The sequence below is a fragment of the Vitis riparia genome, chromosome 19 (assembly GCF_004353265.1).
Source record: "Vitis riparia cultivar Riparia Gloire de Montpellier isolate 1030 chromosome 19, EGFV_Vit.rip_1.0, whole genome shotgun sequence".
In the NCBI taxonomy this organism is placed as follows: Eukaryota; Viridiplantae; Streptophyta; class Magnoliopsida; order Vitales; family Vitaceae; genus Vitis; species Vitis riparia.
In genome coordinates, this window is record NC_048449.1 from 25,087,811 (window position 1) to 25,210,930 (window position 123,120).

The 123,120-nt window shown below is 35.6% G+C and overlaps 3 protein-coding genes across 6 annotated transcripts; 1 reads left to right on the forward strand and 2 right to left on the reverse strand.

Annotated features, from left to right (window-relative positions):
• The first annotated feature begins 953 nt into the window (after positions 1–953).
• Positions 954–73,887, forward strand: LOC117908622 (nuclear-pore anchor). 2 transcript variants are annotated; one of them, XM_034822281.1, is made up of 48 exons: positions 954–1,367; positions 1,451–1,597; positions 3,051–3,149; positions 11,609–11,737; positions 11,873–11,965; positions 12,063–12,128; positions 23,769–23,858; positions 23,967–24,044; positions 24,727–24,839; positions 26,180–26,300; positions 26,415–26,507; positions 28,229–28,277; positions 29,316–29,419; positions 29,497–29,565; positions 37,330–37,473; positions 37,581–37,685; positions 37,819–37,932; positions 38,042–38,120; positions 45,264–45,307; positions 46,450–46,523; positions 48,459–48,561; positions 48,892–49,026; positions 49,127–49,225; positions 49,295–49,336; positions 49,439–49,492; positions 50,437–50,616; positions 50,766–50,813; positions 51,251–51,301; positions 57,952–58,035; positions 58,107–58,181; positions 58,272–58,456; positions 58,562–58,664; positions 60,464–60,580; positions 63,519–63,611; positions 64,758–64,913; positions 65,035–65,088; positions 65,701–65,814; positions 67,372–67,449; positions 67,549–67,698; positions 67,780–67,851; positions 69,848–70,003; positions 70,110–70,163; positions 70,342–70,429; positions 70,515–70,603; positions 70,684–70,812; positions 71,259–71,363; positions 72,007–72,187; positions 72,316–73,887. In XM_034822281.1, the coding sequence occupies exons 1-48, from the start codon at positions 1,062–1,064 to the stop codon at positions 73,674–73,676; spliced, it is 6,273 nt and encodes a 2,090-aa protein (XP_034678172.1). In that variant the 5' UTR covers positions 954–1,061; the 3' UTR covers positions 73,677–73,887. The 2 variants fall into 2 exon arrangements, with proteins under 2 accessions (XP_034678172.1, XP_034678173.1); XM_034822282.1 differs by having other exon boundaries at positions 70,542–70,603.
• A 3,930-nt stretch (positions 73,888–77,817) lies between these two features.
• On the reverse strand, positions 77,818–82,713 carry LOC117908927 (YTH domain-containing protein ECT1). 3 transcript variants are annotated; one of them, XM_034822782.1, is made up of 10 exons: positions 82,549–82,713; positions 82,293–82,444; positions 81,986–82,035; positions 81,707–81,866; positions 81,555–81,616; positions 80,233–80,682; positions 79,593–80,147; positions 79,287–79,499; positions 79,034–79,189; positions 77,818–78,625 (listed from the first exon to the last, which is right to left on the reverse strand). In XM_034822782.1, exons 2-10 carry the CDS (start codon positions 82,321–82,323, stop codon positions 78,527–78,529), a joined length of 1,776 nt encoding a protein of 591 aa, XP_034678673.1. In that variant the 5' UTR covers positions 82,324–82,444; positions 82,549–82,713; the 3' UTR covers positions 77,818–78,526. The 3 variants fall into 3 exon arrangements, with proteins under 3 accessions (XP_034678673.1, XP_034678674.1, XP_034678675.1); XM_034822783.1 differs by having other exon boundaries at positions 82,293–82,473; XM_034822784.1 differs by having other exon boundaries at positions 77,818–78,622; positions 82,293–82,713.
• An 18,852-nt stretch (positions 82,714–101,565) lies between these two features.
• On the reverse strand, positions 101,566–104,757 carry LOC117909675 (aspartic proteinase NANA, chloroplast). Its single transcript, XM_034823774.1, has 2 exons — positions 103,899–104,757; positions 101,566–102,585 (listed from the first exon to the last, which is right to left on the reverse strand). Exons 1-2 carry the CDS (start codon positions 104,546–104,548, stop codon positions 101,766–101,768), a joined length of 1,470 nt encoding a protein of 489 aa, XP_034679665.1. The 5' UTR covers positions 104,549–104,757; the 3' UTR covers positions 101,566–101,765.
• Positions 104,758–123,120: the final 18,363 nt, after the last annotated feature.

Genomic DNA, 123,120 nt, shown 5'->3' on the forward strand with positions numbered 1-123,120 from the left:
TATATTTTTTCCATTTTTTCATTAGGTAAATATTCTCTAAATTAAGTAATATATAATTAATAATTTAAAAGCATTATGGAATATTATATTCATAATTGAGCATAAAATGTGTGTATAATGAAAAACTTGGCTTATTGATATGTTAAAAAGGTCCAACTTTATCTGTTAGTCATTTCATATAAATATTATAAATAATAATAATTTTAAATTATTATTATATTTTTTAACAAAAAGAAATCAATAATGCTCTTATCAACATGCTAATATCCTTATTTTTTTTAATGAAAAATATAGTTTATGCCTTTATTATAATATTATTATTCTTATTTTACTAAAACAATTTATTTGTAATTATAAAATTCTTTCATTTTTAATAAGACTTTAATTAAATTTAAATAATATTATATAAATTGAATTTATACTATTTTTACAAAATCAAAATTAGAAAAATTATTTTTAAAAACAACTTACTCAAGTTTTTATTTATTTATTTTTATTTTTGAAAGTGTTTTAAAAACCAACTTGTCAAACATCTTTATTTTTATAAATATTAAAATATCTGTTTTTATTTTTTAATTTGAAAATAATTTTTAAAAACAAGCATAAGAAAAATATGCCAAGGGCCTAACTTTTGGACATATTTTGAAATTATTGTTCAAACTAAACCTTTAAAAAAAAATTAGAAGACGAAACATGAGAGAGAAATAGGTCATTTGGACAAATATTCTAAAATAGTTCCTAAAGGCATATTTCTATGATTAAAATGGTTATTTTTAACCAAACTCAATATGATTGGATGGTAAAAAAAAAAGGGCTTAAAACCATGCTCAAAATAAAGGCAGCCCAACTGGGGCCTTGGGTCGAGGCCCAAACAAGAAGCAGCCCAAGCTAAAGCTGGAGTATACATAGGGCAGCGATGCTCGGCTGGTCCCTCCAAATTCCCTCTTCTTTTTTCGATTCTTCTTTCCCTTTCTCTAGAATCATTTCCTCTCTCTTTCAATCTCATGGTCGATCGATTCCTCTGGAAGTTTCTCCATTGAAATCGCCGAGATTCAGAGGAGATGCCGCTGTTCATTTCCGACGAAGAGTACTCTCGGTGCTCAAACGACGTCGCTTTGGTCGCCGAGAAGGCGGATTCCTTCATCAGAGACCTCTACAATGAGCTCCAGACCGTCAAAGCTCAGGCCGATGCCGCCTCCATCACCGCCGAGCAGACTTGCTCTCTTCTTGAGCAGAAGTACATCTCTCTCTCCCAAGAATTCTCCAAACTCGAATCTCAAAACGCCCAACTCAACTCCTCTCTTCAAGAACGACTCTCAGAGCTCGCCCAAATCCAAGCTGAAAAGCACCAGCTCCACCTCAAATCCGTAATCTTTTCTTTTCTGTATCTATATATTCATTTTTGCGTTTTTGTATTGTATAGCTGATTTGTATGTTTCGAGGTTTGTAGATTGAGAAAGATGGAGAGATTGAGCGGTTGTCTACTGAGGAGTCGGAGCTTCATAAATCGAAAAGGCAGTTGCTTGAGTTGTTGGAGCACAAGGATTTGGAGATTAGTGAGAAAAATGCTACAATCAAAAGTTACTTGGATAAGATTGTGAGTTGCAATTTTGCTATTTGCTTTGGTTTTTTGTTTTATCTGGTGATCGGATGTTATGTGTTGCATTTGTTCTTTAGTAGCACACTAGGTGATTGCCTGAGCAATGAGAAAATGCATATTCCAAAAAGAAGCAGAAGAGAGAAAAAGAAAAAAAAAAAAAAGGAGCCTAGTTTGAGATAGGTGGCACGATGCCATGAATTGCTTTGTTGACTAAGTCAACATGGAACATATAAATGAAAGTTTGCATCTTGGGGGCACCTTTTCTGAAATGTCATAATTGGTGAAAGGGCGGCACTGTCCCATAATGCTCGACTATCCTTACCTGCAAATCTTAGGAAATTTGGTGATAACCTTTATTGCAGTCTTGGTTTCAGTTAATGTTCTGGCTATGTTTTTGCCTCTTGGAATTTTTTTTTTTCATGGGTAGTTGGTGTTATTATGTTGAGCATGATAAGCTATCTCTCACTGTATTTACATATTGGGAAGTATTGATTCAAAAACTATGGGTGCATTTGGGACACATGTTATGAGAATGAAGTGTAGAGCTATATATACCTAATTCAATTTAATATAGTAAGAAGGGGTTGGTAACTATAGGCATTCATCGATCAGACATATTGAAGCATTGTACTATAAAGTTGTGGTGATATCAATTTATCGAAGTCTCACATTTTAATTCATTGATTCATAATGAAGTATGTTACAAAATAAACTTTCTAAATGGTTAACTATAATTTTAAGTTTAAGGTCCATCTAGTCCACTATTAAATGCTGTTACAACCATGTTCCAAGTTTGGACAAGTCCCAAGCCATGATGTCGAGAAACCGTGACTATAAACAATTAGACTATTTGCTTGGATCGTTTATGAGCATATATGTGCGTACATGCCATGTTCAAAGGTGGTAACTTCTCATGTTTATAGCCATCTTGCTTCCCTTATAAGGAAAAAGAAAAAAAGTTGAAAAAACTTAAAAACATCAAACACTAACTTCTTAAGCCAAGTTTTATTATGCATACATCATCCATATACCACAAGATAATAATTCAAGGGAAAAGGATACTAGTACCTCAACAACTACTTCAAATAGAAAAAAAAAAAAAAAGAAAAGAAATAGGAAATGAAAGTATTCTAATCTGTTTAACTTTAGAATACGTTTTAAATAATAGTATACAAAATTTTTTAAGAAAAGAAGATCAAATCAATTTTTCCAAAAAAAGCTATTAACAATAGTCAGTATGCATGATTCAATGTAGAATGTATCATACCTGTTACATTCATCAGATATGAGTTTTACATGAAGAATATGTCTTATTGGGTATCATATAGTTTTTCTTTTGACAACTTATCGCTGTCATTATGTTGGTTTGTATCTTCTCTTTTTTCAGAAGCTAACTGATGTATGTTGTCAATTTGATGTCATCCATCTTTATTTTTCATCCTTTTTGAAGGTTAACTTGACAGACACTGCTGCTCTAAGGGAGGCTCGACTGAGTGATGCCGAGGCAGAGTTGTCACGTTCTAAGGCTGCATGTGCACGTCTTTTACAGGTCACTTTAATGCTTTACTTCTTGTCACAACTTGCTGCCATTGCGTTTAAATATCTTTTTGTAACATCTTCCTGAAAGCTCTTTTGCAAAAGAATCTTATGTGTATCTTTACTAAGCAGACTTTTTAGGTCTCAAACCTCTTTTGCTTCAACGTATTTCAGAGTGTAATGAAACCCAATTAGATGGAGGATAATAATAAGGGAAAAGATAGAAAAAGAAATGTGTTTGAGCATTAGTACAGGTTGGATTGATACATATTGTTTCTTTTACCTAACAAGTAATGATTTTGGGTCAAATTAGTAATTTAAAAACATGGTGTTAGAGTCTAAGCTTTGGGAAGGTCATGAGTTCAAATGTCATTACTTCTCCATTTCTATCCTTTGAGTCCATGTGCAAACCTATAGAAGTTTTTTGGTGAGGCAAGGTGTTAGGATTTTAGACCAAATTGACTTGAGATGCATTGCTGACCTAATATCTAACCAAAGTTAAAAGTTTTGGGAAATATCAGTGATATTTCCCCAAAATATCGGACTTTCACAACTACTGAAAGGATATTTCAGTGGAAATGTCTTTTGCTTGATATTTCCCGATTTTTTGCTGATATTTCGGGATTTTTCCTGATATTTCCTGATAAATGCCTATTTTCTCGATTTTTTGATGGTCAATATTTTGGTCAAAGCTCAAAAATTTTTGCTTACAATGCTGAGACTCGAACCCTGCACTTTTGTAGGGAAAAATGGATCTTGGATCACCTGGACTGATGCACTATCTATTAGATGAAATGCTAACAATAATTAAGTTTCTATCTCATTTTAATTAGAAAAAAAGAATTTTGAAGATGAATATATTTTTAATGCATTCTTATCAAATACAAAATGTTAAAATAAAATTTTAATAAATAATTAAATTCAATTTAACTAAGTATTAAAAATATGAAACCATTATCATAATTTTTTAATGAGTCATTGTTAACATTTTAGATATTAATTAAATATATAGAATTATAAATTTAAAAATAAAATTATAAACATTTAAAAAATCTTACATATGGAATTATTTCTTTTGTATCATTAATCATCTAAATTATATATATATATATATATATATTTTGTATGAAATGTATTTTTAAGTACTATGTATTATTAATTTATTATCGAATATTACAAATTATATTATACATATATTATTTAAGAGTAACGACTTGAATAGGTGTATTATTTCTTGTTTTATTATTATTTTTTCAAAATTTTTTCCACCGATATTTTGTATCAAAATATCTATTGATATTTCTCAATATATCCACAAAATTGAGTTATCAATATATTTGTTGAAAGTGATATTTTTGTCCTTGTACCTAACAACTTAAGCTTTTGGATCAAATTGGTAGCTTAACAAAATGAATTTACTTATAACATGGAGGTGGCTCCAAGCCTCCAACTAAAATCGAGATAGGGAAAAGTGTCAAAGATGCTCAAGCCATTTGTATGGTGAATATATGAAGGCACTAGTAGGGAGGGGTAAGGTGTGAAAATCACAGGAGCAAGGTAAAAGACCTGGTTAGACTTCCCTATGAATGCATTATTGTGGAGGTTAAGCCTAAACAACAAGAGGAAGATAAAAAATGGATGTAAGTTGGATCCTCAAAAAAACTTATGGATGCACCATTGCTTATATGAGAATGTTGTCCCTTGATTCAAATTACCGTTCTCACCCATAGTTGTTACAAACTCAATTCTATTACATGCATTCCTTGATCTTGTTTCTTAAGTGGTTAGCATTCTCTTCCCATTTTCTTATATAAATAGGTTTGGGTTTGGGAGGAAGGAAGTGGTCACCAAGGTCTCTTTATAGGTCATATCATTTTCTTTTGTTTAGGCCACTACAATGGAATCATTCCCCACAATATAATTGGAAAGATCCAAAGCTCTGGCTTGTGATAAGCCCTCCAAAAGTGCTAAGATCTTTGCCTCAAAAGCTCAATCCTATCTACTAATTTAGAGCAGGTTCTTAGTACCATACCATCTCCCTAATCACATTTCCAATTCCCGATTGGCTTAGGTTACCTAGAGTATACCCATCAAAGTCAAACCCAAATAAGGTGGAGTCCATACTAAGAGCATCTTACAACCTACCCTTTTTAACCTGTAAATCGTATTTTGATCAAGCTATAGATTATTTAATGGAATACCTTCAAAAGCTAAAGACGAATAAACGCGGAAGGATGAGTAGAAATGCATTAGATCCCCAATAGATTCTAAAGTCATCCATTTATCCTAAAAAATTCTTTCATCCTTTTCCCTCCAAGCTATACATGATAACTCAAGGAATTCAGAGTATCTTTGGGACTCTATTGTTTTCCTTGCTTCTCTTTGGGCTTATTGTTCCAAGGTTTTTAAGGGGACCCCCCTTAATGTGATACAACTTGATTGGATAGCAGTGTGTACTCCTTAGGGAGTGGAATTTCTAGTGTGTTTGCTTGTGTTTCAGTGTATTTTTCTTTAGTTTAGCTTTCTTTGGCAGGAGGATTCCTCATCCTTCTTTTGTACTTATTTTTATCTATCAATATATATTTGTGTCGTTTCCAATCAAAAAAATAACTCAAGGCAAGCCTCATGTCAAAGTACCCTTCCTATGGGGGTATCCTCAAACCCTCTAAAAGAGAGAAACAACATATTTATCACATTAGGGAGAAGTCTAATCAACCCTAGTAATATTTTTGATAGGAAACGATATCAGTGGAGATGGGGAAGGCCATAGCACAAGGCTTTCAGGATTTTTCCAAGTATACTCGGTTTATCGTAGGAGATGGGGAAAGAATTCGCTTTTGGGAAGATTTGTGGCGGGGGAACCAAACTTTAAAAGACCAATATCCAAGACTATATCGAGTAGTAATGGATAAAAATATTCCAATATCTTCAATCTTTGGATCGTCTCGCCCTCTCTCATGGAACTTTAATTTCCGTCGTAATCTAACCGATTTTGAGATAGAAGATCTAGAACGCCTCATGCAATCCCTAGATTGTATGAACTTATCCACTTCCGTTTCAGACACGAGATCATGGTCCTTATGTTCTTCAGGTTTGTTCACAGTCAAATCTTTCTTTACAGCCATGTCCCAAATGCCGGATTCATCTCCATTGTTCCCCACTAAGTTTGTTTGGAAATCTCAAGTCCCTTTCAAAGTTAAGGCCTTTGTCTGGCTTGTGGCACATAAGAAGGTGAATACCAATGACTTGCTACAATTGAGGAGACCCCACAAAGCTATTAGCCTTGACATATGTAAGTTGTGTATGGAACAAGGAGAATCAGCAGATCATCTCTTTCTCCATTGTTCAGTGACGTTGGGGTTGTGGCACAGACTTTTTCAGCTAGCCAAGATGGATTGGGTTCCTCCGAAAAGCATTTCAGACATGATGTTCATCAATTACAAAGGATTCGGCAAGTCCAAGAGAGGGGTAATGCTATGGCAAAACGCGAGTATAGCGTTAATCTGGGTTGTGTGGCGGGAAAGAAATGCTAGGATATTTGAGGACAAGGCTAGGAATTCAGGGAATCTTTGGGATTCCATTCATTTCCTTGCGTCCTTTTGGGCTTTTTGTTCAGCGGGTTTTAAGGGCACCCCCCTTAACGTATTACTACTTGATTGGCTATCAGTGTGTAGTTCCAATAGTTCCAATGGGACGGCCTAGTGTATTGTTATTTTTTCATGTTGTTTAGTTTTTTTGAGGGAGGATTCCTCATCCTCCTTGTGTACTTCTTTTTTTATTAATATATTCTTGTGTGGTTTCCTATCAAAAAAAAAATAAATAGATATATTGATAGAAAAAAGAAGTATAAAAGAAGGTTGAGGAATCCTCCCACCAAAGAAAAAACTAAACAACAAGACGCTACAAAGTGAAAACTACGAACAAGCTCTCTTGGCTAGACCATCCCGTTGGAGCTACACACTGCTAGCCAATCTAGTTGTAACACGTTAAGGGGAATGCCCTTAAAAACCATAGAACAAAAAGCCCAAAGAGAAGCAAGGAAGTGAATGGAATCCCATAGATTATTTGAATTCTTAGCTTTATCCTCAAATATCCTAACATTTCTTTCCCGCCACACAACCCAAATTAAAGCAATGCACACATTTTGCCACAAAACTATCCCTCTCTTGGAAATGCCAAAACCTTTATAATTGATGAACATTATGTTGGAAATGCTTCTCGGGGGAAACCAATCCATCTTGGCTAGCTGAAACAATCTGTGCCACAACCCCATCGTCAAAGAACAATGTAGGAAAGGATGATCTGCTGATTTTCCCTGCTTCATACACACAACTTACAAATGTTAGAACTAAGAGCTTTGTAGGGTTTTCTAAATTGTAGTAAGTCATTAGTATTTACCTTCTTGTGTGCCACTGACTAGACAAAGGACTTGACTTTAAAAGGGACTTGAGAATTCCATACAAACTTAGAAGGGAAAAGTGGAGATAAATTGGGTAGTTGGAACAAGGTTATAAAGAAAGACTTGACTGTAAACAATCCTGAAGAAGATAAAGATCAGGATCTCGAATTTGAAGCCGAAGAGGATAAATGCATACAATCAAGAGAACACATGAGGCATTCTAGATCTTCTATCTCAGAATCGGAAAGATTATGACGAAAATTAAAGTTTCAAGAGAAAGGACGAGCAGAACCGAGAATTGAAGATATAAGAATATTTTTATCTGTGACTACTCTAAATAGTCTTGGATATTGTGATCTCAAAGGCTGGTCCCCCCACCACAAATCTTTCCAAAAGCGAATTCTTTCCTCATCTCCTACCACAAATCGAGTATACTTGGAAAAATCCTGAAAGACTTGTGCGATAGCCTTCCAAGGACATCGATGTGACCATCTGACTAAAGTGTTGGCATCCCAACCATTGTAATGTGTCCCATAAATGCTAAAGAATGACCTGATGCCACAGAGTTGTGCTCTCCCTAGGAAACCTCCACAACCACTTCCCTAAAAGAGTGAGATTCCTTAAAAAAATCTTCCCAAAACCCAATCCCCCTTTTACCCTTGGTTTACACACTACATCCCGACTAACAAGATGATCTCTTTTACCTTCCCCAACCCCTGACCAAAGGAAATCCCTTTGCAATCTCTCAATTTTTGTAGCCACTGAAGCGGGAATCTTAAACAGGGATAGAAAGTAGCTAGGAATGTGGGAAAAGCATGAATGGATAAGAGTTATCCTACCATTGAAAGATAAGTAAGCCTTTTGCCAATCGTCTAATCTCCGTGAGATTCTCTCAATCACTGGATCCTAAAATCCACAAGCAATTGGATTCCATCCCAAAGGAAGACCCAAGTAGAGTATATGCCAATTAGAAGCCTTGCAATCAAGCATCAAGGCCAACCTAGAGAGATGATTCTGATCAAGGTTGATGCCAAAAAGGCTACTCTTGTCAAGATTGACCTTAAGCCCAGAAATTTGCTCAAACACTAACAATAAGCTCTTGAGAGTTTGCAGTTCTTCCGCACAAGGGTTAGAAAAGAAGATGGTATCATCTGCGAATTGCAAATGGGATGCCCTTGCTCTATTCCTACCTACCCTAAAACCCTCCAACATACTTCTTTCCTCAGCTCTCAATAACATCCTGCTCAACACATCTGCGATAATGGTAAACAGAAAAAGGGATAGAGGGTTACCTTGCCTTAATCCTCTAGATGCCTTGACCCACCCTTTAGCATTTCCATTCACTAGAATTGCATAAGAGACCGAAGACAGACATCCTCTCATCCAGGTCCTCCATCTAGGCTTAAACCCTTTCATCTCCAGCACATGGTCCAAAAAATCCTAATTCACATGGTCATAAGCCTTTTCAAAGTCAATTTTGAAGACAAGTCCTTCCTCCCTTGATCGTCTTTTCTCATCCACTATCTCATTGGCTATAAGAACTGCGTCCAAATTTTGTCTCCCTTGAACAAAAGCGCCTTGAGTAGAACGGATAGTTTCATGTGGTACTCTTCTTAATCGCCCTAATAGAACTTTGGCTATTATCTTATAGAGACTAGTGATCAAGCTAATAGGTCTAAAATTTGAGATTTTCTTTGTCTGGATCAACTCTAGTAATATGAAATACCTATTCCATAGGCTCAAAGTTATTAGGCAATGTAAAAATAGGTGATTAGTTGATTACCCACTCTTTAGAGGCATAAAACAACGATTGATCTGAGATCTTTGAAGGACCTGTTCACTTATAACAAATCATTGCTATTAACTTTCTTATTGTCCATCAACCATGCAAAGGCCTTAACTATAGATGGGCCTTTAGACTTCCAAATGAAGTTGGTAGGGAAAGGAGGACTCATAATCAAGGGTTCAAGAAGAATTGAGAAAGAAAGACTTAACAAAAAATAAGCCTGAGAAATTCAATGACAGAACTCTCTCATCTAAGAAGGAAGGCGTAATGGCCAATGATCAATCTATTCTCCACTTCCCATATACAAAGTGCAGCAATCGATTTGAAAGGTTTTGAAAGGTCTTTTCACCTAAAGCAAGTCATTGGTGTTAACCTTCTTATTGACCCCTAACCAAATAAATACTTTGACCTTTGATGGGGCTTTTGTTTTCCATATGAATTTTATTGGAGAGAAAAGAACTAAAATTGATTGATTGGATAAGGCTAAGAAGAACGATTTGATGGTAGATAAGCTAGAAGATAATAATGAACAAACTCTCTTATTTGGGGAAAACGATGATAGGTTCACATGATTAATAATGGATATGAGACTCTTAAGATCCTCTATATTCAAGTAAGTGGGTTTTTGTCGAAAGTTAATGTTCTAAGCAAAAAGAAAGAGAAGCCAATGATAGTGAACCTTTGTGTCATGATAACTTGACTAGAAAAATCAAAGAAAACTTGTGAAATGGTTTTCCAAGGTGATGGTGCGACCCCTTGACTACAGTGTTAGCATCTTGACCATTGGCGTGTGACCATTGGATGCTCAAGATAATTTTATGCCATAAAAGCATGACCTTCCTTTGGGAATATCCAGAACCGCTAGTGCTATATTTCTCAAAGAAATCTTTCTTGAACTCATCCCCTTTCCTCTTTTGGCTTATTCACTTGGTCCTTAGTGATGAAGTAGTCCCTCTTGCCTTCTTTAACTCCTAACCAAAGAAAATCCTTCTATAATTTCTCAATTGTGAGTACTACTTTAGAAGGGATCTTAAATGTTGATAGCAAATAAATGGGTAAGAGAGATAAGCAAGACTGTATCAGGGTTATTCTACTACCTAGGGACAAAAAGGCTTTCTTCCAACTATCTAATTTATGGGAAATCCTATCGAGTACTAGGTTCCAAAATGAAGAGCTCTAAGGTCTCCTCTCAAGGGTAGACCCAAATACAGAGGGGCCAATTTAAGGCTACACACCCTAAGGTCTTCTGAGGCCACCCCTTGCATCAGTGGGACACCCTTAAAAAGTTAATTGGTGAGGCCCCTCCATCAAGAGGTTCAGAGACTAGGTCTTTCTTTTCTATTTCTTCTTGCAATGCAAGCAGTAGTCATGGAATAGGATCAGCTCCCCCTATTTGTCTTAATACCAGATTGATGGAAAAAGACATTAGTTACCATTAACATGATTTGGATATATATGTGTGTGTGTATGTATTATGATTTAGGTTCTGTAGGCTACATAGAGGATAGCATGATGGTTTCTTTGTTTGGAGAGAGACTAAATGTAGGAAGTTTTCAGTTAAGTCTCTTTACAAATCATTAGTATCAGGCCATCCAGTCTCCTTCCCTTCGTCGGCTATTTGGAAAGTCTCGGTGCAGCCTAGAGTGAGTTTTTTTGGGTGGGAAGCAACTTGGGGGAAGGCCCTTACCTTGGATCAGCTCCAAAAGAGAGGATGGGCTCTAGCGAACAGATGTTACCTTTGTGAAAGGCACGAAGAATCAATAGATCACATTCTCCTCCACTGTGAAAAGGCAAGTACTCTTTGGGCGTTGCTTTTCTCTATGTTCGGGGTGCAGTGGGTGCTGCCAGCCACTGTTAAGGAGATGCTTTTGGGGTGGAATGGGACTTTTGTGGGAAAGAAGAGGAAGGGTGTTTGGAGAGCAAGTCCTTTGTGCCTCTTTTGGACGGTTTGGAAGGCAAGGAACAAAGTTGCTTTTGAGGAAGAAGAGCTGTCAATTCAAAGGCTTAAGTTTTCTTTTGTTTATTTTCTTTGTTCGGAGACGAAATTGTCTATAAAAGATGATCCTTCGACCTTAGTTGATTTTGTTGGTTGGGTGGCAACCGGTTAAGGGTGTGGGTAGGGAAGCTCCTCTGGCCTTGGCGTTCAGCTAGGGTGTGAGGGGTGTTTTTCTTTCTTGTAAATTTAAGCCACTGCTTTGGTGGTTTTTTAATACAATCTCTTTACTTATCAAAAAAATAAAAAAATGATGGTTTCTTTGTCTAATCTGATGAATTTGCATGCAATCAGGAGAAAGAACTTATTGAAAGGCATAATGTTTGGCTTAATGATGAGTTAACATCTAAAGTTAAGAGTCTCACTGAGCTACGAAGAACACATGTTGAACTTGAGGCAGACATGTCTACTAAGCATTCAGATGTAAGTTTTTATGATGAATATTTCATTCTACTCATTCTATTTTTTGTAAGTAAGAAGAAGCATATTCATTCTATTACTTATGCTTCTTTCTCTCTCTGTTCTTCCAATTGTTACAATACTTATGAATTTGTTCAGGTTGAGAGACGATTGAATGAATGCTCTAGCTCTTTGAAATGGAATAAAGAAAGAGTGAAAGAGCTAGAAATGAAGTTGACATCAATGCAACAGGTGGGGTTTGTTCTGGTTGTCCTTTTTGAACTATTGTTTCATGCCATTTCCTTTGTATCAACTACCTCATGGATATTTCTTTATGTCACTTATGAAGGAGTTGTGCTTATCAAAAGATGCTGCTGCAGCCAATGAACAGAGGCTTTCTGCTGAAATCATGACTGTGAGTTTTCTGAAAAAGATATTTGCATCTTAAATTTTTGTTTCTTTGCTGCTGTGTGTGTATATACATGTATACATGTGTGTGTGTGTGTGTGAGAGAGAGAGAGAGAGAGAGGGAGAGATGGAGGATAGATCTGAATATTTTTAACTCCGGTAGTTTAAAATGGCAAATTTTCCAAGCACTCTAGGTGGTTGTTTTGGTGGTCTTACTGGTAGCAATTGTGCTGGTATATTTCAAGTGTGGTACTGATTTAAGGTGAAGAAATGAGTACAACGGGACGGTTAATGCAAATGGTATGTTGCGGCTGTCTAGCAACAATGAATTTATAGTTAGATTTTATCTTTTGAAAGAATCAAAATTGAATTCTATATTGATCAACCAGGTTACAAAAGCTTAATATACACACCTACCCTCCTAGATTAAATGGGAATAAACTATACAAGGGAAGTATTACAAAGACAATCCCGATAATTACTGTTAGCTGTTAACCTATTCTAAGATATATACAATCACTAATTAGTTCTAATTTAAATCGATAAAGACTTGCAATAGAAACAAGAATCAGGAAATTAGCCACATTTTCTGACACTACCCCTCAGGTTAGCGCATAGGTGTTATACATTCCCAGCTTGCACACAATAAAATCAAACATGGTGTTAGTAAGTCCTTTTGTAAAGATGTTTGTTAACTAATGTTTGGTAGTCACAAAAGGAGTGGTGATCTGTTCAACTTCAATTTTTTATTTTTTTTATTTTGTTTTTATAAAGTGTCTATTCACTTCAATTTGTTTGGTTCAATCATGCTGAATTGAATTGTGAGCAATGCTGATGGCGGCTTTGTTGTCATAGTAGATCTTCATTTGTTCTTTAGGTTCAAAGCTTAGCTTTTTAAGTAAGGTCTTTATCCACAAAATTTCACAAATCCCTTGAGCCATGGCTCTATATTCGGCCTTTGCACTTGATATGGCTACAACACCTTGTTTCTCACTCCTCCATGGTACAAGGTTCTCACCTACAAGGATGTAGTAACTTGCAGTAGACCTTCTATTATGTCCAATTTGCATTTGTGTATGCCTCTACAAGCAGATGATATTTCTTCTTGAACATCAATCCCTTTCCAAGGGAAGATGACCTTGAGAAACCATGCTCTCTTAGGGAAGCGACTTTGGAGGTTCCCCAGGGAAAGTTCTGGTTTGTGGCATTAGGTGATTTCGAGCATTTATGGGACACTCACTAATGGATGGGACACCAACATTATAGTTAGATGGTCACACAAACGTCCTTTCAAGTCTTTCAGGACTTTTCCTCTTACATCTGTCTTGTGGTAGGGAATGGGGAGCGAACTCAATTCTGGGAAGATTTATGGTGAGGAGATCAACCTTTGAGCTTACAATTTGCAGGCCTTTACAAAGCTATTTCAGTGAGAAATATTACCATTTTTCAATATAATCTTTTTTTATGGTCTTGTCCAAGCCCTCTAATCCAATTCCGTTCCTTTCGACTAATTTTGTTTGGAAATCAAAAGCCCCATCAAAGGTTAAAGCCTTTGCGTGGTTAGTGGTGCATAAAAAGGTTAATACTAATGATATGCTACAAGTGAGAAGACCCTACAAATCTTTTAGTTCACATTGGTGCCTTTTATGCAGAGAGAGTGGAGAATAAATTGGTCGTTTTTTTCTACATTGCCTAATAACATTGAGGCTTTGGCATAAGCTCTTCAATGTAGTTAATTTGGATTGGGTTCCACCAAGGAGTATTGGAGATATGATGATTATTTCATCTAGAGGCTTAGGGAATTCAATTAAAGGCAAGACGCTTTGGCATATTGCATGTATCGCTGTATTGTGGGTTGTGTAGTAAGAGAGAAATGCTAGGATTTTTGAGGAAAAGTGTAGAACGAAAGGGATGTTATGAGATCTTTTTCATTTTTACTCTTCTTTTGGGCCTCTTGCATTATCGCTTTTAGAGGAATTTTCCTTAATGTTATTCTACTTAGTTGGCTTTTAGTTTGTAATTAGAAAGGGGTGGATAACTTTTGAGAGTTTGGTTTTGATTTTTGAGAGATTTTGTACATGCTGTTATCGGTGTTTCTCTTTATATAGTGGAGGGTATACTCTTACTTTGAGCAGGTTTTGTACCTTGTGGGAAGGACCTCTCATCCCTCTCTTCAACTTTATTATTATCAATATATATTTTATTTTTGATAAAAAAAGAAGTGTAGCTTTCTAATATCTTAGAATCCTTAGTACAACTTCCATGCCGCACTTTAATGGTGAGTACATTAATTGGCTTACAGTGCGCATAACATATGCTATATTTGGTCTAGTGTGTGGGCAAAAAACGCAAGAAAGTTTGGAGAGTGAGCCTATTATGCATCTTTTGAACGGTTTGGAAGGCAAGAAATAGAATTGCTTTTGAAGATGATATGCTCGCCATCCCAAGGCTAAAAGCCTTTTTTGTTTGCTTTCTTGATTGGAGACTATGATGTGTATAAATCCTATTATGACTTGCTTAAAATACTTTCTACTGAAGATTTAGGGTGAGATGAGAGCACGGGGAGAAGTTGGTGCTGCCAGGGGTGGAAGAAGTTGTTTTGTGGTGGAGTCCAAATCCTTTGAGATTTTGGTTGAGGATTTGGGAGGAAAGCTGAAAGGCTGCATTTGGGAGAGAAGCAGAGGTGTCTCCTCTTGGATTAGATTCAGGGAGGCTAGTTTACGTTACTTACTGGATGGAGTAGAAGCTTGTTGTAGAGAGGCTAATAACCAAGTTTGGGTTATTGGCTGGGAGGAGGGGAATAGGAAGTACAGGTTGGAGTGACGTTTAAATGAGGCAGGAAGTTTCATTCTTTGCTCAGTCCGTGATTTTAAATAAAAAAGATACAACATTATTTTTCCAGAAGGGAAGGGACAGTCTTTTGGTTGGAATTCCTTGGCCGTGAGGTTGAGAGGCCTTGGTGTGGCCCTGACAGGTGGCTTACAGGTAACCAGAGGTCCAGAGGATTTGTTGAGGGCGAAAGGGGGCTCGAAGGTCTTGTGGAGGGAGAAAGGGTGGAGTTGAAGTCTTACGTAGATGCTGTTAAGTCGAGCCTGGGAAGGGTAGGCGAGTCAGTTTGGTTAGAGGTGGGGGAAATAGAAGTGCGAGGAAGGTTAGATCAGTTGAGACAGTGTCTGGTAGGCTGGTGGGGTATCAATTCAGCTTCTTTTCTTGAGTTGGATTACGTAAGGAGTTGGGCTCTGCAACATTGGGCTTTAAAGGGGAATCTGAGGGTTGCTGTGTTAGGCAAAGGTCTCTTGCTATTTGACTTCGAGTTGCCTAGTGAGGCTGAGCGTGTTCTAGCCAGAGGCTTAAGAAATATAAAGGAAAATTTTATTATTTTGGATAAATGGAACCCTGAGGTGGGGTGCCTTTGCAAGGACTCCGTTGCTAACGAGGTTTGGGTAAGGGTGGTTGGGCTTTCGCTTCATTTGTGGAGTACAGAGGTGTTTAAAAGAATTGGTGATGGGTGTGGAGGATTTGTAGCAGTGGGTGAAGACATTGTTTCTTCGTCTGAGTTGCAGTGGGCTCGGATCCTTATGAAGCGCGCGGACAAGGAGTTTCCCAACTTTGCTCATATTATTGTGGGGTCGGGATGTTATTCTTTTCAGTTTTGGTGGGAGTCTTTACCTTGGTTCATGCAGGTGGTGTCGGCGGGGAGGGCAACTCAAGGGAAGAAGAAGAAGATGGTGGAACATCATGCGCTGTTTGTTATGGGAGTCAAAGGGAGAAGGTGGAGCAGTTGAGGTTGCAGTAGGGAGTGCAGAATGTGTCAACTACTGGAGGTGTTCTTTCCACCCCTCCTGCTGTGGTCTTTGGTGCAGGGACTGTTGTGGAGGGTAGGGTAGGTACTTCTGATGGACCTGTAAAAGGGGTAGGGAGACTTCTTTTAAAAGGTCGGACATCTCTCTTCTAGGGCCGAAAAGCCTTCGTATTGGGCCTAATGTTTTAGAACATGGGGAGGTCCAGGCCCTTTAAAAGAAATACAGGTGGGCTTGGGCCAAGACTGCAGGCCCAATGACTTATTTGTTTTGAAAGGGTGCAGTGAGGGGGTGACGGGAGTGGGCCTTGGGCTTGAAGGCTCTGACGCAATGGGTGGAGAGGTTTTATTTGGGGAAGAGTCTTCTATCACTCGTCCTAGGGCATAAAGCATGAGTTCGATAAGCAAGGAGAGAGGTGCAAGTGGAGACACTGACCCCCTTGTCGGCATGACGAGGGTTGCGATGCTGATGGAAGTCTTTGCGGTGGTGAAAAGGGGGTCGATGACTGACAAAGTGTTGTGCGATGAAGCTTCCAGGTACGTCGAAACTTCTTTGCTTTTTGTGGAGGATTGGGAGCTCTCTTCTTCTACTTTTTCTTCTGGGTTTGACTGGGCTGTGTTGAAGGAGGGGTCCTTTGTTGGTTTTGCCTCTGTGATTGTTGGAGAGGAACAGCTTCCTTTGAGTATTATTCTGGATGATGGCAACAATGGGGAGATGGTCTTCGAGGGGGAGAAGTCTTTGGTTGGTGAAGGAGTGGGGGGTGAGTTTGAGGATTTGTTACAGGATCTAGAGGGGAAAGGCTGTCGATGGGACGATAGCTGCTTGGCGAGGTTCAACAAGTTTTTGGGTTTTTCGACGGAAGGTTTTGAAAGTGAAATTTTGAAGATGCTCCTAAGGACCAAGAGAAGAAGAGAGCAAAATAATAAGAAGGGAATCTCAGGGTCCATTAAGTTTGATCGTGAATTGAAAAAATTGGAGTGGTCCATTAATTATAATGGTGCGAGAAAGGAGAAATCTCAGGTTAGAGAAGGTGGGACTATAATCTCGAACCTTAGATGAAGATAAAGATTTTATCTTGGAATGTTAGAAGGGCCAATGATAGAAATAAAAGGAAGGTTGTTAAGACTTTGATCCGGTTGCAAAGAGTGGATTTGGTGTGTCTGCAGGAGACCAAAATTCAAGATATGTCCCAGGGGATTGTTCAGAGTCTTGGAGTGGGAAGTTTCTTAGGTTGGGGTGCTATGAGTGCAAGGGGGGCTGCTGGTGGGGTGGTAGTTTTCTAGGATAATAGAGTTTTGGAGTTAGTAGGCATGGAGGTGGGTCTCTTCTCAATTTCGTGTCATTTTAAAAATTGCGAGGATGGCTTCTTGTGGATCTTTACGAGGGTGTATGGACCTAACATGAAACGATACAGAGAACTGTTTTGGGAAGAGTTAGGTGCCATTCAAGGGTTGAGGTATGATCCTTGGTCTATTGGAGGGGACTTTAACGTGATTAGATTTCCCAGCAAGCGTAGTAGAGAAGGAAGAATGTTTGGAACCATGAGAAGGTTTTCGGAGGTGATTGATGAGTTGGCTTTAAGAGATTTGCCTATTCAGGGTGGGCCGTTTACGTGGAGTGGAGGGCTGAATGGTCATTTTCTGATGTCGGAGGATTGGGAGAATCATTTCAGTGGGGCGATCCAGTGTACTCTCCCAAGACCGGTGTCGGATCACTTCCCAATTTTGTTAGATGGGGTTGGGGTGAGGAGAGGTCCAATTCCGTTTCGGTTTGAGAATATGTGGTTGAAGGAGGGGTTTAAGGAGCTGCTAAAGGGCTGGTGGCAAGGTTTCAACTTCAGCGGGTCTTATAGTTTTATCTTGACAGAAAAATTAAAGGCTTTAAAAATTAAGTTGAAGGTTTGGAACAAGGAAGTGTTTGGAAAAGTGGGGGTGAAAAAGAGGCTGGCTTTGGACAAAGTGTCTTTTTGGGATGTTCAGGAGTGGCTAACAGTGTTAAACGAGCAGGAGTTAGAGGCTAGAAAGGAGGCTAGGGAGGATTTCAAGAAATGGGCGCTTATGGAGGAGATTTCGTGGAGACAAAAATAAAGAGAAACGTGGTTGAAGGAAGGCGATAAAAACATGGGATTTTTTTCATAAGATGACAAATTCTAATAAAAAGAGGAATTGCTTGAAAAAGATTAAAGTCAATGGCATCTGGCTGTTTAAAGATCAAGATATTTAGAGGGGTGTGGTGATGGCCTATTAGAATCTATTATCGGATTCGGGTGGTTGGCGCTCTTGTTTGAACAGTCTTGAATTTGATAGTATTGGGGTTGAGGAGGCAGCCAGGTTGGAGGAGATCTTTTTTGTGGAAGAGGTGTTTTCGGCTCTTTCAGAGTTGAATGGGGATAAGGCCCCTAGTCCGGATGGATTCCCCCTTGCTTTCTGGTAGTTCTGTTGGAATTTTGTCAAAGATGAGATTATGGGTTTTTTCAAAGATTTTTTTGAGAGGGGAAAATTCGTCAAAAGCCTGAACACCACTTTCCTAGTTTTAATCCCAAAAAAAGGTGGGGCTGAAGATTTGAGCGATTTTAAACCCATCAGTTTGGTGGGAGGTCTATACAAGCTGCTTGCAAAGGTCCCAGCTAATAGATTAAAAAAGGTAGTGGGAAAGGTGATGTCTTCAACCCAAAAGGCCTTTGTAGAAGGAAGGCAAATTCTCGATGCTGCGTTAATTGCTAATGAGGCCGTAGACTCCTTGCTGAAAAGGAAGGAGAGTGGGGTGTTGTGTAAATTGGATTTAGAGAAGGCTTACGATCATATTAATTGGGATTTTTTGCTGACAGTGTTGCAAAAATGGGTTTTGGGGAGAAATGGGCTGACTGGATTAGATGGTGTATATCCATTGCCTCGTTTTCTGTTCTGATTAACGGTTCTCCAACGGGTTTTTTCAGGAGCACTAGGGGGTTAAGCAAGGAGACCCCCTTTCCCCTTACCTTTTTGTTTTAGGAATGGAGGCATTATGTGGCCTCATTAACAAAGCAGTAAGGGAGGGTTTTCTAACAAGCTGCAGGATAAGGGGAAGGGGTGGCAATGGGATCCAAGTTTCGCACCTGCTGTTTGCTGATGATACGCTGGTCTTTTGTGAGGATTCCCAAGAGCAAATGACTTTTTTAAGTTGGTTGTTATTGTGGTTTGAAGCCATTTCTGGTTTGTGTATCAATTTGAACAAGAGTGAAATTTTGCCTATGGGTAGAGTAGAGAATGTTGAGATATTGGCTACTGAGCTTGTTTGCAAAGTGGGATCTCTCCCTTCCACTTATTTGGGGTTCCCTTTGGGTGCTCCGCATAAGTTAGTGGTGGTGTGGGACGGAGTGGAAGAGAGGATGCAGAAGAGACTTGCCTTGTGGAAGAGGCAGTTCATTTCTAAGGGAGGAAGAATCACTCTCATTCGAAGTACCATGGTGAGTATGCCAATCTACCTCATGTCCGTAATGCGTATGCCAAGAGTTGTTAAATTAAGACTTAAGAAAATTCAAAAGGATTTTCTTTGGGGTGGGGGAGCGTTGGAGAAGAGGCCCCATCTTGTAAAGTGGGCTGTTGTTTGTTCTCATAAAAAGAAGGGTGGATTGGGGATTAGAAATCTTTCTACTCTCAATAGGGCCCTTTTGTGCAAATGGAGTTAGCGTTTTGCAGTTGAAAAGGATTCCTTTTGGAAGCTTATAATTAGTAGGAAGTTTGGGAAAGAAGGAGGAGGGTAGAGTTCTCGTGAGGTAAGGGAGGGCTATGTGGTGGGGCTTTGGAAGGAAATCAGTAAGGAAGGTTTGTTGTTGCTAAAAAATGTTTCCTTTTCTGTGGGGGATGGCAAAAGGGTGAGGTTTTGGAAGGATTTTTGGTGCGGGAATAATTCCCTTTGTGAGGCCTTTCCCTCTTTGTTTGCCTTAGCGTTATCTAAAGATGCATGGGTAGCGGATTGTTGGGAATCAATGGGGGAAGAGGGGCCGTGGACTCCCTGGTTCTCTAGACCTTTCAATAATTAGGAGGTGGAGGTGGTGGAGAGATTCCTTTCGACCATTCAAGGAAAGAGGCTGAATGCTGATGTGGAGAGAGACAAAGAATGAGATTTTCACTATAAAGTCCCTTTATAATTCTCTTGATCATAGCTGTGCAGTCCCGTTTCCGTGGAGCATTATTTGGAGCCCTTATGTTCCTACAAAGGTGGGTTTTTTTTGCTTGGGAAGCTTCATGGGGGAAGGTTCTTACTCAAGATCAACTCAAGAGGAGGGGCTGGAACTTAGCTAACACGTGCTCCTTGTGTTGTGCTGAAGAGGAAACGATAGATCACATCCTTGTTCATTGTTCCAAGGCAAGGGTTTTGTGGGATCTTGTGTTTTCTTTGTTTGGTGTTAATTGGGTCCTTCCGTTTACGGATAGAGACACTCTTTTAGGTTGGTTTGCTTCCTTTAAGGACAAAAAGCATAGAAAAGTTTGGTGGGCAACTCCTCTTTGTTTATTTTGGACGGTTTGGAAGGAAAGAAATAAGATAGTTTTTGATAATGAGGTTTTGTCGATACAAAGATTGAAAAATTCCTTTGTTTATAATCTCTTCTCCTGGGCTAAGTCTTGTATAGCTGTAGGTTCCTTATCTTTAATTAACTTTGTGGACTGGCTGGGTTCTTGTTGAGGGTTGGTGAGTGCTTGTCTCTTTTGTTTCTTGTTTTTAGGTGACTCTTGTATACTCCTTGTATGCTTCGGGTTGCCTTTCAAGCACCCTTTATCTAATATATTTTATGTGGGTTTATCTATAAAAAAAAAAAAAATGTTTGTCTTTTGATACTAGTTAGTTTCATTAATTGGTTGGGCTTTCGTTGAGGGTAGGGTTGTGGTAGTACCTCCTTTATTGCAACTTCTTTTTTGTTTGAGTTGTTTGGGGGTAGGTGTATCGTTCTTGTATATCTTGGGTCGCTTTTTTGGTGTCTCTTTCTAATATGTGCTCTTCTTCACTTAAAGAAAAAACAAAAAAAAAATCCGGTTTGGTGTGAGACAAGTAGACTAAATGCTGTTTGAGAAGTGTTTAAAAAAACGGTTTTGAAAAATAGTTTTTGAGAACAGTTTTTGAAAACTGTTTTTTTCTTTGATGTTTTGTAAAAAAAAAGTTTGTTTAGGAACTTGAAATATTTTAAACTTGTTTTCCATGTTTTTAAATTTGTTTTAAAAATAATTTTTATATGTAATATTTTATTTTTAATCATTCTCCATATTTGTATGATTGTCTCTTAAAATAACCCTTAGAAAACAAGTGAAAATAACTAAAATATGTTATCTGAAAATACCATATTTTCTATTTTTAAGAACAGAAATTTGTTTTTTTTTTCACATAAAAAAAATTGTTTTTTGTTTTCTGATTACCCAACGATTTTTACTGTTTTTTGTTCGAGCGAATAGAAAATTGTTTTTGAAAACAGTTACCAAACAAAGCCTTAGTTTTCCTACAATTGTTGATGTCATCCTTTATCAACCGGAAATCCTTCAAGCTTAGCTCCTAATTTATGGTTAGGATCAATTGGAGTGTCTATTAGTTTACAACCAGTCATCCCAGTCTCTTGTGAAGATCCCAAACATACTTTTGTTTGGAAACAAATATCCTTTGTGGTTTTGTTTTTGTGAGAAGGATCTTTATCCTTCTTTTGTACTTTTATTATTATTTTTTGATAGGTTCTTTTGTACTTTTATTATTATCAATATATATATTTCGCTTTTGATTAGGAAAAAAAAAACAGATATACCTTGTCTTGATCTAGCCACTTCCATGCCAGAAAGTATCTTAAGAAAGGCTTCAAATTTTTTATTTCCTCTAAATCATCCGCTTTTACAATTATGTCATCTACATTGACAATAAGCACAGTAAGTTTCATTAGTGAGGATCGTTTAAAAAACAATGTGTGATCTCCTTGGCTTTGAGTAAAACCATATCTCTTCAAGGACTTAAAAAATCTCAAACCAAGCTCTATGAGATTGTTTGAGAGCATATAGGGGCTTTTTAGTTTACAAACTCTCTTTTTATCGAACAAGTTTTCAAAACTAAGTGGAGCATCCATATAGACTTCTTCACATCAAACTGATGTAGATCTAGGTTGATCACCATGGACGATAACATTTTAATTGAGTTCATTTTGGCAACTAGGGCAAATGTTTCTTGGTAATCAATACCAAAGGTTTGAGTGTATCATTTTGCCACTAACCTGTCCTTATACCTTCCTATGGAGTCATTTGCTTTAGAGAAAACCCATTTACACCTTACTGTTCTATTCCATAAGGCAACTCTACCACTTCCCCAAATCTTATTCTTATGCAAGACTCTAAATCCCTCAAATACAACTTCCTTCTAGTTGGGAATTGCATGAGCTTCTTGTATGTTGTTGGGAATGGGCTCTAGGGATAGGTTTGTCGTAAAGGCTTTGTAGGTGGGGTAGAGACGGTGATATGACACATGGTTGGACAACAGGTGTTTGGTACAAGTACTAACACATTTGCTAATAGCAATAGGAATATCTAAATCAATTTTAGATGAAAGATTTGAAGGAAAGATTTTAATACCTATCTCCGGAGTTGGAGGTTGGCCAATTAAAGGAGAGATAGGGATTGTAGTATTTGGTACAAGTTCTAACACCTTCCCTAATAACAATAGGAATATCTAAATCAATTTCAAATGAAAGATTTGAAGGAGTGTTTTTAATAGCTGTATTCGGAGATGGAGGTTGGTCGATTAAAGGAGAGATAGGGATTGCAATATTGTCCCATTTCCTTCTTGAGCAAACCAAAGGAGTTTTTTCATCCTCCTTTGTGATTGCTTTCTCATTTTCATTTCCCTGTACAGTTGGGTCCACACCATGTTTAGTTCCTAGCTCAAGTACTTCTTGGTTAATAATCAAAGATTGGCCAAGTTGATAAGGTTCTGTTTGGATAAAATCATCCAACATTGGATAGACATGTGCCTATCATTACTGATTAAGGAAGGACAAATCTTCCATTCAGTATTTCTTCCCTTGAATGTCTGTCTCTGCATAATAGGATAGATTTTCAAAGAACTTGACATCCATAAAAACAAAAATTTTATTGGTCGGAGAGTGAAAACAGTTAAAGCCTTTTTGAGTAGGTGAATAACTCAAGAGAATGCATTCAAGGGCTCTAGGATCTAGTTTCTCCACTGAGTACATGTACAAATGTCACACACCTAAAGATTCTGAGGGGTAGAGACTCAATCAGATAAACAGGTGGGAAAAAGGTTTTCAATAAGTTAATTGGAACCTTTTTTTTTTTTTGATAGGAAACGACAAAGGTTAATGGGAACCTTTGAAGCAAGAATTTTTGAGGGATGGTGATTTTGGACATTAGTAAATTCTGAGTGGATGGAGATTTTGTTTTGATCTAATGAGTTTCTGAAGAGGGAGCATGAAGATGTGACACATGGATATGAAAGATCTTAGATCTATTGAAAAAAATGGTTTATTGCTTTTCTTGGGATGCTAGGGTCCACCCACAAGGTAGCGGATCAGTTGGTTAAGAGAGGAGTCGTTGCTAGAGATGTTTGCTGGGGAATTAGCCCTGTTTTATCTGGTTGATTTGTGCCCTGCTGGTATTTAGGATGCTTTAGTTTCTCATATTGGGGTGGGTGGTGCTGCAACCTTCAGCACAAATCTTTGCCTCATTTTTTGGCCTGGAGGATTGCTCCTCCTTTTTGCCCACAACTTTATCTTCCTAACATGGTGATTGTGACATTAAATAGGATTTTTTAACATTTTTTATTTTCATCAACTTTTATTGCCAATTGTTTATATTCCTTCTGTGATTTTCTCAACTGTGTAGGTAAACAAACTTGTTGAACTGTACAAAGAGAGTTCAGAGGAATGGTCCAGAAAGGCAGGAGAGCTTGAGGGTGTGATCAAAGCTTTGGAAGTGAGATTTTATCTGTTAATTGGGTGTATTTGGATTTGAGTTGCTAAATATTCTAATGAGTGTTCTTTCATTCCATTTTATTTTTCTTAATTTTCTGTTTTGAATCAGACACATTTGATTCAAGTTGAAAATGACTATAAAGAGAGACTTGAAAAGGAAGTATTTGCCAGAAAGGAACTCGAAAAGGTATGCTTAGTATTCTATTTTTTATTCTTAGGTAAATATATAAAAACAGTAATAGTTGAATTCGTTTGGCAATAATTGATTTTATGATTTTTTAATTCTTATGATATTTAAACATGTTCTGAAGTTTTAATTTTTTTAACTCCAGAATTGAATTTGTGATCTAAGAAAATAGTAATTTATTAAGTTGAAAAAGTTAAATATTTGTTCATTTTGAATATCTTGTTCAAAACCTAGAAATGCTTCTGCTAACATTGGTTTGTGAGCATTAATGAATATTTTCTTTTATTTCAACAACTTGTTTTATGAGTCTGAATTTGGAAAAAGATAATCATTAGTTAATTAACAAACTCTAAATAAAAAATTCAGCCTTAAATTCTGAAATATTTTCAAAATAGCTTACAATCTTTTGTTGCTGTTATATTTCGATAGGTTATTTTTTTCCTGTTGTATGTTATTTTTTATTGTTAATGCTGCTTTGAATTTCATGATACTGATTTGTGAAGAGCAAATGATTGGCTCAGTTCAATTTATGTGTGACTTGCTTTGATATGTCTTTCTTTCTCTTGGATATCAACTCACTTATCTTTTGCAGGCAATATTTAATTTTGGGGAATGTTCTTTTCCTTGGTTCAAGTGATGACTTTACCCTTCGTAATCACATTATCATTTTTGGTGGTTGTAGGAGGCAGCAGATTTGAAAGGGAAACTCGAAAAGTGTGAGGCTGAGATGGAAACTAGTAGAAAAGCAAATGAGCTAAATCTTCTTCCACTCAGCAGTTTAATTACTGGAACCACGTAAGCCTTAGTTAAATATGTAAAAAAAAAAGCAGGTTTAGTGTCCATTTGGGTACACTTCTTGTTTTCTGTTTTTAAAATAAGAAAATAGTAGTAATTTTTATATAAGATACAAGAACTCTTAGAGGTTTACATGAAAAGGTAATGCTTTTAAAAATTGAGGTATCAAAAATTTTTTTACTACCTCAAAATTTAACATTTCTAAAAGTGATTTTTAAAGACAAGGTATCTAAAAAACTATACTTTTTATACAAGATGTTCTACTTTTATATAGAAGTTTCTAATTTTAAAAACACTAAACAGGAAGTGCATCCAAACGGACACTTAATTATCTATTTTCATTTATTTTTGCAAGATAGCCAGTTTTAGGTCTCAATGCTGTTCAGTCCATGGATGTGGCATACAACATGCTCAACCTTGTTGCATATGCTCTATAACTTGAATATCAATTCTTAGCGCTAATATTTCTGATGATTTCTTCTCTGCTTTGCTCATTTGCTTATATTCAATTGCTTGGAATAAAAAGCTTGATGCATTGTGTTTCTTTAAAAGTTTACCTACTTTTGGTTTTGTTTGTAGCAGTCAGTGGTAGTTTCTGAAAATTTATTTGTTCTAATTTTATTGTTGATTAACTTTCTATTGTTTGGGGTTTAATTTGGATTATAACTTTATTTGTTAGGCTATCAACTGTTTCATAAGATCTGTTAGATTATGCTAGTAGTTTGGAAGTTGTGTTGGGATGTACTGGGTCACAAATTAATATACGATAATACAGGGCATCAGAAGATACCCCCAAGGATTTTTAGGGGCTAGGATTGGATGCAGATGTCATGGAAAACAGGATCATGATTTGTTGGCTTTTGTTGTTTCTGTATAACGTAATCTTGAGAATTAACTTAAGCTTTGATTGGCATCAAAGACCTTCAGGGCGTGCTTAATTGTAGTTCTGCATCAGTTCTTATAATGAGCCAGGGACCCAAGATGAAGAAAATATGTAACAGACCTTGTTCAATTTGTATGAATCGAAAACATCTTAAATACAGTGACAACACATCTAGAGAAGTACCTGTGCTTCATATTTTTACTGAGCTTTAACCCTGAAGCTTCATATTTCAGTTGGCTGTACCTTAATCCTGAATCCTTTATTTTAGTTTCATAATATTTTGTGTTTTGACATCTACAAACCTCTGTGTGTAATCAAGTGCTAGCCCATTCTAATATGATGTTATTCTGTGATTTAAACATAAAATTGGAAATTTCTTTTTGTATTATAAAACTATGTTCCACTAATGCATGAAAATTTTGAGATGCTTCTGATGTTAGTTAATTATATGTTACAGATGGTTGGATTCTTTTCAAACCAATGACATGGTTGAAGATAACTGCATGATTGTCCCCAAGATTCCAGCGGGTGTTTCAGGGACTGCATTAGCAGCTTCGCTTCTGCGCGATGGCTGGAGTGTGAGTCATTTATATTTTACTTATATTTCTGGTTTCATCATTTAATCATTACGATTTTTTTTAAAATTTTTTTCTCCTCTCTCTCTCTTCTCTCTCTTTCTTTGGTGGTTAAAGCTGGCTAAGATGTATAGCAAATATCAAGAGGCTGTTGATGCCTTGCGACATGAGCAATTAGGAAGGAAGCACTCTGAAGCAATGTTGGAACAGGTAGCATCGCCATTTTGCTTTTATTTCTCTTTGCACAATATGTTTGAAGTTTCTATGCTCCCAATAAGGGCCAACATATCTGATAATTTCATAAGACTAGATGGTGCTTTAGGGTTGGTGCTGATGAGGATGAATCTCCTATATATACATCAGGAAATGGAATTAGTATTAGTTGCAATTAAAGTACGATAATAATTACTTGGAATTAAGTTAGGATTAGTATTTGTTGGAGTTAAATCAGGAGTAGCTAATGAGTTATAGGATTGTAGGAGAATTAAAATTAGAGTCATAATAGGTTATCAGAATCCTAGTAGACTTTAGATTTCTTAGAGAAGCCTATAAATAAGGCTCATTGATGTAAATTAAAGTAATGGATTGATAATTAATAATATCATATTTTCTTGCGTGCTTTTCAATTTTCAACGGTGAGACTCCATTGATTTTCTTCTAGGTGAGACTTTTGGTAGGCCTTAGTGAGACTCTAACGTTTCTATCTCTTCTTCTTCGTATCTTTCTCTATATATTTTTTATTTTATTTTTCTCTACTATAAACTTTAACCCTTGTTCCTTTCCTAAAACCACCCTCTCCCCCCCAAAAAAAAACCCTAGCCCACCTATCTGATTGTAGGCAACCAAGTGCACTCTAAATATGCTTGATTAATACAACTAGGCAGTCAATGTCTACCAATATTTAGATGAATATGATATTTGCCTATCAAAAATAGAAAAAAAAAAATTCAATGTAACATGTGCCATTTTTTTGGTTCCTAGTGAATTGAATGAGGTGACATTTTAGTTATCTTTTAAGAATTAAAGAATACATCTTCTAGTGCTTATTCTCTTGTGTCTTGACAACAGCATAACTCATCTTTCTTGTATTAAGTTCCACGGGAGAGATGGGATATATATATCCCATGGATCATAAGTAGCTCTTATCATTTGATAAAGAATAAATTTCTTATATCCATCTTCTTCTTGTTTTTTTTTTTGGATTTTTTTGCATGTTAATCACTTTGTATCAGAATAAGTTATACTTATAATACAGCTCAAAATAATAATATTCATCATTTAGTATAATAATTAAATTAAAAAAAATGCTTTTATATATTTAGTATATAATATAATTTAACATATATTTTTGAACAAATAATTGTTGATATTATTGGTAAAAAAAATTGTGGATTAAAAAATAAATTGTGAAGAGATCTCCAAATCATTTGAAAATATGAGAAAGATTTCTTATTTTTTTCAAATATTAAAATTTTGGATGCAATATATTTTTTATTTTAAAATACGAGATATTGACATAAGATATGTTTTCCATTGCAATTTTTATTCCTTAAAAAAATCGAACATTAGCATACTGTAACTTTTTTTGTTTGTTTATATTAAGTTCTATTTGCCTTCTCTTTCTTCGCATTCTTGCTATATGAAATCAGACGTTATATTCATAATTTCTTCTTATGTTTGGAAAAGTATACATTAGAGAAATTTCAGAGTACACGTGATGGTAAACTTTGACCATCCCTTTTGTTGTGAATGCCATGTGACACACGTTTGTTGCTTTGTTATTTAAGTCCACCGCAATTACTGTTATGCTTCCTATTGCTTGGGTTTGTGAATCTTTGAGTTTTTTTTTTTGTGATTATAGGCTTATATTTTAAAATTTTTCTACATCTTATTTACTTATCAAAAAATATTTTTAAATTTTGCTCTTGCAGGTCCTGCATGAAATAGAGGAGAAAGCTGTAGTCATTTTGGATGAGAGAGGTATACACTGATATTAAATTGATTATTTATAAATGCCTACCAAGAACTTTAGGTGGAAGGATTTTGTTCTGTCAGGAATTTGGTTGGTTTCTCTTAAATGAATTTCTAGAGGTCCAGAAGTTATATTGCTCTTTTTGGATTGCTTTTGCTTCAAGTTTCTGATGGTAATATCTGGATTAATTTATCCATCTAATGAAAAATATGGATGCTTAGTGTGAAAAGCTCCATAATTTAAAACAGGAGACATGTATTTATAAAGATTAAGACCCTCATGAGATCCAAAGGTGAAAACTCCCAGTGATATTCAGAATAGGGGAAACACACAATTTTACTGGATAAGAAGCTAACACCAACTGGTATATGTGTGTATGTGTGTGTGTGTGTGTGTGTGTGTGTATGCTTTCTCCTATTGGTTGGAGGATAGTGGCCCTGGAAAGCTGCAAATTTTACCTCACTTCCATTGGACTCAACTCTCTTCCTTTGTTTTTAGTTTTGGTGACACATGGTTAATTTCTTTGGTTTAACATTGGGAAAAGGAGGTAGCTTCCTCTACTGTTGGTCTTTGATGCCAAATGGTTTCATGCATCAATGATGGACGATATTAAAATGGGAGATGTGAAAGCCTACCATCTAACAATCATTATGTTATAGATGCTTTGCAGCAATATCTCCTCTTTGCAGGGACAAAACAACCTAGGATGGACACTTTCAATTTAATGTTTTTCTTTGGTTGTGCAAAGGTGCATTTGATAATCAGTAGAAGCTTATATTATAAAAGAGACTTAAGAAATGCTGAGAAATGTTCTCCAAATAATTGTTATATTGTGATTCAAGTTTGCTAGTTATAAAAGTTTTATTGTCTCTATAAGCTTCATAAATGAAAGATCACTGATATCTACAATCATCTATTATTATTACTCTATATCTATAACCATTACCCAGTAATAGTGATGCTAGATGGGTTTGGTCAATTCAAATTTTTTTTCTTATCCATGATCATACTTTGATTTACTGAATGCAACATTGTTGCTTATGCAGCGGAACATGAGAGAATGGTTGAAGGATACTCTGCAATCAACCAAAAACTGCAGCAATCTCTTTCTGAGCAGTCGAATTTGGACAAAACAATCCAGGAACTTAAGGTTTATAGGTTCTCATCACTGTTTTGTGTACTTAACTTTGGTTTTATAGAGTTTGTGTTCATGCATTTGTTTCTCAGGCTGACTTGAGGAGGCAAGGACGTGACTATGCTGTGGCTCAGAAAGAGATTGTTGACCTGGAGAAACAGGTAAAAATAGACAGAATGTCTGATAGCTGATTATTGAATATCTTCACGGTTTGATTTATTTGCCTAATATGAATCTTTGAATATGATTTTGTGCTTGAGCATTTCTTTTTGCCTATGTTTCTTGGGCATTGACATGCACATGGACGTGAGACATAGCAAGCTTTTAAAAAAATTGACACTAACATGATGAGTGCATACTGATAAATAAATAACGCAGACACGGTGGAGATACCAATGAATTAGAACATTGATTTTTTCAATATAATATGCAATTATATAGTTTAAATTTTAGATTAAGACCACTCCTCCTTCCTTCCTCTCCACTTTAGGCTATCCATCCCTCTCCCAACTGATTCTGAGAATGAGTGCACTTCAAGAATTGGCCCACTAAGAGTACCCTTTTTAGGATTCTCTAGAAGTTGTTGTTTGATCTTTTTGACATAAAGTCGTGAGGGGAAGTAAGAGGAGGAGATGCCTGCTAAAAGAGGAGGCAGATGCTGGTTTGCAGTGGACTCAAAATCCTTTGAAATTTCTGTAGAGGTGTATGGGGAGAGATGTAAGTGAATGATTGTGGAAAGGAGCAGAGGCTTTACTTCATGGGTCAGGTTTGGAAGTCTCAGTTTGTGCTGTTTGTTGGAAGGGGTGGAGGCTTGCTGTAGGGGTGATATTGTGCAGGGTCTTGTTAAAAGGTGGGAGGATGGAGGAAGGAGGTTTAAGCTGGAAAGTCGAGCAAATGAGGCAGGTAAGTTCTATTGTGTTCTGTGGTTGACTTGGAATCAAAGAGATATTGTTTAGTGTTTCCAGAAGGAAAAGGTATTTTGGGAGGATGGGTTCTATTGGTTGAAAATCTTCGTTTCCTTGGTGTTTTGTCTCGGGATGAGCCTAGGGGAACTGCTGCTTCCTATGGGACAGGGAGTACAGTTGAGGAATCTGAGGGGAAAGCCCAAAAATCCTATGTTGATGTGGTGAAAACAAGAGTGAAAAACTTAGGGGAAGCAGTATGGTTACAGTTGGGGGAGAAAGATATCCCAAGCGAGAGGAAGTTAATGGACCGATGTCTGGTTGGAAGATGGGGACAGATTCCACTGTCGGATCCAGATATGTCTGCTCTTGAAAGTTGGGGGAGATCCCTGTGGAATATTAAAGGAGGGTTGAAGTTTGCGAGGCTAGGGGGCCCTCTCTTGTTGATCGAGTTTGAGAATAAAGAAGAGGCAGATAAGGTGCTTTTAAGAGGAAACCGATGGTTCAAGGAATCGATCCTGGACTTGGATAGGTGGGACCAAAAAGTGGGGTGTTCTCAAAATGACGAGAGAGCCAAGAGTGTTTGGGTGAGAGTTGTGGGCTTGCCATTGCATTTTTGGAGTCAGGAAGCTTTTAGAAAAATCGGGGATTGTTGCGGGGGGTTCGTCACAGTGGATGAAAATACTGCTAACTCTAAGGAACTAAGATGGGCCAGATTATTAATGAGATTTGAAGGCTTAGAGTGGCTGAGCTCCTTGTAAGTAGCAGTTGGGTCCCTTTGTTATGCTTTCCAATTATGGTGGGAGGTGAAACCAGGGCTTTTGGAAGTGATTCCGATGATCAGAAATGAGAAGGGTAAGGAGCGGGAGGTTAGGGATGACAGAGAAGGAGATTCACGTGTTGGATTCAAAATGGTGAGGGAACAGATGCATGGGGAACTTGCAAAAGTGATTGAGCCGTGCAAAGTAGGTGAAGGAGGCTGCAGAAAGAAAGCTCAGCCCTCTAGTACTGTGTCGGAAACAACAACAGAGGCTGACGGGACAACAGGAGGCCAGTTTTCAGCTTAGGGGAAAAGCTCTTGCTTCGGGCCTGGAGGAAATCTACCGTTGGGCTGGCAAAGAGAATCAGGCTTGGAAAGAGAGCCCGCTGTGGAGGGCCAAGTGTTTAATGATTTTAAAAAATCAGAGGAGATGGACCGGCCCAATTCAAAGCCTTCTAAAGGCCTGGTGGGGGTGGGACGACCCATTCTGAAGAACTTAAAAGGGGTTAGGGCTTCCGATGGGCGTCTCAGTGTCGGCGGAGAGTAGGAGGGGGATTTTTTTGTTTCCCATCTGGGGTCGCTCCGTCCGACCATTAATCTCTCATAAATCACTGATGAGTCGTTGTTGGAGGCGGCTTCCAGGTATTCTGATCAAATCTCTCATTCTTTGTTTTCTTTGGGGAAGCGGGAAATCTCTCTTTTTTCTACGGGGAAGGTGTTGTCATGGCTAGGGTTTCCGATCGGGGAAAAGTTTCAGAAGCTGAAGGGGGAGCTGCTATGGGCCCATTAAGGATGATATTGGCGGATGGAAGGGAGGCCGAGGTCTCGGATTTGGCGGGTAGGGAGTTTGGGACTTCCGAGGAGGCTTCAGAGGGGGTTTCGGAAAGGGTCTCCCAAGAGGATGAGGAGGAGAGGGTCGAAGAGGGAGAACTGTGTTAGCATTCTAGTAGCTTGGCTAAATTTTGCCGCTATCTAGGAATGCCGATGGAGGGCTTTGAAGGGGAAGCTTCAAAAAGGAAAGTTGGATGGTAGAAAAAGGAGCAAATTAGAGTCGTCAAAATTCGAAAGAGAATTGAGAAAGTTGGAATGGGCAGTGAACTATATTGGAGGAGGAGGAGAAGAGGGGGGGGGGGGGGGGGGGGGGGGGGAGAGTACGAGCAGGACTAAATGAAGCTCCGTATGCTTACTTGGAATGTAAGAGGGGCCAGTAATTGCGACAAGAGAAAAGTGATCAAAGCTTTGATAAAGAAAAATAGGGTGGATCTGGTTAGCCTACAGGAAACCAAGATTCAGGAAATGTCAACGGGCATTGTTCGTAGTTTAGGAGTGGGTAGAGTCCTTGAATGGGGAGTTGTAGATTCAAGGGGTGTAGCTGGAGGAATAGTGGTGTTTTGGGATAATAGGGTGTTGGAGTTGGTTGACCTACAGAAAGGATTGTTCTCTATTTCCTGCACTTTTAAGAGCTGCGAGGATGGTTTTATATGGACGTTTATAGGGGTTTATGGGCCAACTTTGAGGATGAAGAGGGAGAGTTTTTGGGAGGAGTTGGGGGCCATTAAGGGGCTTTGGAATGGGCCGTGGTGTGTTGTAGGGGATTTTAATGCCATTCTAAGTCCAGAAGAGCGCAATAGAGGAGGGAACTTGAATTCAATCATGAGAAGGTTTTTAGAAGTTATAGAAGATCTAGAGTTAAAGGATTTGCCTATGGTTGGGGGCCCTTTTACTTGGACTGGAGGGGCGAATAACCAGTTTTTTTCAAGGCTGGATCGTTTTTTGGTTAATGAGAGGTGAGACAGTCACTTTAGAGATGCGAGGTAGTTTGTTCTACCAAGACCCGTGTCCGATCACTTTCTGCTTCTTATGGACGGAGGGGGCTTAAGAAGAGGCCCTACCCCGTTTAGATTTGAGAATATGTGGTTGAAAGTTGAAGGTGTAGAGGACCTATTGAAGTATTGGTGGGAGGAAGGCAGCTTCAGTGGATCCCCAAGTTTTATCTTGGCCGAAAAACTAAAATTTCTGAAGGCTAAGCTGAAGGTGTGGAACAGAAACACCTTTGGAAGGGTTGAATATAGAAAGAATATGGCTTTGGAGCAGATGGAGTATTGGGATGCAAAGGAGAAAATCAACAGGCTGTCATTGGAAGAGCTGGAAGCTAGAAATGAAGCGAGGGAAGAATATAAAAAATGGGTCTTACTTGGAGAAATCACGTGGAGGCAAAAATCTAGGGAAGTGTGGCTGAAAGAGGGGGATAGAAATACCGGTTTCTTCCACAAGATGGCCAATGCTCACAGGAGGAGGAATAACGTGGACAAAATTAAGATTAACGGAGCCTGGCTTACAAAGAAGAATGATATTAGGGAAGGGATTGCTAATGCTTTTAAGATGTTGTTGTCTAACCTGGGGGAATGGTGCCCTTCTGTTTCCGGGCTGTAGTCTGAGACGTTGGAGTCTCTGGACGCTAGTGCATTGGAGACTCCTTTTACGGAAGAGGAGGTCTTCGACGCTCTATTGGGCTGTAATGGGGATAAAGCCCCGGGGCCAGATGGATTCTTTATGGCCTTTTGGCAATTTGCTTGGGATTTCGTGAAGGCTAATGTGATGTGTTTTTTCAAGGAATTCTACGAAAATGGTAAATTTGTTAAAAGCCTAAACACAACCTTTATGGTCTTAATTCCAAAAAAAGCAAGGGCTGAAGTTTTAGGGGATTTTAGGCCTATAAGCTTGGTGGGAAGCTTGTACAAGTGGCTGACCAAGGTCTTAGCCAATAGGCTAAAAAAGGTGGTTGGAAAGGTGGTCTCCAAGGCTCAAGGGGCGTTTGTGGAAGGTAGACAAATCCTAGATGCAGTGTTGATAGCTAATGAAGCCATTGATTCGGTCCTTAAGAACAATGAGAGTGGCATTTTGTGCAAACTGGATATAGAGAAGGCGTATGATAAAGTGGACTGGAATTTTATTCTCACAGTTATGCAAAAAATGGGTTTTGGGGAGAAATGAATCAGGTGGATTAAGTGGTGCATATCCACTGCAAGTTTCTCCGTGTTGGTCAATGGAACCCCTACGGGCTTCTTCCAAAGCTCCAGGGGTTTGAGATAGGGCGATCCCCTTTCCCCCTACCTCTTTGTCATAGCTATGGAGATCTTTAGTGCTTTCCTCAAAAGGGCCGTAGAGGGAGATTTCTTATCAGGTTGTAGGGTGAAGGGTCGGAGTGAAGAAGGGGTCCTAATTTCCCACTTGTTGTTTGCTGATGATACACTAATATTTTGTAAACCTTCACAAGATTAGTTGACTTATCTCAGTTGGCTACTTATGTGGTTTGAGGCTGCTTTAGGATTGAGAATAAATTTGGAAAAAAATGAACTCATTCTAGTAGGGAGGGTAGAGAATATGGATGATCTTGCTTGGGAATTTGGTTGTAGTCTGGGTAGTCTTCCAACCACCTATTTGGGGATGCCCTTGGGTGCTCCTTTTAAGTCAGTTACAGTTTGGGATGGTGTGGAAGAGCGCTTCCGAAGAAGGTTAGCCATGTGGAAGAGACAATATTTATCCAAGGGAGGAAGGGCGACTCTTATTCGAAGCATGTTATCGAATTTACCCTTCTATCTAATGTCATTGTTGTGCTTACCAAGCTCAGTTAGATGGAGATTAGAGAAAATTCAAAGGGACTTCCTTTGGGGTGGGGGCAATTTGGAGCGAAAGCCTCATTTAGTAAGATGGGAGTTGGTGTATTTTAGTAAGTCGAAAGGAGGATTGGGGGTCAAATGCCTTTCCCTTCTCAACAAGGCACTTCTTGCTAAATGGAGTTGGCGTTTCGCAAATGAGAGAGAGGGCTTGTGGAATCAAGTGATTAGAGGGAAGTATGGAGAAAATAGAGGAGGTTGGTGCTCTCGGGAAGTGAGAGAGGCTCATGGTATGGGTTTGTGGAAAGGAATAAGGATGGATTGGAAGTTGGTGAGCGATAGGTTGGCTTTCATAGTTGGTAATGGGAGAAGGGTGAGTTTTTGGAGGGATAGATGGTGTGGGGATTCTCCTCTGTGTATGTTCTTTCCTTCTCTTTTTGCTTTGACTGTAGAGAAGGAAGCGTGGGTGGCAGATATTTGGGACCCATTGGTTGAGGGGGGTTGGAACCCCTGTTTTTTAAGAGCGTTCAATGATTGGGAGGTAGAGGAGGCGGAAAGATTTTTGGAGAGGATTCAGGGTAAGAGAGTTATTGAGGATGTGGAGGATATGGTGTCCTGGACTGAAACCAAGAGTGGTAAATTCTCGGTCAAGTCTCTCTATGTAGCCCTTGAAGTGGGTGGTTCATCTTTGTTTCCTTCAAGCTTTATTTGGAATGTGAATGTGCAGCCCAAGATTAGTTTCTTTGCATGGGAGGCTACATGGGGCAAAGCCTTAACCTTGGATATGGTCCAGAAAAGAGGATGGACTTTGGCAAATAGATGCTTTATGTGTCTTGAGAAAGAGGAGAACATAAACCATCTTCTTCTTCATTGTTCAAGAACAAGGGTGTTATGTGATCTACTTTTTACTTTATTTGAGGTGTTTTGAGTCTTGCCTTCTTCAGTTAGAGAGACCCTTCTAAGTTGGAATGGTTTTTTCCTGGGCAAAAAACGCAAGAAGGCGTGGAAAGTTGTTCCTCTTCATATTTTCTGGACGGTTTGGAAGACGATGAATAGATCGACTTTCAAGGATGATTCGTTGTCAATTCAGAAACTGAAACACTCTTTTATTCTTACTTTTTGGGCTGAGGCTAAGTTGTTAATAGATGATTGCCCTCTAACTATAGCTAATTTTATTGATTGGTTGGGTTCTAAGTAGGTTTGTGGTATTGGGTTTTCTTTGTCTTTTGGCCTTGTTGAAGGCGGGTGTATAGGTATTGTATATTTTGAACCGCTTTTTTAGTGTCTCTTTTATATATGAAATCTTATTTTACTTATCAAAAAAAAAAAAAAAAAAAATTTTAGATTATTTTGTTTGTAGCTGGAACCTACTTTGGTTGATGCCCTCGTGTTTTGATCAAATGTCTAAGTTGCAATGTGATAACCATAAAAGTAATGTGTCCAAAAAAGAGAAACATGGTAGGCGTAAGGGGGTACAGTTGGAGGGCTCCCCATTAAAACTCATTCAAATTGCATTTTGAGTGGTTTCGGTTTTAACCAGTTCGGAATTATGTGTCATGATTGTGAGAGGGAAAAAAATCACTAGATGCATTTTAGGCAAGTCTCTGGTCTTTTAAGAAGTTGAGCGAAGCTGTGTGGCTCTACTTGAAAATCACCCTGGGTCGCTTAGAGATAGCCTAGCATTGGTGAAGGGCCATCTACAAAGACCCAAAGCAACTTTACTCCTTATGTCACAGACCTTTTGGGGCATGTTTGGTTTGCCTACATCTAAGCTTGGAAAATCATACTTCTGGCACATGTTTCGCAGAATATACTAAAATTTTGATTTCTTATTCTAATATTGGGTTACTATAAAGAATTTAAAATTACCATTAACTTTCATCTTATTCTAGCATTGGGTTATCCTATAAATTTGTTGATATTAATGCAAATCTTCAAAAGAATTCTTCTTATACTTATTTGAACTCTCACAAATGTAACCATAAATGTAGTCACATTTCAATTGAACAACAATACACAAATGTAACCATAAATGTAGTCACATTCAAAAAGGGCAATTTTCAAAAGTTTTAAAAACTCATTTTTTTAAAATCAAAATTATCATTTTTAAAATTTAAATAAGATGAAGTATGTGTCTCAACTTCTTAAATCTCAACTGTCTATCCAAAAAAAAAATAAAAAAATCTTAAATCTCAAACGCCTCACAGACTCCAAAACATTTGTAACTTGTAACTTCTCAAATCTTCTGTAGCAAATTATTTTCTTAAATTTCAAAGTTCATTTTAAATTTTCCAATTACATTTATTATATAAATTAGATACCATATTAAATACATTCATCATATATGTCTTTACTTCTAGTAAATAAAAAAGGAATAAAGATGTACGCATTTATGTTCTTTCCTTTTTCTCCGTATCGTGAGAATATGAATAAAAATAGCAAGAATGGAAGGAGAGGATTCCATACCCAACGTATTCAAAATTATGTATGAACTTAATTTGGGAAAATGAAATGCTCAGGGAGTGTGGTTGACATGATGGTCATAATTTTTGGGGATTAATATTACCTGACCCAAGTGGTAAAGGGTTGGGAGGGTTTGTGGGAGGTTCTAGGTTCAAGTCCCAATGGGGGTGATTAATGTTTCAGGTGACACTGCTTCTAAAGGAATGCCGAGATATACAGCTTCGTTGTGGATTGGTGGGTCATGATTTCACTGATAACGGTACAATTACTGCTGCTGATAAGATGAATGCAGAGTCTAATTCTGACGAAGTAATTTCAGAACGGCTTGTAAGTCCAGTTGTTTTCCCTTCCGCAGTATGGCTTAAAAGTAGGACCTGAGCTTTTGCAAAAATAAGCGATTTTTTATTGACATATTTTTTGACAAACCAATACAGTTGACTTTTAGGGATATAAATGGATTAGTTGAGCAGAATGTCCAGCTCCGAAGCCTTGTACGCAGCCTTTCTGACCAACTTGAGGATAAAGATATGGAGTTGAAGGTAATAAAGAAATTTTGTTTGTGTATGAAGCCTGTGATATTGGATCACTTTCTCTTGGAGTGGAGTAGTACCAATTTTGCTTGCATGGAGACTTGGTTAATATTTAGCTTGGGTGCTGTACCGTGGAATTCAGGAGAAGTTTGAACTGGAGCTCAAAAAGCATACTGATCAGGCTGCCTCTAAAGTTGCAGCAGTGTTAGAAAGAGCTGAAGAGCAAGGGCGCATGATTGAATCACTTCACACCTCTGTAAGTCTCTTCAAACCCAAATGTTTTCTTAGTCCTTCTTAGTTAGCTAGTTCATTATTTTTGTGACATAGGTATTTTTGTTTGATTTCTCTAATTTTTCTTTGCTTAGGTTGCAATGTACAAACGGTTGTATGAGGAGGAACATAAACTTCATTCATCTTTCCCCCATTCTGCAGAAGCAGCTCCAGGTTCTCCCTTTCCTCTCCCTATTTGGATTTTATCTATTGATGAAATGAATAGGACAGTTTACATTGTAGTCAAACAGTTGGTGGGCTGAAGGAGGACAGGATTTAAGAAAAGAAAATGGAAATCTTTATGTTTTTTTTTTTTTTTTGATAAATAAGCATGGATTGTATAACAAAAAGCCACAAAACATACAGGGGATATACTAGGCAGCTAAGGCCTTACCACCAAACAGGGAAAACAAAAAACTCACCAACCCTTAACTAGAGGCTAACCACTCCAAGAAGTTTATAAGGGAGAGCGATTCCTCTCCAATATACAATTTAGCCCAACCCCATAAATTACAAACAAAAGAATTTTTAAGCTTCTGAATTGCTAACACCCCTCCTAAAGGTTAGTCTATTTCTCTCCTTCCAAACCGTCTAAAATATGTACAATGAAATGGATTTCCAAATCTTTTTCCTTTTTTTTTTTTTCCAACAAAAGGGCCCCTCTAGCTAAATAAGACCTCCTTTATAGTTTTTGGAAAGACCCACTAAATACCAAACAAACCAATAACAATATCCCATAGCACTTTGACCACTATACAGTATATGAAAATATGATTTACAATTTGCTCTTTACAACCACACAAGAAACAACAATTAGGGAGCTGCCACCCTCTTTTATGGAGCCTATTTAGGGTAAAGACCTTTCCCCAAGTAGCCTCCCATGCAAAGAACGTAATTTTGGTTGGAACTTTATCCACCCAAATGCAACTATTATGAAAAACGGAGACAATGGGGTTGACCAACAAGCTGTACGCTTTCTTGACTCTGAACTGCCCGTTTCTTCCTCCCTTCCAACGGACCGAGTCTTCCTCCGTAGTAATCCTGTGACCTCTCAAGACATGGAACAAATTTCCTACCATATCCAATTCCCAATCATTAAAGTCCCTAAGAAACCTTAAATTCTAGCCTCCATGGCCGAAATTTTGGCCCCACATCTCATCCACTGTGGCATTCCTATGAGCAGCCATGGCATAGAGATGAGGTAATCTTTGGGACAACACTGTACACCTGCACCAAAGATCAGTCCATAATATGATTTTGGTGCCTTTTCCCACATTAAACGCCATATTTTCCTAGCACCACTTAGATTCCTTCAAGATCTCCTTCCAAACCCCTACTCCAAACGCCCCATTTGCCTTCTTTGTCCTCCAGCCAAAATCCTCTTGCCCATACTTCGCCACAAGCACTTGCTTCCAAAGATCATCTTTAACACAAGCAAATCTCCATATCCATTTGCAAAGCAAGGCTTTGTTCAAAAGGGTTAGCTTCCTTAAGCCAAGCCCCCCTTTTTCCTTATCCGCACAAATCACCTCCCAGTTGACTAAGTTGACTTTCCTTTCTAGATTTCCCCCTCCTCACAGAAAATCTCTTTGCAACTTTTCTAACCTCCTTGCCACTATCTTGAGCATACGAAAAAGGGACATTTGAAACAAAGGCATACTAGCCATTGTGCTCTTTATAAGAGTGATTATCCCTCCTTTGGAAATATATTGCCGTTTCCAAAGTGCAAGTCTCCTCCTCACTCTCTCTTCCACCCCATCCCAGACGGAAGCAGCCTTATTAGGTGCCCTCAAGGGCAGTCCCCAAATAAACTGAAGGCAAAAGCCCCACCCTGCATCCTAGCTCCACTGCCATCTCGTCGACCTCTTCTACCCCACCAACTGGAATAATCTCACTTTTGGCCAGATTGATTCTTAACCCTGAAGCAGCTTCAAACCAAAAAAGAATCTAACTCAAATGCTTTAAGTGCTCCTTCTTTGCCTCACAAAAAGCCACTGTATCATCAGCAAAGAGTAAGTGTGAAATGTTGATGGTCGGCCTTTGACCTCCCCGGATGCTACACCCAGAAAGATAACCCCCTTCTACAACCCTCCTAATTAGAACACTCAACACTTCCATTCCCATAACGAAGAGGTAGGGGGAGAGAGGGTCTCCTTGGCGCAACCCCTTATAACTTGGAAAGAAACCGACTAGCACTCTATTCACCAAAATTGAAAACTTGGTTGTAGAAATACGACTCCACATCCAACCCAACCACTTAGACCCAAATCCCATTTTTTGTAAAACCTTCAACAAAAACTGCCAGTTAATACTGTCATACGCCTTCTCGATATCCAATTTGCATATTAGGCCTTTCTCTCATCTTTTTTGCCATGAGTCGATCACCTCATTTGCAATTAAAGAGCCATCTAGAATCTGCCTACCCATGACAAAAGCATTTTGAAAAGAGGAGACCACTTTTCCTATCACATTCTTCAGTCTACTAGCCAACACCTTAGCCAACAATTTATACAGCCCCCCTAAGAGGCTAATAGGTCTAAAGTCTCTAAGATCCTCAGTCCCCCCTCTCTTAGGTAACAAGACCAGAAACGTGTTGTTAAGGCTCTTGAGGAAAGAATTTTGCTCATAGAACTCCTTAAACATTTCGAATATTTCCTCTTTTACAAATTCCAAACAGCTTTGCCAAAAAGCCACAGTGAAACCATCCGGTCCAGGGGCTTTGTCTCCATTCATATCCATCAAAGTAGAATGAACCTCAACCTCAGAAAAAGGGAGCTCCAGACACTCCGCTTCTTGCTAGCTGATTTGCTTTAACTGCAGTCTCCCTATATCCTCCTTTCATTTCGAATTTTCTAAAAGCAACTGTTGAAATGCATTCGCTACCCCTTCCCTCACTTCTTGCTCCTCTGACAACCACACCCCATTTATCTTTATTCTATCCAGGGAATTACTTTTTCGATGGGCAGTTGCCATACGATGAAAGTAGCCCGTATTTCTATCCCCTTCCCTTAACCATAACTCCCTTGATAACTGTCTCCAATGATTTTTTCCAAGGACACCCACTTAGCGTACCACTCCTTGGCTTCCTTTTTAGAAACTGTTTCCTCCTCTATCAAACTTCTCTCACTTTCCACCAGATCCCAGTAATCCACTTGTTGTAGAGCTAAAGCTTTATTGCTCTCCAGCCTCTCGAATACATCCCTATTCCAAACTTTTAAATTTTGTTTAAGCTTCTTCATCTTTATAGCCAATCTATAACTAGCCCTGCCTGTGACCTCTATCCCCTGCTACCAACTACGAATAAGATCTTTAAACCCCTCCTCTTTAAGCCACATATTTTCGAATCTGAAAGGAAAGGGTCCTCTTCTTAGGCCACCACCCTTTAGTAAGATAGGGAAATGATTCGAGGTAGGCCGTGGCAACGTTCTTTGTATAACTGGGAGTCGCAAGAAATCTATCTAGTCTAGCCCAGGATTGATTATTTAGACCCCCACTCTAGGCAAATAATCCCCATTGCAGCGGGAGATCAACAAGCCCTAAGTCATCAATTATCTGAGCAAATCTCCTCATTGCTGAGGTTATTCTCCCTTGTCTACTCCTTTCCCTTTGGGAGAGAATAATATTAAAGTCATCCCCTAAGCACCAGGGCTCTTCCCAAATTTCTCTAATTGCCCCAATCTCTTCCCACAAACACTCCCTTTCTTCTTTGGAAAAAGAACCATAGACTCCCGTGAACACCCAGACAACACCATTTTCCACATTCTTGAACCTATAGGAAATTGAGACCTGACCCTCCTCCCAATCCAAAATTTCCAGGGACCTTTTGTCCTAGCAAATCAAAATACCTCCTGCCGATCTAGCAGCGTCCAGAACCCTTCAGTCTAAGAATCTCCCCGAAACTAAACTTCTCACCACCCCTTCAGACATTAATTGGATTTTTGTCTCCTGGATACACATCAAATCCACCTTCTGACTTCTTACAAAAGACTTGATTAATTTCCTTTTAGAGCTGTCATTTGCTCCCCTCACATTCCAACTCAATAATTTGAGCTTCATTGGACTTCCGCTAGCTGGCACCCTCTGCTCTAAAGAGGACATTTCTTCTTTTTTTCCCTCGCGTAGTTAATTGAACACTCAAGCCTCTTTACCTCCCTCTCGAATTTTGATTTCTCCAATAGACCTTTGCTATGTATCCTCTCCCGCCTTTTTCTGATTTTGACCAAAAAATTCAGGATTTCCTTTTCCAGGCCTTCTGTCGAGAATACCAAAAAATGACTGAATTTGGCTAGACTACTTTCCTCCCATCTAATCTCCTTCTCACCCATGGCTTCTTGGGGCACGGCCTGAGCTGAACCCCACTCCGTACTCCTTACCCTGTTATCGACACAATTAACCTCAACCAAGTCCCAACATCCATTGCCATTTTCGGCAGACCCGTATGCATCTAACATTCTCAACATATTTCCCTCCTGGATATCTTCCCTTAGCACCCCAGAATGGTCGTAATACTCCCCTCCGGAGTCCGACCAAGAGAAAAAGAATTAGAAGGAGAAGACCCCGAGACTCTTAAGCCCCACGAATTTAAAACAGTCTCATATCTCGAAGCTTCTTCTACTAGCGCACGATCTATCGTTGAAAGTTGGGTTTCCTCTTGCTGCTTCCTCCAGGTTTCCTTCTCTCGGAGCTTAAGAAACTCAATCTCCAAGTTGCATTTACTGTCGGTACCAGGGCGAACTGAGGAGCAAACCTTCCCTGAGAGCCCACTGTCAAGAAGTAGGGTCTGGGCCGGGCTAGGACTGTCCCTTATCAAGATAGATGGCCCAAAAAGCGAAGAAGGCCCCTTAAAGGCAGCCCACCCCTTCCCCTTAGAACGTGACGACCCAATCGCTGGCCCAACTCCAATATCCACAACCCTCTTTAGATTTTCTCCCACTGATGGGCCTTGCGAAGAAGGCCCACCATCTCTCTTTGAACCCAACATACCCTCGGCAAGGGCTGACGAGGAAGGCCCAGCCTGCGATGGGTCAATAAAAAACCGGGTCACCGACCCAACTTGAGCCCGTTTTACAATCACTTCACAACCCGCCCCGCTCACCTGCACACCAGTCCCATATGTTGACCGGAGAGGCGCCTTGAGCCTTGCGTCTACCAGTTCTTCCACTCGCGGGCCAGCGCGTGTAGCATCGTCACCCCTAACCTCTCCAATCGTTCTACTGTTCAAGGCTCGACTGTCCACCGAGGCTTTCCTCAGCGACGGCCTGATCTCCCACCAAAGGGAGAGGGAATAAATTGCCTCCTCAACCCTAATCTCCAACGTGCTCGGCAAGTCTTCGCCGTTCAACTTAACTAATAACTGAGCCCACTGAAGTTCCTCCATTCTCTCCATCTGTCGGTTCATGGTGATGAAACCCCTACACACTTCCCCCACTCTTCTTAGAATAGACGGGACCCACAATGAGATTGGGAGTCCTAGGATCTTTACCCATGCTTCGTTTCTTGCTTCACCTTCTTCCACACACCTCGACCTTGGACTCCAGCGCTCCAAGCCCACCTGAAGCCCTCCCACCGATCTTTTCCCAGAGATTCGGACACGTCTGGCTTCTTCCACAAATTCAAATTCCAAAAGCACTCTACCATTTTCCAACCTTGCCAACCCTAGCTTTCCTTTCAACCCCCAAGAAATTGCCATTAACCACCCCAACTTCTCCAAGTCCTCTCCTCTTGTTGAACTAGGGTTCCAGCTTCCGACCAGACAATGTTCCAATCTGCTCAAATTTCTGCTTATTTTCCTCCCCTTTTACCTCCACTTTGACTGTTTTGCTGTCCCTGCTCCTCGGCCTCTTCGCCATTTCCACATACGACCTTCCCATAACCCTCTCTTCCTATTTATTCTCCTTTCTGCCGAGATTTACACCTAGTTTTTGCAACATCTCCGCCATAGAAAACCATCCCCCCCTTTCCCCTCTGCCTTTCAGAATGCATATGCTGTATCTCTTCTTCTCTAGGTCGACATCCCTTAACCGGAGAAAGCATCCTGCACTGTTGGCATCTCGCACCAGAGAGTAACTTCTCCCCATTTCCTTCCATCCCCTTTCCCATTTTCCTTCTTTCCCGTCCTTGATTCACTGGTTCAGACCCTCCAGAAAAAACCCTACACTCTCCGGCCCCAGACGGACCCAAGACGAGACCCCTCTCTTGCTTTCCATGAAGATAACTTGGGGTTTGCCTTTTCTCTCCTCAATTCCAATTTCGAACACCTTCGACTCTACCCCAAAGCTAATCCCCTTCCGTTTTCTCCGATTCTCCGCTCGACTTTCTCTCTCAACGCCTTCGCCCTCGTGCTCTCGCTCACTCTCACTCATCACCTCTCGCTCAAAGGCTATTTTTTGGATGGTATGAAAATGGAAATCTTTATGTTGGAAGACGATGGAGAAGAAAGTCGTAGGAAAGAGATGATAGAGAAGAGAACAAGCAAAATGGAATAATGGATGTGAGGTTGAGATGTTTCACCTTAATAAGGGCAAGAGTAGTACTTCTTGGAATTGGGGCTTATGAAGTTTTGGCCCTTTTGGGCCAAGAGGTTGTATGCCATCTCATGACACAGTTGTAATGGCATTCCTTAATAAATTACAGAGTTATTGTTAATTTAATTGACATATAACCCTATTCAAACTTTACAGAAAATAGTAACAGTAATATTTTTATTTAGAAAGAGTTTTAAGAACATTTTATATCATTCAAAAAGGGTCGAAAAGTTTACCTGAAATTAATCAAATCCTCTCATGTCTTTCTTATACAGTTCCATATTTATTCTTCATTAGTTTATGTTATTTTATATGATGAGATGAAGTTGTGATGGGGTATTGGATATCAAAAAACTGTTGCAATTGGTTATCTTTAGAGGACTCTTGCAATTGATTTGAGTTTTAGGGGGAATATTGCAATTGATTTGTCTTTTAGACAAATGGAGATATGCTGAGGACAACATGGACACTTATATGACTTAAAAGCTATTACATATGAATGATTTGCTACAAAGCCACATTCCTGGATAGGCTTCCAACTGCTACATTTCATGGATGTTGCATGCATTCAAAATTTCAAAATGACTTCTCTATGCATGGCTACAACACTAGAATGGGAAGAGTGGGAATGGGAACCCATTCCCACCTGTGAACAGATAATTTATATTCTCATTTTGAGTTAATCTCACTTCATTTTCTTGATTAGAATGTTATTTGTTTTTGATCCTTATTTCATGTATATGACTCTTTGCTTTTGCATCTGCTGATGCAATATACAACTTGGTTGTTCTAGAAAATGGAAGGAAGGACCTCATGCTTCTTCTTGAAGGTTCTCAGGTATGAATAATGGATGGTATTTCTTTTCTTTGGAAATTTCCATTCTCTCTCTCTCTCTCTCTCTCTCTCTCTGTGGAACATGTGAATCCAGTCTCCTAGTTCATGGCATAGGTTCTCACCCCTTCCCATGTCCTGGAAGCTAAATTCATGACCATCCCACAGCCCATGGATCAGACCTGTCGTTCAATGATCTATTCATACAGTTGCTCGTGTTCATCTTTTCATTACTTTTTAAAATCCCTGAACTTAGATGAACCAATTCCAATAAATGGTTGTTTACAAGAACTTGTATCTCAATTTACATAATGTTGATTAACTTAATTTGTTTCTTCCAAAAGTGAACATGCTTAGGCAATACAGAAATATTTTTTTGTGACAAAAAATTAGATCTCACAAGAACTGATGTTAGAATATAACTTACAGTGCTGGTAAGCCTGGAATTTTGATTGTAAAACAGAATAGTCAACTGATTTATTGTTTTCTGTGTCAACTGAATGCATTTGAGGCCAAGAAATCCTGCTGTGTGTGACAAGCATTTACGTCCTATTGGTTCAATTATTAAATTTAAATAAGGAAATACTCTAAGTTTGATGTTAATAAATAAATAAATGAATGAGTTTTAAATAAATCAAAATCTCATTTTCATAGTTGTGGTTCACAAAATTTTGTTGGTGGTGAACCAATAGAAGTCAACTTTAAAATTATCCCTTGAGAAACATACAAGAGTGGTAAAAGTATTTCATGTCTAAATTATATCATGTCAAAATCAATATCCAGGATTATCAAATCTAATAGAATACAACTAAGCTTGATGTGGGCTTGCAGATTGCAATGAGTCAAGCAATGTATTCTATGCAATGACACCCTCTTCTACCAACTCCCTAATAAAAGATATTTCTTATTTAATGTGTTATCACAATTGAGGGTCATTATGCTTCCTGTATTATATTTTGGGATACAATTTTGTCTAAAAGCTGGGTATTAGTACATCCACCAAAAACCCCTCCCTCTTTGTTATCTCAGGACCTGCCTTTGATAGAGAGCCAAGAGATACCACTGGCCTGCAAAGGCTAGTGTTATTCTCATTGTTGTTATTATTAAGGTTATTGTTTTATTTCTAATATGTAAGTTAATTATTATAGGAAGCCACGAAAAAGGCCCAAGAACAAGCTGCTGAACGTGTCAGATCTCTTCAAGAGGATTTGGTGAAGTCTAGGTAAATTTAATATTCCTCCTGTCCCCTTTTTTCATGGATTTTTGTTTGGAGGTTTTGTTGATTTTAAGAAACTTACAAGATTAAGGATTTTGAGGTTTGCTTTTGTTGGTAGGGCTTTTTTGTTTTCTTTTGATGGTTGGAAAATCTCCCAAAAACGTCTAAATCTCATATCTTAGCCAACCTATTCATCTCTTAGCCCAGTGTTTAACTATTTTATTGTTGGACCTCAAGATCCTCAAAGAGCAAATATCTAACTCTTTTGAAAGGTCTAAGATCTTCCTTATTCATGTATCCCTTTCCCTTGAGAAATCCCCATGGTAACAATATTCAAGTTCCCTTCAACTCAAAAGTTTTAATTCCCATAGATAGTTCTGTCAAGTCTTATCAATGCTAAGATTATGATCTTTATTACGAATCAAAATCCAACTGCATAATTGAATCCAACCATCCTTAATTGCCCTAGGTTACCTAATGGACCCTTATCAAAATTTAATTTGAAAGTTCTGAAGGCAAGAGTTTATAATTCTGATCAAATGCTAGAATAGCTATCTATTCTAAAGAGAAGAAAAACCCACCACCCTAACAACAAACAACCACAAAAGTAACTGAGACACAAGAGAAAAAAGAAACCCCTATTGGGCACTAATGCTTCTTGAGCCCAAGCTCAACCACTTCCCTAAAGTGGTTACAAATATGAATTCAATACTTATGAGGTAGAAATATTTTTATTGCCCTTGAGGTTTGGCTCAAGTGGTAAAGGGATGGGGAGGGTTTGTGGGAGGTTCTAGGTTCAAGTCCCAATGAGGACAAAAATTTACCTATAAAGATAAATAAAAAATAAAAAACTTACGGGGTAGAAAGCCTCATACAAAAGAGATCAATTGAGTGGCTCCTCCCTTTTGCTAACGTGTCCACCATGTGATTAGTTGCAAGAGGAATCTAACAAAAGGAACATCCCAAGTCTGTTTTTTTTTACATAGGCAAAAAGAGGACATGTATTAAAAGCAGCTTAGAGAAGGCGAAGCAAGTACACACAGTATACTATCAAAGCCCAGTATAGGCATCCCAAGTCTATTGTAATATAAAAATTTGGCAAAGCCAACCATCAAACCTCCAAGAGGCTCTTTCCTTCTTGTTTACCTAATATTGGACTATTGCAGATTCTCCTTCTACTAGAAGATTGGATAGATCCGTAGCTTTAGCTACTTTTAGACCTTCATGTGAGTAATATCTCGCCTCAATTGCTAGACCCACTCCAGCATTTTTAGAGAATGCTCTCACTAGTATTCCTCGATGATCCACAAGTGCTCCTCCAATTCCCATCTGTCCTGCGTTATCTAAGGAGCACCCATCAAAATTCAACTTGATGCAGCCACCCACTGGAGGAAGGGGTTTATAGGTAGTATCTTCTTAATCAGCCTAGCAGATCTACATAGTAGCTCGACCACTGCATTCCCCTCCAATTGAACAAAAATAGTACAGTCTTCAATGAAATAAGATAGTAGACTGCCTTATCCTTGAAAAAGAGCCCATATCCCTCTGCCTGTTTTGTCCCTCTGTCTTTTCTCAAATTCTTAAATGAGATTAAACTTTGCATGCTTGCCTGTGGGATTTTGTTTAGTGCTTCGTGTTTTGTACCTTACATTTGTTTTTTCTTTAGAAATTTACTTATTAACAGACCTTTCTTATTTATCATGGATTAGATACATTAATCAAACCTTTTCTTTGGCATATATGCAAAATTATATATAAAAATGTATGTCAAATATTTTCATGTCTTCTTGATATTTGCTGCTCTTGCTTTTTAGGATATATGAGATCAGTGTATGCATGGTCTCACTGAGTCCAATGGCCCTGTCCTTGTTTACGCATTTATGTGCTTTTTGCCTCATCTCATTAGCGGATGTATTCTATCTATTTGATGTCTCATGTCAGGAGTGAGATCATATCATTACGATCAGAGCGTGACAAATTTGCTTTGGAAGCAAATTTTGCACGAGAGAGACTTGAAAGCTTTATGAAAGAATTTGAACATCAGGTGAACGTTCTTTCTGAAATATTTTCTACATTCTCTCCTTCTCTCTTTTTGGGTTTGCCTATTATATGCTAGTTATGCCACAAATATTTTTGTTGGAGGTATAAATTTTTTCTTAATTCGCTTTGGGAGAAAATATTGCACGATAGTCTTGATAGCTTTACAAAAGGATTTGAACATCAGGTGAACTGAATGTTTAAAATATGTTCTCCATTCTCTCACTTTTCTGTCTATGGGCATGCCATTGTCTGGTTTATATAGTATCCATTGCACAAATGATGTGGGTGCTTGTTTATATTGCTCTCTTATTACATATGATGGATATCATGTCAGAGAGATGAAGCTAATGGCATCCTAGCAAGAAATGTGGAATTCTCTCAGCTAATAGTTAATTACCAACGAAAGATACGTGAAAGTTCTGAATCTTTGCACACCGTCGAGGAACTTTCTCGAAAGCTAACTATGGAGGTGAGAATTATAATTATTGAAACTGTTGCAACTGATCTCTTTTTGATAAGTCTTACTATATGTATCTCTTATGCTAACTATATTTCTTGATGCTTCACAGGTGTCTATTTTGAAGCATGAAAAAGAAATGTTGTCAAATTCTGAAAAAAGAGCTTCTGATGAAGTTCGTAGTTTGTCTGAGAGGGTCCACCGTCTGCAGGTTGGGTGCTGATGATTGAAGTCTTCTGTCTTAATATTTTTATTTCATTTCTTACTTTATTTTTTACAGGCGACTTTGGACACTATCCATAGCACTGAGGAATTTCGAGAGGTAGCTCATCTAGTTAATTTATGTCTTTATCTTTCCATTTTAGTTGCACAACCTTCACATGTCATGTGGTTACACAACTTAGCTGCTTTGTGGGTGCTGCAGGAGGCTAGAACTGTGGAGAGGAGAAAACAAGAGGAGCATATAAGACAGATTGAGGTGTGTCTTGATAAGTATTATTACTCGAGAATAGATAGTTAATAAGAGGATCATTTATATCTATTTATCCATATCTATCTAACACAAGCTTGTGCTCTCATGTGTACATATATCTGGGAATTTTTGTGTATTATATTCTAAATGTCATGAAGTTTTAAGATCTTGTAAATGTAGATGCTTGCTTTTGATTTCTTACTTGATTGGCATGGTGCTGCTAATCTCACTCCATTATATATTTGAACTGAAATCTATCTATCTATTTATCTACTACCCACTCACAACTTAATATCTCTCTCTCTCTCTCTCTCTCTCTAACACAAACACGTTCTCGCACATGTGTGTGTGTGTCGGAGCATTTTTGTGTATTATGTTCTAAACATAATTTTGTAAGATCTTATAAATGTAGGTGGTGCTGCTACTCTTAGTCCATTAGATATTTGAACTGAAAAGTTATCTATTTAAGATGATATGTTATTAAAATTTCTTTGTTTGACTTAACAAGTTCATTCCAATTATATTAGTTTGTTTTTGTTGGCCTGAACTTTGTTCATGGGATTACTGAATGATAGGTCTTCAAGATTATCAAATTGCTTATGGATCATCATCTATTAAAGAACTCTTGATACATGTTTCTTTTGTTGCGGACTTGCAGTTATCACATGGCTTGGGATTTGAATGGAAGCCTATAAGGCTATTGATTATATGAACATATGGATAAAAATGAGAAAATCCAACAAGCTTTAAACAGTTGAATAACCAAATACAGTGGGAAATGCTTATTTTATTTTTGGGTGTATTACTCTTTTGTCTAGTTCCTTCTAACGTTCATTCCTGTTCCATTTTTATACATCGATGTTTGTATGAATTAGAGTTTGCAAGATTCTTTCATGCTAAAGAGCATGGATTGTACTGTACATTATTACACCTAAGTGGTATTTATACAGAGGGAATGGGCTGAGGCAAAGAAAGAGCTACAAGAAGAACGTGATAATGTTCGGACGCTCACACTTGACAGGGAACAGACTATAAAAAATGCCATGAGACAAGTTGAAGAAATGGGAAAAGAACTTGCTAATGCCTTGCATGCGGTTGCAGCTGCTGAGGCTAAGGCTGCTGTTGCAGAGGTTTTTGTTAACTTTGAAAATTTATTCAATTGAAGTGTTGTCTTTTTCCTGAAATATTTATTAGGGTCTTAGGATCTTCTTCAATCCTTTCTTATCCAACCAATAGAAGAAACTTTTTTCTTATATTCTGAATATAATTGTTTTTTCAGGCTCGATACTCTGATCTGGAGAAAAAGTTGAAATCTTCTGAAACCAAGGTATCTTCTCTAATATTCAAATTTACGTTTTATTAAAATTGCCCATTTTGAAGCACATCATTTTCATTGGCCACACAGCCTCAACATAGTCATTTTTCTTGCTTTTTATACCATGATGTTATTGTCATTTTTTACAAATACTGTAATTACATGTAGATGAAACTTAAGGTGTAACGGTCATCATTTTAGTCCTTTTGTTTGGTGGGCTGACTTTCTTGACTGTCCACCTATTTTTCGAGTAATCCAACTGAAGTAAGGAATTAATTATTCTTATTCAATTTTGTGAATGAAGTTGTATAACACATTTCACCTTCATGACATGACAATGTGCTTTTAAGTTACATCATTTTTGTGACTGAAGTCAATTCTTCTTCTTCTTTTTTTATATTTTTTTGCTGTTTTTTTGTTTGTACCTTGACACTTGTTCTACTCCTCAGGTTGTTGAGATTAATGGTGAATCTGGACCCTCCTCGTCCTCAGCTCATGAGGTAAGCACTCATTTCCAGTAATATTTCTCATTGACTACTCTTATTAGGAATGTGTACATACATTGATCTCATGGTCAATGTTTGTTTGTTTTTTCATCTTTTGGGGCTTTTATTGTTTGATCACTCCTGAATACCTCCTGTTGTACTTGGTTTGTGTCCCTTTTTCTTGGTTGGTGCCATTTATATATTTCCTATGCTTGCTCTATTGAAAAAGAATTAATCTCATGGTCAATAATGACTTCACTTATTTGTGTGGTTTCTTTCGTTCACAACAGAGAAAGATTGTAATAATGGAATAGACAAGGATGAGAGATCCATCATCCTAAAAAAAAAGGAGAAGAAATAAAGAACTAACCATACGCAAATCCCAAACCATTATACCCTAAGTAAACTAAAGGGGAGCAACTAAGCAAGTCCCTAAGAACTTATTTAGAGAGGAGGCATCCCTCTTAGCAAAGCTATTAGTGCTTGTTTAGCTCAGGCATTCCGAGTGGAATTGAGTGCCAAGTTTCTCATCAAGTCATATGATCCAATGCATTTATTGGTCACATGTCCATGGTCCTTTCCTTCCCTTAGAAGAACCACAAAATTACAGCAACTAAACTTCTTGCCATTGTGAACGACTTGGCAATAACACCTCTTTGTTTGTTTTGAACCATTTGGCAAGAGCGGAGTTGTAGGACCTTTGAGGGGATGGATTTATTTGATGCAAACTTTGAACGATGTTTTTATCCATTCCATGTTTATGTGAACTAGAGATTGCTTGGGAGTTGGTTGTCTCTTTTTGTTTCATTTCATGGATTCTTTAGGATCCCATTAACTTTTTGGTTTCTATTTTTATAGCCTTTTGGTACTCATTGTATACTCTTGGTATGCAAAGGGCGCACCTCTTTTTTTTTTGTCTTGTTGGTGCTTGTCAATATGTACACTTTGTTTACCTATCCCAAGAAGAAAAAAGAAAAATTGTGGATGACCCATCTCTCATTGTGGTGGCCTCTTTCAAACCTTGAAATTAGGTTAGAATCTTTGCTTCAATGGCTAGGTCTTAACTCGCATGCTTAGAGAAAGCCTTAACCTGAAGGCACTGAAGGGTTTGGTTATCCAAGCTCTAATGGAAGCTTTCATCTAATGTGGTAGATAGCTCAATCTTGTGTAGTAAGATGATACTAATTCATATACGGAAAGACTTTGGGACTGAACCTTGATGGACCTACCTTTTCTCATGGAAGATCCTAGTGTTCCTCCAACATAAATAACCTATAAGATGGCTAGTAGAACATGATGCCAGGAGACTCTCCATAAGAGTCCTTGTTAATCCATGGTAGGAAATAGGTTGCCTATCAACAATGCCATCGAGCCTGTCCACACAATTAATTGCTTCAATTTGTTTAACCTCATTTGGTTGATTTCTTTTATTCCATAAGTAGCAATAATGGTCCATTTGGGAAGAGGTCTAACATAGAGTATTAGATTGATTTTTACTTTATCATAAATCCCCTTGGAGTTGATATCTAATCTCATATGCTTCTAAACTAGCACTATACGTTTAAACTCATCTTAGCTTTTGTCACTATTGGCAGAAGAGGAAAGTTAAGGGGATGGTGTGTAAGCTGGATATTGAGAAAGCCTACGACAGCATCAGCTGGAGCTTCCTTATGAAGGTCTTGAAAAAGATGGGCTTCGAGTCGCGCTGGATGGAGTGGATGTGGTGGTGCTTTTCAACGGAAAAATTTTCTGTCCTTATCAACGGGGTCCCAGAAGGCTTCTTCGCCAGTTCTAAGGGTCTGCGTCAAGGAGACCCAATTTCTCCCTACCTCTTTATTTTGGGCATGGAAGTGTTGAGTGCACTTATAAGGAGGGCAGTGCAGGGGAACTTTATCTCTGGGTGTAGGCTGAGAGGCAGCGGGGAAGCGGAGATTATGGTGTCACATCTGCTCTTTGCAGACGACACTATTCTCTTCTGTGAGGCCAACAAGGACCAATTAACGCATCTTGGATGGATTTTGGCGTGGTTCGAAGCGGCCTCTGGGCTTAGGATCAATCTGGCCAAGAGTGAGCTGATACCAGTAGGGGAGATTGAAAATATGGAGGAAATGGCGGTGGAGCTAGGCTGCAAAATTGGCAGCTTCTCGGTCAAATACTTGGGGCTGCCCCTTGGGGCCCGGCACAAAGCCTTGTCCACGTGGGATGGGGTGGAGGAAAGAATGAGAAGAAGACTTGCCCGGTGGAAGAGACAATACTTGTCTAAGGGCGGGAGAATCACCTTGATTAAGAGTACCCTTGCAAGCATTCCTATTTATCAAATGTCCATCTTTAGAATGCCTAAGTCAGTGGCTAAAAGGCTTGAGAAAATACAAAGAGATTTTTTGTGGGGAGGGGGAAATTCGGGTAGGAAGATTCATTTAATTAATTGGAAGGTGGTGTGTACTCAAAAGGAGAAGGGGGGCCTTGGTATTAGAAGGTTGGGGTTATTGAACAGGGCCTTATTGGGCAAGTGGGTTTGGAGATTTGCCGTTGAGAAGGATGTTTTGTGGAAGAAGGTAATCGGGGTGAAGCATGGGATGGAGGGGTGTGGCTGGATATCTAAGGAAGCCCGGGGGCCCTTTAGAGTGGGAGTTTGGAAGGAGATCTTAAAGGAGAAGAGCTGGTGCTGGAATAACATGAAGTTCAAGGTGGGGAGGGGGAACAAGATCAGGTTCTGGACTGATCATTGGTGCGGTATCGGAGCGCTGTCCAATGCATTCCCCCTGATTTTTGAACTGGCAGTGTGTAGTAATGATCTGGTGCATGATGTGTGGGACCCAAGGCTGGGCCAAGGAGGGTGGAATATCAGGTTGATTAGAGATTCTAACGACTGGGAGCTGGTGCTAATAGAAGACTTGCTCCTTTTGCTAAGGGACATCAGAGTAAGTCCAGAGGAGGACTGTGTGCTATGGAAAGGCGGGGTTTCTACCAGTTTTAGGATTCGGGAAGCTTACAATCTGCTGGCAGCCCCTAATTCTTGTGTTTTCCCCGGAAAAAATGTTTGGGTGGATAAAATCCCAACCAAAGTGGCTTTCTTCGCATGGGAGGCTACTTGGGAAAAAATTCTTACGTTGGATAGGCTGCAAAGGCGTGGTTGACAGCTTCCAAACTGTTGTTTTTTGTGTGGTTGTGAAGAGGAAAATGTAAATCACATTCTTTTACACTGTACAATGGCTAGGACTCTTTGGGATATCGTCTTTGCCTTATTTGGGGTTCAGTGGGTGTTTCCAGAGAAGGTTAAAGAGGCGTTGTTCTGTTGGCGGGGTCCTTTTGTGGGCAAAAAGAGGAAGAAGATTTGGAAGACCATTCCGTTATGTATATTTTGGACGGTATGGAAAGAAAGAAATAGGCTAGCCTTTAGAAGGGGTATCTTGGCTATTCAGACTCTCAAGAAGTCTTTTGTAAGTAGTCTGTGGAGTTGGGCTAAGTTGTATAGGGGAGAGGAGTCCTCTTCGCTTATAGGCTTCTTGGAGTGGGTTGCGACCCCATAAGGGCTGGTGAGGTGTTTTTGTTTTTGGCTCTTTGGCCTTGTGGCTGCTTTGTATACTTCCTGTATGCGGTGCGGCCTTTCAGCCTTCTCTAATATATTTTCTGCTGTTGCTTATCAAAAAAAAAAAATTGTGTTCACTACCAAATTAAGATCCGCTAGCATAGATGATATTAACTCTATAATTATGTTTATGGTTTGATCAACAATAAAAACCAAGAATTCCCTAGCTTAATTTAAAATCTTTAGAGTTGAGGACGCATCAAAACAATTCAATACTTCCGATGGGTTTATACTTTGCTTTTGATGGGTAACTATTCAAAAATAGATTGAGCTTGACCCAAATAATTTTTTGATAGGTAAATTGAGAGAATATATAAAAAATGCTTGGAAAATGATGCATCAAAGTACACATAGAATACAATTAAAGCAAAAAAAAAAAAAGCAAGAGAGAGAAGGGAAAAGAAAATACCAACCAACAAAACAAAAACCAACCCCCTACACCCCTAGAAAGTTGGATTGGTCCCAGTAGGTACCCCAAACTTAGGCCAATTGAAAAACGTTAAAACCTAGAAAGAACACAATCTGCTCCTTGAGCAAGTTTGCAACATAATACCCTCAACCACACTGAGAGCCAAAAAGCAACCTCACATAATGAGAGCTAAATTACCATTGCTCCTCCCTCTTCCTTTGGTCACCATCAGAGGAGAACTATTGCAATTAATCGGACATTCTAGTTTTCAGATTTCTCTCTCAAAGCAGGATGATGAGAAACGTTTCCTCTTTCCTTTCCTCAGAGACCTTAACACCACACCCTTTTCTTGCCTTCATTTTCCTCAGAAAGGGGCTAATTTCCTTATCAAAACCTGCAGAGGGCATCCCCACAAAGCTATTGAAATCGGTCGACTTATTGAAAAGGCAGTCAGAAATAAGCTCCCCCCCTTTGTAGCGTTCCTCGGAAAATCCAACAAACTGCTATCTTGAAGCATCATTCCTAGTGGTCAAAAACCAGATCCCAAATGCCTAAAAGAAGGCCTCACCTTTGATTGATTTGTTGGCCCATTGCTGACAGTGGGTGACTTAGCTGAAGAAAAAGGGGGAGATGATGACCTACCTTCAAGACTCGTCGCCTCTTCCAAGAGGGCATCATCAACTCTTGAAATCCACTCCATTGGGCCTTAAGGTGATGCACTCAAAACGGGGTCGGTGAAGGTTGCCACGGGGCTAACACATGCTCCATCGACAAGGGAACTCTGAAGACCCTCTCTTCCTTTTTACCCATATTCCCTTTGCTGGGTTTGGAAAAAGGACCTTTGGGCTGGCCCTCTGAAGGGTAAAAGACCTTTGAACCTAAACTCAAAAGGGAACAACCTAGTCTTGTCCAGCCCACTAAAGCTCCCTCCCAAAGAGCTGAAATTTGTTGCTATGGGTTGGCCCAATAAGGACATGCAATGGCTCTCTTCTCCCAAATCCTTGTCTTTAGAAGACTTGAGGCTCAACGACCTGCAAGGAGACTCAGTAGGTTCAATGACCATGCTACTGTCTATTCCAGAAAAAAGGTGCCTTCGTCATTGTGTGCATTGTGAAACTTGGATCTGGACCGAATGCCTGCAAGTCTTCATCAACATGTTTCTCTTTGTCCCACTCCTCTCTCCCTACTCTATGTGCACTTCCCACCTTTTCATCCTTGACCTCTAGATCTTTGTAACTCCCCTTAGAGACCATCATCATCAATCATGGTGGAATTTCCTATCATAGTTGGATGACAAGGACAACTTCCCTATCCTCCTTCCCTGCTCTTTCCAAGAATGCATGTAATAAAATTACGTGGAATAATTACCAAGCTAGACTCAAACAATACCCAAAGTACTGACATGTAATAGAATAATTATAAAATAGTCCAATTGCCTTACTCTTTTCTATGTGGAAAACGGACAAAAAAAATTCAATGAACATTTGTCTTCAATTGAAGGTGACCTAAAATGGAGCCTACATCAAAGATCATCCTGGCTGGGATCATGGTCAATGATCTTTACCCCATCGAATTTGGTACCTGCCTAATCAATAAATTTGTATCGGATCAAAGACCTTGTGCTATTTAGGAGTTTGCCATTTGGTAAATTGTTCTAAGTCCTTAGTTTTTGGCATTATTAGGATGTTTCATGTATCAGTCCTTTTGGCAGAAGGGAAGAGGATGAGATATTCAACCACCTCCCTCTAAATATAACTCTGTTTATGTAGTATAAGTGTATCATCCTTCAATCTAATATCTTAACGCTGATAGGGGTGTGAGATGACACTTGGTGGTAACTACCCAAGTAAAGGTTAGGTAACTAATATAATCTTGTAAATAATCAATGGGTCCTCTCTCCCTAACCTGAAGATCCTGTTGTTCCTCTCAAGCTGGATAACCTAGGGGGTAACTAACATATTTCCCTGCCCCAGGAATCTTTCCTGAAATTCCTTCCAAAACCCTGATAAGGAATAAGAAGAACATCCTTCTCATCTCTAGATGAAGCCCATAAAACATGAGCCGAACCTAAAAACTCTACTATAAGTACATGGAAACTCTGCTTTGGAGGAAAAGATGGTTGTAAACCTCCCTGCTCGCCTTGCACAAAATACACTGCCCATGCCTGGTGGCTTAACAAGGTCTCTGGATATGCATTAACCCATTAGTGTTAACCTTTTTATTAGCTATGGATGAACTGAAAGTTCCGACTTTTGATGGACATGATAGGCTTTCTTCTCATCTCATGATACATGAATGCCGTTTTTCTTTCCCTTTTTATTTTCACTGGCATCCCAATATGTTCAATTTTTTAACATATTTGTTGATTTACAACCAATATGATTCGTTAGTCTAATTTTTGTATTGTGTAGTAATCTTTATCATGTTACTCATTCTTACGATAGATTATGACACACATGCCAGTTAAAGCTAGAATTTTAGATAAATTAATCAAATCTTGATCTTTACTTACAGAAATTAATTTTAATTTTTTTAGATCAGAAAGTTATTGTCACTGCTAGCAATGTTGTTCCATATTTTGAAAATTTCTCACGCCAGTAAGTACTCTATTGAATACATCTCCATGCCACGTATAAGTCTGATCACCTTCATCAAACCTTGCTCTAGGCTGTTGCGGACTTGCATATTGAGAAAGAAGAGATAGAAAAATTGAAGGAAGAAGCACAAGCTAACAAAGCTCATATGCTACAGGTTTATCTTGCATCCCGATATGTGTATTATTTTGGTAAAGAAAATGTGTTAAACTAAATTGCACTTTGCAGTATAAAAGCATAGCAGAGGTGAATGAAGCTGCACTGAAACAGATGGAATATGCTCATGAAAACTTCAGGGTTGAGGTAAGTTTGGTGTTACATGAGAAACTGAAAGACAAGTTTTCAGAAAGTTTTTTCTATCTTTATTCAAGTCTCCTTCTCAATATTCATTAGGCAGATAAGCTAAAGAAATCACTGGAAGCAGAGGTTATGTCACTTAGAGAGAGGGTTTCTGAACTTGAAAATGAAGCTATTTTGAAGTCCAAAGAAGCAGCATCTACAGCTGCAGGAAATGAAGAGGCTCTTGCTTCTGCTTTAGCTGAAATTGGTAGTCTAAAGGAAGAAAATTCAATCAAAATGTGAGTATTTTCATGCATGTTGTTTGATTCTGAGTATGTGAGTATGCTATTTAGTGTGTGATTTTGAGTTTTCCATTTGCTTTCTCATTCATTTTTCCCATATAGGTCCCAAATTGCGGCGATTGAAACTCAAATTTCTGCTTTGAAAGATGATTTGGAGAACGAGCATCGACGTTGGCGTTCTGCACAAGACAATTATGAAAGACAGGTTGCTTATACTTTTTTATGAAGTCGTATTGTGCTCTATCTGCTTATGGAATTTGATGGTATTTGCTTTCCATGTGTCTGATCACTTTTGCTCCAAACTTCCTAAGAGTTTCCATTTTAAATTGTACATGTTTCCATGCTTTACCATTAGATATTTAGTCTGAAGATAAACTAGATGAAAATTTGTTAATCGGAATAATGTTTCACAATTTTATCTTTTCAGGGGAAGTCTTGGGTTGATATTCTTTCCTATATTGTCTTTTTCCAATATATCAGTTTGGATAAGCTTTATTACGAATGACTATAGATTTAATTTCTGTGTTGATATTTTTCACTGTATCCTACTCTATCAGTTGCTATTCTTTCTGAATTGCATTTTTGAATCGCATAATCTAGGTCGGCGTCACATGTTGTTTTCACATCTAACTTATTATTAGTGGCTGCTCAAAAGTTTGGAAGTAACCATCTTGTTTCAACTCTATTCACTTGTTTTTATTAAAATGCAAATGAATATATGCTTGCTTCTCTTTTTCCTTTTTCAATACCTTTGCTTAAACTTCTGCATGCAAATGAACATATTCATTCTTCTTGCCAATACTTAATAAAGGAACCAGGCTGTGGAAATTCTTTAACCTCCTACATTGTGCACAGCTGGTGAGTGTTTGCCTTTTTGTTTTTTGTCTTTTGGTTTCTCGTGTATACTCCCTGTATGCTTCGGGTTGCCTCTTAAACTCCCTTTTTCTAATAAAGCTTCTGTGGGTTTATCTATCAAAAAAAAAAAAAAAAAAAAAAATTGTGCACAGCTGGTCAGTTTCTTGGATTTTCCTTATAACCCTTTCATATTTTGTGGGAGTTGGAGTACATTTGTGGTGGTGTTCTTTTGGTTGTTCTAGGGGAGGAAACATAGTTTAAAAGGTGCAAGGTGCACTTAAGGTGCAAAAGTCTCCTATAGCTTAGGCGTAAGGAGCAACACAAGTTGTGCGCTTGAGTGAAGTGAAATGCGGCTTGGGATGCATATCAATTTCATAAAATATAATTTAAAATCTAATCCAATTAATAAAAAAATTAAGATTGCAAACATTTAAAAGAAACATTCAATAAAAAAGTACTGAAATTATATAAATTTCAATATACTATTAGAAATTTCAAGAATAAAAGTGTTTAGAAAGGAAGAGTAAAGTCGACAAAGCTCACCTCTTCAATAAAGCACATGTCTTGGCAAGCAAGACACTATAACTAGGGAGTGGTTGGGCCTTGAGCCTAAGCGCACTTTTTAAAACTATGAGAAGAAAATGGTAAGGCTACGACTAGACAAACTATTGGAACTGCTCTTGGAAGCATTGGTTGGATTGTTTTGGTTGTCAATGATTGCTTCCTTGCTCTTGTTGAAAAGATATGTTCTTTTATTTCTGATTAAAAAAATTCGGTTTTCAAAAATATTTGTTCTTGTGTTTCTCCCCAAAGAAATTTGGTTTTGTAAAACTTTTTAATACAATACATTTAGTCTTTCTTCTTCATTAGTTGAAGCTAGAAAATCTCTCAAGAAATTCACCCCATATGAGGTCTAGCCTGAAAACCTTAAGACCTGTGCCATTAAAGCTTGATATGGAGTTGTCTACACTGCACATAAAAATATGTTTGAATGTTGAACCTGTTATACATCTTTCTTAGATCTGTGATTTATCTAAAAAATGTAATGTGTGAATATCACATTCCATATACCCAACCATCATTATGCATAAGTTTCTTGCCATTGTCATGCTTTTTTAGTGTGGTTGTTATAACTTCTATATTTTTCAGGTCATCCTACAATCAGAGACAATTCAGGAGTTGACAAAAACATCACAAGCTTTGGCTTTGCTGCAGAAGGAGGCTTCTGAATTGCGTAAACTGGCAGATGCAAAAAATGCTGAAAATGTAATGTCCCGATTCTCACTGATTTCTCAGTTATTTTGGAAACAGAAGTTGTCATGTTGGTTTTCTACATCTTGCACCAAGCGGAAAAAAAGGCAAAAACAGAAGATGGAAAAAAAATTATAAAATATAATTGGTTACTTTGTTTTTTTATTTATTTTATTAATGGGCATTTAGATTTGGTGGAAATATTCAATTGCTTTTTCCCCCACTTTGTTAGCTATGCTTTGTCTGTCTATTAAACAAAAACAGACTGTTGACCTTGATGAAATGAATAACATTTCTAGAATATTTTTTCCACATTGTCAATTGAGGTGAGTATACAAAGCCCTTAGTCTTTAGCTGTGTATGATGTGCATAGGCAGTTGGGAAATGGTGAATCGCCTTTTTCTTCATTGCCCAACAGCAATGAAGTTATGGAATAAATTCTTTAGACTTGCTAGCTTGATATGGGTCCTTCCTAGGGAGTCAAAAAGATATGATGGTGACTACATTGGGTGGCTTGGTAGCAATGCCAAGAGTAATCTTCTATAATGTGTACCCATACTTGCTTTATTATGATCTCACTTGTTAATTGTTCTGAGGGTATGTTTTGAGTGGATCCCTAATCAACTTGGACACCTAAGCATTAATTTTGATGGTTGTTTTTATGTTTTTTTTGGGAGTTGAGGGCAGAAAATTCCATGTTTAGAGATGCCAGAAACTCTTTATAAATTCAATACGAAATATTATGCCTATTTGAGTAATTTTGTTAAGAGAGTTCTTGGCTTATAAAGAGCTTAATATAGAAGTCATGAAAAGATTACTTCTTGTAGAAACTTTATTTTGGCTTGTACAGAAAGTTATGTTATATTTAATGAAACTTCTACAATAGTGGTGCTGGTTATGCTCTTGGCATTGGCTTCAACTTTCAGCTAAATCCAAGAACAAAAAGCTATTCAAAATGGAGCCCAAGTGGTGATGGAGTATTCCATAATTATGTGGGAGTTACAGCTTTTTCTGTGCTAGTTGGGTTAAGTCAGTCTATAATGGCAAAGGTGTTTGCATTGTTAGAAGAACTCATGCAAGCAAACTCCATGGATGTGTTTGGTTTGCCAACATCTAAAATCAGGAATGGAAATTGTATGTTGGGAAATGATTTATGAATGTAATAGATAGGAGATTTTCATCCTAATGCTTGATTAAAGCCACCAATTTTTATTCTCATTCTGGCGTTTGGTTATTTTTAGGTTTGCTTAAAAATTAATGCAAATTCACATAATAACCCTTAAAATAATTTTCATAAAAACTTGGATTTAATTATAAATAAAAAAGAAAATAAAAAGAGGTCGTCCACTTTCCTTTTATTTTAAGCCTTAGGAATTGAAATGAAAAATTACTATGTCCTCTAATTTTCAGGGAATTTTATATCCAAGGAAATAAAAATTTTCAAAGTTGTGTGCATTTCAAAAATGGTATCTTATACTTGGATAGGGATAGTGATTCCTCAATTAAGATATCTATGAAAACCCTGCAAGCTTAAGCAACTTTTTGGAGGTGGGTGACCAAAATTTTATATCCTGGGTATTGCAGTGAAAAGAGTTGATTGGAAATTGAATTTGTTTTGTTGTGGAGTCCACACACATCCAACTAGTTAGCAGATCCTTTGGCTAAGTGTTGTAATGTCTAAGGTTAGACATTTTTGTAAGGGAGTTTATGACTCCCTACTGGAACATCAAGTTTCTGTTGGGCCTGGGGAGCATTCAATAAAATTTAAACTGTTTGAAGCAACTAGGTTTTCCTTATTCATGGGCATCGAAAAATTTCACTAACCTGGACGTAAGTGTTGAGAGTTAACTTGTATCTAGTGTTTTTGCCGACTTTCTGTAACCTTTATTACAACAATATCTGTTCTAAAAAAAAAGAACAGATATTGTTGTAATAAAGGTTTGGAAAGAGAGGAATAGATTAGCCTTTGGGGGGGTGTGTTAGATATTCAGGAACTTAAGAATTTTTTTGTTTGTAATTTATGGAGCTAGGCTAGATTGTATATTGGAGAGAAGTCTCTCTCCCTTATAGGCTTTTTGGAGTGATTAGCATCCACTTAAGGGGTGGTGAGGCTTTTTTGGCTCTCTTTTTTGCTTGTGAGGCCTTAGCTGCCTTGTATATCCCCTATATGCAGTGTGGCTTTTTGCCTCTGGTTTAATTCAATTCTGGCTTACTTATTAAAATATATATATATATATATGTTTTGAAAAGAGGCTTATATCTATACAACTATAAATTACCCAATTCACTGGCACATATTGGTTATAATAACCTACATGTTTATAGCTTCTCATGTTTACAATATCTTGAAGGCATATAAATTGCAAAATTTGAACGCTGGTTCAGCGTTTGATGCTGACTTCCTTAAACTGTTGTGTGCATGCATGCTTGCACACCGAAATCCAGAAAATTGCTCCATATACTTGTTTCTGATGCGTTTACATTTTCCTTTTATGCCTACAGATTTTCAATAGAATTACCTGTAAGCTCATTTGCCCATATATGTGTTTACAGTCCTTTAAAAGAAATCCATTTGTGATGTTTACATCTAGGAAGCTGAAATTTGATTCTTTACAAAATCTGGTTTGTGTACATCAACAGTCATTCTATGTAAGTAAGAATCAATTTGTGTTTCAAAGAATCTGTGCATAGAGCAGCAAATAATTATTAAAAAAAAAAAAAATTCAAAATTTAGGTTAAAAATAAATAAAGTATTATTCTTTGGAGAATTGGAAAAGTCTTTGAAGTATTAGTTTGATTTGCATTCTTTCTTTCTTTCCTTTTTTCGCCTTTTTTTTCCCTTTCTTTCTCACAATTACTTGAAAAAGAAAACTGTGAAATGTTATCCTGACTTCTTTACTGAATCTTTTCTAAGTGAATATAAACTAACTCACCTGCTTTGGGACCTTTTCAGAACGAATTAAAGGGGAAGTGGGAAGTGGAGAAGTCAATGTTAGAGGTGGCAAAGAATGAAGCTGAAAAGAAATATGATGAGATTAACGAACAGGTGATTGCTCAAACGCTGGGTCAATGTCTTTTGGTCTCTTGGATCCTGGTCACTCTATACATTTGTTTGTATTTTTTATCAGATTACATACTTGATGAGTACCATTAATTTTGTGTGCTTTTTTTTCTTTTTTGATAAACAAAGTACAGATTGTGGCAAACTGCGTTTTTGACATGATGACCATTAATTACATGGGTTTGGGAAGATCCAAGAGAGGCCTAGTATTGTGGCAAACTGCGTGTATTACTTTAATTTGGGTTGTGTGGTGGGAAAGAAATGTTAGGATATTTGAGGATAAGGCAAAGAATTCAGAGGTTCTATGGGCTACCATTCACTTCCTTACTTCTTTTTGGGCTTCTTGCACCACGATTTTTAAGGGCATTCCCCTTAATGTGGTTCAACTAGATTGGCTAGCGGTGTGTAGCTCCAAGGGTGTGGACTAGTAAGGAGCGATTGCTTTGTGTAATTACCAAATAGCTTTTTGCTTTTGGTATTCATTATGTTTAGCTCTCTTTTGTGGGAGGATTCCTCATCCTTCTTTTGTACTTCTTAGATCCTTTTTCAATATAATTCATTGTTGTTTCCTATAAAAAAAAAAAAAGAAAAAAAAAAAGATTGTCCTTAGTTGTTACCCTTCAAACAATATAGAAACTTTTGCTACTAGTTTGAATATTTATTAGGAAAATGCTATGCATTTTACCTCATGTTGATGAGACAAGTGGTGATTGGTGGTGCATAGAGGATACCAGGATGAGATAAATGCATTTTGTTCTTTTTACCTTTTATACCACCAAATATCCCTGCCACACCAACAGGTGGGGTGATAAAAGTGGTGGTGCAAGTAATGTTTTCATTGCTATTATATGAATAAATTTTGTCGGTACTATCAGTAAATATTTCAATATGCTCATATTAAGTACTCTCCTGCACTGATGCATGAACTTTACAGCATAGGCTCACTTTCTTGTTTGGGTTTGTAAAGGTCCTGACAGATTAGGTTTGTTTGTATACTATATTTTGGATCTGCCCAGTGTTTTGATCAAACTAAATATATTAGTGTTGCTTTTGATTTATACGCAAAATATGTGCTATTGTGGTATTCGTTACTGCATTGTTTTCATCTGGTCCTCCATCTACCCTCTTCAGAACAAGATCCTACATAGTCGGCTAGAGGCTTTGCACATCAAATTGGCTGAAAAGGACCGCAGATCTGTTGGAATATCCTCAAGTAGTGGTTCGGATCCACTTGGTGATGCTGGATTACAGAATGTGATTAATTATCTACGTCGCTCGAAGGAAATAGTAAGTATCTTTCTCTTTACTCTCAATTGCTTTACTTTTTATTTTTTGTAATATATTTAGTCCTATGCACTCCATCCTTTTCATGCTATGAGCTGCTCTGATGTTCATTTACTTAAAACAGGCAGAAACAGAGATCTCTTTGTTGAAACAGGAAAAGTTGCGATTACAATCCCAAGTAGGTTATCTATTTTCAATTATGTTGGCTTCCTTTCTGTTGTGTTTTTCATTACTAGTTTCTAATGTAGCTATAGGCATATATTGGCTCTTGCTATAGTTATGTCCCTATCAAAATATTGTCTGACTCTCAGCATGGAGTGTGGATGATTTTTGTTCATGTTCATTGCATGTATCCTGTTCTGTTTAAATGGTTATCGTCTGCACCCTATGTTTAAATAAGTATATCTTATTGTGTTTTATTGGGTGGCATTTATTGGATGATGGTCAAAAGATACTGTACCATGTAAATTATTGAGCTTTGTTTTTTTCTTTTTCCTTTTGTTGTTTGCATATCACATGGATGTTTTATACTACAATATCATTTGCTGACGATGTTGCTAATATTTGACCATTATTTTGTTTTATTGAATTGTTGTCTTCTCATTGCTAAAATAAAGTATCGTGATGCATGTAAGTTAGTTATACATGGTGCAGATATGTTCTATTGTCTGGCTCCATCTTCACCTTGGTTAAATCTTGTGCTAATATCTATATTTGCAAGGTCTGTGGTAAATTTACTTTAGTTATCAGTAGTTGCTCTGATGTATAGCCTCCTTTGAATTCCATGTAGCTTGAGAGTGCTTTAAAGGCAACAGAGACAGCCCAAGCATCACTTCATACTGAGCGTGCAAATTCAAGAACATTGTTGTTCACAGAAGAAGAGATCAAATCCCTACAACTTCAGGTTAAGTTCTATTTCTGCTAGAAGTGCTGAACTTTGGGAATTATAAGGCCCTGCTTGAACTGACTTTTTGGAGGCGAAAAGCAGTCCTTTAAGGCCAACAACAGCTTGTACTTCTTTTTGGATGATTTTAGTAAAACTGCTTTTGGCTTCTAATAGAGCTGACAAAGGATGCAAGGACAAGATTGCTTCCCATGGAAGTCATTTTTTTAGCCAAAGTTTTTAAAGGCGTTCTTTGAGAGCGCCTCAACGTGCTTCAGGGCGAGGTGGCTGCCAAATGCGTTGAGGCATAAGAAAAAAAACGTAAACCCTAAAATGTGTATGCCTTGGGGGTTAATGCGTGGCTGAGGCGCGCCTCAAGTGCGCTTTTCACGCCTTCTAGGTGAGGTGTAAGCCTCGACAGAGTTACTGAAGTGCCCAGAAAAAAATAATTGAATAGAAATAGATCAAGAAAGAGAGGGACAAGAAGATCCTCATTGTTTCAGTCTGCTTTTTCTCTCATCGGGGTTGCCACTTTTCTGTTTCTCGGGTTGCAGATTTTCTCTTTGCTTTTCTCACATTTCGCTGGTTTCTCCACTCATCTCTCTTGTTTTCTTTCTCTGTTCTGTTTCTCCCCCCTTCATCTCTCTCGTTTCTTTGTTTTATGTCTTTTTTTTTCTTCTATTTGTGTGGAAAAAGTCAAACCGCCCTTTTAATGCATCTAAAATTCTAAATCATTATTTCCTATTTACTATTTTGAATGGTTGAATTTCCATTTTTTTCCCTTTTTTATGATTAAATTTATTGAAAGAATATTTTTTCCATTCCATTAAATCATTATAAAATTTATACGAATATTATAATAGAAATAGAAATACAGGTCACTTATTTTCTTAATTATTATTATTTTCTTTTCTTATTTATAGTAAATTTTTTTCTATATTCAATTTTATGATTTAATTATTATTTTTATCAAATAAAAGTAATTATGTACTGCAATTCTGATTATTTTTTAATTACATTATAGAATTATTAATATGGTTTTTTATGAAAAATGAATTTATTATGAAATTTATTATTGATTTAATTTTATTTTATAGATTTAAAATTATTTTAAATATTTATTAAATATGAAAATTAGAGTCCTAAAAGGCTTACGCTTCGCCTCATGAGCACTAAAACACTTTATCTTATACTTTCGTCTTTAAAAACTGTTTTTTAGCTTATGAGGGAAGTTATTTTTGTTTAAAATTTATATAACACTAAGATTATCCTTTTGAGGTAATGACTTCAGCTTCAGCAGTGGCTTCTGCTTTTGCTTGAGGCAGAAGTCAAAAGCTATGCTAAGTGAACCCTAATATTACCATCTTTTTTATTATTATTTTACACTTTTTTCATGAAAAATTATTTCTCTTTTGCTTATTCATCTTATCTTCTGTGTCTCGTGCTTAGGACTCATTGTAATGCAAGGTGGTCTTCTTCAAACCTCCTATATAATTTCACATTTCTGCTTAAAGCTTTGTATTCTAGAGTTTCTTCCCATGGTAAATAATTAGCTATTTTCATAAAACATTTTTTCAGGTTAGAGAAATGAACTTGCTTCGGGAAAGCAACATGCAAATCAGAGAGGAGAACAAGCATAATTTTGAGGAGTGCCAGGTGTGCCTGCGAGGAAATCTATAAATTTAAGATGATCTGTAGTTTTCAAGTTAACTAGTTGCTTACAATTTTGTGCTTTTGATTTGGGTTTGCTCATAGAAATTACGTGAAGTAGCTCAAAAAGCTAGGATTGAGACTGAGAATTTGGAGATTCTACTGAGGGAGAGTCAAACTGAAGTGGAAACTTGTAAGAAAGAAATTGAAATGCAAAGGACGGAAAACAATCAATTGGAAAAGAGGGTTGGTGAGGTATTATTTCTTGTTTGCACTGATTTTTACCTGATGTTTTTTCTTTTTAGTCAATGATCTAATTTCTACTACTCCTTGAAGTTGCTTGAGCAGTCCAAAAATATTGATGTGGAAGATTATGAGCGCATGAAGCATGATTTTCATCAGATGCAGGTAACCTAAATATATGCATTGTCTTTTAATTAATGGTAGATTGATGATTCTTATTTCATATCCTTGACTTGAATGCCTTCTTATCACTGAGGCACCTTAGCAGTCATTGCATGTGTAGTATTTGCCACAAGTCTAGCAAGTTATAAGTTGTAGGAAGCAGATAAAGTAGATCAAATGCTTAAACAATCATTTACATATAATTTTTTGGAATGGACTAGGGTGCGTATCGGAGTTGGTTCATTGTCCATGTTGGACTTTATTGACTGGCTGAGCATATGGATGGGGTTTGTTTCTTGTGTACCCCTCCACTTGGTATGGCCTTGTGGTGCCTTTGTGTACACTGTATTACTTCAGTGCACTCTTTTATTTGGTATTATTAATACAATCGATGTTTACCTATAAAAAATAAATAAATAAATAATTTTCCTCATCCAAAAGCGGCTCATAATGTTCTCATAAAAAAAAATTAAAAAAAAAAAAAGAAGAAGGGCTCATAATGAGCTCTTTATGTTTTTTACACCAGACTGAATATACAATCAGAATTTCCTTATACTTATTAGTTAATATTTATTCTTGTGTTTATTCCTTTTAACACTTCCTACAATGTCGCTGGTAGATACCATTATTGTATTGAAATTTAGCCTTTAACATCTTCTATATTGGCTTAAGATTTGGCATCAGGATTAAGACCTCTTTGACAATTGCTTAATCTTTTGCAAAAGTGAAAAATACTTCATTTTCTCCTCATGAAATAATTGGTTTTTGGCAATGAAAAAAGCAGCATGTCATAAGTAATTTTCTAGAACACCCTATGGATGGCAGAGACTGAACGCACATCATCTTAGTAATCTTAGTATGAGAAATTGCAATAAGAAATCCCATTCTTTGGTGGTAGAGTTTACTCCGTGGATGGATAGGGATGTGGAAGGTCAATCGTGGAAACTGCATTGCAGTCTAGTTTGAATCTGTCCCAATTCAAGCCCATATCAAATTTGGGCAGGCTTTAGTGATGTCTAATGATATTTAAACTTGGCATTGAGTTGAAACAGCGCAAACCAACCTTGAATCATTAGTGAAGCATATTATATTTTATGTTCTATTTATGATTGGCTAAAGAAGCATTTGTAAGTTAAAATGGCAACAGAGTGTCACATCCATGTGAAATGTTTTCTGCTAAGCAAAATTGTAAATTCAACCACTCCTCTCTCTCTCTCTCTCTCATGACTCAACCATTCCAAAGCTATCTATCTATCTATTTGTTTCTGCCTGAGTTTTCCGATCTTTTCAACTAGTAATTTCGCACATGACCCAACCCTCCCAAGTTGCATTTGTAGTGTAGAAAGGTAGGATAGGTTTTTTTGGTGAAGAGAAAGTAGTAATAGGTTTTTTTGATGAAATCCTTTTATTCTCAGAGACCATTTGTGTGGAAGATTGACATGGTTGAGAAGGAGACAATACTTGAACTGGCTAACCATATCCACAAGAAAGTGAAAGATGTTCATCAAGTTACTATATGATATATCATATTGGTTTTTCAGGTGAAATTGTTTTATTTTCCAAGACCATTTTGTGTGGAAGATTGAACCGGCTAACCATAACTACTAGAAATTGAAGGATGCTCATTGAGTTACTGTATGATATATCATATTTGACAATTTTATACATCTTCCTAGTAACTCTCCACTACATTTGATGCTAGATAGATGAGAACCATGCCTTTTCTTTATATGTTAGCAGTGCATAGTGAAAAAGACTGAAAGTTCTCACTACAATATAGAGCCATTGCATTAGCGCTTAACTTTTAAGAGTTCCATCATAGTTGGTGATTTTGTGATGCATGCTTCTTATATTAAACATTGAATTGAATGTTGAAACTATCAATATGACAACTTTTAAAAGCCAAATTTAATATTTATTATCTAATTACATGCTGAGCTGCTTTTCCTTTTGTGACAATTTCACATATCTTAGTTTTATGTTTTTTTTTTCCCACAAGATAAATCTAAGAGAGAAGGATGCTCAAATAGAGGAAATGAAGAGACATGTTTCTGAGAAGCAGGATAGAATCTCAAAGTTGGAACAAGACATTGCGAACAGCAGGTTGGAACTAAGTGAGAGGGAGAACAAGATAAATGATATTTTGCAAGCTGAGGTATCCCGCTATACTCTCTTCTAGAATAGACTAGATGCAGACTGCTGCTTATGGCTATGTTTATTATATCGTCTGTACATATCACATGAATATGGTTAATTTGCAGGCCAATACGAAAGCAGAGTTAGAGAAACAAAAGAAGGTGGCAGCTCAATTAAAGGTTGTTAAGTTGTCCATATATTCTTACAAACTAAACATTGTTCCAGTGCTATGATTTTTTCCCTAGACTAATCCTGATTGCTTAAATCTAAGCTGTGCCTAAGTTGCATATGTCTTGCATTTTCTTATCCCTTCTACAATATTTAATCGGCAAACTAACATTCTATTTCATTCTACAGAAGAGGTTGGAGGCCTTGTCAAGGGAAAAGGAGGAACTGAGCAAAGAGAATCAAGCTCTTTCCAAACAGTTGGAGGATTACAAACAAGGTACTAAATTTTTCTCAAGTTGAAAAATTAGTGGCATTATGTGGCTACGAGGTTTGCCATCTCATTCTTCAATTGTGAATCATAGGGAAAAGGTCCATTGGGGATGTTTCAGGTGAACAGGCCATGAAAGAGAAGGAGAAGGAGAAGGAGAAGGAAAAAGATTCCAGGCTACAGGTTCATACAGCAATAAACTGTCTTTCAACCTTTGGTTCTCCTCATTTGTTCACTTTTCATGCTAATATAATGTTGTCCAGACTCTGGAGAAAGCTCTCGAGAGGCAGAGGGAGGAGTATAGGAAGGAGAGGGATGACCATCGGATGGAGAAAGCAAAGCGCCTGAAGACTGAGAAGACAATCGTGGATTCTATTAAGAATGTTAATCAGGTGAGTTTGATGTTCATCGCTGATCAAATATCTATCTATTTTGAAACAAGCTATTGACTTGGTCATGGAAGAACTGAATGTTAGTTCTTCTCATTTTAATTAAAGTTCCAACCTTTTGGATTCACATATTTCTGTCTGTCTTACAAATGGATTTCAGTCATTATTATGTTGTGCATAAATGCTAAAGAACTAGTATTATCTACAGTTTGCATGCGCAAAGTATTTGACAAGACAATTACTTCAGTGTAGGGTTACTTTACTGATTTAAAATAGCTAACTTGTACTCTTTTATGCATTTTAATGATCTCAGAATCTAAAAGCAGTTGCACATGCAAGAGTGTTTGCATATAGAATGCTGGATTTGTTTCCTACCAGTTCATTCTCTGTTTCAGTATATGTCATTTGGTCCTAGTTGCTGGATTAATGTTTCCTTTTCTCAACCTTAGGAGAAAGCAAAGCTGGTAGATGAACTTGAGAAACATAAGCTGGCTCTTAAGAGTGTCTCAGACGAATTCGAAAAACTCAAGCATGCCAAAGGCAATCTACCTGAGGTAAAAGTATTTTTTTTTTTTCCTTCTATTAATCAATAGAATGTTTTATCTTTTTGTCATATTCAGATGCTGAATCTTTATGATTAAAAGTCGCTAAACATGGATTGTTCTTCCTATTAAGCATTATGAGATCTGGTTGCAACTTCTGAACTGCAGTTTCAACAGTTCTGTTACTGTTCTTTTGCTTTAATATATTTGGTTTCAGGAATGTGGTTTTTGGGTTTCTCCTGCTTACTGAGATTAACTAATGTTAATGGGAAACAACAATTATGTATCCCCCATCTTAATCCACATATTTCTTCAAGCGTTCCCCCATGATGCTAACTGGCAGTAGATTTGTTTCAGCTGTTGTTTGAGTTCTCTATTGGAATTGTGCATACTGGTCTACATTATTTGTCTTCTCGGATTGAATGCAATGTAAATAATATTGGAGGTCATATGAAACTCTTTTTAAAGGAGGTTAAGAAAACTCCAATCACAAAGATTGATCCAACCTTTTAATGTGGTTTGGCAGTGACAGTGCAAACTGAAATGAGTTCTGTAGCATGGGTCATAAGTCTCGCAGATCAAAACATAGTTACTGCCCATTCAAGAGGATTTCACGTATTCTTTGTTCAGCATCTGAAACTATGATTTCTTTCAGGGTACCTCAGTGGTTCAGCTTCTTTCTGGGCCTCTCTTGGATGATCTTGCTGCTGCCTATGCACTGACTGTAGAAAATTTTGAGAAGTTGGCACATTCAGTTTTTAGTGAGCTTGGAGCTCGTGCTCTGCCACTAGATCCTTCTTCAACTGTTGATACTTCTTCTTCAGCAGCTACTACTGGTCCTTCTCTTTTCTTCTCTTTCCCTTTTCCATCTTCCACTTCTAGAATTACTAGTTTCTTCTTTACCTGCTGTTCTTATTTAATCTTTTGAACATGTGATTGAGTACTTCTCCCTTTCCCTATGCAGGTCTAACAGCTCCTGCTCAACCTCCAAGTATCTTGACTCCAGTGGGTCCTGCAACCAGCTATTCACCAGCCAAAGCTGCCGAAGAAAGAGAGAAGAGATTGGCTATTCTTAAAACCAATGCTGAAACGCGTAAAACTGGAAGGAAGTTGGTTCGGCCTCGTCTTGTGAAAAGTGAGGAGCCCCAAGGTGATGTAGATATGGCTGAGATTGAGGGGCCTAACAATGGAGGGAAACCTGCACCTTCTCAGGACACAGAAACTCAAACTCTACCCCCAGTTCGCAAACGTTTAGCTTCTTCATCCACTTCTGATTTACAAGAAGAGACTCAGATTCAAGGGGAGACTACCTCAGATGTGGCACCACCTGTGCTAAAGAGATCCAGAGGCTCAGATTCCCCACAAGAGGCTGCTGAAGGACAGGCTGCTGCTTCTTTGGAAAATCTTGAAACTCTTCGGGCCATCGAAGAATCTTTTGATGCCATTGCTGATTTACCTCAAGGCTCCAATGAGGAAGCCATCGATGTTGAGAAAGAAGAGGCAGAGATTTCTGAAGGACAAACTGAGGAGCCAAAGGAACCAGCACAAGTAGATGGCACGAGTGAAGTTCAATTGCCGAATGAGAGAGCCAGTGCTGCGGAAGAGGTTTTGGTTAAGCCAATTGAAAGAGAGGTGGTGTTTGATGATGGACCAAAGGATCAGGCTGAGCAAGACATTCAACCATCAATGATAGAATTGGGAAGTGAAAAGGAAGAGGGAGAGCTGGACCCAGATGTTACGGATATTGAGGGTGGTGGTGACATGTGTAATATAACAGGGGGCACAACAATAGGTGAGGGTCAGCCTGAGACTGTGGTAGTTCCTGTGACTTCACCAGCTGGGGGTGATGAGGAAGGTCTAGTCACTGCAGCAGTGGACATTGGTGATATTAATTCCCCTGAGGTTCTAAATGATGAAAAAACAGCCGAAGGTGATGTAATGGAAGAGGTTGCTGAGGGTTCTGATAAGTCGAATGATGGTAATGAGCAGATAGCCGTGGAGACTGATCAAACTCCTGAAGCTGCTTTGGGTTCTGAAAGTACTTCGACTAGTACTAGTACTGTTGTAGATGTTGGTGTTTCAAAACAAGGTAGCCCCACCGTCCCAGCAGATCCAGAAGAGGTAAAACAGGCATTGCCTGTTGGTAGCAGCTCAACTACCATAAATTTACAGGAGAGGGCTAGACAGAGAGCAATGCTTAGACAGGCTGGAGTTCTTTCTCCTTCAGTTGGTAGAGGCCGTGGAAGGGCAATAACTCGTGGTCGAGGTGTGCGGGGTGGACGGGGACGTGCTGGACGTGGACAATCATCTGGTGATCAAGGTTAAGCTTGAAAGTTGGTATGCAACCATTTACACTAGCCTTGCCCTTTTCTCCTTGTGGAGGTTTTTTTTAGCTCTTCATGAACATATTGCTTTTGAGTTATCACATAGGTATTGGGTTTAGACCCTTGAGGGAGCATTTTGACTATCACTCTGTTAATATACATTGATGAATGAATAATGCACTCCATATCCTTGGAAAATTTTTGTCCTCTCCTCAATTAGTTGTGATAGGCATTAGGGATGATGCTTTAACCGTCCCTTTAAAAAAAGGGAGAATTGTGCTTTGGACCTGATTGGGCGTTGAAATTGACCTTCCATGTAAGTGACAAGAATATGAAATTTTAAGAAACAAAAATATCCATGAAGATGACACGTCAAATTTTTTAAAAAGCTGATTGGTGTTGCACACATGACAATGACATGGAAAAGACCCTAATTTTTTATTTGATTAAATAGAAGAAAATGTTATTTACAAAATATCTTTTAATCTTTTTATTTTTTGACAAAAACTAATTTCTATTTGAATTTGAAAATATTTGTAAAAAAAATTATGTTTTAAAAAAAAACTCTCAAGTTTATTTAGAAAAGTATTACTATTTATTTTTTAAAAAAAGTTATCACCGTTTTATCCCAATAAAATATTTTAAATTAATTAATAAAAAAATTAGGAGAAAAAAAAGTTCAAATTTATTAAAGAAAAAATGTGATCCAATTGACGAGTGAGAACAAAAACTCAAGTATTGATTAAGACGATTCCAAGCCAATGGGATTGACATGACCTATAAGTAGTTGCCTTGCCTAGTAGCCAGTTGATGTGCTCGATCAGAGAAGAGGGACTATTCTACTGACTATAGACTAGTGACGAGTGACCATCAGGGATCGACGAGGCAAGACAAGGTGTTGGAATAGACCAGGCACATCACAAGTCATCTTACTTAATATTTTTGAAATAGGAAGAGACAATGTCAATTGAAAAATACTCAATATCGGAATTAAGAAAGCAAGAAGGAAAGCGAACATTTTCTCCCATTCAGAGCTAGAAATCTTGTCTCTTCTTATAAAGAAAAATATTATATTGGATTGGTGCCGACAAATACTAACACATCTACTTTTATTTTAAAAAAAACCATTTTTCAATTTTTATTTTGAAGAGTTTTATTTTTATTTCATTTTTTAAAAAAAAAAAACGTTTTTGATATGATTTTCAGTCTAAATTTTTTACTTTTGTTTTTTTACAATCAGTAAAAGATATTTCGGGAAATATTGAAGTTTTATATATTTCTTCTCAATTTTCGTACTTCTGGTGGGTCTTGGGCTTAAATGGACATGTTTTTATGGACTTAAGGCCAATTTTTTTGCCCACTCACGTCCAAAGCATAATTTTCTATTTTAAAAAACAATTTCATTTGTTTTTAAAAATAGAAAATTGTTTTTAAAAATTCATAAGACTGTTTCATTGTTATTCTTTGTTTTTAGAGAATAAATAAAAATTTTTTTACATGTTTTTTGAAATAAAAGAAAAACATTAAAGAATTAAAAACAAAATCATAAAAAAGAAAATAAAATTGAATGTGATATCAATTTTTTTTTTCTCACTACAAGATTCAATACCATGATATTCCTTTTAAACTCCATATATTTTTATGAATTTTCTTTAACTTAATAAATTTTTTTCATTCATTGAATAAATTTTAAATCAAATCATATTTTATATGTAAAATTTATTAATTTTTAAAAATAATTTAAAACTTTAAAACCCATTTAGTTAGAATTAGAAAATTTTGGAACGCAATAATAGTAGAAGGTTACAAACCCAATAACACTAGTTTAGAACTCAATAAACTAGTTTCTTCTTGGTATATAATCATATTTTTACAAATTTTTTTATCAGGTAAATAAACTTTGAAGCAACAAGATTAATGTATTGGATTTATTGATGAATCTAATAATTCTTAAAAATAATTTGAAACTCAAATAATGATTCAATTAATACTATAAATTTATGAACAAAAATTGCTCTAGAATGACTATTGTTTCTTTTTTTTTTTTTTTTTACATAAAATCATTTTTTTTTTCAATAAGCAAATAAATTGGCTGTGTTGGATTCATTAATAAGTTTAGTAATTTCTAAAATTAATTTGAAACTTAAATAATAATCTAATTAATATTAGAAATTTATGAACAAAAATTGGTTTAAAATGACTTTATTGTTTCTCTTATACATAAAACCATATTTTTCGATTTTTTTTTTCACTCGACAAATAAACTCAAAATTAAACAAGACTTTAATGCATTTAATTCATTAATGTCCAATTCATATTAGAAATTTATGGACAAAAATTATTTTAGGAGAACTTCCTCTACATAGATTTCAATTTTTTTTTTTCACTAAGCAAATATAATTCAATCAAATTAAACAAGAGTTAATATGTTGGATTCATTAATGAGTTTAATAATTTTTAAAAATAATTTGAAAATTAAATAGTAAACTCAGTAATATAAAAAATTTATGAAAAAAAAAATAGTTCATGTGAATTTTTTTTTGTACATAACTATATATATATATATATATATATATTTATAAATCTTCTCACTAAATAAATGAATTTCAAATCGGGTAACACTTTTTATTGAATTTATTAAAAAAATATATAATCATTATAAAAATAATAATAAAAGATATATTTTAAATCATGATTTTGTTGTTTTTCTTATATACACAGTTATATTTTTTAATTTTTATATTAGGTAAATATATTCTAAATTAAGTGAGATATAATTAATAATTTAAAATTTTTAACGAATCTTTTAATTTAAGTATAATTTAAGTATAATTTAAAATTAAAAAATCGATCCAATTAATAGCATAACTTGGAGTTATGGTACAGAGATTCAGCAATTCAATGCTAGTTTTGCGATAGATTTGTGCTTATCAGGTCAGAAAAATTGAGGAAGGTAGCATTTTTTTCTGGTTGGTTGAGCCATAAAAGGTTGAATGGGTGCTGGCTCAAGGTTTCCAGAGCCCTTTGGTGTCCACCTGGAGAAAATTCTTGGCTGTATCTAAGTTGTTTGATGGGTTTACAGTATGTTATTAGAATTGCATTTATTTATTTATAGTTGTTCAGATTATTCAGCAACATATAAAATTCATCGGTTCTCTTTAAGCTCCTTATTTTTCGATAAAAAATATTCTAGTTTCTGTGGGATCAAAACATTCTAAAATACCATATTCGTAATTGAATACTAAATATGCACATATAATAAAAATTTTAACTCATTCTATGTTAAAAAAAATTAAAATTTATTTTTTATTCATTTTAAATAAAATATTATAAATAATTATTATTTTTAAATCATTATTGTTATTCATTTTTAATAAAGATATCAATTATGTTTTTATAAAGATGTTAATATCCATAATTTTTTAGCATATGCTAAAATAATATTTTTTTATAAAAACATAATTTATGATTTTATTATAATATTATTATTCATGTTCTACTAAAAACTTTTGTAATTATAAAACTATTTTCATTTTTAATAAGATTTGAATTATGTTTAATCAATATTCTATAAATTAAAATTACAATGTTTTTTCATTTGGAGATATGATGATGAATGGCTATTCTTTCAATCTCAAATTCACCATTTGTTGTGAATATTATTAGCTGGCAAATTTACTATTGAGTATATGGCATTTCAATTCTAGGTAGAGGTTATTTGTTTTTTTTTTTTTTTTTTTTTAACTTAAGTCTTAAAAGTAAGTTATTCCAAGATGCAAAGTTTAAAGACTTCAGAAATGAAGAAATAAATTAAAAATACTTAATCCTATTAAGCATATTTGGAGTTAAGTTAAATTTAGATTTTAAGACCATCAAGGTATTTAAATGGAAATTGGGCAATGAAACGGAAAGGAGTTGGAGTTATAGGATGAGAAAGGAGGAGGAAGTAAAAATAAAGTTGAAGAGATGGATTGATTCCCTTTGTTTGCTTCTGGATTCCTTTCTCTAAATTTTATTGGCATGTGAAAAATTTTCTTTTCTTCACCTCCAAGAATCCACCACTTACTTTTTCAAGTCGAAGCATACAAACATTTTAGTGTTTACAATTAGTACATCAAAACTTTTAAGGTAGCCATCACAAAAATTATTAATGAATGAAAAGCTTAGAGATTCTGTTTCTTTCTTGTATATTTTTTATTTCCCATTTCAGCCTTTACTGTCCTTCCACCTAAAAACAAGTGGACAAAAGAGAAGGGACCCCCAGCTTTAAAGAAACTTATCACCTTCCCTCCTGCAGCCTGGAACACACACACGCTCCTATGACTAGGAGATATACAAAAGACAAAGCCACCCACCCCCCACCCCTTTACAACCACATTTCTTCATATCAAATCAGGTTATGTGAATGTGAGAACTAAAAGAAAAGGAAAAGGATCGAGATGGATACACACTATGAAATGAGAACATACTTGGATTGGGTTACTCCTGCTTACCATCACATTTAGTGGAGGCATCCATGATTCTTTTTCTTTTTTCTTTTTTTCTTTTTTTCTTTTTTTTTTTTTTCCATTTTTTTATTTTATGGTATACAAACAACTAGCCTTGACATGCCTAGCCACCATTTCTCCAGCCAAATGATTAGTCATCTTCTTCCTTCATAAACCCCACTAAATATCTTCTCACTTTTCTGTTTTTTTTTTTTTTTTTTTCTCTTTATGAATGTTTTCACTCTTATTCCACTCAAAGTGGCATCAGCGTCAGCAGCAATTCAGCCGTCTCCCCAACTTTCAACTTCTTCTCATGTTGCTGCTGCAGTAGCTTCAGTAAATCCATCAGTCGGATTAATTTCTTTCATTCCTTTGCTTTGTCTCCCACCTGAGGTTCTTCAATCTTCTCCACAGCAGACAGATCCACCGCCTGAAAACCAGTGATCACGTCTTCTGCTTTCTGCTGCCCAAAAGAAAACAAACAAAGAAGCATATAAACAGATCAAGATACCCGATAGTGAATTTAAAAAACACCTCTACTGTTGTTGCCCCAATTCTAAGGCACAGAATAAAGTTTTTTTTTTTATATAAAAAAAATGGCATGATAGTGTCCACTATCCCTCTACTTGTAGAAAGAATCCTCCTTTATTCTTAATTATCTTCTAATAGCAGGGAATCCATTTTAGAATCTTAAGATAAACAACCTTTCCCATTATAGAGAAAAATGTTTTCTTGGTTGTGCATGATGACAACACATTTGATGGCCCCATACATATTATGCCCACTCAATCCCAAATCCCAAAGTTAAATGTGCTCACTGAAATAATTTCAGATATAGGAGAAAGCAAAGAATAGCACATAAAAGACAAACCTGTAGATGATCAAAATGTGGCATAGATGGCTTGATTTTCTTGTCTTGCATCACCTTTTGGCGGCTTTCATAAAAATCGAAGTCGTCCAATATAGATGTCTTTGACACATAGTTCTTAAAAATGTTCAAGATTTCGATCCCCTGAGGAAATCTCACCTGAAAAAGGATGACAACAAAACAAGATTAGTTGGAAGGATACAAGAAATTGAAGAAAACAAATTCTAGGGGATAGAGAACAGTTTGTTGTGCACACCTCCTGTGTGTCTCTGCTATTGGTCACAGGCTTGTTGTCGTTGTTCTCAAGTATTATATGCCGCAACTGTGGGTTTGGAACATCTTTTATGATGTGCCACTTGACAGGGAAAAATCCATTCCACTTATCCTGTTGCCAGAAGTCCATGTTCTTGTTGAAATCAACTCGGCCAATCATCTCAGCTACTCCACAGAACTGCCCACTTGCATTAACCTAAACATGGCAATACATGGACAAATGAATTAAAATTTATTGGATGAAAGGGAAAATAATTTTCCAGCCAGAAACATCAAATTCTAAACTTACCGAAAAGAAAAGAAACACGGGACACTTGCTGCCTCTCTCTCCCATCCTTTCCTTTGCTTCCTGATATGCACCGTCCAACCTCTTATTGCCATTCGGAGTACTAGCCCACACATTATACTTGATGCTTTTATGAATATCATCTTCACTATAAGATTTGATGACAAAGAAGAATGCGTGATCATATTTAGTCGGAAAGTCAGGAAGGTTATATTGATCCCTCCTGATCAACGAGGCTATGCAGTTATTCTTTCCATTCCCATCAGCAGAAAGAGATCCAGCATCATTACCTCCAGACACCAAAGCACCCTTGGCACTGGCTGTTCTGGGACCATGGTTCTGCTCAAGCACCCCAAAATCACTAATACCATTAGCCTTGCTTCTCATTTTCAGCTTTTCTGTGCTAACCCAACCCCTACTATTTGCTTTTAGATTAACAGGGCTGTTGGGATAGAGTAATCCACCCTTTCCCTGGTTATAGGATTGAAGTTTTGCAATCGGAAAGTAACCCTTGCCCAGAGCATCATCTGGTTGGAAAGGTGAACCATATTGGGAGGCCTGCAAATTGCCACATAATGTAATGAAAAATGCTACCTGAGGAGGAGAGGGCATAATGTCGGCAAATGCAAAAACCTATATTTACCTTGTTTGCTGATTTGAATTGACTGCGCATGCCATGAACTGATGATGGTGAGCTGCCTTTAACTTCTAATGGACTGTTGAACTCAGAATGCGAAAAGGATTTTGAGGGAGGATTACGAGGATGACTGGGGGAGGATAAATTTTGTTTGGAGTCTGCAATATCTGGAACTCCAATATAACCACTTCCATATGCTCCATCTCCAACTAGAAAAGATGGATCCCACAAGTAAGATGATGGCAACAACTCTGACCCATAGGGGAGAGGGGTTGGAATATATCCAGGGGAGGCAATAGCTGGTGCAAACACAGTGCTTGGCGGATATGGGTGTTGACCAGCATACTGTCCATCAACACCAATCGTGGCTACAGGTACAACGGGGCTGTAGAGGCTGTAACCAGGTTGGAATCCTGGTGTGAAGTAAAGGAGAGATCCATTATCTGCTTGCATGACCTAAACAAAAATCAATTTGTTATTAAATGTGATTACAAGATATAAACATGCAATGAAGTGAGTTAGTTCCTCACAGTCATATTTCCAACTGACAAAAATAAAAAAACCAATCCGTTAGTCATCATCCAAATATTTTTCATTCCAATATTCATTCAAATGCTATGTCTAGCCATAAGGCCTGCATCAGACAGACTGCAAACACATGCATGAATAAAGTCTCACAACAGATGCACCTAAGGTGATATGAATAATCCTACCACCAAGAATGCTAGTAAAGCAAGTTCCTAAGGTGCTATTATCAAGCATGTTGTGTTTGAATAGGTAAAGAAAACAATTGCATTAGCAATGTTAATGTCTAAGGCATAATAAAACTAAAAAAAATAAAAAATAACACAACCCGCCCACCGATACTAGAGTCTTTCCATCAGAATTGTGGTTAAGGGAAACAGAGACAGCACATAATAGATGTTAATGTCAAAGGCATTTTTATTTCTATGCCAGCAGGTTCCCATTTAAAACAATGGAAGAGTTCATGTTTCAGGCACCTTAGCAAAAATGCTTTCCTGGAGGGAAACCATTTCCATTGAAACAGAATCCAAGAGTCCATTTTTTTGTTCTAGGAAAACAAGAAAGATGAAATAGTAAACCAATTTAGACGAGGGTACCCACTTGGGGTTTCTGAATTCTTTTTCATTTTCCATTTTCTCTAAACTTGCCCAGAAATCAGAAGGAGAATAAAACTAAAAGCAAGAAACCCTAACCTAGATGAAACAACCAAAATCCACTCAGGCCAAACCCATAAAGGAACAAGTCAATAATCGATTGATTGTCAACTAGGACAGTCTAGTCAGTAAAGTGATCGAAAAACTTACAGGATACTGAATCTCCAAAGGCAGTCCTTGGTCATCCAATTCAGCAAAGGAACCATCAAAACCTGTTAAAATGCCCAGAAAACATAATAAATAAACAAAAACCCAGAAAATAGTAAAATTGAAATTTGTTGATAAGGGTTGCATCAACATACCTGGATAGTAGTATCCATAATATGATGGTGTGTGAGGAGGCATGACTGGTGGTGGTTCTGTTGTCAAGGACTCTTGATCCACTTCACTTTCTTTAACACTTCCTGTTGCTTCTCCAGATGATGTTGCATCAGATGGGCTTCCTTCCTTTGGAGGACCACCCTGGCCACCCACATCACATACCCACTTTCATTTTTCTTCCAACTTAAATAGATTTGAAACCAAAAAGGACAAATTCAAAATTTTCCATGGAAACAAACAGGTGGAAGCAAAGCAATTACCAGTTGACTACAAGGATCAACCTTGAGGTTCCTAATCATTTCTTCGAGAGCTGATGATGCATAAATCCAAACAAGTCAACACCATCAACCATAATTTTTTATAATCACAATAATCAAAACCACAATCAATACATCACCCACAACATTCAATAATCAAAACCACAATCAATACATCACCCACAACATTCAATGGAAAAAATAAATATTTTTATTTTCCTACAAAAAAAATAAAAAATAAAAAAAAAGAAAAGAAAAAGAAAGAAAAGGAAACAGAAGAGGGGGGGAGGACGAGGACAGGATATGATACCATGGTTGTGAGGATGGAATTGAGAGGCCATATTGTTGTTGTTAATAAGATGACACCACAAATCCCCGCAATAGAATCCCTCCGGTTGTTACAGTTACTATTACACCCAGAAATTTAGGGGGGGAAACGCCACCGAAATCCTATCCCGACTCCTGAATTCTCGTTGGAAACCAAAAAAAACCTATTTGTCTAAGTTAAAGCCTTAAAAATAACAAATATAGCTGTGAAAATGGTTGAAGCTTCTGTTTGGAAATACCTAAGTCCGTGACATAGGAGTGCTGTTAGAGCTGATGAAGATAGAAAGAAGAGTAGCAAATTAGGAATTGGGTTTGAAACAATAAAGAAGGAAAAAAACCCAAAAAAGTATGAAAGGGGTGGTGAGGCTTCCACGTCATATAGTGTGTCCGGTTGCGCATCCCTGCTTTCCCATCCGTCCGATGACCCCGAGACTGCCTCTCTGTGGAATCTTCTCTCTATTCAATTATATACGTCAACATCATCATCCCATTTCATTTGACACACGGTGTTGATTCTGTGTCCGATGCGCGTGCAGCCCACCCACTCCAACTGAACTACCAATTTGCCCTTCTATATTATGTGATATTACCAACATGATCGATTACAATTTACAATTTACAAACCGCCCCAATCGATGCCTTTTCTCAATCATTGCCCCTTTAGCTTAGTAATAACAAAGCCCATTATTTTTATTTTTGGGTGGGACTAAGCTAAATTGAGCAATCGTGTTTAACAAGGGACCAAAAAAAATTGTTTAGTCCCATCTATGCTAGACGACTAAGAGTTAATTTACTATCTTTCTAGCCCTTCCTATTTAGCTTTCACATTTTTTCCTCACTCCTAAGCCGCTTCATCATTGTATATAACCTTAGTTTAATTGGCAAATACAGAGGGGGATGGATGTAGCATGGGAAGATGACTTGCCCTGTTATTTATAGTCTTTTTTTGCATCTTTGACTTGACAAGAAGATTTTATTCCCTTTTTTATTCTTAGAATAGAATTTAGGGGTTGTGATTTCGTTAGTCTTTTCATAAATCAAATTTGGATGTTTTCGGATGGGATTGGATTTTTGTCCCGTCAATTCCAAAAAATTCCATGCACAAATATTTCATCCCGTTCTATATGGAGATTATATTAATCACCGAGTTGAATTGAAGTCAAAAGCAGAGTTAGGAGGGGGAAGGACGAGAGAGGACAAAAAGCATAGCAAGACGGCATGCTTGCTTAAGGAGTAAGTCTTCCAATTCCCAGCCATTCATTCAACACAAATTTATTACGAGATTGAAGCTTCCACGTTTAACCTTACTATGCCATTCAACTAGCTAGCTACTACAATATATATATATATATTACTTCTCCCCACACTCAACCCAACCAGCCATTGTTTTTTTTTTAATACATTCATATTTTGACTCTCAGGTTTGATGTGCGAAACCCTTGACCTTCGATTGAGACTGCTACACCCCATTACAGTAGCATGCATGCCCATCATCACACTGGTGAAGAGGCTGTTCATTAAAAATGGGTTCCTATTAGCCTCAGCCTCTGGACGCTGGGCTTGGGATTTATGATGGGGCCAATCTTTCCTCCTCGCAGGTCAAGGTTGAGGCTTTGTTTAATTTCAAGAACATGATCTTTGGATTATTAATGCTGCTCTTTCTTGTCACATCATGTCATGTAAACCACTTCAAGGGCATGACGCTTATTTCATACCTCAAGCTCAAAGACTCAAAATGAAATTGATACAAACATTCGTATTGTAACTGAAAATTTATCAATTATCAAATTCATATTCAAAGTAATATGACAAAATTCTAAAATCTCCAAGTATTGACTTAAAAAAAAAAAAAAAAAAAAACTAATAAATCAACCAAAGTGTTATTATACAAATAACTCCAAACTCAAAATAATTTAAACCAAAATTAAGTTTTAACATCTAAACAATATTTTCCTCCTAACAAATGTCCTAATAAAGTCAAATTTTCCTCCTAACAGTCACTCCTCGCCCCGAATTGAGGTTACCTGAAAGATTATCAACAAATGAGGTTGAACTCAAAACTCAATAAGGAACATTAATACAGTTTCATGGATCAAACATTTTCAATCATGCTTGTAAATAAGAGATATAACATATATTTATTTTCATAAAAACTTTTGAGTTCAAAATACTAATACATTCAAACTTTTCAACAAAACTTTCTCAAATCCATTTCAAAACAGTTTCTTATCAAAACCAAATCGAAAACATTCAAAATATCTTTACTCTGATTATCGTATAACAAATGGTGTCCAATTAGGTGAAACTTCACAATTGAGTAACTAGTTTTAAATTTGTTCCATTTAAGGTGAATAAAACTAAATGTCAACAATTATAACCCGTTGATTAGGGCTATATAATATCAACTATTATAACCCGTTGATTAAGGCCGAATATGTCAACAATTATAATCCGTTGACTAGGGCTATATAATATCAACTATTATAACCCATTGATTGGGCTGAATATGTCAACAATTATAATCCGTTGACTAGGGCTATATAATATCAACTATTATAACCCGTTGACTAGGGCTATATAATATCAACTATTATAATATGTTGATTAGGATCATAGAAACCAGAGTCAAACACTTTATTTTATTAATTCAAACTTGCAAAACAAAATATCATATCTCCAAAAATTTTCATTTTTCATAAACAAAGAAAATTCTCAAATATATTTTTCATACAAAACACATATTTGATCCATGTGAAAAAATAAAAACAATATTTTTACACATTTCAAAATACAATATAAAAAAGAAATTATTTTCTTTTATAAAAATTTGCATTAATTCCCTTACCTTGAAGAAGCACTAAAAAACTTGAAGTATTTAGCCTAACGAATTTACTCATCACCTAACATAATATATACACAATTATCTAAAGGTAAAAATTTGACAATCTTAATATTTTATTTAGTATTAGGGATCCTAATTAATTTCTCATGCTAATATTATTACTACCCAATATTATTTTCAACTTACTAAACAATAATAAATTAATTTACTGAGTTTTTAGATTATTGTAAAATTCATTTTCTTTCCTAATCTTACCCTCACTATTTATTTCTTTATATACTTAAATTAAATTAAAACCTATACAAGAAACTATTATTATTATTATTATTATTGTTCCTATAATCCAATTGTCAATTAACCACAATTCCACTCCCACACCCCATTATATATATATATATATATATATACTATTACTCCAAGCCACCAATTACACCCATTATTATTATTATAATAATAACACTTTTTTTTTCTTCTTCTTTTGTTCCTTCCTTCCTGGACGTCCACACGCATCCTTGTTTTTTTTTTCTTTTCTTTTAAACCCTTTGCTACATGACACACATCTACATTATTATTATTTTTTTCTCTTCACCGTTCCAAAAATTCATGCTACTCTTATTTTATTTATTTATTTTTTTTTTCTAGATCTATTCATTTGAGTAATCAAAATCTGTCGATCTCCATTAATAAATCAAATTATATTAATAAATTTTATTATCTTTTTGACCTATAAATTAATTAAAAAAAACTCTAATCAAAATTGAGATATTCCAAAGAATATCTGAAGTGTTCAAAACTAATTAATGAATATAAAATATTAATTTAAGGATTAAAAATATTACTTGAAAAATTGATTTTCAAACCCTTAACCTCCAAATCTTCAGCCATATACTCTCTAATCTTTTTTATTTTTGTGTAAAAGGGTTTTTTGAATAGAGAATGTAGGAAAAATCTAATTTATATCTAGTGGTTTTAAATGCGAAAAGAACTTTTTACCCTTATTAAATTACTATAATTAATTAATAATTTCTAAATTACGATTTTACCCCTAAATTGGGTTTGGGGCATTACATCCTCCTCTCCTTAACAGAAGTTTAGTCCTCTAAACTTGACATACATGAGTCTTGAAATAAATGAAAATGTTTTTCTCTAATCTCTTCATCTACTTCCTAAGTGACCTCTTGAATACTAAGATTATTACTTCACTAGACTTTTATCAATAAGACAATAATAGAACATAGTATCTTTTCCATCTCGCACCACATAGGCATAAAACCCTTAACAACCTTTCCTAAACAAGGAACTAGCCTCTAAAGCCAAGATCATACACAATGATCTAACCACATGTTTTCTCTTAAAACTAAACTTATATTGGTCAGGAATATGGAAATCACCCTTTTACCAAAATAATTAATAGAGACATAGAAGGAAACTAACCAATCCATCTCCAAAATCACATCAAAATCCTCAAGGTTAAGAAGTATTAAGTCAACTAACATCTCCATATAACTAGTAATCATAAGACAACCTCCAAACATTATATTATCCACAATAGAATGTCCCATAGGAATAGCAACAATCAAATCAAAGTTTAGGCTACCAACAAGCAGACCCAACATACCAACAAAAGATATTGAAACAAAGAGTATGTTGAGTTTAGGTCAATCAAGGCTCTAGCAATAAAGTGTAAATTCGAATAGTACTTGTCGCCACATCAAAAGTGGCTTGAGCATTTTGATGAGTCATAGCAAACATTCGCCCTTGGACTCTAGGTTTCTGTATATCCTCCTTAAGCTTCCCAATTATAAACTTCTTATTCTCTGGATAATCCCGAATCATATGTCCATGCTTCCCACAACCAAAGCAAGCTCCAGACTCTTTATAGCAAAGTTTACCCCAATGTTTCTTACCACAAATAGAACAAGTCACATCTAAATTTTGCACTACTTTCCCTTTAATTTGACTCTCAATTGAAACAAACCTTTTTGGTTTTTGGTTATCATGGGCACCATCACTCCTACTCGTCTTCCTTTGTTGTTTTCTGTACTGTTGAAGCTCCTTATTATATTTTTTCGCTATAAGGGCTCTATCTAGAACCTCTAAATAGACACTAAGCTTCAAAATAAATATTTTGTTCTTTAGATAGGGCTTCAATCCATCTTGCAACTTTAATGCCTTTTCTTCCTCTGTAGCAATCAATTGTGGAGTAAAACGTAACAACTCTGTAAATTTAGCCTCATATTGGGCTACGGTCATATCCCCCTGTTCCAAACGAACAAACTCTCCTACTTTTTATCGTTTAACACTATCGAGGAAGTACTTCTTGTAAAATACCTCCTTAAATAGTCTCCAAACTATAGGTCCCTGATCCTCTAAAAGCCTTTTGGTCATATGTCACTAATGATCTGCTTATTTATCTAACATAAATGTTCCATAGGAGATTTTTTGCTCCTCAGAGCAATCTATAACATCAAAGAATTTTTCTATCTTAAGAATCTAAACTTCTGCTTCCGTTGGGTCTGAAGTACTAGAAAAGTAAGGAAGACCTGACTTCTTAAAGTCATCAAATGAGCTACCCTTAGAAGATGAGGGTTGTCCAAGAGCTTGAGTCTCAATAGGTCTAGCTTGACACTCAACCAAACCAGCTAAAGTCTCAAGATACCTATAAAGTCATTCTACATTCATGGGAGGCAAACCCTCAAGCGGACGAGGTACATCATTATTAACCTAACTGTTTTGGGAAGATGTTGGTCTTCTTGGTGACATGTTGTCCTATGAAGCATCAGGTATAACTAAATTAGTCACTAGAAAACCAATTAGACAAATTACATTCATAAGGAAGAATAGGAATTTATAGAAGATGAAACTGAAACTAAAACTAATGCGTCACTCATCTATTCCCAAAGTAAACTAAAACAAGTTCCCAAAAAGATCATAACCTAGTGCTTTGATACCACTCAATCATGCCCCAAAACCCACTCCAAGGGCATGATGGTCATTTCACACCTCAAGCCCAAATGTTCAAAGTGGAAACAACACAAACATTTGTATTGTAATTGGAAATTTACCAATTACCAAATTCCTATTCAGAGTAGTATGAAAAAAATTCTAAAATCTCCAAGTATCAATTTTTTAAAAAAAACTAATACATCAACCAAAGTGTTATTATCCAAATAACTCCAAACGATAATTAAGTTTTAACATCTAAACAATGTCCAAAATAAAAAGAGTTTAAACAAATGTCCTAATAAAGCCAAATTTCTCTCCTAACGGTCACTCCTCGCCCGAACTAAGGTTACCTGAAATATTATCAACAAATAGGGATGAGTTCAAAGCCTAATAAGGAACATTAATCTAGTTTTTTGGATCAAACATTTTCAATCATGCTTGCAAATAGGAGATATAATGTATACGTATTTTCATAAATTCTTTTAAGTTCAAAATACTAATACATTTAAACTTTTCAACAAAATTTTCTCATATCCATTTCAAAACAGTTTCTCATCAAAACTGAATCGAATACATTCAAAATATCTTTACTCTGATTATCGTATGACAAATGGTGCCCAATTAGGTGGGACTTTACAATTGAGTAACTAGTTTCAAATTTGTTCCATTTAAGGTGAACAAAACCAAATGTCAACAATTATAACCCGTTGATTAGAGCTATATAATATCAACTATTATAACTCGTTGATTAGGGTCAAATATGTCAATAATTATAACCCGTTGATTAGGGCCATAGAAACCAGAGTCAAACACTTTATTTCATTAATTCAAACTTGCAACACAAAATATCATATCTACAAAATTTTTCATTTTTCATAAATAAAGAAAATTCTCAAATATACTTTCCATACAAAACACATATTTGATTCATGCAAAAAGATAAAAATAATATTTTTACACATTTCAAAATAAAATATAAAAAGGAAATTATTTTCTTTTATAAAATTCTGCATTAATTCCCTTACCTTGAAGAAGCACTCAAAAACTTGAAGTATTTAGCTTAATGAATTTACTCCCCAGCTAACATAATATCATATACAATTATCTAAAGGTAAAAATTTGACAATCTTAAAAATATTTTATTTAGTATTAGGGATCTTAATTAATTTCTCATGCTAATATTATTACTACCCAATATTATTTTCAACTTACTAAACAATAATAAATTAATTTACTGAGTTTTTAGATTATTGTAAAATTCATTTTCTTTCCTAATCTTACTCTCACTATTTATTTCTTTATATACTTAAATTAAATTAAAATCTATACAAGAAACTATTATTATTATTATTATTATTATTATTATTATTATTATTATTATTATTATTATTATTATTGTTCCCATAATCCAAGTCACTTAACCACAATTCCACTCCCACACCCCATTATATAATATATATATATACCCAACACTATTACTCCAGGCTACCAACTAAACCCAACATTATTATTATTATTATTATAATAATACTTTTCTTTTTCTTTTTCTTTTGTTACTTCCTTCCTAGACGTCTACACGCATTCTTGTTTTGTTTTGTTTTTTTTTTTTTTTAACCATCTGCTACACAACACACATCTACATTATTATTATTATTATTTTCTCTTCACCATTCCAAAAAATCACGCTACTCTTATTTTATTTATTTATTATTATTTTTCTAGATCTATTTATTTGAATAATCAAAATCTGTCGATCTCCATTAATAAATCAAACTATGTTCATAATTTTTTTAATATTTTTTACCTATAAATTAATTAAATAAATTGTAATCAAAATTGAGATATTCCAAAGAATATCTAAAGTGTTCAAAACTAATTAACGAGTATAAAATATTAATTTAAGGATTAAAAATCTTACCTGAAAAATTAATCTTCAAACCCTCAACCTCTAAATCTTTAGCCCTATGCTATCTGATTTTTCTAATTTTTGTGTAAAAGGGTTTTCTGAATAGAAAATGTAGGCGAAATCTAATTTATATCTAGTGGTTTTAAATATGAAAAGACCTTTTTACCCTTATTAAATTACTTTAATTAATTAATAATTTCTAAATTATGATTTTACCCCTAATTGGGTTTGGGGCATTACACATCAAAGATAAACAATTCATATGTTTTGCACAAGATGGCAAAACAATTTAGAAAGAAAAGTTATAGTTGTTCAAAGGGAGGAGTGACATCTCTAATTGCAAAGGGACACAACATACTCATGCACATGATTGACTCCATCGACACACCTGCATGTCAAGTGTTATTTGTAAATAAGTTTAACTATAATTACTTTTACAATAATTTATTATGTCTTGTGAAAATTAGGTCTCATATCTTTCTTTTAATTGCTGACCCATTTTGCCAATTAATACACAAATTTTAGCAAATTATTTTTCTACAAATTAAAAGTTAAGCAATCAATTATAGAATATAGAGTGTAGAACGTGGGGGTCGAAGATAAATTGAGGCTCAAAATACTTATCAATTTTCTCCCACTTGATAAGATGTGATGTTTGTTTGAGTATCCAAAGAATCCAACGTAGAACCATTTCCTTCTTCACACTAATGACCATCAACATCCATTCATCACAATCCATGATAGAAGGTAAAAAGACCATCATATGTATTTATAATCTATAACATATGATAAGGAAGAAACCTACTCTATAATCAAATTGAATTTTTTTTTATATTACCTTTCTATGAAACAAAGATCATGAGAAAATAAAGGTTAATCTTTAAAAGAGAAAACACCCAAGAGGGGGGTGGATTGAGATTTAAAAAAATTATTTTTAAACACAACAAATTTAAACACAAGAGAAGCAAATATAAAGAGATAGAGTTAGAGAAATCAAACTAAGATTTTATAGTGGTTCGACACTTCCTTGCTTACATCCACTCTCCTCAAACTTCTAACCGAGTGAGGATTCCACTAACTTGAAGCTTCAACCAAGATTCTAATCACCTTTACACTTGGATTCTTACTCCAATGGACTCTTACACAATCTCTTCAAGTTTCAACTCACTTTAAGACTTTAACACTCAATTAACAAGAATAAATCTCTCAACCTAGCTTAACAATAGCTCAAATATAACTTAAGGTTAGGATGTATCACAAAGGTGCACTAAAAGATATGCAAATGAAGATTTAATGCACTAAGAAAGGAATGAGAGCTTTTAAGGCAAGAACAAGTGGGTAGACAAATAAATGTAGGTGTTATCTTACTCATAATTGAAATGAAGCTCTTTATTTATAGGTTTCTAATCTCGGGAGCCAAGAAAACCAAAAAGCAGCCTCAATGGGTTAAGCTAGGGGTCGACCAGTTCATTAGCCGTTGGAGCATTTAATGCTTGGCAGGTGACCGTTACCTTCAATCGGATCTTGACCAGACCTTGATCGGAGGTCGACCAGGAAGGCAAATACCTCGAATGAGAATGAAAGACTACTGAAAGAGAGAGAGAGAGAGTGCTTTTTGCACTCCTTGACGGGACCTCAACCGAAAAAAAGGGAACCGATCGACCAGTACCCCTAGCTGATTGAGCCGGTTGGCCAGTGCTTCAACTAGTTCACCATTTTTTGTCCGAAAACCTATCTTTTTCTATTATTTTCTCTTTTAACACTTAGGCAAGGTCTTTAGGTAAATTAATATGCCAATGTTGAAGTGATTTGCCTAAGGTCCATTTGATAAAACTCGGGTTTTGATGGAAATGTAACTTTAAAGAATAAATTGAGTTTTTAAAAAATGCATGAAATGATATGTAAATCCTAAGTGCACCCATGCATTCATCTTACATTTGTTTTCTATGATTAAAGGTCTTCCAAAACTCTTGATCTTGCATCCTTTAGGTCATTTGATGAATTTCCAAATTAATACTTGAAATTCTTTATAATTCAAACCAATTAGTAACTTAACCATGGTTTGTTATCATTAAAACCTGATTAGGAGAACCCTTGGGCTAATAGATCATAATAGACACCCTTTTTAAATATCTTTATTTTCCCTCTTTGGTCACTAAAACCCAACAAAGCTCCTACCCCATAAATAATAGAGAAAATCATCTTACCAACAATCATGGCACAAACATAGGATAATGTAGAAATCATGTTGTCAACAAAAAACCTTAGAGAAGTCACAAGAAAGATATATGAAACATAATTTGTGTACACATTAAATATACAATCATTTTTATATGTTATTTTAAGTCTTTTCCAAGTATCAGAGCATTGAAACTTTGATGAGTACTATCAAAACCTTTTTTTTTTTTTACCTTAACCCATCAATGGCTAAAGTTACTATTGATAATGTCCAAAGCATTGTTGTTGGCATTCCCACAACCATTCAAGTCATCCCAACCACTTAAGCCATCCAAGGAGTAAATCTTATCTCTTTCAACATGGCTACACAATTACCATTCAAACTAACACCCTCAAACTTTCCTTCATGGCATGCTTTATTTATTTCTTTATTATGGATATGATATATTGGTGTTCATTGAGGAAACTTTCACTTGCTCCTTCTTTAACCATTAACCAAAATGGACAAGTAGCGCTAAATCTTTCCTATACTTCATGGATTTGTCAAGATCACTCGCTATTTCAGGAAATCTTCTTCTTCTTCTTCTCTCTCTCTCTCTAAGATGATTAAATTGCTAGTTACATCAACCTTGACATTATGTGAGGCATAGAAACTCACAAGATTATATGTTAATCATTCAAGACTAAGTATCATGTATTTGAAAAACAAGTTATCCCTTCTCACCATGGACAACTAGTCTATTTTTGAATATTTCCAAGTCATTAAGTGCATTATCGATGATCTTGCATTAATTAATTCTCTAATTTCTGGTGATGAGGTCATCATTTATGCCCTCAATGGGCTTAGGATAGACTACAAGGTGATTGTGGCTACTATTCGAGCACGTGAAAATTTATTAACATTTGAGGAGCTTCTTGATAAACTTGTAAAGTAGTAAATGTTCCTAAAACATTTAGATTTCCAAAATGCAATACCCATTGCTACTAATTTCTCTAACAAATTCACTTAAAATCGTCCTCATAATAGTAATCAAAACAACAAAAATGGCAAACAAGGTGGCAATAATGCACATGGCCTCACTAGATCTACCATGGGCATTCATCCAACCCAAAATCTTCTCTAATTGTATGCCAAGTCTATGATAAGTCAAGCCATACCACAAAGAGGTGCTTCAAAATTCATTTACCAAAGTCACCTGAACCTATTGCTAACTATACTATTGCTATAGGAACATCTATTGCAAACTAGTTAGTAAACTTCATTACTTCGCATCATATGACTAGTGATCTAAAGAACCTTACTCTCTATTTGTACTATGATAGTAGTGATGACATGATTATCAGTAATGGCTCTACTCTTACCATATCTCATATTGACTCTACCATACTTATTGCACCTACTCAATCCTTTTTTTTTAGACAATGTGTACCTTCTATTCAAAAGAACCTTATTTCTATTTCCCTATTTTGTGAAACTAACATTGTGTCCATTGAATTTTTTCCCTCTCATTTTGTTATAATGGATTTGCTAATGGGGATGTCATTGCTTAAAGACTCGAGTCGAGACAATGACTATGATGTTATGATAGAGCCCTTAAAAGTACGACATAATGTAACAAACTCTTAGATTTTATTATTTAATTCCAATTCATTTTTATCAATCCTATTTCCATACATTATATCTTATAAGTACTTGACTTGCATCTTTTACATTGTACATGACTTAGGTACATTAGAAGTTGCACAAAATATCCAATTCACATGTTCCTTACAAATAAATGACTTATTCACAATCGATTCATGGGTTTAGGTAACCCATTAGAGGTTGTCGTGTCCCACCTTCTAATTGGAGGGATGATTGGTCTTGACTATCGAGATGGGTTTCTCATGTAAGTGCACTAATATATATAATTACACATTGAACTGGACCTACGGTGAGTGATCGTGACTTAATGTTATCAAGTAGTTATGATTTCACTAAGCTACTTCATTATATTGTTTTTCAACCTTAAGAGAATATTAAGTTTATGCTAAAGTTAACAGTGACTTTAACCTATGGGTGAGATCATAAGCTAATCATATATTCCCTATGGATTGGATCACTATTGATGGAAGACGATAGCAATAGAAATTCTAAATAGAGGCATAATGATATCTTATAGGATTGAGACAATGTGTCCTCTTGGGTGATCCTAAGGAGATGTGTTTATAAAAACTATGGTTGTAGTAGTCTCTTAAGTGAAATTTGACATTATGCTCTTTGAGAGTTAAGATATGTCTGTTGAACACATAATAAGAGGATTTGTAACTCAAGAATAATAGTAGTGTTGACAAGTTGATAATTTTCACTTTGTTATATTATGAACACCAATTCATGGGGAGATTAAATGCAATGGATAACAAGTTATAAACTCGAACACATAGTGTCTCATTGTTATTTACATAGAGTACTGTAGTGTCATTGATTCTCTATAGTGAGATGTTAAATCAACTTTAAAATTGGATTCTAAGGGAGCTAGTACTCCTATGGGTCTAATGGTTCCTACTTTAAACTCATATACCTTGTTCGCACAGGTTATGAGGGTCAGATTGGATTTAGGTTCACTTTTGTACATATGGGTATTTTTGTCATTACACAAAGTTACATAAGGGTAAGTAAATAAGGTCTCTGAATTGGGCTAATTGATTTATTATCTAGTCTTATTAGGTTAATTAATCAATGAGGACTTGTTTTAGGTTATATTAAGTGACCTAAGCCCTTAGTAAGCTCAAGTCACTTAAGCTTAGCGAGAAACCCTATAAATACTGTCACACCCCAAAACCCACTCTAAAGGCATGACAATCATTCACACCTCAAGAGGCCCAGGTTGGAAACAACACAAACGATCATATTGTAATTGAAAATTTACCAATTACCAAATTCCTGTTCAAAGTAGTAGAAAAAAAAAATCTAAAATCTCCAAATAACAATTTTTGAAACTAACACATCAAACCAAGTGTTATCGTCCAAAAAACTCCAAACTCAAATAATTCCAATGGAAAATAAATTTTAACTTCTAACAATGCTCAAAATAAACAGAGTTTTGACAAAAGTCCCAACAAGTCAATTTTCCCCTCCTAACCGTCATTCCTCACCTGAACTGAAGGTACTTGAAAATTATCAACAAAGGGGAATGAGCTCAAAGCGCAATAAGGAATATTAATACAGTTTCATGGATTAAATAGTTTCAATCATGCTTACAAATAGGAGATTTAGTATAAAGTCATTTTCATAAGAACATTTGAGTACAAATATGCTAATACATCCTACGGTGTTTAACCAAACATTTTCCTGTATATCAAAATCATTTCATATCCATTTCAAATCAAATACATTTCAATTGTTTTTACTCTAATTATCAAATAACAAATAGTGTCCAATTAAGTGGGATTTTACAAATAGGTGGCTAGCCTTAAATATTCATTTTAAGGTGGATGAAACCAAACACTACTAGTACTAGTAACCTCTAACCAAACCCCTAGAGGTCGGGGTTCAAATCAATTACATTTCCCACCACAAAAATGTAAAGGTCAACTATTATATCTCGTTGACAATGGTCAAACAAACCAGAGTCAAATTCTTTATTTTATTTATTCCAACTTACAAAAGTAGAAAATCCCCAAGTATTTCGATATAAACAAAATAAATGTTATAGCACATTTTCCATACAAAAATATATTTGATCCATACTTAAAAGCAAAATTAACAATTCGACATTTCAAACAACATATATATAATTATTTCTTTTGCAAAATCTGTATTAATTTCCCTTACCTCAAAAGAAGTCCTCAAAAACTTTGGAGAAAAATAATTCCAAAAAATCTACTCTTCACCTAACAAAGTATAAGAGAAATAACCATTACTATTTATCTAAAATTATAGGTTTGAAAATCCTAATATTTTAGGTATTCAAATTAATGTTTTTAATTATGAAAGATAATTTCATCTATTCTTATTTTAGAAAAATTAATAAATTTCTAATTTATATAAAACTTAAATTTTATTTTCAATTTATTTCTTGGGGCACAACATAATTTAATTAAACTAAAATTTATTTCACTAATTAAATTCTATGCTATTTATTAACTCACACCCATCATTAGTATAATTATAATACCAAAAACTTTACTTTCTTTTATTTAAAACTTCTATTCTCTCACTTTCAATTTTTTTTTTTTTTACCAAACATAATTTGTATCCCAACAATTCTCCATTATTACTAATAATTAATATATATATATATATATATATATATATATTAACCACCAAACACACTTCTCCGTACATATCTCCCTTATTATTAATATTATTTTATTATTATTATTTTTCCCATCCTACTCATTCTTTCTCACATGCTCAACACCCAAGATATATATATTGTAAAAGTCTTCCTCTAGTGCACACGCATCCTTTTTATTTTCCCAAGAAATCTAGCGTGTTCAGAACTAACTAAAAATATAATATATTAATTTAGACTTAGAATCTTACCTTGAAAAAAAAAATAAAATCTAAACTTCAAACTCTAAATCTCTAACTCTTGAGCCCTATGATTTCCAATTCTCTAATTTTGGTTTATAGGATTTTTTGAATGAAGAAGACGAGGAAAATCTAATTTATACCTAAGATTTTTAATTATAAAATGACTCTTTTACCCTTAATGAATTTAATTAATTACTTAATTACTTTATAAATTACTATTTTGCTCATAGATTAAATTTTAGGGTGTTACAAAAACCTTTTTAAGGGTTAGGGTTTCTATAGCATTTTTTATAGAGTTGTATTCCATCTCTAGTTATTTACATAGGGTATTAGAGTGCAGTTGATTCTGTATTGTAAGATGTTAAATCAACTTCAAAATTGGATTATAAGGGAGTTACTACTCCTATAGGTCAAATGGTTCCTACTTTACACTCATAACCTTGTTGGTACAAGTTATGACGGTCAAATTGGATCTAGGTTCACTTTTATGCATATGAGCATTTTGGTAATTACACAAAGTTACATAAAAGTAAGTGAATAAGGTTTCTGAATTGGGCTAATTAATTTATTATTAAGTCTTATTATGTTAATTAATCAATTATGACATGTTTTAGGCTAGATTAAGTAACCTAAGCCCTTAGTGAGCTCAAGTCACTTAAGCCTAGTGAGAAACCCTGTAAATACCCCTTTAGGGGTTAGGGTTTCCATAACTTTTTTTTATAGAGTCGTCTTCCATCTCTAGAGAAATAGAGTCATAGCATCCACCATTCTTTCCATTCCTATCGGAAGTGTTAAGATTAAGGTTCGAGTCATCAAGTGGAAGATTTTGGAATTATGAGACTTCTTGTGACTTTATTCTTAATCTTCATCGCATGGAATCTATTTGAGAACATCTGAATCTCAGGTATGTTTTTCATTAGCATATTCTAAATTCGTATAAAGTTTAAAAATGAAAATTTTCCATTGTGTATAGGATTTAGAAAAACTTAGGATAGTTATGTATGTTCCTAATATAATCTAGCTAGACTTGAAAAATAGAGAGATCCAGGTTTTTCACATCATATAAATGACCAATGGGCATGAGTTCTTCCTCTAAACAATCATAAGCTTGTTTCAATACAAAGGCTCCTCTTCAAGAGTGGCAGCATCATCTTCATCATCCATCCTTATGCATCTGACGGGATAATACAATCATGCAATCAATATAAATCCTTGGAGCAATCACATGAAAATAAATTTGAAACATAATTCTTGTATGGTTGTAATGCCTTATCAAGACTTCCGTTGTGTATAAATATATGTACAGTCAACACATTAAATATGTGGAGTCATTTTTATATACAACTTTAAGTCTTCTTCAATTAGCCCATGAAGTTAACTAGTCCATGATTGTTCTTCCTCACAGCCCAATGCTCATGATCCCCTCACATCTTCTAGCAGTTTTAAGAATATATAGAAACATATATGGGAAAAGGAGTGCTTTTAGAAATCTCCATCTTTGACTTTCATTTTGTGGTTGATGATGATGTCGTTTCTCTTCTCTACAGAGATAGGAGGTACAGTATTTACCGTTCACCGAGCGTCTCAATACTTGAGTGCGTTTCCCTTCTCCTTAGCTCGATAGCTCTACTAAGAGGAGAGTGATGATGCTCAACGCTTAGTCTCTTCTCTTCCTCAACATTCGCCACCCTGAAATAGCAGCGTATCATATGAGTGTCTAGGCTGTTACTCTTGCCTTCTCCGTAGGAGATGGTAGTGAAAATGTAATCTGATTAGAAGGTTCGTCTTTCACCCTCCTTATATAGAATGTTCTTAAGAGGAAGACACTAACAACATCATCTACCGATCGAACTTTTCCAGAGGACATGAACCATATAAAACCGAAATGATGGACTGACTGAATAAAATTGGAGAGTAGTCTCCTATATATATGCCAAGTCTTGAAGGCCAGAAAACCCATTCCTAGCAACCAAACAAAGCGTAGTGGAGCATACAATTGAAAGAGTAAACTTTGAAAGTGACTTGGTCGGAGGGCAGAGGTTCCAAATTTTCAAAACGCATAAATTGAGGACTTGTTGCGTCGAGGAATAAAATGCTTTCGAAATTCAAACAGGAAATATAGTCTCATAAAGACATCATGCATACGCTTACCTACTACACCTACCAAAGTTCTCAAAACACTTCAAAACATTTGAAATGTTAATAAAAAATAAATAAATAAATAATTGCTTTCAAAAAACCTATTTTAAGAAGCAGTTCCTGAATACAAACCCAGAAAGATAAATTATAAAAATCATTTTTATACTTTCACCCGTTCCTCAATTTACTTCTTAAATTTCTTCCTTAAGCAACGTCACCATTATATTATGTCCAAATGTAAAATTTAAAAAAAAAAACTAAAAATAAAATAAAAATAAATTTGTTCCTTAATAAAATGATTAGTTAACGTTTGACTAGAGTATATGGGTGTTATTACTTATATTAAATAGCAAATTATAAATTTTTATTTTATATTTACAAATTTTAAATAAAAAAATTAAAGGATTAATTTCATTGACACTTTCTAAGATTTAGCATAAATATAATAAGTTATGGATTTCAAATTTTGTCCATTGGTCACTCTAAGATGTATTTCATATATAAAGTTTATTTTTTAGAAAATAAAATTCATTTTTTTGGATAATTGATAAATACACCCACCTAAAATCTCTTTAAAAATAAATTTTATAACCATAATATTTTATGAAAATGCTAATTGATGAAATTTAAAATCAATTGGTATATTTGCACCAAACTTAGAGTATTCAAGTGAAATTAATCCAAATTCAAATTAAATGTAGAATGAAAACCAAGTAAATTAATTTTGGAATTGATTTGGTATAGGAGTGTTTTTCTAAGAGATCAATTCAATCCTCTAATAAAAATATTTTTTTTTTATTATTATTATTATTATTATATTTGTTAAGTGATTCAACTTTAAGGTTATGTTAGGTTTTTAAAATTTTGAGAATAAAAATGGAAAACAAATAAAGAGAAAAAGTAGATGAAAAGAAAAGTGAAGGAAAATAAAAAAATAAATTTAAAATTAATAAACTATTTTTATATACTATTATAAACTCTTTTAACTCTTTTGCTATAAAAATAATTAATTTTAATTATATTTAATTTTCTTTTATATTTTTTTATAGGAAAATCAAATATAAGAAAATCATTTTTTTTAATAATTGGTTTTTCTTTTTTTAATACTTCCGATTGGATATATACATAAAGCTTAGACCGGATCGATTAAGCAACCCAAACCAATCACTATCGAACTGAGTTTGATTTGGTTGAAAAGGTCAATTTGATATATATTTCACCAATCAATTATTAAATTGTCATGCCAAAATTGGATTGGATCAAAAGGCTAAGAGGGCATTTGAGAGTAATTTTAGAAAATATTTTTAACATTTAAATAATAAAAATTTTCAAATATTAAAAATATTAAAAACATTTTCTATAATAAGATAGCTTTGGGATAAGCAATGGGAGAGGATTTGGGGGTGGGTGAAGCTGACAACTGTTTGGTTTTCACATTAGCTGTGGAGTATGAATAGGTGGTTTTGTATCCCTGATTATAATATCAAAGAAGAATCAAACTCATGTCAACAAAGTGACTTAATTTTTATAACAACGAATATTTGGATGTTATTTTCATTTCAGACAATAAGGAATAGAGTAGAATTCCCATTCCATTCTTGGTTTCAACTTTACAGACATGTCCTCATTGTCATCCACTGAACTCAATCTGCATATTATTACCACATGTAAGCTTGCTTGGTTACTTTCGCATGGGTTCAGCTGACCAAAATGCACATGGGATTGATGACTTTCAGTTGAGATGATTGGTTGATATAATATCATAATAAAAATGAAAAATTAAAAAAGGGAGGTAAGAGCTGTTTGGCAGAGAAGAAAGTGGCATGATTTAGGTACAGCACATGATTGGATGCCCACCTCCACCTCTTTTCAACTCATTCATCACCTTTGATTCAATTCTATTCCATGTTATCAATGATTTAATGGTATAGAGCCTCATCCAATACATCATCAATTTTCAATTATTACAAAGTTGTTGGAATGGAGTGTGAAATTAGTCTCTGCAAGAAACTGCCAAGATCTAGCATTATTAGCGGCCAGAATTCATGGAGTGTTGTCTTCACCTAGATTTGATGCTAATAATTTGATTGGATTGATTTTATCCCATCTTAGAATTTTTTCCATCACAATCAACCCTAAAAGCATCATTATCTCTGTTTCTCACAGATATCGGCAGATCCGATGCCTAATTTCCTGATCAAATCTCACCAAGAAATATGATTAGGGACATTTCACAGGATGGGCCAGTGGTGGCATCAATTTGCATAAAGAGTACAAAATATAATTGATGACAGTACTAACTAATGCAAAGTCAGTTGGATCCACTGGAGATCCTAATCTGGATTTGGACCTACTAATACATCATGCAACTCAACTTAATTTGTCCTCTTATGCTTCTGTTCACACTTAATCAAGATTTATAGGCGCATTTTTACACATTCTGCTCCGATGGCAACCTTACTTTTATGAATCAGAAACCGGATCAATGGCAAACAAAGCTCAAACCAGATTTTTTATGTGATATTCCACATCAGATAAGAAAAAGAATTTCTGATACTGTATATATATGACTCTTTTTAACCATATAGACGTGTTTTAAAACTATGAGAACCCTTTGAGCCGAAGACAAACAATATTTACATGATTGGAAAGTTCAAGATGAAACAATTTAATTTAGCATGTAAAGTTTTCGTTAAATGTAAACAAACATGTTCACCCACAAGATCTCTCAAAACCAACTAGGAAGCAGTGAGCTGATTCAATAGAGCTAGAGATTGTTATAATATTACAAGAAAATTGGAACAAATAGCGGGATACACAAGATATTAAACATATATGAGAAAAGGAAAAGAAGGAAAGTTACAAGAATTAACAATGACGGTGGGTGATTACTTTCTCCAAACTTTTAAAAAAGATAAAAATAAATTCAGGTGCAGCTGGAGGGAGCAAAACCCAGCTTCTTTAGGCCTAAGTCAAACTCCCACAAATGGTTTTGTTGCATAATGTTGCCAACCACAGAGGTCCCAGGCCAAGCTACAGATACGAACCCCAGACACCTTACTCCATCAGCCGCACTGATGACATAGCTCTTCACTGGTGGCTCAAACTCAGCTCCATCTGCAAAATGGAACACTAATCTTGGCACCAAGGACTCCTCAAATCCTGTGGAATTGAAGCAATACTCTAATGGTCCGATGTCCATTTCCACTTTTCTAAACTTGACCAAGGACACCCTCAATGCAGCCATGACAGGCTGGTATGCTGGCTCTGTCAGGAATGTTAGGCTGGAACCTGAGTCAAGTATGGTTCCACCAGCCCCCTTCACATCCCATACTTCAGATGGGATTTTTAACATGGCACCACCAATGGAGATGCCCATCATATTTACAGCATAGAATGAATTAACCATTCCTAAAACGAGTTCAGTATATGTCATGTTGTTTAACAATGCTTCTTTGCTTCTACTGCTGCCAAAGGTGAGATAATTTGAAACATTCTTGTGGCTTAAGTGATCAACCAGGCAGTACGAGAACTTGCCACCAAACTTTTCAGCAGCCTTTATTGCAAAGGAGTACTTGCTGTAGCCTAACCCCATGACACCATCAGCTGCTTGGAAGCTTTGGCCTTGGAAAGATTCACTGCACCCTATCAGTACATTATGTAGTTTCATCTTCCTACCCTCTTTTAACTCTACTGTTACCGTCTCATTGGCAAAGAAGCCTAATGCCGTTGACCCATCTGAGTACCTAAACACCATGAATTAGCAAATAAAATTAAAGATAATGTACTAAGATTCCTAATCTAATCAGGGTTTAAAGAATTGAAGGCATTGTTCATAGTATCAAGCACCAAAAAGTATTATTCCAGCATATTCAAGACTAAAAACCTTGAGAAACACACTACATTATGCTCTAGCCATGCTTCTTATTTTATGGTTTGATTCTCTCCCTCCCTCATTGTAGCATATGAAAGAAAAAATATTAGCTAGATAATATTCAATCTGTCAAATTGATATACATGTGTTTAGGAGAATAAATAGATTTCTCCACTAATGTAATCAGGGACATTTGAGTAATGGATTTCCAGCCACCTGATAGACCCCTAAGGAGTTGACCTAACACAGAGGCACCAGTTCCCATTGTAGGTATGAAAATGTGGGTCATGTGAGCCTTACCTACTTGCAATAACTTCCATTTAACTCCTGTGTTCAATGTAGGTGAGGGCTTTGATCATTTCACCAGAAGGTTCGTTTGCCTGAAGCTACCATTGATTGTGATCAGAACCCCATTTGAGATTTATATCTCCTATCAACTCCTGTCACCAGTCTACAGTGTTCTTCTCTAAGACTTGGTTGGTCCCCTTTATAGCCACCATAGCTACTGTCATTTTGTTTGAATGGAAGGATAAGTCATGTGTGGGCTCATTCAAGATGGGGGTTTCGCATTTCTATGACATTTTCCTACCCTTCCATGGATAACAATCAAACAAGATGTCTCAATACAAAAACAAAATGACTTTTTCAGTTATGAACTAACCTACTTTACAGAGACTGACTATTAATTTGATCACACACTAGAGTTGAGATGGTGACCCCATGGTCCCACCCGAGATATCCTCCAGCCATTTCATGTTTTATTCAAATCTAGCCATAACCAGGGGAGCATTAATACATGATGATTAGAATCACGAAAAGATTAGCTAGCTCATCCCCATTAACTTTCTATAATGAAGAAGAGGTATAGTTTGGGTGTATCTGTAGCTACATGGATACTTCTCCACTTTTCAACAAATTCGTGTATCTTGGTCTGCCACTCTGTATTGATAGATTCTAGGATTGCCAAATGAGTTATATGATTAGTAATAATGAATTATAATTTGGGATTGAACTCAGGTCCTCAAAATATGATTCTATAGCATCATCTATAGAAAATTGGCTGGCCAAATTAATTTGTGGACCTGTGGAGAAGGAAGCAAAAACAGGGCAGACGCTGACTGTGTTGGAGTTGACTAAAAGTTTTAAGAAAGAAGTAGAAGGAGATTGATGGTGAAGAGAAGGTACCTGTAATCATAGCCACAGGGGGTGAGGGGGGTGGGGCAGTTAGTGAGAGAGAAGAGATCCATGAGCTCAATCTTACACATATCTGTCAAGCATGGAATTGTCTTGAAGGAAGAAGAGAGATTGGCATGAAACACCCTCCTATGACGGATTCTCCTGGCTTTTCGATCGGAACAATTGCGACTCCTACAATGGTATTTGCAACTCATCCAAGTCAAGTCACTCCCAGTATCAGCAACCAGCATGAATTTCTGGGATGGGGTTCCTACTTTAAATGCCACAAAGTACTGACCGATACCGTAGTCTGCAGCAGGGTGCATAGGCACTTCAATGGCATCATCGCTGCCTCTACTGCTGCTGCTGCTCAACACTTCCTTAGCCTTTCTCCTCGGGATATGTCCGCCCCGTAGTTTATGTAAAATCATAAGCTGGCGAACACTGTCGCTGTGAACAAGCTCTTTAAGGCGCTGCAGTTGAGTTTTAGGCCTCCCCATGACCTGAGGGGAGTGCCTGTGTATTAATTCAAGCCTCATTGTGTCTGAATTGTACTCCTGAGAGAGTACCGCTGCATAAACTGAAGCCAACCCATGAATAATGGGAAGTAGAAGGACAAAGAGTTGGAATGAATTAGACCTCCAATTCATCCTATACATTAGTTGTGGTACTGTATAAAGGAAAGAGAAGTAGAAAGAGGAAGAGGGAGAAGAACAAGGGAGAGAGAGAGAATCAGAGAGTATGAGGTGGTTTTGCAGTAGAAGGCATATTCAATTGATTGGCGTCAAAAGGCAAAAGGAGGTCATGAAGATGGGGGGGTCCTTTCTCAACAAAGCAACAAAGATACTGTGAAAGGTTAAAAGGGGAGTTGCTTTAATTCCATACCATATAGATATAGTGGAGGGGGGGGTGGTATGTGGGGGTTTTGGTGATGATATCTTCTCATTAGTTTATTGTTATTTATCATAGCTGTTTTTTTAAATTTTTATGGTTGATTTGTCTCCTAAGATGTTTTGTCTTCCTAGCTTTTCTTTATCCCTCCCTCTGCCCCCACATCATCATTGAGCTCTGGAATTCAACCCAATTCATTATATTTACGTGTCTAATTTCCTTGTCATGGGCAGGCTAATAGACTGGAAATTGGGTTATCAATCATTAAATGGCAATGTGGAGAATGGGGTGGTGATGAAGGGAAAAGCCTGAAAATATAAAAAAAATGGGTGAGAGGAAAAAGTTAAGGGAGGGCAGGTGGGGACGAAGGAGAAGTCGGTCATTGTGACTCCATGTGGACAAGTCTGAGTTTTGACTTGCTCTGCATGCCAAGCTGGCTGAAAAGGAATGGTTGTCAAAGAAAACCGTTGCTTCATATCTACTGCTTTTTCTATTCCCTTATCCTCTTGGTTCATCAGTCATTGTTGTACAGATGATAACTCCAGAAAATTGGAAATGATAGCTTTCTTTGTCAATATTTTTTAAAATAGTTACAAAAAATAATTTGAGATACGGCTAAGGGTTTGCTATTGTGTGACAAAAGTGGGCACGAGGTTAAGCCTCTTGTATCATTTTATTTATTTATTTGTAGGATTTTGTGAGAGTGATTTTTGGTCTTGGGTTTCTTAGTTTATAAAATCAAAATTTTGATTAGTATCATCAATGTGTTATTAAATATAAATATGAAATAGGTTTTTTATATATTTCAAAAAAATGATTTAATTCATAAGAAGTAATATTTTTTTAATTTTATATTAGCCTTTTTTCAAATTTCATTCTCTTTTTATATATAAAATCTATTTTTAGCTTTTATTATAAGGTAAAGTTGAAATTTTAACTTTAAAAAATCCAAAAAAGGTGGGGGTGGGAGTGGAGGTGAGTATAAATAAAATACTTTAACCACCGAAACATTTTCTCACATGAGCAAGTGGGTTGAATTATTAATTTCAAAGCCAAAAATATAAAAAGAGTAATGCAATGTAAAACAATATAAGTAACCCTTTTGTTTGGCATACACTCAAGAATGATAAATAAATGACCATCTTTTCTAGACAAAGGCCAATTGCACTTTGGTCAAATGATACCACCCTCTCAACCTCATTCATATACATATACACCATCTCATTTCATCCTATTTTATCATATCTGGAATATCTGGAATATGATATGGTTCCGAAAAATGAATTGAATATGAACATTTCTAATAAGCTTTCATTCTTAAACAAAAATCTATTTTTTAATTTATTTTATCTATTTTATGATCAAAACAGATATGCCATGATTTTGAATTAGGAGAAAGAATTTTAAAAATGGTAGATTGATTGATTTTATTCATAGTCGAGTCGAATCTAATGTATCATAAGGGATTTGCCTTTTTTTTTTATTGATTCCTATGAATTAGATGAAAAATAATTCTTGAATGAGATATTTAATCAATCAAGAAATCTTTATTGATATATCTATGCTTCATATTATGAAATAGGTTGCAATTACAGGTAATATTCCTAGCTTTACCCACTCCAATTGGACCTTTACATGTGATTTTCAATCCAAGCTGGACAAGAACATGGCTGTTAATGTCAATAGCTTGACCATGCCCCAAATTTCAAACTAATCATGAGAGTTTGGTAATAAGGACTATATTCTTTTCATATAGAAACTGAAAAATAATCATTTTTCTTCCCACGACACGGTAATGCATGTTGGGATCCTCAAGTGATTCCAATAATAGATCCTACAAAAAGGGGAAAGATCATATAAAAAAACAAGATGATGATTGACCCCTTCCAAGGGGTTATAACAAAAAAATATTCATAAATTAATTCTTAAAACTAGTCATAGAAAAGATTTTAAAATAGTAATTCTGTACATCAATTCATGTCTATTGTTTGTAATAGGTAGTAAGTATATTAGTACAATAGAAATTATATGGGAAATTAACATTGAAGCTTTGAGAATCTCAAATGATAATATTTAATATTGTATGAGGGGAAGGGTGTGATAAGATTCATGGGAGGTAATGTCAAAAAGTTGGAAGAAAAAATGAATGTGTTTGAGGGAACGGGTTCAACCAATCCTGAATGGAGCCAGCTGTATGATATATGGCAAGGTTTAGTGATCACAAATCCTGCCTTATCACATAGAGATTTGACCCATTCTCATTTTTCTATTGTGCCGGATTAATTTGTCTTAATTTGCTGGCCTTTACACTTGGAGAGCAAGGTACATTATTAACATTAAATAAAACTAGTGAGGAAATAGGAATACAACATTCTAATCTATTAGAATTATTAGACATAAATATTCATTAATAGCTTCCAACAAAGATTTGAAAGGGGCTCCCTTTGAAGTTTTTTAAGTTCAAATCCTTCAACCATTTCCAAGTTACACAAATTTCTAATAATATAAAAAAGTGAATATTCAACGGCATGTACCATTATCATGTCCCCTACGATGTGCTCCATTGGAGACATCAATTTTGACTCGAAGATTAAGACATTAGCAACATAGAGGTTCGGTGAGGGTATCTGCAAGTTGATCTGAAGAAAACACATGTGAGACTCAAAGTTCACCACTTTGAATATTGTGATGAACAAAATGAAAGTCAATAACAATGTGCTTTGTATGAGAGTGAAATGCTAGATTGACACAAAGATAAGTAGCTCTATGACCGATTGACATTATAAGGAAACCCTAAGTTCATGGGAAAAAAAAAAACCAACTTAGATCCATAATTGCTCAAAAGTAATAGAAACGACAACTCAATACTCAACTTCCATGGAAGAACAAACTATGTACCATTGCCTTTTGGAACTCCATGAGATAGGATTGGGCTTAAGAAAACCTATATGTGCACTTGTGGATTATGATCATCAAAATTGTCGACCCAAACATCAAAGAAGGCATGAAGACACATGAAGGAGCTTTGTTAGAGAAAAAGCCTATGATCATTGATAACACAAATATAACAAAGCAATCACTTAACTATAGTCCAATGTCTCATGGTTGGTTTATGATAAACTATGAGAGCATGTTAATGACAAAGGAAATATTTGAGCAAGTGAAAAAATGATATTGTAAGGCCCCAACAACTTGTCTATATTTGATGGCACCCATGAGAGATAAGTTGTCATTAATAGTGAGAACTTGATTCATTGGGAGAGGTGTTAGGACTTCCTTGACTTGAAGCAGCTTTATCTTGTCTAAAAGATCATGAATATACTTTTTTTCTAAGAATGAGGTAGAATTTCAATGGCAAGGAAATATGAAAGAGCCCTAAGATCTTTAATGGAAAATCAACAAGCAAGTCATAGGACAAACTTGCTAAGAACTTAAGCATCATTATCTTTCAAAACAAGATCTTCTATATAGACAAGAAGGTGAATAGTGAAACCACCATCATTGTAAATGAAAAGAGATGTATTATGATAAGAGTTGACAAAACTTGTGGAGAAAAGAAATTCCCTCAACTCATGATTCTAAGTTTGTGAAGTTTGTTTAAGCCTATAAAGAGAATTTTACGATTTACACACATGATTGATATAATTGGGATCAACAAAGCTTGATAGTTGAGTCATAAACACATCTTTACTTAAGTGACTTTGAAAAAAGACACTATTGACATCAAGTTAACAAAGAGACCGACTTTGTGAGAGAGTCATACCCAATATAAGTCTGATTATGGTTGGTTTTATGATGAGACTAAAAGTATCATGATAATCAATACCATTTCATTAATGAAGTCCTTGGCCACAATCCTCACCTTGTACTAGTCAATGGCCCCATCAGGAGTCAGTTTGATATAAGACATCTATTTTCAACATACCAAATTTTGTGAAGGATGAGAAATTACCAAGTCTTATGTACCATTGTTCATGAAAGCATTAAACTTGTCTTGCATTTCTTGATGCCAAGCAAGAATTTGACAAATATAATAGTATTTGTTAATTCAACAAGAAAATAAAGTGTCTAGTTTTCAAATTGTGCATGACTATTACTTTAAACATCATTGTTTTTTAAAATTAAAAATGTATGTTTGATCACTAGTTATCAAATTCATTTTTGTCATATTGTTTACAAATCTTGCCAATGAACAAGTTGCCTACATGGCTATTGTTGGATCAATGATACCAAAATAAGATACCCCTAGGAGAAGATACTTCATCTCAGTGACGAGAAAGGGAAGAAACTCACCTGGTGCCTCCCACTAGGAGGTACCCCTCTAAACCATCACCTTCGGGTCAAACCCATGACCTGACCATCGGTAAGGTCATCTTAACAAGCCACGTTTCTCTTTTGGAACATAGTCAAAAGGTTGAGGTTTCTACAAAAGTACAACATGGTTTAAAAATATTAATTAAAATATCGTTCTCTTCAAACTATTTCTAAAACTAAAACAGTTTGTTGTGAATGGGATTCCATGTAGACCACGTCTATTGAAAAGACAAGTTTAATATAAAATTAGAACTCATCTTTTCAATAGTTAAGTTCAGTGTAAAATCTAGAACTCATTTATTGAAAAGACAAGTACAGTGTAAAATTCAAACTCGTCTTTTCAACTGACAAGTTTAGTATAAAATTAGAACTCGTTTGTTGAAAAGACGAGTTCAGTGTAAAACTCTTTCATATAAAGTTTTGTCTTCTAAATTATCTTGTAATAATTTTAAATTTTCTAGCTCAAGTTTTTTATCTTTTAACATTGGCAGGGTAGCATGGTTTTTATTTATAATTTAAAATTATTGTTTAGTAAAAAATTCATGTTATAATAATAAATAGATTTATGTATAAAATAAAAAAAGAAAGAAAGAAAAAAGTTTGGATAAACTTTGCCTTGTTAAATTAAAATGAATTATAATCACCATTAATTGTTCAATATCATTCTTCCAAGCTGGGGTTTGAAGTATACATCTTGTATTCAAATTACAACAAATCAAGGGAATAGTTCCTTTTTTAGTCTCGAAGAGATTGAGTTTGTTTCTTTTCCCATTAATGATCCAACATAAGTTCCAATTAAATCAATATCAATCATCATCACATATGATTCTAAAATTACAAAAATGCATCACTTCCTGAAATCCTAGAAACCCGGTTCTCATTTCCTTCAATGACCCCATTCACGTTGATGGATTTGTACTCCCAAATCCCAAGTAAAAGACAATGAAGGCTCCTAATTTCCATTAGTCCAGTCTAGTTTTGAAATTCTTCATATCAAAAGCTCCACACCAAATAGTCATATGAGAATTGGGTTAGAGTTCTGAAATTCAATACCGTGAGACTTTTTCTTTCCCTGCATTTTCTCAGCTACCAAACAAACCATAAGAGAAAATTATGCACTCATGAATCAACCAAGAAAAAGTGATGCTTATGTCATAGTGAATCAACTAAGAACATTATCCTAAGGCATTGATTTTCTCTCCAAATAGAAAACGCATCCATCTCATATGGACTATGTTCTCAATAACATAAAAATTCTTCATCTATAATATGAAAAAGGACCAAATAGACCATCGATTAAAGATACAACACATATTCTAAGCACTAGCAAGTTTCACATGTAACTTTGCAGCATGTTCTCTACTAAACAGATACCAACGATACAACCATGCTCTTGATGCCCAATGCCCTAAGATTCGTGATTACCCGAATCTAACATCCAGATACATGAAATAGATGAATGTCTAACTCTAAGAATTACTCATAAAACTGCCTCTTAACTAACTCCACCTATTAAGGGACATCAATGTAGATTTCTTAGACTTTTAAACTAATTTGATTACCAGTTCTCATGGAACCATTAGAGTTAAGGCAAGAGGTCCCTAAGTTATTTAAGGTATTCAAGAAACAGAGTTGTGAAGACCAAGGCATCACCTTCCATGGAAATAATTGTTTTGTATCAAACTGCTTGTATCATTCAACTCACAAACCAATTTAGGAAAGTATTCTCTCAACAATTTGGAGTTACAAGAGACCATTGGATGAGGGTTTCATCTAGGTTGAAAAAATGTCTTCTATGAAATCATTTAAAACAAAAGTGTATTGGATACAATAACCTCTTTCTTTTCTATAATAGTTACAAAGAATCAAATGTTGACCCCACTCTAAACTCGAAGAAAGACAAAGAAATAAGGTTGACTATGGTTCAAGTATAGAATGTTTCAGCTTTTAATTTTAAACTAGAGATTAGCACTAACAATGTATATGAAAAAATTGTTTCATGTTTCTTTGTGAAGTTAAACTAGACAAGTTGATCAAAGCACAATGCTATGGCCAAAAGCTTCAAGAAAGAGCGTAATCCTTCATTGCCCAATTTTCTATAATTCTTGCACATGTCTTATGTTAGCTAAAGAATCAATGTGATTACTTCCCATTTGAGCAACTCCAACTAATCCAGAAGGTATTTATGTCTCTTTTTCAGGCCATCATGACTGTGTTCAACAACACCTGATAAAAAAAGGTTAAGCTCAAAAACTTCACATCCAAATAATTTGGTTTGAAGCAAGCTTTTGCCACACTCACTAGAAATGCAGGTTCACTACAACAGGCACATTGCTTTGTTTTTTGAAGAAGACTTATACTCCTCAAGTGAGAACCAAGTGTCCCCCAATTTACTCACCAATAATCTGTATGTTTCAACATTAGATTTATTTATTATGGCAAATAAGAAAAGGCAATTTTCATATGTTCATCCATGAACACTAGCTTATAGTAGAGGAAATTTTGATATCAATTTCTGCCAAATGTATATGATTTTAACATATGATTCCACAGTCTACTAAGCATTTTTGGCAAAAAATCACCAAGCATAGAATTCCAGCACAATGTCAAGACCAATTAGTAGAAGATGGGATTTAGAACCATACCAGAGCAATGCTAAGGGAATACCAACACAAGAATTCCATGTTGGTGTCACCAATAATCCAATACACACGAAGCCAACAATAGTTCCCAATAACAATATCAGTGAAATGATACACAATCAATAGGAACATTTGAGGCTAGAACATGATTTAATCCCAAATTTTATTTGCCTTTAAATCTTAGGAATTAATGAAAAGTCTACCTCACAAAACTTAATATCCAATAAATTAGCATAGCCTTAGAGCACAACTCAGATAGAAATAATCCTCAATATACCTTGCTTATCCCTTGTAAAACCAAAATAACATCAGCAACTACCTTCTCAATAAGGAACTCCATGAGACTTAAGGTTCCTCTGAAAATTTCTTTTCCAGACGGTTAAGGAAACATTTTCACACACCTTGAGAGAAGCAAATGCATTTGCAAATTTCATAGCAAATGAAAGCCTAAAGAAGCAGTCTTATGGTTCACCAAGAACTCCTACGTCAAATGGAGTTCAAATATGAAACTGTAGAAAACGGAATATGGTTTTCAAAAAACTAGAAAAACAAATAAGAGAACAAGAGGAAACAAGGTTTTCTATTGATGGTACTTACATGACACCCATGTGGCAAAATGTGTTGTATTTTTTTTAATACTTTTCAATGTGCATTATTTTAAAAAATATTTTTTAAAAATATTATATTTAAAAAAATCTTTAAAAGGCATGCGAATACTTTGTGATCGCCCCAAAATTTCATCATTTTATGTGCATTACGATTGTATATAAAGAATACTCATCTTTTGTATCTATATATGAAAAAATAGGAATAATAACAAAAAAAATACATTTTTGTTGGAAAATAAGGATAAATGCAACGCAAATAAAACAGTAAAGATAAATTATATATTACATTGATAATAATATATAATAGGAAAGAAGAAATCACAAAAGAGAATTGAGAAAGTTGAAATAATGAAAGACAAAGAGAATGAGAGAAAGTAAGAAATTTCTTTCTTGCTTAGAAATGCATATTATAGGGAATAGGAAGCCCTTTTATAGGCTTTTCAAATGGATTCCATTAATGAATATTAATGGAACTCATAAATAACATTAATGGCTTCCATTAATAAGTATTAATGGAAGTCATAAATAATATTTAATTAACATTTATTATAATTATTGTGGTGACATTCATTACTTCAGTTATAACACTCCCCCTTGGATGTCCACCACATTGAAGAATATGCCTCATTAAAACCTTGTTAGTAAAAAATCCTATGGGAAAAACCTAACGAAGGAAAAATAGTACAATTTTCTTAAAATTCTTTAAGTTGCTCTTGGTATGTTAGGACTACCTCATTAAAAACCTTGTCAGTAAAACCTAGTAGGACAAAACCTGGACGAAGGGAAAAAGAGTATAGTACACTAACACCATTTTACAAGCATAATCCTCCTCATGTCAATATCTTTGAGTTGACGCATTCCAATAATGTGTATTAACTTCTTGAATGTTGAGGTTGGTAATGATTTTGTGAATAAATCTGCTAGATTATCACTTGAGCGTATTTGTTGCACATCAATTTCACTACTCTTCTAGAGTTCATGTGTATAAAAGAATTTTGGTGAAATGTGATTGATTCTATCTCCTTTAATATAACCCCTTATTGTTTGTGCAATGCATGCAATATTATTTTCAAATAATATTGTCGGGTCACATTTGATGGAGGAGAGTCCACATGATTCCCGAATATGTTGGATCATAGATCTTAGCCATATACATTCACAACTTGTTTCATAAACTGCCAGTATTTCTGAATGATTTATGATGTGGCCACCATTGTTTGTTTAACAGATCTCCATGAAATAGTAGTACCATTGCAATTAAACACATACCCTATTTGTGACCTACCTTTATGTGGATCTAAAAGATATCTTGCATCTGCATATCTAAGCAATTGTTGTTTTGATTCCCTTTGTAAAATAGACCCATATCAGTAGTTCCACAAAGATAACGTAATATATATTTGATACCATTCCAATGTCTTCTAGTTGGAGCGGAACTGCATCTTGCTAATAAATTGACATAAAAAACAATGTTTGGATATGTTCAATAGGCAAGACACATAAGTGAACCAATAGCACTAAGATATGGTACTTCAGGACTAAGTAATTCTTCATCTTTTTCGCAAAGACGAAATGTGTCCTTTTTCACATTAAACGATCGGACAACCATTGAAGAACTTAAAGGATGTGCTTTATCCATATAAAAACTCTTCAAAACTTTCTTAATGTATGTTGATTGATGTACTAAAACTCTATTTGGAAAATGTTCGATCTGTAGGCCAAGAAAAAATTTTGTTTTTCCAAGATCTTTCATCTCAAATTCATTTTTCAAGTAATTTTTTGTTCTTGTGAGCTCTTTAGGAGTTCCAACAAGATTTAAGTCATCAACATGCACTACAATAATTGCAAATCAGATTTCTGATTTCTTAATGAAGATGCGTGGGCATATAGGGTTATTCACATACCCTTCTTTTAGAAAGTATTCGCTAAGGCGATTGTACTACATGCATCCAGATTGCTTTAATCCATACAAGGATCATTGCAACTTGATTTGAGTACATGCTACGAGGCTTTGTACAATTTGTTTCAGGCAATTTAAATCCTTTAAGGATTTTCATGTATATATCATTATCCATGGATTCATATAAATATGTTGTAATAACATCCATAAGACGCATATCTAGTCCTTTTGAGACTGCCAAACTAATTAAGAAACGAAATATGATTGCGTCTATGACGGGAGAGTATGTTTCCTTATAGTCAATACCAGATCTCTGCAAAAAACCTTGTACTACTAATCGCACTTTATATCTTATGATCTCATTATTCTCATTGCATTTTCGTACAAATACCCATTTGTACTCAACAGACTTTACATTTTCAGGTGTTTGGACTACAGGTCTAAAAACTTCTTGTTTTTTTAATGAGTTTAACTCTGTCCGCATAGTTTCTTTCCATTTTGTCCAATAATTTCTATGTCGACATTCTTCCACATTTCATGGTTCAGGATCTTCATCATTTCTTATGATATCAGAGGCCACTTGTAAAGTGAAAATATTGTTAATAACAATATTATTTCGACCCCATTTTTCTCTCATGTGTACATAACTTACTGAGATCTCACAATTTTTAGGTACCTGTGTCTTTTCAAAGGCTTCTTGTTCAATATGTGCATCTTCGGGGGCTTCTTGTTCAATATGTGTCTCTTCAGGGGCTTTCTGCATTATTTATGTCTCTTTTGGGGCTATAGATTTATTAATTTTAAAATGATCAATCATTTTGATGGCCTCTTTTAGAGTGCCAACTTTTTTTTGGGTTCTTCTCTTTCGGGAAGTTACATCCTTTGAGCTGACAGGTCTACCACGCTTTAGGCATATCTTAGATTCATTTGTTAGCTGTTCTACAAGGACATCAATTCGTGCTAGAGTATTTACAACTGGGATATATGACTTTGTCACTTTCTTTGTATCAATGAATGAATTTGGTAATTGATTTGCAAGATTTTGCAAATGAATGATCTTTTGAACTTTTAATCCACATTGATTTGTACGATGATCAAAATGGGTCATAATAGATGTCTTCCAACTAATTTTCTAATCGTTCTTCAGGAATTGACTTTTCTCCTTCTAATGATGGGAAAACACTCTCATTAACATGACAATCTACAAAGCGGGTTGTAAAAACATCGCCTATCAAAGGTTCAAGATATCTTATGATAGATGAAGAATCAAAACCTACATAAATCCCAAGTCTTCGTTGGGGACCATTTTAGTGCATTGTGTAGGTGTAATTAGCACATATACTGCACAACCAAAAATTCATAAGTGAGAGATATTTGGTTGTTTTCCAAGCATAAGTTGTGAAGGGGAGTATTCATGGTAAGTTGTAAGTCGAATATAGACTAAAGTTGCAGTATGCATAATAGCATGTTCCTAGACGAAAGTAGGTAATTTAGTTTTCATTAATAATGGTCGAGTTGTTAATCAGAGACGTTTGATGAAGGATTCTGCTAAACCATTTTGGGTATGAGTATGAGCAACATAATGCTCAATATTTATCCCTATTGACATGCAATAGTCAACGAATGTTTGAGAAGTAAATTTGTCAGCATTATCAAGACCATGGATTGAAATATCGGTAAACATAGATATATCGGTACTTGGATTTTATGGATATATCGAAAATATCAGAGAAATATTGATGGATATTTTTACACAAATATTGGTGAGATAAAAATTATCCAAAATTGATATGAATGCTTAGAAAATTCCAAAGAATGATAAAATAAGCAAGAATATACATGTTAAAGTTATTTTATAAGTGTAATTGACATAAATATGGTCAAAGAAAAAAATATTGGTAAACGGTTTACAATACTTGGATTTTAAGAATACAAAATATGAATTTTGGAATTGTACACTTAGAAAGTTAGAATTGAGTTAAGAAATATTTGATTTTATTAAATGAAAACAGTTTACACATAAACATGATACATATGACATTGCAATAGTCCTTAATACCAAAATGAATATCGATGTGGTTTCATCATATTGTTAGATGAAGGGAGTCTATCTTGTTGAAGACAATATTCATACCAGGACATGGAATTTTGGTAGTATTGATTGTAAGTACAAACATGTCATGCATAAATTTCTTGAGTCCTACCCACAACTTGTCCATGGATGGGAAATCCAGGGTTTTCCCATGTGCTCGTTTGAAATCATTGTTGTTGCATCTGATATGGAAGGTAGTATGGCATTTGTGTGGAAAAATGATAGTTATACCTGTCATACTCTTCATCAGTGAAACTTGAAAGATTTTGAGGAGGCTGACCATAACTCATTGCATAAAGGGCATAAATGTTGGTTTCGTTTGACGAGTGACTGAATTGAGTCTCTATACTCATTGACTCAAAATTGATCGACAATGAGTCCTCGTTGTATGGCATCATCCTTCATTGTCTTCCTCTATATGGATTTCCAATGGCTCCAATACCTGGACCAGCTCTTCTAGAGTCGTGGTCTTCATCTTGAGTACAATGTGTGAAATCATCTTCACAAGTAAATGTCAATGGTTGTCCACTTTTTTGTTGTTGTCTAACATCTCCTTCATCATTTCCAAGGTTGCTACCATCATTGGTCCCCTATCCTCTTGAACCATCATAAGCGGAAGCAGAAGTACCAGTAGCACTAGGTCTGCTACTATGTTCAACACTCGTGGAGTCAAAAGAAGGTTGAGAAGTGACTATCGACTAAGAAGTTCTTTGTAGAAATGAATCACTTGTGTCTTGGCAAAAACTATCAGTATTTAACTACTTTGGATAACACCCGATCAACATCAACACCTGCTTCTTGGACATGTGTGACAATTCGTGGGTCGGGATTTCCATCTTCATCATCTAAATGAAGAGACCTAACCCATTGAAACAATTGGTTATCTTCTTCTTCACCAACCTCAGTTGTAATGTCCAGTAAATCGAGGTAATCTTTCTCCGCAACTTTGTCATTTTCTGCTTCTATGTCACAGATCTTTAGTTTCATGTTATAATAACAAAAAACTAATTGTTGGAGCATCTTGTAAGCAAGTCGATTTCTTTGCTTTGTATGAATTAAGACAAACATGCTCTAATTTCTCTCACAAGCTAAAAATGACGCAGTTTGCCATAAAACCTTGATGGACAACCTTCTTGATGTAGAAGTGTGGTTTCCATACATGAACCACCATTCAGTTACAACCAAATAAATTATATCCATACTTATATTGGAAAGATACAATAATATGCTAATGACATGTTAATATGACAAATTTTAAAATTAGATAATATCAATTAAATTATATATAACAAATAAAATTGAATTATGCATAATAAAAATAAATTTTATGAAAGGTAAGACATACCTTAATTAACCTTGACTTGGAGTTAATCCCTTACACCACCAAATTTTCAAAATTTTAAAAAATTTGCTAAAGATCAAAAACATAAAAATTTAGAGCAATAGAACAAGATCAAATTTTAATGTATGAAATGGAATGGAATGTGGGTATTTATAGGATTTTTTTTTTTTTTTTTTGTCAAACTAGCCATTGGATGGTCAAATAGCCGTTATAAATTAATTTTAATCGTTGGATCAAATTTTGGTTCAAATTTCGCCATTAGATATTCATATAACTGTTGGAAACATTTCATAGCCGTTAGATCAAGTCAAGATTGATTTTCCACGATTGGATCACAAATATGACCGTTAGATGCTTTTACAAATACACGGGTGAAATCTAGGTCATCAAATCGTCAACAATTCAAATCTGGTCATCGGATAAAATTTCAAAATTTTCAAAAAATAAGCCAAAAAAATGTTGATTTTTTCAAAAAAAAAAAAAAAGTGATTTATCGCGTTTTTATTGGTAATTTATCGAGAAAATCAGCGATTTTTTGGCAATTTTTTGAAATCCTCCTTCCGTTGCTCCACGTGTCACTTCACTAACGATTTATCACCGATTTATCGATTCCAAACCGATATTTCGTCGATTTTCCCGATATTTTTTCGATATTCCTCCCGTTTGATAATCGATACTCTATATCGTTTCGAGATTGTCCGATATCCAATATATCGATGAAATATCGTCGATAAAAATCGATTTTTCAATCCATGATCAAGACGTATTGTCTTAATTGGATAATCTGGAAATTATACTCGTAATCTAATTATTTGTGTAAGGAGTCTAGCAAAGGCAACATTACGTGTAGAAATAAGACAAACATGTGACCACCTAGTAGATGCATCTATTAAGATTATAAAATAACGGAATGGTTCACATGGTGGATGGATAGGCAAAAGACTGGTGACTCAAATATGACTTTAGTAAAAAATGGTCTGACTATCAATTTACCTTATGAGCAGGCAACACATGAGTATTCAATAGGCAAAAGAATCTTCAAGTTCTTTAATGGATGCTCATGTGAGTGTTCGATTATTCGACGTATCATTGAAGACCTTGGGTAACTTAGCCTGTCATGCCAAAGGACAAAAACTTTTGGGTCATTGAACTTCTAGTTCACGATAACATATGATTCAATAGGCTTTATAGTTGTATGATACAACTCAGAGGAGAAAGTCGGGAGTTTTTCCATTATAAGCTTTTGGCTAGATATAATGGAAGTAATGTAAAGATATTCTACATTATCTTTATTCATAATTTCAATATGATATCCATTTCTGTGGATATCTTTAAAACTGAGTAAATTTCTTCTAAACTTGCTAGAATATAAAGCATCATTTATATAGAATTTAGTTCCATTTGGTAGCGTTATGTTTGTTCTTCCAAAGCCTTCTACTAAGCTTGTAGTACCAGATATGGTACTTACATTAGCTTTTATTAATGTCAATTCAAGGAAATATCTTTTATCTTGAAGAATTGTGTGTGTGGTTGCACAATCTACAAGACATACATCATCCTCATTCATCTTGGGACCAAATACCACATGGATTTCAAATATAACTAATAATAAAAAAACCATAATGTAAATAATAAAAGAAAATCAGATGTAAATATAAGACATAATAATATATTATTTGATATATAAAGTAACATCAATCAATGTTAATCTTCTCATGATTTATTAAATGGTTTGTTTTTTCACTAGGACCTCCAAAGAAATCAATGTCATAGTAGGTTAGGTCCAATCCATCACCATCAGTAAAGTTCATCTCTATCTCTTTTCCTTTCACTTTTATTAATGTTTGGTAAAGGTCGATCAAATGTTTAGGCGTACAACAGGTACACAACCAATGCCCATTCATACCACATCTATAACAATTATTCTCATGGTTCTTAGAAGGTTTATCTTGTAAACACTTCCCATTGTCTTGTTTTGCCTCAGTATCGTTCCACTTCTAGTGGTGCAATGAGGCTTTCCTTTTCTGAGAATTTGATGAATTATTACTATAAGCACCATGGTATCGAGGATTTCTTCTATGACCACGACCACATCCTCGTTCTCGTCCACGTCCACAAGTTTGGGATGATATTGCATTCACTTTAGGGAATGGTTCATATCCAGTTGGACGAGACTAGTGATTTCTCCTTAAAAGCTCATTTTTTTTGTTCAGCAACACAAAGACATGATATTAATTCATAATATTTTGTAAATCTACGCTTTCAATATTGCTGCTACAAGAGCACATTCGAGGCATGAAACGTAGTAAAAGTTTTTTCTAATATGTCTTCTTCTATGATTTTTTTTTCTCCACACAGCTTTAATTGGAGCTAATTTTGAAAAGTGTGAAGTTATATTCACTAACAGTTTTAAAATCATGCAACCTCAGGTGCATTCAATCATATTGAGCTTTTAAGAGAGTCACAGTTTTCTGGTGGTCATATATTTCCTTCAAATTACTTCATAGAGTAAAAGGGTCATTTACCATAAGATACTTATTTTTTAAACCTTCATGGAGGTGATGGCAAAGTAAAAATCAGTGTTTTTACGTAATCATGCAAGGATGCTTGATTCCTTCTTTGATTGTAGCTCCAAGATTCATTGCATCAAGATGTTTTTCAGTATCAATGATCCAAGATAGATAGTTCTTTCCCGAAATATCAAGTACCACAAATTCGAGTTTTGTGAGATTTGACATTGTCAAATAACTTCATATATATGATCAAACAATATTATTAGAATTAGTTATAATAAATTGATAGCATTGGTATAACTTTGATTATAAACAAAATCAAATAATTTATGGAGAATTATGTTTTGGGGGTAGATGGACCCCCAAATTAACAAAAGGTCCATGTAACTCTTCAAATTGAGCCCAAGACCCAATGAAAGTATGGAAATTGAGTTGAAGGATATCATCCTTCAGTATTTCCAAAAATGTCCTTTGTTGATTTTGAGAAAAAAAAAATTAATATTTTTGAAAAATACTTTTATTTAATTTAATATTTTTTATTTAATTTAATATTTTTAAAAAATACTTTTATGTAATTTAATATTTTTTAAAATAATTTTATTTAATTTAATATTTTTTAAAATATTTAATTTAATATTTTTTAAATACTTTAATTTAATTTAATATTTTTGAAAACTACTTTTATTTAATTTAGTATTTTTGAAAAAAAAATATTGAAAAAAAATTATTTAACTTAATTTTATAAAATATTTTATATGTGTTCTTAAAGGGTATATTTGTCCGTTACTATTTCATATCCTTCAACTCAATTTGAAGAGTTATATGGACTTTTTGTTAATTTGGGGGCCCATCTACCCCCAAAAGATAATTCTCCCAATAATTTATTTATAACTTTTAACAATATGTAACAAAACAAAATCAACAATAATATAAATATGTAAAATTTTATTCTATATAAATAACTTCAAGTTTAAGATATGAGAATTACTTTCAGAACAATTCGTGCTGATAACGTCTTGGAAAACAAGGATAAATACAATGCAAATAAAGTAGTAGAAAGAAATTATATATTACTTTGATAATAACATATAATAAGGAAGACGAAATCACAAAAGAGAGTTGAGAAAATTGAGAAAATGAAAGACAAATAGAATGAGATAAAGTAAGAAATTTCTTTCTTGCTTAAGGATGCATATTACAGGGAATGGGAAGCTCTTTTATAGGCTTTTCAAATAGCTTTCATTAATATTCTCATTAATGAATATTAATAGAACTCATAAATAACATTAATGGTTTTCATTAATGAGTATTAATGAAAGTTATAAATAATATTTAATTAACATTTATTATAATTAATGTGGTGTCTTTCATTACTTCAGTTATAATAGTTTCCAATACCCATTGGATTCTTTTCTTTTAGGGGTACATTCTTGTATTAAGACCGTAGTCCTTGCTAGTAAGGAATAGAATATCTCTATTACATTTAGAAATAATATATATATATATATATATATATATATATATATATATGGACCCCACATTTCGGCTCATGCGCTTCCACTCGATGACGAGCTCGATTTTTATTTTAAAATGATTTTATTTATTAGAAAATGACTTGGAGTCGCTACTTATTTTTGTTTTATAAAGGGTAAACAAAATAAGAAAGAAATCCCTAAGTGTAACTCCTTATTCTGGAAAATATGGTTTGTGAAAAACCGGATCAGACTCGGAGGTCAGGTTACTTATCGGGAAGGTACGGTAAAGACTGTAGCACCCCTCTAAGTCCCTAAAGTCGGGTCTCTACTAATAAAATGAAACAATCATGACAATTGATGAGTAAATCAATGAATACCCAGAACGATCATGCACGTATGAGAGTTAGAACATGCACAAAGAATGACCATGATACGAGTAGATACGTACCTGGGCAACGAGCCTCAATGCGCTATCAAGAAGTGAGGTTAGTGCACAATTAATAAACATAAAATATAGCACGCATGTGTCACTAAATAGTGATATAAGTCACCAATGACAAATCTTGAACTTTACTCAGGTTTATTTTTATTCCTCTGATGTGGGGCCCCTACCAAAGCCCATTTTATTTTGCATGAATCAATTCCAATAACTCCATCACTTGGAATTACGAAATTGGATTCTTGCTTATTTTAAAACATTTTTTTTTAAAAAAAAAACCATGGAAGATGTGAAAATGAGGCTCGCCGAGAAGAAAATGGCGGCAAATTTTATTTGGAAAATGGATTTTCGAAACCTAAGAAAAATGCTAAAAATGAAAATTGAGAGATTTGAAATTATTAAAAAAAAAAACTAAAATACAAAGAATTATTTGAAAAATGGGATTAAAAAATTTTTTTAAATCAAATAGGAAGAAAATGAAGATGACACGTAGCCTAATGAGGCCATGCAAACCATACACAAGTGGGTCCCCGGGTGCATACGGCATTGTACTGTGAAATTGATGATGGCAAGTGTTGTTCTCTCTCATAACATATTCACATTGACTTTTTATTAAGACAAACAACCACTAACCTTACCAATCCCATTTTACATTGAATTTTTTATTCACATAAATAAACACTTATATTTCACATACTCATGACCAATTGCATTGATTTCAAGATTCCATATTAACATCAAAAACTACATTCCATTTAACTTCTTTGAACGGCCACTTTGAATTTTTAATTCAACAACAAACATGCCACTAGATCAATCCTCCATGGCTGCCACTCGATCTCCAATCTCGTTGATTTCTTTGATTAAATAAACACAGCCCATTAACACCACTCACAGTCAGCATGAATCACATATATACCATTAACTATTCACCATGGCCGACACTCATTCTCATTCCACTGATTTTAAGAATTAAAACAAAGCATTAACACTCTTCCATGTCTACCATGCATTC

Coding starts and splice junctions, on each gene's coding strand:
- LOC117908622 (XM_034822281.1), top strand. CDS start 1,062: ATGCCGCTGTTCATTTCCGACGAAGAGTACTCTCGGTGCTCAAACGAC. Junction 50,814..51,250: donor TGAAATCTTCTGAAACCAAG/GTATCTTCTCTA, acceptor TCTACTCCTCAG/GTTGTTGAGATTAATGGTGA. Junction 67,699..67,779: donor TGGAAAAGAGGGTTGGTGAG/GTATTATTTCTT, acceptor TACTCCTTGAAG/TTGCTTGAGCAGTCCAAAAA.
- LOC117908927 (XM_034822782.1), bottom strand. CDS start 82,323: ATGGCCTCTCAATTCCATCCTCACAACCATG. Junction 80,683..81,554: donor CTTTGGAGATTCAGTATCCT/GTAAGTTTTTCG, acceptor ATTTTTGTTTAG/GTCATGCAAGCAGATAATGG. Junction 78,626..79,033: donor CACATTTTGATCATCTACAG/GTTTGTCTTTTA, acceptor TCTTTTGGGCAG/CAGAAAGCAGAAGACGTGAT.
- LOC117909675 (XM_034823774.1), bottom strand. CDS start 104,548: ATGTATAGGATGAATTGGAGGTCTAATTCATTCCAACTCTTTGTCCTT. Junction 102,586..103,898: donor CCCTGTGGCTATGATTACAG/GTACCTTCTCTT, acceptor CATGGTGTTTAG/GTACTCAGATGGGTCAACGG.